The 144,179-nt window shown below is 41.7% G+C and overlaps 2 protein-coding genes across 3 annotated transcripts; one reads left to right on the top strand and one right to left on the bottom strand.

Moving 5' to 3' along the window:
- Nucleotides 1-3,193: 3,193 nt before the first annotated feature.
- On the bottom strand, nucleotides 3,194-68,022 carry KLHDC10 (kelch domain containing 10). 2 transcript variants are annotated; one of them, XM_046020854.1, is made up of 10 exons: nucleotides 67,755-68,022; nucleotides 35,552-35,638; nucleotides 18,505-18,726; nucleotides 17,120-17,274; nucleotides 14,564-14,712; nucleotides 12,863-12,947; nucleotides 11,518-11,584; nucleotides 10,942-10,989; nucleotides 9,025-9,164; nucleotides 3,194-8,369 (listed from the first exon to the last, which is right to left on the bottom strand). In XM_046020854.1, exons 1-10 carry the CDS (start codon nucleotides 67,924-67,926, stop codon nucleotides 8,160-8,162), a joined length of 1,335 nt encoding a protein of 444 aa, XP_045876810.1. In that variant the 5' UTR covers nucleotides 67,927-68,022; the 3' UTR covers nucleotides 3,194-8,159. The 2 variants fall into 2 exon arrangements, with proteins under 2 accessions (XP_045876810.1, XP_045876811.1); XM_046020855.1 differs by lacking the exon at nucleotides 35,552-35,638.
- A 20,080-nt stretch (nucleotides 68,023-88,102) lies between these two features.
- Nucleotides 88,103-105,769, top strand: ZC3HC1 (zinc finger C3HC-type containing 1). The gene is made up of 10 exons (XM_046021548.1): nucleotides 88,103-88,257; nucleotides 90,280-90,391; nucleotides 93,573-93,723; nucleotides 94,243-94,326; nucleotides 99,328-99,455; nucleotides 100,668-100,822; nucleotides 101,725-101,968; nucleotides 102,316-102,528; nucleotides 102,955-103,161; nucleotides 105,332-105,769. The coding sequence occupies exons 1-10, from the start codon at nucleotides 88,112-88,114 to the stop codon at nucleotides 105,398-105,400; spliced, it is 1,509 nt and encodes a 502-aa protein (XP_045877504.1). The 5' UTR covers nucleotides 88,103-88,111; the 3' UTR covers nucleotides 105,401-105,769.
- Nucleotides 105,770-144,179: the final 38,410 nt, after the last annotated feature.

Here is a 144,179-nt window from a genome sequence, read left to right on the forward strand (position 1 = left end):
GTGGAGCCCGCGGGGAGCCCGACGCTGGGCTCTGAGTTTGGGGGTGGGGGGAGCAGGGCGCCCCGCAGGTGCAGGCCGCTCTGAGCGACCTCCAAGTTGCCGTTCTTAGGGATCCCATGGTTGTGGGCGGGAGGTCAGCCTCCTTTCCAGGGAGTCGGCCGTGCAGAGGGAGTTAGGAGCAGGTGCCAGCGCTGACCGGTGATGGGATCCTGGCTGTCCCAGGGCACACTCTGCCTTGTCCTCCAGCGTGAGGCTCAGGGAGGAGCCAAGACCCCGGAGGTCTGCACGTATTCCTGTGCGGTCGCCAGAGCACGGAAGTTTGCTCATGTCCGGTGGGGGAGATGTCGCCGACATCGTTGGCGGTCACAGGGAGGGCCACCTCAGCCACAACAGCCGGAATTAACTGACCAGTCTGTCCTCTCTGAGACGACACAGACAGAACCTTAGCTGCTTTTCCTTCCTTTCGCAGCTGCCACTTGCACTAGGGCTGCACTGCTCGCGGCTTATGGTGGGCTCCGAAATAGTAAGTGGCCAGAGCTCCCACCTGTCCCTGTCCTCCTGTCCTCCATAGCCCAGGTTACTGCCCTGCCTGCATGCCCCGTGCTGCCTTCCTTCCTACCAGAGCTGCCCAGGCCGTCCTGGAGGCTGGCTGCTGGGCAGGAGCTCGGACACGCTCAGATACTTGAGAATCAGAAAAGCATCTCACTGCTCCACTGGAGACTTTGGGGCCAGACCCTGAGGCCTGTGCAGGATGGGCAGATTTGCCGGCTCTGCTCTGTGTACTGCTCAGAAGCCCTCCATCTCCTCTCACCTCACTGTGGAATCCAGGAAAGAAAAAGCCTCCAAAGTAATGTTCTTGCTTGACTCTATGAATGGACAGCATGGTGAGGAAGGGACTTTGGGCAACAGAATAAAACCACGTCTAAACCTTGAGAGATTGGTGTTTTGTTTTTAAATTCTCTCCCTCCCCTGCCTTTTTTCCTCCTACTAGCTCCCAAGATTGGCTTTTAAGTCAAAGATTTCCAAATACTAGTCAAGCTATGACTTAATCAATAAAGAACTTAAAAACACTAATACTCCTGAGGCACCTGGGTGGCTCAGTCCATTAAGCGCCTGACTTGATTGGCTCAGGTCATGATCTCAGGGTCATGAGATCAAGACCCATGGAGCCTGCTTGAGATTCTCTCTCCCCCTTTGCCCGCCTCCCCCTCGCGTACAGCTGCACTTGCTCTCTTTAAAAAAAAAAAAAAAAAAAAAAAATACTAATACTCCAGCCCTGCCTTTTGCATTACCCAGTTTTTGCAGCCTGATTTGGTCAGAAGGGACCCAGAATCACAGTATCCTGAAGAAGGCCTCAATCCAAAGAGCTGTGAAGGGTTGGGCTTTATAAAGGAGAAAAAAGGGAAAAAATGAACAAAAAAGCATGAACATACTTAAAAAATCCAGCAGTCCCTGCTTTGGCCCATCACACCTCCTAGGCCATCTTGCTCCTGTTAGCTCTGTGGGCTGTTTTTTTGTTTTGTTTTTGATGCCTTCCTTTATGCCTCTAATTAATATGCTTTTCCGGTTATTGCTTTATTTGAGACATTCTATGTATTACGTTCTTGCTACGGAAGATGAGGATTTAGCTCACATCACCACCCAACCTCCCGCCTCATCCTCTTAGTTTCTTTACTGGTTAACTTTGTAACTTTGAGTAAATACTTCATCTTCATTTCTTATGACAGCAGCTAGAGAGCAGTAGCAGTAAATACCCAATCGTGCTTCCTACGTGCCAGGCATCCTTCAAAGCACTTCACGTGTGAGTTAAGCCACACAATCACACTGACTGAGCCCAGAGCTAAGCTTCGGTCCCCCAACTCTCCAGATCACCTCCTTCTAGAGCTGTGCTGCGGTAGCCACTAGCCATGTGTGACTGTTAACGTTTAAGTAAGTTAAAATTAAATAGAATTAGAAATTTAGTTCTTCACATGAACCACATGGAAACTGGATGGTTTTATTAATGTTCTCTCCCCTCAAGCAATTACAGCAGAAGATTAACCGTAAGAGAACTGTTCAGTTACAATGGCTTAGTGACAGCATTTGGACAAACTCGAATTTTATCCATGGAACTGGAAGAAGAAAACCCCCCAAACCAACTAAGCCACTGAAACCTCATCCCACCCAACCCAAGCTGGGGCTTCACTAAGAACCGAATCAGATACAAACAAGAGTTCATTTCAAAGCTCTGGCTGGTCGGAAGTCGAAAAGGCATAGGGTCCATTTCTTATTCCTAGTAGGTTTCAGGGGAGTAGGCCTCAGAAGAGGTAGAAGAAAGCAAGCAAAGGAAACAAGACTGCTCTGCCTACTAAGTATATTAACTGTACCTTATACATTAAGGGGTAGAAACTTCATGTTTTCCTCTCGCTGGCTTATATTGTAATAGCTAAGATTATTAGTCCCCAGAGGGTATATTTAATCCAATGGTTTGTCGACGGAAACCCTGAAAGCTAAGAGGCGTGTGTGCAGTTCTGGATGGGAGACCTTCCAAGTGACTAGACTTGGAGTGTCCGCACCGATGCCAGACTTCAGAGCTCGCAGAAAAGCACTGCTGGGAGAGGGATCCTAGTAGACGGTGATGCGACACAAAGCAGAGGTTTTGGAAGCATTTGGAAGCATTTGGAAGACCAAGGCCAGAACTGGGAACTGTGGTTTCATCCCTAAGGGACCCCTGCGAAGGGCTCAGCTCCTCCTGGGTCTCTTCCCTTGAATCGTAAACAGTTGTGACTCCATATGTAAAGATTCATATTTTCCCTTTGAATTTCCTTATAGCTCCTCCAGCTCTTCAGAAATGTCTTGACGCATCCACACAAACTCGGCTAGTGGTAGTTCGGGGAGTACGCAGGGTGGGACAGGGAAAGGAAAAGGGAGCGTGACCTGCCCCCATAGTCACTCACTCTTCTGCTGATGTCCTGAGGGGAACAGCGTTCTGTTGAGGGGGCGGCTGTGTGTCCACGAGTTCCAGACAGTGAGCAGAGGGAAGGAGCCACAGCAGGCAGCGGTGGAAGGCAGATGACTCACAGGTATTACAAAGAAAAGTGGGCCCTGCTGGGTCAGGAAAGGAGCGGCGGAGGTGGGTGGACCGAGGCTCCCGTCCCAGCGGTGAGCTCACATACACGCAAATGACCGTCAATCAAGGCAGCCTTGCGCCAAATCGATTTGGATAAGATTTATTGATCAGATTGTTTTTAGAAAACCAACAGCAAAACACTGACAAGGTACATAAATACAGATTGGACATTTTAGGGTAAATTCACTATTTTTCCTACTTGCCTGTAGGAAACCAGGTAAGGTGGAGAAGCTGTCCTGATCATATGGCATGCACACCAGACTGCAAAAGGACTTCCACACTATTGAACAGGACTGTGGCAAATAGCTTGAAAAGTAAGGCAAGCATCGTGTGTGGCCTAAGCGCACCCTGTACGGAGAGCCAAGCCCAGGCCTGCCCTCAGAGACTGCGTGACAGGTTTCCCTTTCTTGCCTAGGTTCTTCCAGTCAAATCCTCATCAGCAGGTGCCTTTATAGGGAGATGCCTGGCGCTGTCCCTGCTCAGACTCTGTGTACAATGAAGTGGCTCTGGAGAAAGTCAGTGTGTTTCTGATGCCTCCTTTGTATTCTAAATGTGCAACTAGTAAAACAGCAATTACTACACCTTGGTGAACCTGCCTCTGACTCACCCTGTACACTGACTGAGCAGGGCCTTTAAAAAACTTCTAGCAAGTGAAAAAAAAAAAAAAAAAGATAAAATCATGAAAATTAGACTAAAAAGATGGTACCACTTTTGAAGCACACCTCAGAACTTCTTTTTGTAACCCCAGGTAAGAGAAGAGGTCGCTTTCTGGCAAATCCAGTGACCTCGGAAGGGAAACGCCGTCGCCGGCATGATCTGCACAACACACACCGAGTACGGAGCCCTGCCGAGCCCGCCTCAGGCGCTGCCAACACTCCGGGGGCCCCGAGGAATCTGGGGAACCAAAGCATTTGAAGCTAACAGAGACCAATCTGGGGAGCTCATGATCACGGGACCATAAACCCTCATCCGTCCTGGAGCTCAATGCCAGAACAATGAAGAGAAGGAAAATGGCTTTTTGTGTTACATCAGAGTGCTGGCAGCTAGACAAATGAGTAATGGTGCCACTTTCTAAACATCTGTGAGACCACATAAAAACAAACCGCTTTTACAGAATGAAGACCAACATAGACTTCCAGGATAATTCAACCTTTCCTACATGCCAAGCTATATGGCTGGAAAGGGTATTTCCAAAGGGAAAATAAGGCTCCTGCAGGAACAGAGGAAATGCAAGTATCTGTCAAGAGCCAAAGAAATGTGTTCAAATGATGGGATTTCCTCTGCTTCACACACAGTAGCTGTTTCTTCCCACAGGCGCTGAGAGCTCTTTGGTGGTTAGAGGGTAGACAGCCTAGAACTCAGGGCAGGAACACTACGCCAAAGCAGAGGAGTGAGGAGTTAACATCCCAACTCAGGATTACCACCCATGGGTCCTAATTTCAGCGTTCAACAGCTGTCATCAAATTGACAATGACGGCTAATAGGGCTGCTTATATGCTTGCTGGTTTCTAGCCCTCCGTGATTCTTCTTTTTCATTTCTAACTACTTATTAGCCCCACTCCACTAAAAAGGAGGTGCTTGTGGGAAAGGGCTAGGGAGGAAGAATATAAATGAATCAATTGTTTGATAGAAAAGTTGAAACACTGATTAATTATGAATTTCAATTATCTGTGCTTTACCCTAGCTACCCTGGGTAACCAAAGGTCACTGTTAATAAACCTTTTGCTTAGAAAAGTTAATGTTTATTATTATACGTTTAAATCTAGCTATGTAATGGAAATGAATAATTTAGAGCAAATTTTTACACCAAGTCACTAGGGCCCTGAAAAAAAAATTCTGCCAGTGGAAAGGATTTCAGTTTGGCCCCTGAAGAACAGTTAAAATTTCCATCTACTCTATATTGGTTTATAGATTTTCCAGAATGTGGAAAATATTTTATTAAATGAAGAAAGCATCATTGTCTTCATTTAATAACGTATTATGTTCACAGATAAATTAGTATATACATGGGAAAACTGATAGTATTAAATATTAGGCTTTAATTCTCCATTTAGGAAATTCCTTACAGGTAGACTTCCCTTTTTGTGGGCAAAGAAATGTAGGAAGATACGCACACATGAGATAGTACAAAGATGACTGGGGAAAAGTCTCAACTCTAACAAGCCCAAGGAATAAAAAGTCTTTAAGAGCTGGAGTAAGAAAACACAGACTTGAAGATCCAGACTGACCAAGAGTTGGTTTATGCTAGCTGATCACATCTCACATTCTTGAGATAAGTTGACTCTAAAGCAATGAGCTGGCTTCCCCAAGGCAGATTAAAAAAAAAAAAAAGTAGTCTACCTGCTTTATAGTTACACCCTATATATAATCTGTATATATTCATATGTGTTTCTATATATTGCACTTCAATTTACAGGACTGCAGTAAGATGGCAGGGAGTGCCTCAAAGAGGCAGAGAAGCAGCAGGCATAAACCTTCCTAAACCAAGTAACAGTGTCAGGAATTCAGGGCGCTGGTTACAGGTATACTAAAGGGCTGGGGACCCCCTATATAAAATTCTAGTCATGTACATTTAAGTCATCATACACACAGTCTCATTTGGCATCCAGAACATGTGCATATGTGTGGTTCTATAGCACTCTGAGCTGGTCACACCACATCCTTTTCACTAGTATTATATTAAAAGAAGACACTTAGACCAAGGATATGTACTTTTATAAAAACATCACATACAAGGTCTTGGATGTCAGGCCTCCAAAAGTCTACCTCAAAGAAGACTGCCCTCAGAAGGCTTAAATCCTTTTTTGCTAGCAAGTGTGGATTGAACTAGACTCTCTTTCTAGCTCTCCAGTGTAGCAAAGCTAGAGATCTGCTTATTTCCCAAGGAGCATGGGAAGATAAGAACAGAGGCTGAGCATTCAGGCTTTGGTCCCTATATAAATCCATGACAAAAATCCTTTTACCACCCTAGATAGCACTTATTGAACTGGATATAGTCCACCAAATAGCCAGAGACCAGGCTGGAGTCATGCAGCAAAGCCTTGTCTTGAACTCATGGCGCTGCTCAAACTGACTTGCTCTGGAGAGAGCTCCTCACTGGAGTAGGCTACGCAGTGGGTGGTAAGAGACTAAATGTCAAACAGACTTGGTCATGGCAAGATGGGGGGGACCTCTAGAGGAGTTGCTCCTTCTCCTCCTCTGGCCCTTACCCCTCAATACCCCCAAAAGGACCCAAACTCACAGGGGAGTGGTATGCTAAGACCTTGCAGACTATGGGCACCATGAACTCAACCCAGCATGGGTGGGATGTTCTAATAAGGCATGGAAGTTAAAAGTCCAAGTCTAGAGACCACAGTTTTCTCTTCCCCGGAACTCAACAATGGATGGTAACTTTAGCCACAACTCAAAAGTGATTTTAAATCCACACATGAGCTAAAGAGATCCCTTCTGGGATGAAGGAGAAAAGAAGAGTAACTTTGAAAGCTAAGTGGAAAAGAGGCACTTAAAGGAAAAAATATGTCCCAAGTCTCCCATCTGAGTCTCCTGTTGTGAGGTGACCAATGGGATGATCAGCGCTGTGCCTTCTCGTACGCCTGCAGCACCTGGCGAACACCTGAGGACTTCCAAATGCTCACATCTCGGTGACTTGCTCAACTATCTAGCAGCCTGATGGCAAAGAAGTGAAAATTTAGGTCACTCCTTTCTTAGAGTTAAAATACAAAACAAAACAAAACAAAAACTCAGAACTAAAACTTCACACCAAAAAACTAATGATCCTCAGTTTCATTCCTTCCTCATGCTAGTTTTTAAAATGATACTTAGTTCATCGGGAAGGATGACTTGTGGCTTCCCCCACCCCACCAAGACCTTTTATCCAATAACTAGACAATTACTCACAGCACCATGCACATTAAAAGCAGACAAAAAAGGGAGACAATAAACTAAGGGAAAAATCAAGGACCAGTTGGCTTTCCAGAGATAAAACCTGTTGCCTGAGAAAATGGCAGGTGTGTGGCCCAGTGTCAGAAAAGAAACAGCTGTGAAAAGGAAGTGGCCAATATGACCGTTGGGCCTCACAGTCTGCCGCCGAGGCCCTCCCTGCCCTGCTCTTCTCTGGCCTCCTACAAGCTTCTTTATGTCCCAGGGCATTTATGCCACACATTTAGGGTCTACAAGTCCCCCTATGAAGAAGTCAAAGAGATACTTGAAACCAGGAAAAAGCACAGGAGAATTTTGAAACTGCCCAGAATGAAGAACTTTGACCACCATAAATTCCTTGATTTGAAACGTTCTTGGTGCCATAATTTCTAAGAGCCACAATAAACCACACAACTACAACACACACGTAAGCCTTGTGACGAGCCAAATCTAACCATTGCTGGCACCGTAAGGATGAGAAAAGAAATCACTAATCAAGAGTTGCTGAGCTGCTTGACTTTCCTCCAAAGTCAAAGGATGGGTTTGGGTATCTATGCAGCAAGACGTCAACCAGTGCTGCCATCAGACCCAGCTACTCAATTAGCAGCATCTTGGAAAACAGTAAGTTAAACATCTAGGTTTGCATATAACCCGCACGATTCTCAAGGTTAACCTTCCTGTTCTATCCTGAACTTCTCATTGTTGTGGCTAGACTTAAATATTTAAAAATTTTATTTATTTATTTTTTTGTCAATGATGCTGCTTTAATTTGTAGAGCATTGGCTAACATGGTCATAGTTTCAGAGTTCCTTTAAAAAATTATCCTATCTTGATTCACAACATTATTAAGGTACCTTCAGACTTTCCCTCAACTCCATCAAGGAAGAGGGAGTATGTGAGTATGTGTGCGTGTGTGTTGGGGCAGGAGGGGGAGAAGCAAAGAAAGAAGCACAAGGGAAAGTGAGATTTCCATAAACTTAAAACCGATTTACAGAAAGGCATCTGATGTATTTTCTGAATAAGGCCTTGATCAGGGTAACCAATCCTCTTTGTAGCACATTCTACACTGCCCATAAATAAAGGAGTCTCTTTAAATTAACATTTCCAGTATCAATGAACAGTCCAGAAATCCTCATTTCAAGCGCTCGATGAGTCCCTGTGTGAGTCCAAGGTGCAGAAGCTGTGTTCGGGAGAGGTTTGCTAGGTTAGGGAAGGCCGCGAGCAGCTTCTCCCATGCCAGTTCCAGCAGGCTAGGTACCACCAGCCAGATCTTAAACAATGACCCAGTCCGTTTGTTTTCATGGATGTTCACCACTCCTCCGTGAATGTACATGCAACCAGCCTGTGAACAAATGGCAGTCAAAAGAGGATAAATTCAAATGGGAAAGAAACAGATACTGAGGCTGAAGAGTCAGCAAAAAATTGCCCATTAGGCCAAAGTGAGATGAGGTGAAGCAAAAAAGAATTTCTCACCGATCCCAACACAGAGATCAAGAAGGGTTTAAATAATGAATGAGTTACTAGGAGAAAACTGTAGCTTTTTTCTTTTTCTTTCCTTTTTTCTTTTCTTTTCTTTTTTTTTTTTTTAACTTCAGCAGACATTAAACTAACATTATATGAAGTATTCTCAGTGCCAAATACTGGGAATACAAAGATGAAAATAAAGGCCCTTGCCTTCGTGAAACTAGTGGGATCTTTAACAGGCTTCGTGGGGATAGAGCTATTCTGCCCTCCCAGAAGACAGCTTTTCTGTCCCTGCCAGGGCCTGAATGCCACACGCAGCCATCCTTTCACATTTCTGCTGCTTTTAAACTGTGTATATGGTTTCTCTCCCCTTTTCTCAGAAGGAGAGTTAGCTTTGTCCTGAAGAAAGTTGTAGAAACCCATTCTTAACTCAAGATTGTTAACTGCAGAATCTTTTTCTCTTGCTAACTTTGCTGAAAAGATTTCCTTATCACCTGCAACTATGTAAGGAAGGTAAGAAAACAAAAACTTACCGGTGTAACAGCTGCACAGTGAAAATAAACTGGCTCGGGCATGGTAGCCGGGAGCTTCACCCACTGAAAAGTCTGCAGGTTCAACTTCCAGATATCTCCCAGGATCACTTCTCCGTTATAGCCCCCACAAATAAACACATCTATCAAGAAAAGAGAGACCCCGGCTCACACAAAAGAAAAGAGACATGGTAACACCATGTTTCGTAGTAGATCACCCAGCGAGCTGACAGGGGACCAGTTCTGTGCATCTCCTCCAGCAGATGACTGTGGCTGGGTGGTCCTCTCCAGCTGCTGTCTTGTCCTTCAGTAAAGTATGGACACTGTGCTAGGATCTTTGCTAGGACTAGGGATGCAAGTCTCTAAGCAGGCTTCATGTCTGGGTCCTCAAATCCAAATACCTATAGGTGCCAGGCACAGGAAGTGAATGCACAAGAAGGTCCAGGGAAAGCAAGCCAACAGGAGTGCACACACTCTAAAGGGGGAGATGGTGATGCAGCGCCAGCTGACTGATACCATGTGGAACTTAAGGCCCACAACTGCCAGATCTTCTGATTTTTCCACAGAAGCTGGAAATCTGGATTTTTTTTTTTCCTAAGGGAAACATTTTGATTTTTAAGTGTTATCCGCTAATCCAAAAAAATTTAAGACACATACGAGCCAGACAAAACATAACTGCAGGCCACCAGTTTGCAAATTCTTCTTTCAAATAATGTTCTAGAAAGGATGGATATTTGTCTGCGCATAAAGACAAACGTCCTCTATGCAGACATTTAACCTGAGGAGAAACATTCACTGCAACGTTCAGTTCGGGGGCATAAAAGTGGTTCTTCCAAGCTTTCTTCAGCCAAAGGAGGACAGTATGAATCCCCATTTGATCTACACAGTTCTTTCTTTCAACCTTCCCAAAAATCAAAGGTTTTTCATCATTGTTGTTGCTTTGTTTTTGTAAAGTTAGATAGTTATAACTGGTCAGCTTGTAACAGTCAAATGAAATGCCCCAAACTAAGACTGAATTCCACTGGTACAGTATCCAGCTTCAATGGATGAAATGAGGAGATGTCTTCATTCAGGTCTAGATCAAGCTCAAGCCAATACTTAATTAAACTATAAAACACACTGGAAACTTTTTTGGCTAAGATTCAAGAAAAGTTCAGCGCCAAGGCAATACTTTGAGAGGCAAAGCTGAACAACGCCGCGATCTACACATCTTATCCCGAAGCAGAAGCATCATAAAAAGCAGCTCTGTACTGGAGACGGCAACATAATCCTAGTTAAATCCCAACTAAACTGCTGAAAGGATATGGGCTCTCAAACTCACTTATACACACCTTCCCCCCAGGAAAAATGGAAGGGGGTGTACCAAACTATAAAATAAGCTGTAAATTAGAAGACAGGAGGGTTGTCCAAAGAGGAGTCATTTATCACACTCGGACGAGGTAGGCACAGCTCCTTTGGGAAGCCAGACAAAGCCTCTGTTGTAATACAGCCAAAGAATGAGCTAAGAGTCCTATTTGGCATCAGACAGAGCACAGAATAAACTTTATGAAATACCACTCTGAAGGAGTTACTGTAATTTTAATACTATGTCCACCAAGGTATCAATTATATGTCAAGATTATCAGTATTACCCACCATAACCACAGACAGCTTTGGGGTGGGGTGCTGAAAGGTCAGCCCGTATAAGAAAAGTTTATTTATTGCCAGTCTTTGAGTTCTCTGGTAACTGAGGGAACCCAGACACCCCACTCATGTACCTGATGAAAACTGCTAAAAGAAGCATAACTTTGTGGATTTCCCTTAAGTTTAAACTGTAAGAAATAGACTCTTCTCAAAATTATGCCCTTTATATACACATAAAGACATTCTCAGCACATACAATTATAAAAATGGAACTAGAATGTTCTTTAGAAACCTTACCATTTTTTATTTGAACACAACTGTGACATCTTCGGGCTGCAGGAAAACCTACCAAACACATAATAAACACAGAAATTCCATCATTCACAGAAAAATTAAGACTAATGCTGATGTGCTATGGTGAAAGACACACTAGGAATAACTCTTAAACACTTAAAACAATCCCATTTTTGCATTAAGCAAACACTGACTAGTCCTTCCAATCCTTCCTTATTTCACACTAAAATAAAGCCATCCAAGTCTCACTGTAACCATACAACATTCAGGTGCCAGGGGAGCAAATCGGGATGGTAGGGGAAGGAGTTAATGGTTTTTCCAAGTCCTTTTACCCACAAAAAGATGAGTGGATCTTGATTCAAGTGTCTGCTTCCTAACCCACCCACATTTCCCTGATTCCACAGAATGCAATAATCCCCATTAAAATTCTCTGCACAATTACAGAGGAAGAATAATAACTGGACCAGCGTAACATATTTTACTTGTCATGTAACTCAATAAGAGTACTTTCCCCCTTCAAAACAAGTAAAAATGAAAATATATTTACTAAAGATAAGTGGATCAATATTTTCAATTTACCTATTTTTTCATGGGGTTTTGTGGCAATTTCCTCCCATGCGTTTGTTTCAAGGTTGTATGCATGGATCTTGGGGAGAAAAAAAAAAAGAAAGAAGAATCACACATGTAATTTTAGCTAGCCTGAAAACTGGATTTTTTTTTTTAATATTTTATTTATTTGACAGAGAGAAATCACAACTAGGCAGAGAGGCAGGCAGAGAGAGAGGAGGAAGCAGGCTCCCCGCGGAGCAGAGAGCCCGATGTGGGGCTCGATCTCAGGACACCAGGACCATGACCCGAGCCGAAGGCAGAGGCTTTAACCCACTGAGCCACCCAGGCGCCCCGAAAACTGGATTTTTTAATAACAGCCTATACAAACACGTATTCTTAGTTGGAAAGTCTTCATTTCTTCTGACTTTCTCCAATCTTCCCTAATACTAAAGAAGGCAAAACATTAAATGATACAGTGAAAGTTAAACAGATACAGGATTCCAATTTTTTTTTAATCACAGAAAAAAGAACAGTTGGAATTCTGCAACTGTCACATTTTTTACAACGAACATTTATCATTTTTATACCAGAAAGAAAGTAAGTGTTGATAAGAAAATAGGAGAATGCAGTTTTGACAAAACTTGAAAAAGACCGATAAAGTGCCAAAACAGCCCAGGGGCTCTGTAGCCTAATCTAGATTTCTCCTGGGAGATGTTGATTTAGCAACACCACAGGAGTGGAGGAATAAAAACCCATCAGAGCGCAGTTGCCTACAGATGCATAGTCTTAGACCTGCAAAGTTCTTTCTAGATACACAGCACTGACGATGACAGAGCTGTGACATCCTGAGCGTCATGGTTCTAGTTCTCATTAGTTTCTCCATACGAGCTACTATCTCTTCCTTTTAGTCACTTCCCCCAACCAGCTTCTGCCGGGGATAATTCTCATGTATTTTCAGAGTGTGATCGATACAATGGTCAACTAGAAAGCGTATCAGGGACAGAGTATGGCCATATGTTATAAAGAGCATGTAATATAAAACGGGTGTTAAGGGGCGCCTGGGTGGCTCAGTGGGTTAAGCCTCTGCCTTCGGCTCAGGTCGTGATCTCAGGGTCCTGGGATCGAGTGCCGCATTGGGCTCTCTGCTTGGTAGGGAGCCTGCTTCCTCCTCTCTCTGCCTACCTCTCTGCCTACTTGTGATCTCTCTTTGTCAAATAAATAAATAAAATCTTAAAACAAACAAACAAACAAACAAACAGGTGTTAAGAAACTGTTCCAAAATTCAAGTATCTATAGTCCCAGAATTATCTTACTTAGTATGAAACATGCCTCTCTCTGTCCTTTTCTCTCTCATTATTATTATTTTTAAATATACCTTGTTTAAGGAATAAGCTGTCCAGGAAGTACCACCTCCCAAGATGTAAATCCTCTGCCCATCATGTGCAATTTCATGTCTGTATCTGAAAACATACATAAAATCTGTTTATAATGAAGTGAAAAATGATCTACCTAAGATTTTGCCATAAGGCTTCTGTTGGATAATTATTCATAGTAATAAATTGTTAGAAATAATCTAAGTGTTTAACAATAGTGAATTGGTTAAATGAATTACAGAATAGACATAAAGTGGATTAGCGTGCAACCAGTAAGAATGTAGACAGAGAGGACAGTTAACATTCAAGAACTCTTTCCATGTCATTAACTGGGGAAAAAAAAAAGTTATGTAAGAGCAGATAGGCTCTAATCCCATGAAAAATTTATACATACACAAATATGCACAGAAAATGACTACAGAGATAGATCCAAAATGTTAACCCTGGCTATCTCTAGATTTACATTTTATTTTTTCATTTTCTTCATTTTACTTATTTGTATTTTCCATATTTTCTAAAATCTTTTTGTGATAACTTTGTATAAGGGGGGGAAATTATTACAGAGTTCTTAAAAACTGATCTGTCTACATTTCATTAGAAACCCCACAGTATGGACTTTCAAATTAAGATGCTTATTTAATAGATACAAAGATATCAGGAAAATTCTGCCACATAGAACTGTGATTATGATGTGAAACACCTACCAGGACTTTTATCCAAGCAGTCTAGCTAGAAGCTGAAACAATTTATAATATGTCCATAAAATGATTCAAGAAGGCAACCATGTGAAAATGCTTTGAAAACTTAATCTATTTCCTCCTTTCCCTGAAGGCCCTGGTGCTGATAAAATAAATTACATCAAAATTATTCCAGCAGCAGCCCACCCCCCTGAGTCCTCACATGGTAGCTCTGCAAACATCAGCCCACTGCCATACTACAACAAAGATAAAGCCTTCCTTAGACCCTCTAGGCCATTTTGTTTAAAGGAAATGAAGAGATAACTGGATTCATCTAAACAAAGTGAATAAAAAAGTATTTACTGTCTTTGCTTTTAAACTGGAGAGGAAAAAAGTATTTCACAGAGTTTAATTCTAAGAGGCAAGTCCTAGCAGGAAAGAAAAGTGAAAGGCCTAGGACTGCTCCCAGAAAGTGGCTAGGAGCACCCTGTGATGTCTGCAAGCTTAACAGGGCACTTGAAATGAATGTCCTCCCTTCCTCTCATCCACCCATCCAACCACCACACCCCCTTCCCACCCTCCCCCCATCAATATTCACTGAGTACCACTATGGGAATTGAGTGTCACAGGCTCTCTGGGTATACAGCTGCGAGCAAATGAGCCAAAGAATCCCAATACGCAAGTTAAGAAGGCAAATCAAAAAGTAACTAGAAAGTGATTGTTTTGTCTGTAATATGGTATTTAATTACATTTGCTACCACTGGTTTCTTCTTCAAAGTGTTACTATCTTCCTAATGCAGGAAAAAAAGAGATATAAAAGGAAATACTATGAGAAAAAAATCTATGGTTAAGGGGGAAATATCATTCCTTAACCAGACGACCTTTCTTTAATACTGAACTGGGACCTACCAGCCAGTTGGCTATTTTAACCAGGCTGTAAGAGTCTTCGTCAAACCGTACTAGCAGTATTCAGAAAAAAGTCAAACTTAGCAAGAAAGAACAAATATGCTCGATCCTAGAACCTACCTCTCTTCTGGCAGATCACAGGACAGGTTGTTTGGTTTCAGTTGTGTCCACTCTCTTGTATTGAGATCTAGTTTGTGCAGATCTGTGCTGTAAATGTAGCCAGTTGTCCCTCCAAAAACATAGAGGGAGCCATTGATGATCGCCATGGCCTGGAGGGCAAGGAAAGGTGAATACCATTGATTCATTAATGCCTGATTAAAGAATACAAACGTATTCAATACCACAAAATGAGACTTCATGAAACTCTCTTCTACTTTTTAACGTTCCAAAATAGCAGGCCTTTAAAAGAGTATAGATTTGGGGAGAACCGAGGTCGCTCAGTAAGTTGAGCATCTGACTCTTGACTTAGGCTTAGGTCATGTCATGGTCCTAGGATCAAGCTCCATGTCATTGCGCTCCTTGCTCAGTGGGGAGTCTGCTTGTCCTTCTCCCTCTGCTCCTCCCCCAACTCGGGCTCTTTCCCTCTCTCACTCAAATAAATGAATAAAAAATAAAAAAATTTTTATTTGACAAAGAGAGACACAGTGAGAGAGGGAACACAAGCAGGGGGAGTGGGAGAGGGAGAAACAGGCTTCCTGCCAAGCAGGGAGCCCAATGTGGAGGCTTGATCCCAGGACCCTGGGATCATGCCCTGAGTGAAGGCAGACACTTAACAAATGAGCCACCCAGATGCCCCTAAAAAATAAAATCTTTTAAAAATATACCTAAAAGTAAACAAACAAATAAAAGATTAAAGATTTTTAGAGAACCCAGGGATCATTTTTAGAAGGGTAAAGCTTTGGGGTGCCTGGGTGGTGCAGTTGGTTAAGTGTCCTGCTCTTGGTTTTGGCTGAGGTCATGATCTCAGGGTTGTTAGATCAAGCCCTGCATCGGGCTGCTCAGCATGGAGTCTGCTTATGACTCTCTCTCCCCCTTCCTCTGCCCCTTCCCGACCACATGCACTCTCTATCTAATACATAAATCTTTAAAAAGAAAGAAAAGTTAAGAAAGAAAGGTAAATCTTTGCTCAACTACAAAGCAGTTCTACCTAGATAGGCAAGAGGACTGGATATCGTTTAGGGGTCCTGGCCAACCAAAAAATGTATACAGCATGGTCATGAACATTTCCACGCAAAGCTGCTTCTCTTTCTAAGCAGTGTTAAGAAAGACGCTCTCAGGAAGAAGCAGCAGATATGAAAATAAGGCACCAGAACCCCTTAAGTAAAATGTCTAAAGTTGGTAGTCCTAAAAATGTCACATTTTCCACCAGACTCCCGTCAGCATAAATTCTGCTTTTGTTATGGTCATTTCTCAGAGTTTTAATGCCTCCTCCAGTGGAATAGAGTTATCCAGTATGTACCTCTGCACATAGCTCAGGAGGTATTTATTATTAGCACTAACATTGGCCAGTTGAAAAAGAAGCTAAAGATGCTTTTAAGTTTAGCCCATTACTCTCCAAGGGTCGCTGATGTTGGAGGGTTGCTCCCTATCTTTTTGGATAGAACTTTTCAGACCTAAGGTTTGAAGCACTGGAATCTAACTAGAAACTAATGTCCACATAACCCGTGTTTTACTCAGATTGGCCTGTATTAAGTCCCTTCCAAGTGCAGATATTATCTACTCTACTACTTAGGTCTGAAAGTTCTCCAAAGAATCATACCATTTTAGAGATGACAGCACCTTGACCATATGTAGAGCCCGAACTCATTGGGGGTGGGAGTGGAGGCAGGGTGCGTCCTGATATTTAAAATACTTCTGTAGAGGGGCGCCCCGGTGGCTCAGTCAGTTAAGTGGCTGCTTTTGGATCAGGTCATGATCCCAGGGTCCTGGGATCGAATCCCGAATTGGGCTCCCTGCTCAGCAGGGAGTCTGCTTCTCTCTCTGCCCTGTCCCTGCTCATGCTTTCTGTCTCTCCCTCTCAAATAAATAAATAAAATCTTTTAAGAAAAATACTTCTGTATAGATCTAGGTCATGATCCCAAATTGAATTAGAAATAAAGAGTGAGGAAAAAAAGGAAAGAAGGTAAACCAGATTTGCAAATTATGACTTCACATCAGAACTGAAAAATCAGGGGGCGCCTGGGTGGCTCAGTCAGTTGAGCGCCTGATTCTTGGTTTCAACTCAGGCCATGATCTCAGGGTCTTGAGATCAAGTCCTGTGTGGTGCTGCATTCAGTGGGGAATCTGCTGGAAGATTCTCTCTCTCCCTCTGCCCTCCCCCCACTCATGTGTGTGCTCTCTCTCTTTCAAATAAATAAATTAAGGAAAACAGAAACAGAAACAAAAACCCTAGGGACCTGGGTGGCTCAGCCAGTCCTGGGATCCTGGGATCAAGCCCCTTGCTGGGGAGACTGCTTCTCCCTCTGCCTCTTCCCCTCCCCACAGACTCAGGCTCTCTCTCATCTCTCAAATAAATAAATAAAATCTTCTTGAAAAAATGAACTGAAAAATCAAATATTAAACAGTGAATTCATTCTCTGTTTAAAAAAAAATGTGGTAACAAATATTCTGACATTGTCCCTAGAACTAGAAAGATCTGCACTAATACATCCACCGTGATTGGCCACAGATTGGTACCTGTCCATATATACGGCTGGGTTTCTTCCCCCGACAGCTGAGTAAAGCCCATCTCTTATACTTCACATTACACACATGGACGTCATTGCCGTTGCTCTCACCGAACGGGATGCCTGTACCTCCAAACACCAGCAGGTTGTTTCCATGCAGCACAACTGGGGAAGGAGACGCACATGTCCATTATGCACTGGCTGCCTGCGGTATGTTCCCACGTAGACCCAGAATAACTGAGAGACTAAAAAAATGTCTGCTTTAATGCTCTCTCAGAAGGTAACTCAAACCACTGACATCTATCTACTATAAAGTTCTGCAGGAAAAGGCTTACTTCAAACTGCACGGACTAAACCATAAGGACAGCTCGTTGTTAGGTACGTGACACGTATTCAGTACGTGTTTGTGGAGTTCCTGAAATACCGTGTCTAACACTACTAAAGGACATGAACTATGGCACACCACTGTCACTGAAGACAGTTCAAGTACGCAGCAAAGCAGAGGAAATGAAGTATCATCTTTGCCTCAGCAAAGACCCAGCAGGACTCTGGATGAAGGGATAAAAGGATCATCCTGGTTCTGCCAGGGGAACGAATGATCTCTACATTTTAAATTATGCTTCTGTCACCTTAATCCTTCACCAGATAAAAAGAAACACCAATATCCTGCTGGTAACTTTGGTGTTCTCTGTATTTCTTCTGTTCCTGCCACCACATGCACACACGTACGCACACACACACACATGCACACACATGCTTTCTTTCTCTCTCTAACGACAAGTACTCCCCAAATCATGCTACTATTTTACCTCAATGGCATTTTAAGAAATCAATTGTTCAGCTGATACAGTTTGAGAGCCAGCATGGCTCTGGAGCCGCAAGAGCCAGGTTTCAATTCTTGTATGAGCTCAGTAAAGTCCCTTAAGGCCTCTCTAACATCCTGTTTTCCATTTGTACAACGGCAATCATTCTAGTAAGTGCATCACAGAGATGCTGTGAGGTAAACGGATACTACGTGTGACGTACTTTGCTCAGAAGCTACTATCGTTATTATAAACCCCCTCTGTTGATCCTCTACTACATTTTACTTAGCCTCTATCTGCTACTTTCTATTGGACCCTCTGAAATATTACTAATCCCATTTTACAAGTAAGGATTTGAACCCAAGAATCATCAAGCAAGAAAACGGTATACAGCTGGATGCAAACTCAGGACTAGCCTCCCAAGTGATTTTGAATCACCATGCTGCATTATTACCACAGTAGCAAGTCTATCCCTTAACGGGGTTTAATCATACGGCAGTATTATTACAAATTATTAACAAGAACCATGTGACACTGACCTGTCCTCACAGACATTTCATAAAGTCAAAAGTTCAGAACTGCGTGCACTCACGTGACATAGACGCCAATTCCCGGGGCATGTAGCCATCTGTGCCCATCTGGTGCCATACTCCTGTAGCAAAATGATACCTCCAAAGCTCCCTGAAGAGAGGATAGTCTTCATTATCTGGCCCTCCAGATTCATCATAATCTGGGTTATAACCTCCAAACACATAGAGGTTGGTATTATCTGCCACACAACGATGTCCACTTCGTGCTGGTGGAGGTCTGTGGCCTAGGAGAGAAGAAGACGGTTTTCCACAGATGGCCAAGCAGATTAAAAGCACAAACAAATTTGGTCACAATCATTTTAGCTTTAAAAGGGAATCAGGGAAAATTTATAACATTGATTTACTTTTTATTTGCTTAGGTTATTTTTTACATTCACACACAACTACTTAAGTTTTTAAGGAGCTAGTCTCCATTTCTATTTCATACGACTAACTTTCAGATTTTGGTAACTGTGAAAAGTTTTTTTTCCAAGGGAGGTAAAATAGCATTATAAACTCAAAAAAATGGCTGACAACTTGAAATTTTCAAGAAGGAGGAGGGGTTTAATAAGCAAAATGCTAACAGGACAAATTTTCTTATTTCCTTAGAGGAGAACAAAAACACAGGCCAACTAAATTAAACTGAAAATATTAGAGAACTACATAAATATAATCACAAATGTGAATGAGTCATGTGTAAATAAAAATACACACACATAAAACCTATGATTTGTCCACACTAATAATTATACACTTAAAAAGAAAACTGGCTTTCAAAGAGTTATAGAAAGATTTAGAATTAAATACCACTCCAGACAGTATGGCAGTTAACAAAAAATATCCTTATAGTTATCTCAAAAAGCATCTTTCATCCTACTGAGAGCTTTACTCAGAAAAGCTATTTCTACAGTTTATATTTGAAAGCTATCTGAAGTCTAAATTGCAGCAACTAGTTCACTAAAAACTACTTCAAGATTAAAAAACCCTAAATTTTTAGATTATTTCTATTATCCTTACAATTTTTTATACCAGTCTACACAAACCCTTACATAGCTACAGAACCCAAAATGCTTAAATCCATACTGGATGGATTAAGAAGCCACAATTGTTGTCTGTCACCCTAAAGACTTACCTACTTTCCTATACTAGGAATAGATACTAGTATAATGTTAATTAATATTTAGAATGATCCTGGACACCTAACAAACATGTTGTATTAAAAACAAAACACTTATTACCAACCTAACATAGGCCTTATGTATTTTGTTAATCAAAATCTCACTTCCTAGAGTATAACTTCAAATAAGAACAGAAAAGAAGTTGCACCTATCTAGAGAAACTAAAAAACAAATAAACCACAAATCAATCACTGAATCCCTCAACTCTGACCTATCAGTCCTGTCTGAGAATCTTTGATGACTCCTTCCTGTTCTGTCAAGTACAGTTTTCCACCCACAATTTAGAGCCTTTCACAACATAACTTTGGCCTGATGGCTCACACTTCTGCCTAAGTTTGTCTCTCTGCTTATAAAGCCAAGTCCTTCCCTTAGCCCTTGGCCTGGTCTCCTACCCTTCAATGCCTACTTGTGGAAATGCCTCCAAATCCAGCCCTTACAGCTTTGTCATCAGTTAAACCCTAGAGCCCTTAAAGTTCAATACCCTGCGATTCAAATAATAGGATATACACACACAGCAAGATTATTATACCGTATCTATGTAAATACATGAATATGATATTAGGCAAACTATAATCAGTTAGAAAAATTACTCATAAGCTGTGATTTACCTCAACCGAAGAATTAAATTTCTCTTTCTAGGAATCCTGAAACACAGAAAGTGTGGTGTGGAAGAAAAAGCAAAAGCTCCTACAAATATCTAGATTTGAATCCAGGTTTCTAACTGCTACCTTGAGCAAGTCACAGACCCTCACTGTATCTCAGCTTCCTCGTCTGTATAAGGGGATATTATGCTTGTACCTCACAGATTTTTCACACTTCTATTAAAATGCTTATTAGTTTATATATTAATCTTTCCAAGTGTGTGAACTATTTGAAGAAAGAGGAATGTTCTTGTATTCATCTTTCTAGTACCAAGCCCAAGGCACACAAAAAACACTAAACAAAAATTTACAAATTTTTCTCTAATCATTTTGTTAACATTTGTTTTTCTTCTCCAAGTAGGTTAGAAGCTCCTCAAAGGCAAAGATCATGTATAACAATCGTCCTGTATTACCCATAACACCTGAAACCAGTGGAGCGATATAAAAGACACTAGGAGACAGGGCACCTGGGTGGCTCAGTTGGTTAAGCAACTGCCTTTGGTTCAGGTCATGATCCCGGAGTCCCAGGATCAAGTCCCGCATCAGGATCCCAGCTCCAAGGGGAGTCTGCTTCTCCATCTGATCTTCTCCCCTCTCATGTTCTTTCTCACTCCATCTCTCAAATAAAAATAAATAAAATCTTAAAAAAAGAAAAAAGATACTAGGAGTTTCATGATTCTAGTTTCGGGTTAAAGCAAACAGTGACAGGGATGATCAAAGTAGTGTACAGCTCCCAATAGACTTTGATATCATTATACTTCAGAGATACACAATTTCAGGGGCAGGGGTTGGATTATGCAATGGTCTTCTCAAAACAGAAATGCTTCTAAAAATTAGTGAAACAAATTTAAAAACAAAACAAAACAGAGTTGTTGTGGTCAACAGATGGGAACTTTGAGAATCTTTATAATGTCATTTGCTTTACTCCCTGAAGTCAACAGATACTTTTCTAAAACTGCTTTTGGACAAATATTTGAAAAGACATACACTATATTCTAGGATTTTCTCTCTATAATTTCCCACTATGAGTTACTTGACAACTATTTTTGTGACAAATGTAACTCAAATGGATTAAAGGTTGAGGAGTTAGTGAAAAGACGGTTTCATATTTATTCACTCATTCATTCATTCATTAAGCCAAAAATATCACTGGATACTTGCTATGTACCAGGTACTGCCTAAGGTGCTAGGGATACAGTGATAGGACCACTACCATTTCTGTATTTCTGTCCTCTAGAGATTAAAGTCTAGTCCTGCACTTTGAATGCGGTAGCCACTAACCATGTATTAATGCTGAGCACTTGAAATGAGGATGGTCCAGAATGAGATACGATTTCAATGTAAAATACCCACTGGATTTCAAAGACTTAGTATCCAAAAATGAATGTAGAATTACTAATTTTTGTATTGAATGCATGTTGAAATGTATTTTTGATGTCCTGAGTTAAATAGAAGTATTAAAATTAATGCCACCTTTTACTTTTTTAATGTGACTACTGGAAATTTTTCAATTTGTGGCTCACGTAACATTTCTATTGAACAGGGCTGGTCTGATTCAATTGCTGGCTTTTGTGATTCCATTATCTATGCAAATTAAACTGCTGGGTAAAGAGAATCTGATCAATGTTTGATAAATATTAAACATGCTGTCAAGAAGTCTGAGGGCTGGGAGTAAAGAGGTAACTCTTCTTTCTCTTCAGTCGGTAACTAGAGATTTCTTTGTACATATTTATAGCCCAAGAGTGACTAACATATCAGAAAGTCAAATTTTACTTTGAATAAATCATGGGAATTTGTCAGGGCTAATGCCATGGAGACTAAGCACTTATTTTCATCGTGTAGGATATAGCACAGGTTCATCAGCCTTGACCAAAATAAAATTGGGTTTTAGATTGTTAAATAGTTCTCTGAATCCTCCCCAAACTCTCCATGTGCAAATCCCACTTTCCTAAAAATGACTTGCTACTAATAAAATTACCCTTTGAATTAGGTTACCTAATTCAGAAACTTCCACTAGAAAATGTAAAAAAACTCAAGCGTAAAAAAGTCAAAAATTAAAACTGAACTAGTATACAGAGGTGATTCCCAATATCCACAAGGCAACATCCAGCTAAGGGAGTGTGTATGATGTCTGAACCATCTCTTCCATGGGCTCACACTTGCTCTTTAACTCAGGGCAGAAGCAAGAGCTCGTGGTAACCAGGGAAATGGGCTTTAGTTTCTACTCCAGCCCAAAGGAAGAGAGAAGCTAGCTGCCCAACATTAAGGTGACAGATGATTAGCCGGATTAGTCAATGTTTTCACCATTACAATATTTTAACAAAGCTTCCTTTACATATGTTCACATGCAAATTCTGAGTCCTTCTGCGTCAAAGGAATATATGCTTTAAAATGTTACAGATGCAATGTGATAGAGCCATATTGCTCTCCAAAGAGACTGGAACAATTATACTCCCAACAATGATTTCTGGAAGTGCTTATTTCTTCACACTCTCTTTAACCTTTTTCCTGTGTGCCCATTGGAAGGGTACAAATTTCCCTGGTATTTCAGGTACTTCCCTGATTTTTTACTAGTGCACATGTTAACCAGCCCATTTATATTTCTTCTGTGGGGAGCTGCCTGATCATACCCCTTGCCGACTTTTCTATCTACCTAGTTGTTATCTTACAGATTTGTAGAAATTATTTATTTATAATATTTCTTTCATCCAACCTGCTACTTGTCTTAATTTTATCTTTTAATGTATGGAAGTTTTTGTGTTACTGAATCTCTCAATCTTTTAATAAAGATTCCTTTGCAAAAAAAAAAAAAAAGGTGCTTTATATCTCATTTATCTCTAAATCATAAAATTATAAAAATATTTTCATTTAGTTCTAGTAATTTTACAGGGTTTTTTTTAAATACTCAGAAATTGAATACATTATTTTTGTGTAATATATGAGGTAGGGCTCTAATTTTCCTCCCAAAATGGATAGGCTTTTGCCATCAAACCACTTCTGGAAAGCCATCTCAATAAAGTTGAAATGCCAACTTTATCACACACTAAATTGACATGTTCTAGAGTAGAATTAGGAAAATCCCAATATCCAGTTCTAATCACAAACTTGGACACAAAATCTATTACTCTTTAAGAATGCACACAACTGGGGCACCTGGGTGGCACAGTTGGTTAAGCATCCAACCCTTGATTTTGGCTCAGGTCCTGATCTTAGGGTTGTGAGATTGAGCCCCATGACTGGCTCCACGCTTAGCACAGAATCTGCTTGGGAATCTCCCTCTCTCCTTCTCTCTAAAATAAATAAATAAATCTTAAAAAAAAAAAAAAAAAAAAGAGTGCACACAATCAATATAAAGCAAAATCACAGAATCTTAAATGCAAAAGCTTGCAAGTAAAATAGCATATAACATTTATTGCTTAGTAAATCTATTACTTACAAGATGTAGCCACCTCTAAATGTTATATTAATTTGTGGGGAGGCCATTAAAAAAAATAAAAACCTTTACTGCTGAAAGTATTAGCTAGTTATAAATATCAAATAGCCTAAAGGATAGATTCAGTTTCATTTAACTGGTCACTTTTTCCCAAATATAAAGCTTTCCATTACCTCTACCAGAGAAGACAGGTCTTCTATTTTACATATGGAAAACTGGACAGGGAAGCCAAGGAGGACTGAGCCAGCTGGCTCCCGCCCCTGACAGCAAGCAGACCTTTTTACTACTCCCAGAGTCCAAGCTGTTCAGGCAAAAGCAATCTATTCATACCAGCAAGCATTATTACATAGTTATATATGCATTTCCTACCAGAGGAACTCCATACCCTGTATGAGATGCATATGTAAAGATCTGGCTTCTCAGGGCAGATAATCTTAGTGTCGAAGATAGCGGCAATAAAATAAATCTGCTTTGACAGACTCTGGTGTTATGATGAGTTCATTTCAAGTACTGAGCACAGCATACTTGAGCTAGTTGTGTTACACTGTACCTAGTTATATATCATCATTGGCTTCTGGGCTCTATTCAGTTCCACCAACTCTGCTATTTACCAACTCCTATACCATTATCACACTGTTTTAATTATGATAGCTTTGAAGTATCTTCTCAATATCCAGTAGAACAAATTCCCCTTTCTGTTACTTTTTCAAAGAATTTCTGGGCTGTTTTTCTCCACCTACGCTTGCAATCAATTTTGGAGTCAGTTTGTTAAAAACAAAACAAAACAAAACCCACAAATGTAAGAAGTCCCTTGAGGGATGCCGGGGTGGCTCAGTTTGTTAAGTGTCTGTCTTCGGCTCAGGTCATGATCCCAGGATCCTGGGATGGAGTCCCACATGGGGCTCCCTGCTCAGCAGGGAGTCTGCTTCTCCCTCTGCCTGCCACTCCCCCTGCTTGTGCTCGCTTGCTCACTTGCTCTCTCTCTCTCTGATAAATAAATACATGAAATCTTTAAAAAAAAAAAAAAAGTCCCTTGATATAATCATCTTATCCAGGTGATCAAAATTAACATCATCATAATGGGAAAAATCAACACCATCTGCAAGGGACATGAACACAATATTACTTCAGGGTGGGGACTATGGGGTGGCTCAGTCAGCTAAGCATCCAACTCTTTGATTTTTGGCTCAGGTCATGATCTCAGGGTTGTGAGATCAAGCCCTGGATGGGGATCCACGCTGCCCGTGGAGCCTGGTTAAGATTCCTGCTCTCCTCCTTCTGCCCCTCCTTGCTTGCTCTTTCTCTAAAACAACAACAACAACAACAACAACAAAAACGACTTCAGCATTCCTACCAAAAATGCATAAGCTGAATGTAATCATGAAAAAACATGAGACAAACACAAACTGATATGCCACAATATAACGTTGTTGAAAAATATCAATGTTTTCAACGTTGTTGAAAAATATCAATGTCAAAGCTAAAAAGATATATGAAAACTGAATGCAACACATGATTTGGCATTTTCTTTTACTACAAAGGACATCATTGGAATAATTGGCAAAATCTAAAGGTAAGGTCTGTAAATCAGATACTAGTGTTAATTTTATCCATTCCTTACAGTGTTAATAGTGGTAATTTCCTATTTTAGATACTTGTTCTGCAGTCAAAGAGAATATTTGTTTTCCAGGGACACTAAAGTATTTAGGGATAACAGGGCATCATGTCTATGCTTACCTCAAACGGTTCAAACAAAAACAACAGACATGTGTATACATATACATATGTCATATATGCATAGAAAGAGGGGGTGAAAGGGGAGAGGAGAGGAGAGGGAAGAGAAGAGAGGGACCAGGATCAAGCAAATGTGATCAAATGTTAACATTTGGAGAATCTGGGCAAAGGGTATAGAATTTTTTACCATTCTTGTTGCTTCTCTGTTGAGTCTGAAATTATGTCATGAAGGAACATAGTCTCTAGCCATTTATCCTCATCTTTTTTGATAACCATCATATAGATTCATTGTTTTCTTGTTTTTTATTTCTAAGTACTTCATAATTTTCCACACAATGGTGAATGGGTATCTCTTTTGTTCTATTTTTTAATTGGTTGTTGTTAACATACACAGAAGTAATTTATCTTTGCAAGTTCAAATTTTATCCTGTCAACTGCCTGAATTCTGGTATTAGTTATCACTAATTATCTCAAATTTTACAGTGGACAATCATGTACTTGTTATTAATGACAACTTTCAGCTCTTTATTTCCAATACATGTACTTTTATGTTTTTCCTTGTCTTCTATGGTATTAGTTGAAACCTCTAGAACAAGGTTGAAGAGTAGAGATGATAGTGGGCATTTTGTCTTTCTTTTTTTTTTTTTTAAGATTTTATTTATTTATTTGACAGACAGAGATCAGAAGTAGGCAGAGAGGCAGGCAGAGAGGGGGAGGGGGGGAAGCAGGCTCCCTGCTAAGCTGAGCGCCTGATGTGGGGCTCAATCCCAGGACCCTGAGATCATGACCTAAGCTGAAGGCAGAGGCTTTAACCCACTGAGCCATTCAGGCAGTGGGCATTTTGTCTTATTTTCTTTTTAAATTGGTAATGTTTCACCATAATGTATAATATTTGCAATTCGTTTCTTATACATAGCCTATACAATAAAATAAATTTTTCTCTATTCATGGCTGCCTGCCAATTTTTTCCTTACCAGAAATGGGTATGGTTTTTCAAAAATTAAATTTTTACTGAAATGGAAAATACAGAAAACTGCATATAAGAGTATAGTTTGGTGTATTTTAACAAAATGAACACACTGAGAATCAAATTTTATTAAACTTTTTTGATATCAAGAAAATCTTACTGGTTTTCTACTTTTCTGATTTTGCTGAAATAATTAAGCTTTATTTTTCTTTCCTTTTCTCCTAGGAAGATCTATATCCCATTACCTCTAATATTTTTTTAAAACCAATAAACTTGTGGCACCTGGGTGGCTCAGTCAGTTAAACAACCGACTCTTCATTTCGGCTCAGGTTATGATCTCAGGGCCCTGGGATCAAGCCTTGGCTTCCCAGCTCCTCACTTAGCAGGGAGTCCACCTGAGGATTCTCTCTCTCCCTCTGCTCCTCTGCCACTCGCAACCACACGTGACTTCCCTCTCTTTCTCTTTTTAATAAATCTTTTTAAAAACCATAAACTTTTGTTTTCCTAACAATATTAAGAATAAACCACATATAGGCGCAACTGGATGGGTCAGTCGGTTAAGCCACTGACTTGTGATTTCTGCTCAGGTCATGATCTCACGGTGTTGAAATCAATCCCCTCATGGGGCTCCTGGGGCTCCATGCTGGGCTGTGGAGCCTGCTTAAGATTCTCTTGCTCCCCCTACCCCTCTCCACCTTCCTCCCAGGCTCCAGAGCTCACATTCTCTCTCTCTCAAAAAATAAACAAATGAACAAGTCAACCAACAAACCAACTACATACAGAAAGACAGGGGCGCCTGGGTGGCTCAGTGGTTTAAGCCGCTGCCTTCGGCTCAGGTCATGATCTCAGGGTCCTGGGATCGAGTCCCGCATCGGGCTCTCTGCTCGGCAGGGAGCCTGCTTCCCTCTCACTCTCTCTGCCTGCCTCTCTGCCTGCTTGTATCTCTCTCTGTCAAATAAATAAATAAAATCTTAAAAAAAAAACAACAAAAAACAAGTTACATACAGAAAGACACTTGGCTATTAACAGTGATTACTTCTGGAGATGGGAATAACGTGAAGAGTAAAGATGTGAAGGAGGACCTTTGCTTTTCTAATTTAACATTGTTGTAAAATATAACACATGTACAGGAACACATACAACTATAAATGTATAGCTGAACAAATTACAAAAAAGGCAATCATCACTCAGGTCAAAACCCTGAATACTGCCGGCACCCAGATGCCCCCTTACCTACTCCTTTTGGCCACAACTCCCTGCAACCCACCTCCTTCACTTCTAGAGGAAGAACACATTCCCTATTTTTATGGCAATCATAAAACTTGCTTTCTTTTAATAGCTTTATCATACCTAAGTTTGCGTCCCTAAACAGTATTGTTTATTTTGGCCTAGTTTTGAAGTGTATTTTAGTAGAATAATATAGTATATATTCTTTCTGGGCTCCTTCATTCATAATTATGTTTGTGAGATTCATTCATGTTGTTGGGAGTGAAGTGGTCTGTTCATTTCCATCGCCAAATAGTATTTCTTTGTATGACTATATACCATGATTTATCCATTCTACATTGCATGAATAGACATTTGGGCTGTTTCAAAATAGTGATTCTTAATGCTGCTATAAATATTTTTGTACATGTTTTCAGGTGCACAGGGACCCACATTTGTTAGCTATAAAAGCCAGATAGGAATAAAATCTTAAAAAAATAAAAGGGAAGCCTGGGTGGCTCAGTTGGTTGAGCAGCTGCCTTTGGCTCGGGTCATAATCCTGGTGTCCTGGGATCGAGTCCCACATCGGGCTCCTTGCCCAGCGGGGAAGCCTGCTTCTCCCTCTGCCTCTGCCTGCGACTCTGTCTGCCTGTGCTCGCTCGCTCACTCTCCCTTTCTCTCAGACAAATAAATAAATAAAATCTTTAAAAAAAAATAAATAAAATCCAGATAGGTAATTTGTGAGTCACAATATATGGAAATCTTAACCTTTGCTAGGAAAGTTCAAACTGTTTACAAAATACTTATTATTGGTATTGTCAGTCTTTTTAATTAAGCAATTCCTATCTGTTTGTATACCTATTTCATTGTGGTTTTAATAGGCATTTGTCTCATTACTAATGAGACTGGGCACCTTTTCCTGTTTACTGGTCAACTAGATTTTTTTCTTTTGAGAAATATCTGCTCAAGCCTTTAATACATTCTTCTACTGAGATGTCTTTTTCTTACTAATCTGTTCAAATTTGTTATATACAGATAAGGACATCCATTTTTCACTTTATGTATTTCCATATTATTTGAATTTAAATAAGCCCGTATTATACCTGTAAATTCTAAAACAAAAAATAAGATGATCTTAAGCAGTTTTACTTTCTCCCTACTCCCAATTTGTTTAAATCATCTGAAATGCTGTACAATGTTACTTATATCTATATATACACACATATAAATACACACACATATGTATTTATATTATTCTTTATTTTTAGTTACAGAATGTTATATATATAAAATATACATACATTTATTTCTGTATTTTTATAAATCTTTTCTTAACAATTAAACTTGGGCTTCCCAGTCCCTCTATCTCGATACAACTCTTAAAGTTTTACTGTTTGTTTGTTTTTTTTTAAGATTTTATTTATTTATTTGACAGAGAGAGATCACAAGGAGGCAGAGAGAGTGGCAGGGAAGCAGGCTCCCTGCCGAGCAGAGAGCCGGATGCAGGACTCGATCCCAGGACCCTGAGATCATGACCTGAGCTGAAGGCAGCAGCTTAAACCACTGAGCCACCCAGGCGCTCCAAGTTTTACTGGTTTCTTTCCACACTGTAGCTTCCTATATCCCAATCTTCCTCTTTCTTGGATTTGTTTTCATTTTACTGGGAGTATCTCTTCAAAGTAATTTTCTCAAAAAGGATATGTGTTGTAAACTTTCAGAGTTCTCATTTATTTTTACCCCTACTTAAACACTAGTGAGGGTGGGTACAGAGTTCTGCTCAAAATAATTTTCTCTCAGGGGGCGCCTGGGTGGCTCAGTTGTTAAGCGTCTGCCTTCGGCTCAAGTCACAATCCTGGGGTCCTGGGATTGAGCCCTGCATCGGGCTCCCTGCTTGGAGGGAAGCCTGATTCTCCCTTTCCCAGTCCCCCTGCTTGTGTTCCCTCTCTTGCTGTGTCTCTCTCTGTCAACTAAAAAAATAAAATCTTTAAAAAATAATAATTTTCTCTCAGAACACTGAAGGTACTTATCTTCTAGCAAATCGTGTTGCAGGTGAGAAATCCAACACCAGTCTGATTTTTAGTCTTGGTCTAAGACTAAGAAAATGTAAACAACTTTCTGTCCCTGGAATCATAAGGAGTTCATCAACGTATAGATAGATGCTTTTGTTTTTTTGTTCTTCCTGCCTGTTCCTTGATGGGCCCTTTATTCTTGAAAAGTTAGTCTTTCTTCAGTATAGGGAAATATTCTGTGTTTCCTTATTTTCTCCCTTCCACTATCTGATCTTTCCTTCTGTAATTCCATGATATGGATAGTGGAACACTTATATTTATCCTCAAAGTATGAATTTCTCTCATGTATTTTCTCTTTTGGTCTTCTTGCTTTATGGTCTCTATATTGCCTCTTTATTTTCCTTAGAATTGGTCTTAAGCTAGTCTTTTTTTTTTTTAAGATTTATTTATTTATTTATTTGACAGACAGAGATCTCAAGTAGGCAGAGAGGCAGGCAGAGAGAGAGGAGGAGGCAGGCTCCCTGCTGAGCAGAGAGCCCGACGCGGGGCTCCATCCCAGGACCCTGGGATCATGACCTGAGCCGAAGGCAGAGGCTTTAACCCACTGAACCACCCAGGCGCCCCTTAAGCTTGTCTTTTAATACTCAAACTGCATTTTTATGTCAGCAATCAAGACTTCAACACAGAAATAATTCTTTTTTTTTTTTTAAGATTTTATTTATTTATTTGACAGAGAGGTCACAAGCAGGCAGAGAGGCAGGCAGAGAGAGAAGGGGAAGCAGGCTCCCTGCTGAGCAGAGAGCCAAATGCGGGGCTCAATCCCAGAACCCTGAGATCATCACCTGAGCCGAAGGCAGAGGCTTAACCCACTGAGTCACCCAGGTGCCCCCAGAAATAATTCTTTAATCATTCACTTTTCTCCACGGCTGTTGTTTTTTTATTTATGGATCCAATTCACTCTTGATTCTGAGGAAATCTCCTATGATCAGATCTTTTTTTTTTTTTTTTTTTTTGATCAGATCTTCTTAAAGTTCCATGCTTCCTCCTGTTCTGTTTCCCCCACGGTCAGGTATTTCATTTGTTCATCTTAGTCATCCCTTTTTCAAATCTAATCTCCCTCAGATGTCTGATGGGCCTTGATAACCTATTTATATTAATAAATGAAGGACTACATTGGTTGGTAGTTGTGAGAGACAAGGATTTCCTCAACAGTTGTAGTACTTTGTCTCCAAACCTCCCAATGGGAGGTCCCTCTCCTGGTGGGTCTCTGCAGGTAGGTGGTAGACTGACAGACAGGTTGCCCTTTAGAAGGAGAGAAAAGTGAGTAGCTTTGCCTTGGTATTGCCTGAATGAAAAGGCTGTGTTTTGATGTTATGGTCCTTTAATGTACATCACACCTTGATGGAGCTCCCTTTCTTTTCCTGTCCCTGTTCCAGCTCCCTCATCCAAAGTTCTGCTTTGTGCCCCCACTCTCTCTCCAATTCCAGTCCATGTGAACACAGCCTGCTCAACCTTCCCCAGAGCAAATCCCCTAACTCTGCCTGAGCAGCCGTCCTCATAGTTTTATCCTAGGAACTAATGCTCTTGCCAAAGCTCTTTATGTGAAGAGAGAGATGTAAGGGAAATAACTGTTTTGGAGGAAGACCCTTCATTATTTGCCTTGATGTTCCACTTTTCCTACACCTGCTCCCTGTTCCCATACTTGCTGACAATGGGCCTGGAGTTTCAGGAAAGAGGCCCTACTAAGAATTCTCTGACTTGCAGCATGCAGCAGGAACACCTAATTTGGGTTCCATTTCGTTCTGTTCTGGTTTCTCAGTCAATATAATTCCAACTGCTTTCTATGGCCCTGAAATTCCTTAGACTTTCTGGCATTATAAAATAATAATGGAAGTAGCTAAGATTAATTCAACGTTGGCTAAATGTAAAAACTCAAAGTGCTTTGCACATATCTCTCTTGATCTCACAGTAACCCTAGGAGGCAGGTACTACCATCATCATCCTTATTTAACAGATGAGGAAATTGAAGACCAAAAAAAAAGAAAAAAAAAAAAAAAGAGTAAGGAACTTGCCCAAAGTCACACAGTTGGTAAATGGTAGAGCCTGGATTCAGACATAGATAATCTGGCTTCAAAGCTTTCCTTTTCTACAATTATGATTTGTTATTTTTCTTATGTCTACTTTGTCTTTTGCAATGATATTAAGAAGCATGGAAACATAAATGGGTACATTTAGGCCCATCATTTTGTAATGGAAATGCATTGTTTTTATTATACCAGTATTGTTTCACACCACACTTTTAATTGCTTTATGAGAAATGAGAAATAGCTTTAAGAGAAAATGCAGAATCTAGTGAAGGAATCCAGTGACAGAAAATGAGCCCTTTGAAACTATTTAAATCAGAATCAACAGAGGTAATGTACTGGATTCCCAAAATGAGAGTCTTAAAAGTGGCAATTTCAAAAGCATAGATTCTTTTTAATCTAAGAAAACAATACACACCAGCATTTTTGTGTTCTCAACAACACATTAGCTTACTGTCACATCACCAGAGAGAAGTTGAGAACATATGAAAATTTTAGTCCCATCCTATTCCCTGACAGTGGCCTTTTAAATAATTGAGTTGGGGGATGCCTGGGTGGCTCAGTAGGTTAGGCAACTGCCTTCAGCTCAGGTCATGATCCTGGAGTCCCAGGATCGAGTCCCACATCAGGCTTCCCTGCTCAGGGAGTCTGCTTCTCACTCTGACCTCTCCCTTCTCATGTGCTCTCTCTCTCCCAACCTCTCTATCTCAAATAAATAAATAAATCTTTTAAAAAAAAAAAATAATTCAGTTAGACTGAAATAGACATGATATACCTACCACAGGTACTGTGCTACAGACTGGAGATAAAGAAATGAAAGGCACTGTCCCACTATCCCTGCCCTTACAGAGCTTACAGTCTAACGGCAGGCATGGATAAGGAAACCAACAACTATAATTCAGTGTGATAAGTGCTATGATACAGGCAGGTACACCAAGGGTGGTATCTGAACAGAGACAGGCCATCCAAGGAGATTTCCCTGGAAAGAACTCTTACACTGAGGCTTCAAGGATACATTATTATTGGTTTGAGGAGATTGTAAACTGAATGTATCATGTTTTCTCTCAAATCTGCCCCACTATCTACCTATATAACACATTTAAAGAGCACAACAGTCCACACAGAACACTGCTCCTCTTCAATATTAGCCAAATCAATCAAGTCTCATCAAATTCTTCTCTCTTCTATTTAAAATCAATTCCCTACCCTCTGCCTTCGCTGAAGCCTCTATCACTGCTCACCTTGATAACTAAAATAACCTCATAGCTGGTCTTTCAGATAAATCTCTTCACTGGTTAAAAAAACAAAATGATTCTGGAAACTCCCCTTGGGTGGTACCCCCACTTGATCTGGGCCTTCTCCAGTTTCTTCTTGATCTGGGCTTTCTCCAGCTTCTTCTCTCCATACTCTTTCCCACTATGCTGAACTCCCTACAGTTCTCTGAGAGTCTGTGCTCCATTTTGCCTAACTGCCTTTACTTAAGCTGTGTGGTCCCCATGACTGAGATGTTCTAACCCTCCCTTGCTCATTAACACCTACTCAGCCTTTAAGTACATCTCCTCTGAAGTCATCCTGCTGGCCACTCCTCTCCTTGCTCCCCACAAGTTGAGTCAGGTACCTCTTTTGTGTAATCCCATACCATACTACCTCATCAGGACACTTATCACAAAGAATTACACTCAAATTATTTTCTGTAATTGCTCCTTTACCTGATTCTCTATTATCTAGATATTGAGCTAGTACACTGCCTGTTGCACAGGAAGCAATCAAGAAATACTAAAAGAATGAAAGAATGAACGAACGAACGAAGAGAATTAAGTCTGTGAAAGCTGATGAGAGAACCAAAGGAGATAATGGAGAGAAGGACAGAACGTTGGAGTAATACCCACCTCTAGTGGGTAGGAAGTAAGAAGCTAGTGAGGGAAACAGAATGAACAATCAAAGAGAAGAAGAAAACATCTAGGATTGTACAGTAAAGTAACCCAAAAGAAGAAGGAAATTTAAGAGGTGCAGGTGGTCAACAGCATCAAACACTACAAACAGGTCAAAGAAGGCGAGAACTAAGACAAGACCACTGACTTAGAGGCAGTCACTGGTGACTGATGATGGTGATGCTGGGTTTACCCCCGCCTCCCTCAGCACTGGCAGAGACATCCTCCTCAGCCATTGTTGGAGGCAAGTTAGGGCTTACAAAATAATCAAAGGTGTGCAACTTACCTGTGCTAATCTCTTTTTTCCATTATTAAAAAATTGAAAAACAGAATATTCAAAAGAAAATAAAATCTCACATCCAGATAATGATGCTTCTTCACTGCTTTCTTTGTTTTTTACATTTATAGTTGTACAAAATTGGTACTATATTAAATTCTACATCCTAATTAAACAATTTCTTAATTGTACTTAAATTTAGTCAGCCTGAGTTAGCTTTCTCATTGTAAAACAATAAATTAGCATTCTAGTTCATAAATGGAAAAAAAGTGTTATAGAATTTGATGTGCCTGCTTGGCCATGTATGCACAATGGTTCATGGCACAAAATACTAAAATTATATCTTCTTAATTTGTATCAATAAAATTGTTATTTATTCTAAAAGAGAGCACACCACCCTAAGTATCTTATCCTGACCCATTTAGTCTAGATTTTATTCTTTCCATGCTGTGGAACATGGTGCTAGAAATAGATTAGGTACTAGAACATCTCTAGCAGCTGAAGATTTTTTAAATAATCTTCAGTTAAAATTAGACATAGTGGCTTATAATTTAATGAAGTCTAAAGCACATTAAGCATACTTGTCTGACAATTTGTTATATCTAGAAAAAATAGTGTGAACCAGTTTTCAACCCTCTTTTCAGATTTTTTTTTTCCAGTGTACAGTATGTTTTGGTGGAAAAAATAAGAAATAGAAGGAATGGAACATTTCTAAAAGTAAGAATTACTAGGTCAAAGGATGTCACCATTTTTAGGTGTTTTTTTTTTACATTACATTGCCAAATTGAATCCAGATAGGCTGTGTTAAATGCTCACTTCCCTTAGCATATGAGCTTCATGTCCCCATACCCTTGCCAACACTGGGTATTCTTATTTTTAGTCTTTAGCAACCTCATAGGTGAAAATGATATCTTATTATTTTAAGTATCATGTTTATATAATAGTAAAACTAAATATTTGCTCATAATTATTGACCTTTCCTTTTTATGAATTGATTATTCATGTCATTTTTACCTATTTTTCTAGTGGGCATTTGCTTTTTAAACTATCGATTTATAAGAGCTCTTTGTATATTCATGATAGTAACCATTTGTTAAAAATAGTACCCTCTTTATCTTGTTATTTATTTATTTATTTAAGTTTATTGAATACACTGCAAGGGAATGGTGGGCAGGACAGCAAAGGAGAGACTACCATTATTTATAGTTTTTGACAGAAGAGGTTTTAAATTTTATAAAATCAAACAAATTAATTTTTATTTCTTCCTTAGAATATTTAGAAAATTCTTTCCCACACCCATATTTTACAGAATATTCACTCAAAGTTCTTTCTCATATGGTTACAGTAGAATAATACTGATGTCAGTTAGATGATTTATTTCCACCATCTATAATCTAATACACATTGACTCTAACTCCCTAAAACTTGTAATTACAATTCCAACAGTGGTCAACATGAAACACAAGTTTAAAATTAAGTTCTAGACTTTTCTTACTCCAATTTTAGCTGTTTAGACAATTTTTTAAAACCGGATATTTGAGTTTAGAAAATTCAAAGCTCCCTTTACCCCATCCACACGAAGCAGAGATCTCTTGCTAGTTATCACCCACCTCTCAAAAACCTGTTAGGGATCCTTATGATGGGACAGGACTGAATGAAGCGCCTCCTAACTGGGTCCCATCGTATTTTCTTCTTACCTGTCACCACAATTATCAGCAATCAGTCAGACACATACAACACATGGCAAATAATACATAGTTACTGCAGTTATAAAGACAGAAAAACAGGAAACAAAACAATACTTGAATACAGAAAGAAGTGATGTAAAGTAGCATTTAACCCTGTTTTGGAAGTCAAAACAAAATTAAATTAATATATAAGCAGTGATGAAGGTATTCAACTCATCCCCAAAGAATACGAACAACATGTACACCATTTTTCAGAATTCTGGTTCAACAGTACATGCATTCAATAATCACCAATGCCATCTTGTGGCAAAAATTCACCAGGAGCTTTACAAACAGATTAGAAATTATGACATTTTAAAAAATCAGTGAATGTCAAAAAAGCAGCTCTGGCTAAAATTAATTTGGCATAATGTAGGCTTCTGTTTTCTTCCAGGTTTGGTGTTCTTTTACCAGTTAAATGGTTAAGAGGATAAAGCAATGGGCACCATTCTCTGCATATGAAATAAGCTGATTAAAATGTTATGGTGACAACCAAATAACGCAAACATTTAATATCTTGGCACTTCCACTGGGGGAGAGAAAAAAGGAAATTCATCTGCCTTCCCAGGAAGCAAATCAGCTCCATATTAATCCCAATTAAAATCTGCTTTCTTATAATATAGTAGAAAAATACAAAGCATTATTGAACTGGTAAATGGGATAATTTTGTCTCTTCCCGAAGTTTGATAGCTCCCAAAGATAGTGTTAACTGGCAATACAATTAATGTATGTATAGAGTTTAAAGTTTACAAAGAGCTTCCACCCATATTACCTCATTTGATCCTCACAACATTCCTGTATGGATTCCACAGTCATTTCATTAAGCATCTGCTATGCCTTGAACCCTAGCCTAGGCCTTAGGGTAGTGCAGAAGGAGATGACTCCTACCCTCAACAGCTCTTGGTCTTGTGAGGAAGGCAGATGTCTAAACAAATAATTATATTACAGTGAAGTAACTGCCGTAACAGTAGCCATAAAAACACTTTGAGGAAGATACTATCATCTTCATTTTACAAGTCAGGAAGCCAAAGGAAAATTAAGTGACTTAATGCCTGACCCAGCATCCAAGCTCAGCCTGCCTGACTTTAAAACCAGCCTTCTATTGACTTTAAAAACAAAAACCAGCCTTTTATCCACTATACTATACCACACTTACCCTGTCTCAAATTCCTTAGAAAGTGTACAGTTTTTGGGTTTGGAAGCTGAAAATACATTTAGATGTTTATCAGCAAGGTCTGGTTTACTGTGGTACTTGTACATAGAGACACACAAACTGTGTGTAATGAAATGGCATTACTGGTGCATATGTACTTATTATTGTGGAGAAGACAGACTCCTTGGCAAGCGAAAGAAGTATTCATTTTTGAAAAAGGGTTATCTTTTAATCGTCCAAGTCTTTTAAATCAGCAACGCCCAAATGTTGGTCTACAGACCACTGCTAGGCTAAGATAAAGACTGACCAGCCCAAAACAAAATGAGAAAAAAGTGGACAAGGCAGTGTTTTGTTTTGTTTTTTTAAAGGTAAAATGTTCCATTTAAAGGCCTGTCCTTTTTTTCAGGGATTGGGAATTTTGTGTTATTAAATATGCTTTATTTTATGAAATGAAGGTGATAGGAAATGCATAGTTGGTTTTGGTTTTATCATTCTTTCTTGGAAAAATAGAAAATTTACAAGCCTATTATAGTCCCAAAATACACATATTTTTTAAATTACAAGTTAATGACATCCAAAAGTCTGAAGAACCACAGCTTTAAATCAACACAATTTTTGTTGAATAACTCCTAAGTCCAACATGGTAAACCATACTGTCAAAGGATACATAAAATTTATGAAAAACTTCCCCTGACCTCAAGAAGCTTATATTCGAATTAGGGAGACAAGACAGACACATAAAACAGTTAGATAGCAATACAAGACAGAATATAACAAGTGATTAGCTTAAAATTTGACATTTTTATGTATCAAAAGTGTTAAAATGTACATACCCTTTGACCCAGCTATTCCACTTCTAGGAATTTATTCCTAAAGAAACAATCACAGATGCATGGAAAGATGTATGGACAAAGATACTCACTATGATATTATTTATAATGGTAAAAAATTAGAAACACTTTCAATGTCCAACGATAGGGAGATGGCTAAGTAAGTATGCTAAATAAACATACTTAAATATGTTTAAATTCCACACGCTAAGAAGTATATACAAGAATATTTATTAACGTGAGAAAACATTCACAATATATTGCAAACAAAGAATGCAAATACAAAATAGTACCAAAGTATGATACCATATTAGTAAAGAAAAAAGTGCTTGTATAGATTCATGAAAAATACAGGAAGCATATACATAAAATTTTAATTGTGGTTATCTTTGGGTGATTATGAGTGAGTTTTGGATTTTTCTCCTTAATGCAGGTCTTTATTTTCCAAGCTTTCCCATTGAGTAGGCATTACTTTTGGACTGGAAGAAAAATAATATCGTATTACTTTTTTTTTAACTGTGTTAAAAAAAATACTGTAAAGAAACATACCAAAGTGTTAACAGGGGTTATGATTAGGGTTGAGGATTATTGCCTCTTTTATAGTATCCAAAAATTCCATGATTTATTACATAATGGAAAAAGATATAGAAATTTAGAATAGCTCTAAGGGAATAATATTGAAAATTACTGAACCAAAGTTACAATAAAAAAATCTTGTTGATGTTTTCTCAGAGCTCCGTCAAACATCTTTGGCCTGTTTCTCTCTCGGCCACCAACATACATCTGTCACAGGCACAAGCTAATATTGACTCTACAGAGGTTAGGCACTGGCTTCAGAACCCACGTTTTCTTCCTTTACCCGAAGATCAGAAACAGAGAAACCAATAACAGAGCAACTATATGCCTTTCTAATTTCATATAGGTACATTCCTGGTCTGAAGTTTTGTTCAATAAAGCATTGATTTGGGCACCGGGTGGCTCAGTGGGTTAAGCCGCTGCCTTTGGCTCAGGTCATGATCTCGGGGTCCTGGGATCGAGTCCCGCATTGGGCTCTCTGCTCAGCAGCGAGCCTGCTTCCCTCTCTCTCTCTCTGCCTGCCTCTCTGTCTACTTGTGATCTCTCTCTGTCAAATAAATAAATAAAAGCTTTAAAAAAGAAATAAAAAATAAAGCATTGATTTTTATATATTCAAACTGTCAATCTTCATTTGTGATTGATTCTACTCTTCAAAACAAAAAGCATAATTTCTTCAATATTTATTTTTTGCTAATGTTTATAATTTTTTTAAAGAAATCTCTGCCTGACATGGAGCTCGAACTCAGGACCCGGAGATCAGGAGTCACATGCTCTACCAACTGAGACAGCCAGGCACCCCTATTTTTTTTTGTTAACTTTTAATTTTTTTCCTTTCTATTAAATTTACTTTATAAATATGACATAGGCATTAACAGAAATAAAGGGGTAGGCTGAGCACACTCCCCTTTCTCCAAAGCCCAGCAAATAACACAGAAGCTATTTTTAAAAAAAAAAAATCCATAATCAAAAGAAGAAATGTTTTTTGTGGACTAACACTATGAGGAATCACTGAAATACAAAAACATGGTCCTATACACCTAGAGTAGAGAGCGACTGCAAGTGGTTGGAGCAGCCCCACAGTAAAATAAGCCCAGAGGTAGAAAACAGCAGGAAGAACTGAAACAACTTACAGAATTTACAGGTTGGGGGGGGGTAGCACAGAAGTTACAAAGCAGATCAGCCTCTCCCCCATTTACCTCTTTGGGATAAGCACTGTAGAATAGAGAGAGGTATTCCCAGATGTGAATAGTGGCATCAAATAAGACTGGTGTCACTCCCCAGGTAGGAACAAGGAGTACACACTGGATCAGAGAGATCAGACAAAACCCTGGATGGATACTAACTTCCAGGTAGAAAAGGAGACACTACTACAAAGAAGACTGGCAATGGTACACTCCATCCCATTCCATCCCAACCCACTATCAATGGAGACCTGCCGCAGTAATAGATGTAACATTTACTGGAAGGCTAACAAGGACTCTCAAACAAAGATAAATGAGTATAAAACCAATATTCCAACATGACAAGGAGACATGAATGTGACAAACAGAAGAACTCACACCCAAAGAGAGTTGACAGGTTAAATAGGGTAAGACCTTAGATCAAGTACAATTAATATCCTCAGAGATATGCAAGATAATAATATATTTATTTTAAAAAGAAATCAATTGGAGCCCTCAGAAATTAATTTTTGATCATTTAACTAAAACACCTAAGAACTGAAAGATATAGTTAATGAACAAATTAAATTTGTACAATGAAAGATGGAGCCACTAAATTCACAACAGAGTACAGAAGGAAAAAGTAGAAAGTATTTCACAAAGTTAAGATATAAAAGATTTAAGCAATTTCAACCAAAATTCCAATTGCCTTTTTTCCAGAAATGGACAAGCTAATCATAAACTTCATATGGTAATTCAAGGAACCCAGAAAACCAAAGCAATTTGAAAAAGAACTAAATTGGAAGACTCATACTTTCTGACTTCAAAACTTACTACAAAGATACAGTATTCAAACCAGTTTAGTGGCATAAAGATGGACATATAGATCAATGGAATAGAATTTTTTTTTTAAGATTTTATTTATTTATTTGACAGAGAGAGACACAGAGAGAGAGGGAACACAAGCAGGGGGAGTGGGAGAGGGAGGAGCAAGCTTCCCGCTGCACAGGGAGTCCAACATGGGGCTCGATCCCAGGACCCTGGGATCATAACCTGAGCTGAAGGCAGACGCTTAACAACTGAGCCACCCAGGCGCCCCAATGGAATAGAATTTTTGACAAAGGTGATAAGACTACTCAAGGGGAAGAACAGCTGAAGGAAGATATAATACTTATCTTACACAAATGCTTTCAGAGAATAGAGAAACTCAGGTGTGAGACTAATAGAACCTTGATATCCAAATCTGATGAAGACATTAAAAATAACTACAGGTCAATATCCCTTATAAATGAGCACAAAAATTCGAAACAAAATGTTATCAAATAAAAAGGATAATACATCATGATCAAGTGAAATTTATTCCAAGAATATAAGACCAATTTAACATTAAAAAGTCAGTATAATTCACCACACTAACAGAATAAGGAGAAAAACCACATGATCATATCGATGTAGAAAAAGCATTTGATAAAATTCAACATCCAGCAAACTGGAAAAAAAGAAACTTATGCTCACACAAAAACCTGTACACAAATGTTCGTAGTAGTTTCATCAAGAATAACCAACATCTGGAAACAACCTTTCAATGAATGAGTGGTGGAACTGTGGTATATGCATACCATGGCATAATGCTCAGTATTAATGAGCTACTGATCTGTGTAACAACTTGGATGGCTCCCAAGGGAATTGTGGTGAATGAAAAAAGTCAATGACAAAAGGTTACATATTGTAGGATTCCATTTACATTACATTCTTGAAGTGACAAAATTTAGAGATGGAAAACAGATTAGTGGTTGCCAGGGGTTTACCAGGGGAAGTAGCTGTGGCTATAAAAGGATGATTCAAGGGATCATTGCAACAGATCTGTTCTATATCTTGACTAGGTGGTCACACAAACCTACACACATGATAAAATTGCCTAGAACTCAATACAAACATACATACCAATAAATGCATGTAAAACTAATGAAATCAAAGTAAGGTCAGTGGGTGGTATCAATGTTAACTTTCTGGTTGTGTTATATATGATAGGAACAAGATGTTATCATTTGGGGAAACTAGATCAAGGGTAAATGGAGCATTCTATATTATTTCTTATAACTACGTGTAAGTCTACAATATCTCAAAGTAAAAAACATAAAAAATTTAAAATATGAAAAAAACTGTTGATATGAGACAGACTACATTCAAAATGATATGTCTGAAACAATTACAAATATTCTACAAACAGAACAATTCAACATGACCTAAAAATTCTGATTTAGATGACTATGCCACACGATATGGTCCTAATGCTCTATACAATTCAGTGTCATTTCATAAGAGAAGCAAATTAATAATGTATTCAGAATCACAGTTATGTAGATTACTTACTTCATAAGAGCTTCAGGCCAAGTAACTAAGTGGGGCTAAAATCCAGCCTCCATTCTACTCTCCAATGCACCCAAAGGACTATGTTTACCCAAAAGAGGCATTTTTACTTATTTATTTATTTTTAAGATTTTTTTTTTTTAAATTTGTAAGTAATCTCTACACCCAATGTGACGCTCGAACTCACTAACCCAAGATCAAGAGTCACATGCTGCACTGACTAAACCAGCCAGGCATGCCTAGAAGAGGCATTTTTAAATAATTTGCACAATGGCACACTTCGGGCTAGCAGCGACCTACCCGTTAAATAAATCACTTTCTTTTGCACTTCAGGAAAATTACTGAGAATCTATTCCTAGCACTTTAAGTTTTTGCCTTTCAAAGCAAGAAGATCTGAAACCATATCTTAGTTCTGTTGTTTTGGTGGAATATATAGAGTTCTTTAGGAGGTTTTGGTTCTGTCTCAAATCCTTTTTGAAACAAAGTGGTATATAAGCCAATACAAACCAAAATATAAATTAGAGTGCTATTTTACTGTGTTATGGCTTAATTAGGTAATCATAGCATTTTACACATATATACGTATATATACATATATATGTGTGTGGTATAAAAACAACTGCATTCCCTTAATAATAATACTACTCCAAGAACTCATTTAATCCTTACCATAACTCAGAGATAGATAATATTATGACTCCCAATTTATAGATGAGGAAACCAAGAAATGGAGAGATGAAGTAATTTTCCCAAGGTCACTTAGCTAAGCAAATGAAAAATCTGGGATGCAAACCCATACAGTTTAGATCCAAATCACTCTTTAAATTTTTTTTAAGGATTTTATTTATTTATTTGAGAGAGAGAGAGTGCGCGCGCATGAGACAGGAGAAGGAGAAGCAGACTCCCCACAGAACTAGGAGCCTGATGCAGGACTCGATCCCAAGTCTCCGGGATCATGACCTGAGCCAAAGGCAGTCGCTTAACCAACTGAGCCATCCAGCAGGTGCCCTCTTTAAATATTTTTTTACATTTTATTTATTTAAGTAATCTCTACACCCAATGTGGGGCCCGATCTCATAACCCTGAGATCAAGCGTCATATGGCTTCCAACTGAGCCAGCCAGGTGCCCCAAGATCAAAATCATTCTTAACCACTCTATATTAATGCCCTTAGTCATAATTCAATTCAGCACCTGAGAAATGTGTCTAATAAAGGCACTTGATAAATACTTGTTGAATGAATGAATGAACATTAAGGCAACGATTCTCAACTAAAAGTACATTCTCCCAACCTTCCAAAGAATTTGCTCTCCTTTCCCAAGACTTTGGTATTCTCTCCCATTATCCCATCATATTGCCCCCTTATTAAAAACCACAGTAAATATAAAAAAACCACAGTAAATCACCTTAATGAATGAAATAACTAGTATTTCCCAGCCCTTAGGTTTTTAGGAGTCAAACAGTTATGTATGAAACTGTATGAAACATGTAGTCTGATTCTTTTAAGGGCATGAGCAGCTATTGACTACTTACTGGCTTACACAAGAATGTATCTTTACAGAGTTACAATATATTGTTTTCACGATTTATTTATTTGAGAAGGAGAGAGAGCAAGCACGGGAGGGACAGAGGGAGAGAGAGAATCTCAAGCAGACTCCCCACTAGCACAGAGCTGATGTGGGGCTCACTCCCAGGACCCTGAGATCCAGACCTGAGCTAAAACCAAGAGTTGGACCCTTAACAGACTGTGCCACGCAGGCACCAAGGGGAGTTGCAATATTGAGGCAAAGGCAGCTATATGTTCCCCCAGGTATCAGATATGTTATATTGCCTGTCTTTAAACCATTTAATTATTTATCTATTTATTCAAAGCATTCTTTTTTCCTCAGATTTTTTGAGTTTTATTTATTTAATCTCTACACCCAATGCAGGGCTTGAACTCGACCTCAAGATCAAGAGTCATACATTCCACCAACTAAGCCAGCCTGGAGCCCCTTTTTATTTAAAACATTCTGTTTTCATATATATCTCTATTTATATATAAGTCAACACTAAGAGAGGAATAAATGGTTAAGTGAATGAAAATCCTGGTTCTTGGGGCGCTTGGGTGGCTCAGTGGGTTAAAGTCTCTGCTTTTGGCTCAGGTCAAGATCCCAGGGCCCTGGTATTGAGCCCCGAATCGGGCTCTCTGCTCAGCAGGGAGCCTGCTTCCCTATCTTTCTCTCTCTCTGCCTGCCTCTCTGCCTACTTGTGATCTCTGTCAAATAAACAAATAAAATCTTAAAAGAAAAAAAAAGAAAATCCTGGTTCTTGCCATCTCTGTTGCTCATCATTTCTGTTGTTTATTAAAATATGTTCATTTTTCTCCTGCTGCACCTTCATTGTTCTGTTTTCTTTCACAGTAGTCTCTTGTCTCTTCTGACTTTACTCCTCTGACATTTATAGCAAAATGTGTGCCTATCATAGACTTCTATAAAAGTGAACTAATCACAGCACATTGAGAGACATCTTCAAATCTTAAGAGGCTCTTTGTCATTTGGTTTATGTTATTAGTTATTCAACTAAACAAAAGCCTTGTTGATTGAGGAGTTTGGTCTTTGGGGAAGGGGGGTAGGCACAGGAGGAATTGTACTAGGCTCAAAGTGTTCCAAAATCTAGATGAGATATTGAAACCAGGGTTCATAAATGACTGAATGCTAAGCCATAGTGTCCTTCCTTAGGATTCATAAAAACCAAACAGGCTAAAAATTTTACAGATTAAAAGTTAATAAAAAAGAATAATTCATAAACTTTGTTAGATTAAAATATTAAATATAACAAAAAAAAAATCTTGGGAACACTTCTGATTTAAAACAGCACCACCACATTCTTACTGTTAATGAATGCTGCCAAGACTTTGAAATACTTTTTTTTTAAAGATTTTACTTATTTATTTGATAGAGAGAGACACATTGAGAGAGGGAACACAAGCAGGGGGAGTGGGAGAGGGAGAAGCAGGCTTCCCACCGAGCAAGGAGCCTGACACGGGGCTCGCTGTCAGGACCCTACAATCATGACCCAAGCTGAAGGCAGATGCCCAATGACTGAGCCACCCAGGCGCCCCTGAAATACATTTTTAAATAAAAACTTCACCCTTTTCGATCAGCTTAATCTTTTGATAGAAGAAGTAACTACTGTATGTATATTAGATGGTCTCTAAAGCTCTAAAAATTCTACAATTCTCAATGGAATCAGAAATGCTCCAAGAATCTCAGAAAGTACCTAGAGCAATAGTTCTTGAGGTGCTGGACTTGCTGGCTCACTACAAACTTATTACAAACAATAAAAATAAAAACAAAACCAAAAAGCAGATTACCGGGTCCATCAGGTAGGTCTGGCATATTAATTTTGGTGGGGAATCAGGTACTATTGAGACTAATAAAAATTATTGGCTCTCTTCCCCAAAAATGCACATATATACTCACAATTTTACATCAGATACAACTCCGTGAAGACCAACCACAGACTCCAGGATAAACTGTAAACCCCAGGTTAAAAAGTAAAAAAAAATTCAGCCCCAGAATGTTATAAATGTTTTTTCTAAAGGGTCAAATGGAAGAAGAAATAGATTTACTCTATACTCCAGAAGAACACAACTGGAGAAAGTCATAGAACTTGCAGCTGAATTAAAAGCAAGTCTTTGTTTTTTTTTTTTTTTTTTTTTTTTTTTTAAAGATTTTATTTATTTATTTGACAGAGAGAGAGATCACAAGTAGGCAGAGAGGCAGGCAGAGAGAGAGGAGGAAGCAGGCTCCCTGCGGAGCAGAGAGCCCAAAAGCAAGTCTTTGTAATAATTAGAGTCAACAAATAATTTGACAGCTTTCTCCACAACACAATGGGCAGCCTATTAATCTAAGAGGTCAAAATAAGTAGACCTCTTTAAAATAGAGATTTAGGGGCACCTGGCTGATTCAGTTCCTAGAACATGCAACTCTCGGTCTTGGGTTGTGAGTTTAAGTTCCATGTTGTACGCAGAGTTTGCTTTTTTAAAAACCCAATACAGTAAAATAGAGATTTTTTAAAAAGCTTAGAGCTATTGTGGGAAGGATTCCCACATTGGATAGAAGACAGGGTAAAATAATTTCTAAGGTCTTTTTCAGTGTTAACATTTTATGGTTCTAAAAAGTTCTAGAAAAGGGGAAAAAGGAAAAAAATTAAAAATTAATTTTAAAACTTTTTTTTACTGCTTAAAAGGTGTTTTCTGTGTTTAAGATTTTAAAAATAAATAAATAAATAAAAAACAAAACACTGCCTGCATTTGACTCTATCTGTGTCAATGTGCCTGTCTTGAAATGAAAGCCATAGCCAGAAGGCCTTTTCTTCTTAATTTACTATCACTTTTTTTTTAATCCCCAACAAAATTTTGTTTAAAAAAACAATGAGCTGGGGCACCTCGGTGGCTTAGTTGTTAAGCATTTACCTTTGGCTCAGGTCATGATCCCAGGGACCTGGGATTGAGTCCCACATCAGGATCCCTGCCCAGCGGGAAGCCTGCTTCTCCCTCTCCCACTCCCCGTGCTTGTATTCCCTCTCTCACTGTGTCTCTCTCTGTGAAATAAAATCTTTAAAAAATATATATGAATAAATAAATAAATAATTTTTTAAAAAAGATTTTATTTATTATTTGACAGACAGATCACAAGTAGGCAGAGAAGCAGGCAGGAAGAGAGGAGGAAGCAGGCTCCCCGCTGAGCAGAGAGCCCCATGCGGGACTCAATCCCAGGACCCTGGGATCATGACCTGAGCCGAAGGCAGAGGCTTTAACCCACTGAGCCACCCAGGCGCCCCAATAAATAATTTTTTTTTTAATTTTAATGAGCTGAAATCTATTATTAAACTGTATGTCAGAGCACCTGGGTGGCTCAGTTGTTAAAGTGGCTGTCTTCAGCTCAGGTCATGATCCCAGGGTCCTGGGATCGAGCCCTGCATCAGGCTCTCTGCTCTGCAGGAAGACTGCTTCTCCCTCTCCCACTCCCCCTGCTTGTGTTCCCTTCCTTGCTGTGTCTCTGTCAAATAAATAAATAAACATCTTTTTTTTAAAAATTGAACTGTATGTCAACTAACTAGAATGTAAATTAAATAATTAATTAAAAAATAAAAATAATGAGTATGACATACATCCTACAACCCTAGAAAATAATCAGTTTCTTTATGTATAGTAATAACCCACTTAGGAGTCAGAGTATATGACTTGGTCTTTTCCTGTTTCTGGATTTCCTGCACTCTAATGAGTACTCAGTACCCAGAGAATGATCTCTCTTCCCAAAAATTATCCTTGAGAGAGAACAAGAAAGACTATGCATTGGGTGAGTGTAGATATAAGAGACTAAATATGAAAAATAGATTTGTTTTTAATCAACACACTGTGACAATTATGAACTAAAATTTTGCAACCTACCTCCTTTAAGGACCAGCAAAGATAGGTAGCTCTTTAGAAACACTGAATCCTCCCTATTTCTGCAAGTGAAACTGAGGAACCAAGCAGACAGAAATTTTCAAATTCTGTAGTTAAATGAGTCTATCCAGAAATGTAATTTATTACTTTGCTAGTGACTCTGTTCCCTGATTAAAATTAGAAAAGTAATCAATTTTGAAGTGAAGACACAACTGCTCTTTATGAACTCACTTTCCCTTCTCTTGGGTTACCATTTTCTATTGGCAAATGCAGTGTGTTCAAAAAAAAATACCCAGACTTGACCAAAGACAGTAAAAGCTGTGTTGAACCAAATCTGGCAAAAAGCAAAAAAATATTCACCAAATAACAAAATCTTAATGTCTTCTATCTAATTTAAAACTGTTTAGGGGTGCCTGGGAGGCTCAGTCAGCTGAGTGTTCTACCCTTGATTTGGGCTCCATTCATGACCTCAGGGTTCTGACATCAAGCCCCATGTTGGGCTCCATGCTAAGAGTAGAGCCCGCTTTGGATTCTCCCTTTCCTGACCCCTCTCCCCCTCCCTGCTCGCACACACTCGCTCGCACTCTCTCTCTCTCTCAAATAAATAAATACATATTTTTTAAACCTGTTAAGAGTTTAGGGCACCTGGGTGGCTCAGTTTGTTAAGGAACTGCCTTCAGCTCAGCTCATGATCCCAGAATCCTGAGATGGAATCCCACATCAGGCTCTCATCTCCATGGGGAGTCTGCTTCTCCCTTTGACCTCCCCTCTCAGGCTCTCTCACTCTTTCTCTCTCTCTCTAGAGTCAATAAAAAAAAAAATCTTAAAAAAAAAAAGCCTGTTAAAAGTTTAACATTTAAAATCAAGCTATTTTGGGACGCCTGGAAGGCTCAGTTGTTAAGCATCTGCCTTTGGATCAGGTCATGAACCCAGGGTCCTGGGATGGAGCCCCGTCCCACTCCCCCTGCTTGTGTTCTCTCTCTCACTGTGTCTCTGTCAAATAAAAAAATAAAATCTCTTAAAAAAATAAAAATATAAATAAATAAATAAATAAAATAAAGGTATTTTGAAATACTGGTAACAATCCTATTATGTAAGAAGCAGAGAGCCAATAAGAAAAACTTCAGTGCAAAAGTAAAAAATATAGATATGAATACTGCCAAAGTAGACATTACTGCCAGTAAGATACCTGCCTGAAACATTATATTAAAAAATAACAACTATTCTAAAAAACAAAATAAAATGTTATTTTTTACTCAGAAATAAAAATTTCAAGATACCATTTTTTTAAAAAAAGATACCAGTTCACAAGAACATTCGTATTGTAGCATTTTTTCCATAAATGCACACTGAAGTTTCATACTTAAAATTGAGTATAAAAATTTTTGATGTAGCTTTAAAAAGTTATTTTTCTTCCTAAATGGTTTTCTCAATGTTTAGTTTTGTATATGCATGCGTATTTAAAGCTCAATATGTTACCTCTTTCTAAAGTATCCAGTTTGGAATGCACATTAGAAATTCCATATTCCTGGGGCACCTTGTGGCTTAGTCAGTTATGTGGTTGACTCTTGGCTTGGGCTCAGGTCATGATTTCAGTGGGGAGTCTGTTTGAGATTCTCCTTCTCCCTCTGCCTCTCCCCCTGCTCTCTCTCTCTTGAAAATAAATAAATCTTTTTTAAAAATTCCATATTCTTGCATGAGGTTTATGTGTTTGTATGTGTTTTAAGGGATTGGTCTTATGTGACATCAAGATGTTGGCATTTTTTGATCAATTACACATCTGATTCAAATTAACTACACTGACAGTTTGTTGATGAAGCTATATGGCAGGACCTACTGTGGGTAAAAAGGCAAATAAGAATAAGCTCCAAGTTCCAAACAACTCCAAAGACTATTTGTCTCATTTTTTGCTAGTCATCATACTTCTAATTTCCCTATCTAGCAGACAACTCAGTGCTTAGATAAAGCTTGGATAAATCTTAAATAAAGCTTGGAGTAAATTCACCTCTACAGTGTAGTGAATATGAAAAGAAGGAGCATGAGATCAGGTTGAATTCTTTTTTTTTTTTAAGATTATTTATTTATTTATTTGACAGCGATTACAAGTGGGCAGAGAGGCAGGCAGAGAGAGAGAGGACAGAAAGTAGCTTCCTGCTGAGCAGAGAGCCCGATGTGGGGCTCGATCCCAGGACCCTGGGATCATGACCTGAGCTGAAGGCAGAGGCTTTAACCCACTGAGCCACCCAGGCGCCCGATCAGGTTGAATTCTAATGCAGCAGGAAGCCACTGAAAGATTCTGATCTGGGAAGCACATCCTAAATAACCAGTTGTGCCTGAGGAAGCTTAACTTATTTCAGTATATAGGTTAGAATAGGAGAAGACGACGAGAAATGACAAAACCAGTATTAGCATAGTCCAGTTCAAGGCAATAAAGGCCTGAATTACATTAGTAACACATAGAACTGGGGAGGACAGGCAGCAGAGAACACACTATGGGGTTATGAGCATGGACCTGGCTCTGTCCCTTGCTAGCTAATGGCCTTAGCTTCCTTCTCTGTGAAAAGAGAATAACAACAGTACTTACTCCTTACTGGGTTATGTTTATAAAAGTTCCTAGCTAATAATATTATTATGGGGATAAAACATAAAGACCCACAGACAAGCTGGATGGGAAAGTTGAGTAAAGTAAAGGAATAAACAGAAGTATGGGTTTTTAGTTTTGTAACTTGAAGAAAACTTTAAAAACAGACATTACATGGGAAGGCTGTCAATATTTATCACTAGGCACTGCAGCAGTGTTTTCATATGTTGAAGACCAGGAACAATGTAAATATCTATTTCATGGACGGTAAATTATTGTGCATCCATATAACACAATACTTTCAGCCATGAAGAAGAATCAGATCAATCTAAATATGGTAATACAGAACTATCCCCAAAATATATTTTTAGTTAAAAAAAAAAAAAAGGACAGGTGCAGAAAGAATACTTTATGTTGTACTCTAATTACTTAAAGATAACATATATCCATATGCATATATATGCAAACTCTATTTCTGGAAAGATACACACTAGAAACACCAACAGATGATACCTCTGGGGAGAGTCTAGAGAACTAGGGATCTAGGGCAGAAGGGAGATTTTGTCCCTTTGTATACTACTTGATTTTACCATATTTATGTAGTATTATTTAGCTTAAAAATTCATGGAAAAAATATGAGGGGATAGGGTGGGATGAGTTCAATAACAGGATGAGTTAAATAACAATTTACATATTTAGCCGAGCATAACTTTTATGTGTTCTATAAGCTTGCCTAGTATAAACAACTAGTAACAGTCTAATGATCTAAGGGTTCAAAACCACTAAAGACTTCTTTCAAAAAGGCCTTAAAAATAGTTCAGGGAGGGGGCACCTGGGTGGCTCAGTGGGTTAAGCTGCTGCCTTCGGCTCAGGTCATGGTCTCAGGGTCCTGGGATCGAGCCCCGCATCCGGCTCTCTGCTCCGCAGGGAGCCTGCTTCCCCCTCTCTCTCTGCCTGCTGCTCTGTCTACTTATGATCTCTCTCTCTCTCTCTCTCTGTGTCAAATAAATAAAATATTTTTAAAAAATAGTTCAGGGAGAAAAAAAAATGAAGCGAACCTTAAAAAGTATAGAGGCTATTAAAAATTAGGCTGCATTTCAAAATTCTAAATTTATATGTCAATTTGTGATATGAAACCTAGTACTTTTCCCCACATTATAAATAGTTAATAGGTCCCTAGACCACCCCACAAAAGCCTACTATACCAACAATGATAACTACAGTACTAATAGTTTTACACAGCCAACAGTTTTAGAGCCTTGGACAAGGTGACCTCTCCCTCCTTCTTGACATACTCTCTTCTCCTGGCTTCTGTGAAATCAAGAAGCCCTGGTTTTCCTCTTATTTTACTGACCTTCTTTGCCTGTTTCTCCTTTCCTTCTCACCTTCAAGTTAGAGTCTTTTGCCCTTATTTCTCCTTAATCCTCCTTGGTGGTTTCATCCAGTCCAGAGGCTTTTAAATATCATCTGTATGCTAATAATTCCAAAATTTATATTTTGAACCTCTACCTCTCCCTTGAGTTTGATTTATATATGAAGATTGCCTACCCTGTATCCTCCACTTGGAGGTCAAATAGGCATCATGCTTAACATAGTCAAAACAGAATCCCCACAATCCTGCTCCGTCCAGTATGCTCCATCTCATTTAATGACACCATCATCCACCTAGTTGCTCAAGACAAAAATGTGTGAGTCATCTTGATTCCTCTCTCTCCTTCATAACTCACTGGAAACCCTATTAATGCTACTTTGAAAATACATCACATATTCAATCAATTCTCACCACCTATACCACTGTACCCTAGTCCAAGCTGCCATCATCCTTTGAGGAGACTACTTCAAGTCTTCTAAACAGCTTTTATGCTTCACTTTTTACCAATTCCCATACTCCATTCTCCATCCAGCAGCTACAGAGAGCTTTTAAAAATGTAAATCACTGGGGCACCTGGGTGGCTCAGTTGGTTTAGCATCCCACTCTTGATTTCAGCTCAGGTCATGATCTCAGGGTCATGAGATGAGCCCCATGTTGGCCTCCACACTCAATGGAAAGTCTGCTAGAGATTCTTTCCTTCTGCCCCTCCCCCCAACTTGTGCACATGCACTTGCTCTCTCTCAAATAAATAAATCTTTTTTAAAAAAAGTAAATTACTCGGGCGCTTGGGTGGCTCAGTGGGTTAAGCCTCTGCCTTCGGCTCAGGTCATGATCTCAGGGTCCTGGGATCGAGCCCCACGTCAGGCTCTCTGCTGGGTGGGGAGCCTGCTTTCCCCTCTCTCTGCCTGCCTCTGCCTACTTGTGATTTCTCTGTCAAATAAACAAAATCTTAAAAAAAAAAAAAAAGAAAGTAAATCACTGACTTATTTTGCTTAGCCTAATACTCTCCAGCTCCATCCATGTTGTTGCAAATGTCAAGATTTCATGCCTCTTTCATGGCTGAGTAACATTCCAGTGTGTGTGTGCATATGTGCGTGTGCGCGCGCACGCACACACACACACACACACACACACATTCTTTATCCATTCCTCAGTTGATGGATAGGGAGCTGTTAATTCAGTCAGAGAAAGACAAATACCATATACTTTCACTCGTATGTGGAATTTTTTTTTAATTTTATTTATTTATTTGACAGACAGAGATCACAAGTAGGCAGAGGCAGGCAGAGAGAGAGGAGGGGAAGCACGCTCCCTGCCGAGCAGAGAGCCCAATGTGGGGCTCAATTCCAGGACCCCAGGATCATGACCTGAGCTTTAACCTACTGAGCCACCCAGATGCCCCTCATATGTAGAATTTAAGAAACAAAACAAATGAGCTAAGGGAAAAAAAGGAAAGAGAAAGGCAAACCAAGAACAGACTCTTAACCATAGAGAACAAACTGCTGGTTACCAGAGGGAAGTGGGTGGGAGGATGGGTGAAACAGGAGTTGGGGATTAAGGAAGGCACTTATTAGGAGGACTGGCTAATGTATGGAAGTGCTGAATCACCTGAAACTAATACTATACTGTCTGTTGACTAACTGGAATTTAAATAAAAACATCTTAAAGATGTATGTTAATCATATCACTCCCCTGCTTAAAACTGTCCAATAGCTCCCCTTCACCTTCAAAATAAAGAAAGGTCACAAATTCAATTTTAGATATGCTGAACTTGAGGGGTATAAGGCAGGTAAGTGGAGGCATGAAGAAAGCAAGTACATGTCCCTCAAGAAAGATTTGAGCAGAAGTTACAAAGTGGCCCAACTTACTAGCATATGGATAGAAACTGAAAACCAAGGATTTGGAAGAGAATACTTGAAATTTAAGTGGAAATAAAGAAGGTGGAGGTATAGGATCAAGACGTGAGAACTCACATTAAGGCCTGGTAGATAAAGAAGAGTTGACAAAGAAGACTAAGTATGAGAGGCCAGAGTCATAAAAAGAAAATCAGACCTAATACCTGAGAACCTGAGGGAAAAGCATGTTTTAAAATGAAGAGGGGGGGGGGTGCCTGAGTGGCTCAGTGGGTTAAAGCCTCTGCCTTCAGCTCTGGTCATGATCCCAGGGTCCTAGGATCAAGCCCCACATCGGGCTCTATGCTCAGCAGGGAGCCTGCTTCCTCCTCTCTCTCTGCCTGTCTCTCTGCCTGCTTGTGATCTCTGTCTGTCAAATAAATAAATAAAATCTTTTTAAAATAAATAAATAAATAAAATGAAGAGAGGGGTACCTGGGTGGCTCAACCAGTTAAGAGGCCAACTCTTGGTTTTGGCTCAGGTTATGATCTCAGGGTCATAGGCTCAAGCCCCATGTAGGGCTCCCTGCTCAGCGGAGAGTCTGCTCTCACTCTCTCGCTCCCTCTCCCTTTGCCCCTCCCCCTGGCTCACATGCTTGCTCTAAAATAAATGGATAAATCTTAAAAAAAAAAAAAAGAATAAAGTGAAGAGAGAGTAAGATGGAGGCGAAAAGCATCCATTTGATTTGACAACACATATGTCGTTTGTGACATTAACAAAACCAACTTCAAAGATGTGATGGGGAGGTATGGTGATGAAGTCAGCAACTCTAGTCGATGCCTTCACAAACTTGGCTATGAAGAGAAAAGGAGAAATTAGAAGAGACGAAACTGAAAGCTCAAATGCTAGAGGAATGATTTGATGGAGAGAAAAAGGTTGAAGACAGAGGACAGAGAAGTGATAATGTAAATTTTCTGAATAAGCAGGAGGGGACAGAATAAAGGCACAGATGGAAAAAGAATGCTACAACTATTTCTGATAATATTCAACATAAAAGTGTACTTGGAAAAAGAGAATATTTAGAAAAGCCATACAAAAATTGTATGTGCTAGGGGTGCCTAGGTGGCTTAGTCAGTTAAGCATCTGTCTTCAGCTCAGGTCATGATCCCAGGGTTCTGGGATGAAGCCCAGCATTGTGCTCCCTGCTCACCGGGGAATCTGCTTCTCACTCTCCTTCTGGCCCTCCCCCCAACTTGTGCGCATGCACACAATCTCTCTAATAAATAAATTAAATCTTTTAAAAAAATTGTATGTGCTAAATTCCTTAGTAAAAAAAAAAAGTATTTTAGACTACGTAATGTAAAACAACTCTTTTGCATGAATAACCACAGATGTTGATAATTATTCATTCAATAAATTTTTTTTACTAAAAGCTGGACAGTGTTCTAAGTTTCTGTAGAATATGATAAGGAATAAGGCATTATTTTTTTTTAAAGATTTTATTTATTTATTTGACAGACAGAGATCACAAGTAGCAGAGAGGCAGGCAGAGAGAGAGAGAGGGAAGCAGGCTCCCTGCCGAGCAGAGAGCCCGATGCGGGACTCGATCCCAGGACCCTGAGATCATGACCTGAGCCGAAGGCAGCGGCTTAACCCACTGAGCCACCCAGGCGCCCAAGACATTATTTTTGTCTTTAAGGAACCCACACTTAGTAAGCAGGTAAGTTGAGAAACAATCGCAATTCCGCATACTTAAGCACCGTGATCCTTTGTACACACATACAAAGGAAGGTGGCGGCACACAGAAGAGGCACAAGAGCATAGGCTTTGAAGTCCAACAGACTGGCCTGAATCTGAACTCTGACATTTATTAGCTATATAACTTTACACAAGTTATGTAGTTTCTCACTAAGCCTCAGTTCCCCGTCAGAAAAGAGGATGCAAAAGTTACTTACCTCACAAGGTTATGAGGAGAAATAAGTTGATGACTGTAAAACACCTTGAACATGTGTTTTACCGATACACTGTGACTACTCTGTACAAGTAACCTATTTGCACTAAAAAAGAGAATTTTAAGAAGCTGTATAAAGTATACTTGAGTGGGTCTTAGAAGACAAATAGGAGAACGGAACTCTGGGAAGAAGAAATGGTGTGCACGGAATAATGACAGTGCGGGACTGCTGTAAGCTACAAGTCTTTTCTTTTTACTCTCTCTCTCTCCACCCTATTCTGAGAATTTAAGTTACTAACTACAAGTACTTCTATATAGCCGAAATATAAAATGAAAGACATCGATGGTGAAGTTGGAGAGGTTTAAAAGGGACAAACAGAAGAAGTAGGGTAAAGAGGAGTGATTTGTGACCAACTGGATAAGGAATAAGGAAAAGGGAGGAGTCTGCTGTGATTCTCAGGTTTCTAGCTTGAATCACTAAATTGTTGAGTTAGCCATGAAACAAATAAGGAACAAACAGATAAGGAACAAAAAGGAAGAAAAGGTTTGGCAGGAAAGGTGATGACATTATTTTTGGACATGATGAATTTAAGACACTCTTCAGTAACTTGGGTGGTAACGTCTAGTAGCCACTGCCAAACAGACCAGGAAAATAGGTTTGGGCTGGAGACAGATTTAGGCATTGTTGGGAGATTAGTATATCACCCAGGGAAAATCTAAGAGTAGGAAGGGAAAATAAATAAACAAGCATATATTCTCAGATACTAATATTAAGGGGCAGATAAAGGAAAACTAATGAGAAGTTCAAGAGCTAAAAGGATAACTAAGAGCTCTTCAGGAATAGAGACTTTGTCTAATTTTACGTATTCTTAGGCTCTATACCTAGTATTATACTTAGTACAGGAGGTAGTCAAAACAAGGATCTAGAAAAGTTGGGCAGGATGAAGACTACAAGAAATCTAGTGGATTTGGCAATTAGGAAGTTATTACCTTAACAGGAGCACCTGAGTGGAACAATGGAGGCAGAAGTGAGACTGCAATAGATTGAAGAGAAAAAAAATTTAAAAGAGTCTATTATTTCTGAAAGCTTGGCTGTAAAGGAGAGAAACAAAACAGGACACATCAGTTAGAAGAAAATCTAAAAGGTTATTCATATAATAAATTGAGGAGGAATAGATTCTTCCTGATAAAATAAGGGAAAATATAAATGAGTGTTTATTATTAAAACATTTTAAAATACAACAGTTTTGAACAGAATCCCTAGTTGTTGCTAGTCATACATAATTACTTATATAGTACTAAATAAAACATAATTCACTGATAAAGAACTAAAAGGAAAGCAAGATATCAAAATGTTGATCTCTTGGTCTTTAAGTGGAATTAGTATGGATGATTTTCAAATTTTCACTCAATATTTTCCAAATTTTAATAATGAGCTTGTATTCCTTGTATAGTGGTCATGGTAGGAAGTGGAAGATAGTAAACTGTACTATCTTAAATTAATGGTATTTCAAAGGCAGAACAGATTTAAGAGATTCTAACTCAAAGAAGATAGACCATAGAAGAGATGAAATATAAGCAGGCTGGAAGCAGGAAAGAAATGGGAGGAAAAAATAAAGCCAACACAGAAATGAAATCTTCATTGCACATAGCATAAAGGAGTACAAACACTGCTGAAAACATAGTAATGGACATGGACAACAGGACTGAGAAAAGCAAGCAAGATATAAATGAACTCTAAAAACCATAAAACAGGGGCGCCTAGGTGGCTCAGTGGATTAAGCCGCTGTCTTCGGCTCAGGTCATGATCTCAGGGTCCTGGGATCGAGTCCCGCATCGGGCTCTCTGCTCGGCGGCGAGCCTGCTTCCCTCTCTCTCTCTCTGCCTGCCTCTCTGTCTACTTGTGATCTCTCTCTGTCAAATAAATAAATAAAATCTTTAAAAAAATAAATAAATAAATAAAAACCATAAAACATTGTTGAAAGAATTAAAGAAGATCATCTCCAAAGGCAAGGGAAGCAGGCAAAAATGAACTATTGGGATTTCATCAAGATAAAAAGCTTTTACACAGCAAAAGAAACAGTCAACAAAACCGACAGAATGGGAGAAGGTATCTGCAAATGACATATCAGATAAAGGGCCAGTATCCAAAATCTATAAAGAACTTACCAAACTCAATATCCAAAGAACAAATAATCCAATCAAGAAATGCACAAGACACGAAGACATTTTTGCAAAGAACACATCCAAATGGCCAAACGACACATGAAAAAGAGCTCAACATCACTTGGCATCAGAGAAATACAAATCAAAACTACAATGAGATAGGGGCGCCTGGGTGGCTCAGTGGGTTAAAGCCTCTGCCTTCGGCTCAGGTCATGGTCCCGGGGTCCTGGGATCGAGCCCCTCATCGGGCTCTCTGCTTGGCGGGGAACCTGCTTCCTCCTCTCTCTCTATGCCTGCCTCTCTCCCTACTTGTGATCTATCTGTCAAATAAATAAATAAAATCTTTTAAAAAAAAAAACTACAATGAGATACTACCTCACACCAGTCAGAATGGCTAATTTTTTTTTTTAATTTTTATTTATTTTTTTATTTGACACAGAGAGAGAGAGCTCACAAGTAGTCAGACAGGCAGGCAGAGAGAGAGAGAGAGGTGGGGGGAAGCAGGCTCCCTGCTGAGCAGAGAGCCCGATGCAGGGCTCCATCCCAGAATCCTAAGCTCATGACCTGAGCTAAAGGCAGAGGCTTAACCCACTGAGCCACCCAGGTGCCCGTGAATGGCTAAAATTTAACAAGTCAGGAAATGACAGATGTTGGTGGCAAGGATGCAGAGAAAGGAGAAACCTCTTACACTGTTGGTGGGATGCAAGCTGGTGCAGCCACTCCGTCAAACAGTAAGGAGGTTCCTCAGATAGTTGAAAATAGAGCTACCCCACAACCCAACAGTTGCACTACTGGGTATTTACCCCAAAGATATAAATGTAGTGATCCAAAGGGGCACCTGCAATCCAGTGTTTATAGCAGCAATGTCCACAATAGCCAAACTATGGAAAGAGAGCAGAGGTCCGTCAAAAGATGAATGGATAAAGAAGATGTGGTGAATATATAATAGAACATTACACAGCCATCAAAAAATAAAATCTTGCCATTTGTAATGATGTGGATGGAACTAAAGGGTATTATGCTAAGTGAAATAAGTCAATCAGAGGAAGAGAATTATCATATGATCTCACTAATATGTGGAATTTAAGAAAGAAGGCAGAGGCTCATAGGGGAAGAAAGGAAAAAAAAGGAAACAAGATGAAACCAGAGAGGGAAACAAACCATAAGAGACTCTTGGGTGAGGGGTTGGGATAACTGGATGATGGACATGGTGGGGGTATGTGTTGTGATGAGCACTGGGTGTTATATAAGACTGATGAATCACAGACCTATAACCCTAAAGCAAATACTGTATTATATGTTAATTAATTGGATTTAAATTACAAAACTTAAAAAAATTTATATGAAGAATTAAAGAAGATCTAAATAAATGAAAAATATCCCATATTCAGGGATTGGAAGACTTAACATTATTATTAACATTATTCTATGTTAATTCTATAATTAATTCTATATAATGTTATATATTCTATATAATGTTAATTATAAAGGAGTACAAACACTGCTGAAAACATAATAATTTTTTAGTAGTTATAATGTTATAATATTAGTTATAATGTTAATTCTATAATTCTATATTAACATTTTTCTATGTTCACATAGAAACCTTTATTCAATTTATAGCAGCATTATTCTTAATAGCCAAACTGATGTACAGATTCAACGCAAATCCTTATGAGAATCTCTGAGTTCATACAAATTGACAGGCTGGTTCTCAAATTTATATGGAATTGCAAGGGACCTAGAATAGCCAAAACAATCTTGGAAAAGAATAAAGTAGGAGGACTCACACTTTCTGATTTCAAAACTTGCTGCAAAGTAACAGTATGAGAGGCAGTGTGGTACTGGCACATGAACAGACACACAGATGAACAGAACAGAATCGAGAGTCCAGAAGTAAACCTGAATATTTATGGTCAACTGGTTTTTGGCAAGAATGCCAAGACTATTCCATGGAGAAAGAATGGTCTTTCCAACAAATGGAGTTGGAAAAAAAGGACAGTCAGTTGAGATAACCCTTACCTCACACCAAACATTAAAACTTACTCAAAAAGAATCAAAGCATAAATATAAAAAACACAGGGATAAGCTTTTATGACCTTGGATTTGGAAAGGCTTTTAGATATGATAAACTGGACTTCACCAAAATTTAAAACTTTTGTGCTTCAAACAACACAATTAAGAAAGTAAAAGACAGAACATGAAAAATACTTACAAATCATGTATCTTGCAAGGAACTTGTAACTAGGATACGTAAAGAGCTCTTAAATTCAATAGTAAAAGTCAACTCAATTAAAAATGGGGCGGGGGGGCACGTGGGTGGCTCAGTGGGTTAGGCTTCTGCCTTCAGCTCAGGTCATGATCTCAGGGATCAAGCCCCGCATCGGGCCTCTCTGCTTGGCGGGGAACCTGCTTCTCTCTCTCTCTGCCCACCTCTCTGCCTACTTGTGATCTCTCTCTCTCTGTGTCAAATAAATAAATAAAGTCTTAAAAAAAAAAAAAATGGGGCAGGGGGCCCTGGCTAGCTCAATCAGCAGAGCATGCAATTTTTGGTCTTGGCGTCATCAGTTTGAGTCCCACATTGGGTGGAGAGTTTACTTTTAAAGATTTTATTTATTTATTTGACAGACAGAGATCACAAGTAGACAGAGAGGCAGGCGGGGGGGGGGGGGGGGGCGGGAAGCAGGCTCCCTGCCAAGCAGAGAGCCCGACTTGGGGCTCAATCCCAGGACCCTGGGATCACGACCTGAGCAGAAGGGAGAGGCTTTAACCCACTGAGAGTTTACTTTTCAAAATATTAATTAATCAACTAGTTGATTAATTAAATGGGGCAAAGTAGCTAAAAGACATTTCTCCAAAGAAGACATACAATTAGTCAAGAAGCACATGAAAAGAAGCTCAATGTCAATTACCTCAAAAAAGTTGGAAGAGCAACAAAGAAAGCAAGAAAGAAATAAAGAAAAAATGCTTGACATCTTAAGTCATCAGGGAAATGCAAATCAAGAACCACAATGAGATGCCACTTCAAACACACTAGGATGGTTAGCATTAAAAAGTCAGATTGATAATAACAAGTGTTGGAGAGAGCATGATGAAATTGGAACCCTTAAACACTTATGGTAGGAATGTAAAATTCCAGCCAATTTAGAAAAATTTGACAGTTCCTAAAATGAATATACATAGAGCACAGAGTTACCATATAACCTAACAATTTCACTCCTAGGTATATACCCCAAAGAAATGAAAACCTATGTTCACATAGAAACCTTTATTCAATTTATAGCAGCATTATTCTTAATAGCCAAAAAGTAGCAATAGTCTAAATGATCAATGGATAAATGGATAAACAAAATGTTGTTTATCCGTACCACCAGAATATTATTTAGCCATAAAAAGGAATGAAGTATTGATATCTGCCACTTTAACATGCATAAACTTTGAAAACATTATGCAAAGTAAAAAAAAGCAGTCACAAAAGACCATATACCACACAATCCCATTCATATAAGAAAGTCCATAATAGGGAAATCTACAGAGACAAAAGGTAAATTAGTAGTTACTTAGAGGTGAAATGGGGCTGGGATGGGGAACCGAAATGGAGGATAAGGGAATAGTAGCTAAAAGATATGGGGTTTCTTCCTGAGGTAACGAAAATGTTCTAAAATTGACTGTGGTAATAACTGCACATATCTGATTATACTAAAAACCACTGGTTGTTAAATGGTGAATTTAAATGGTGAACTTCATGGCATTTGAATTATATCTCAAGCTATTCAAAACATAAATGGAAATGTTAAGAAAAAGTTTAAAAGATTAACTACTCTTGTACTAAAGAAAATAAATTAAAAATGGAATTGCAAGATATTAAGGGAAAAAAATGCAACTGGAAGTCTATAACCTACAGAACACAACTAAAGCAGTATTTAGAAGAAATCTTTTTTTTTTATATTCTTTTTAAAGATTTTTATTCATTTTAGAGAGAATGAGAGAGTGAGAGAGCATGAGCAGGGGACTCTGGGATCACGACCCGAGCAGAAGGCAGATGCTTAACTAACTGAGCCACCCAAATGCCCCTAGAAGAAATCTTATAGTTTAAACAATTAGAATGAATAACAAGAACATTAAGCATCCGACATGAGAAGATAGAAAAACAATCACAAAATAAATCTAAGAAAAGCTAAACAAATCATTAAAACAATGAAAGAAAAAGTAATAAATAAGAAAGCAGAGAAAACAGTAAAACTAATTTAAAAAAAAAATCCAAAGACTAAGGAAAAAAAACCCAGGAAATTTTTGTTTTGTTTTTAAGATTTTACTTATTTATTTAACAGAGAGAGATACAGCAAAAGAAGGAACACAAGCAGGGGGATTGGGAGAGGGAGAGGGAGAAGCAGGCTTCCTGCCAAGCAGGGATTCTGATGCAGGGCTCCATCCAAGGACCCTGGGATCATGACCTGAATCAAAGGCAGACATTTAATGACTGAGCCACCCAGATCCCCCCAGGGAATGTTTTTATTTTTATTTTTATTTTTTTGGAATGTTTTTAATCATTAAAGAATATCTTGCTCAACTGTACACAAAATAATTTTGAAAACTTGGATGAAACAGATTATTTTCTAATATGATGTAAGTTATCAAAGCTTCCCCCCAAAATATACATTGTAAGCAAATTATCATAAAAGTAGACATAATGGTCAAAGAGATCGTCTTCCCCCAAACACTCAAGGTCTAAAGATTTCACAGGTAATTTAATCAAATCTTCAACTTCAATGCCATTTAGCCAGAGAGAGAAAGAAAACAAACAAAAACAGAGAATTTTGAAATAATTTTTATGAAAGTGGCATAACCAAAGATAAAACACAAAAAATTACAAAATAATTTAGCTTATGAGGAACGATACAAAATTTCTAAATAAAGTTAGCAAATAAAACCCAGCAGCACATTTTAAATAATAATACATGGTGACCAAGAGAGCTGATTCAGGAGTGCAAGGATGGTGTGGTAAATCTATTGTACAATTCATCACAATAGTAGATGAAAATTACATAATTTCCAAAGAAGCTGAAACAGCTTTTGACAAAATTTACTTCCATATTTTTTTTAAGATTTCTTTATTTCAAAGAGGGTATAAGCAGGACGGGGAAAGGGAGAGAATCTTAGGCAGACTCCCCGCTAAGAGTGGAGCGGTATACAAGGCTCAATCTCATGACCCTGAGATTAGGACCTCAGGTGAAATCAAGAGTCGGACGCTCAACTGACTGTGCCACTCAGGCATCCAAAAATTTATTTCCATATTAAGAAATCTTAATAAAATGGCAATAGTGGAATAACATTAACATGATAAAATAGGTACACTTCAAGCTAAAGTCAGATCTAACCTTAACAGGAAAGCACAAAAAAAAAAAAAATCCAACTGAAGTCAGGAATAAGAGAAAGATCCACTACTGTCTTACTGTTTAATGAAAGTATTAGCCAAATTAATTTGACAAAAGAAAGAAGTAAGTATAAAAATTGGAAAGGAGTAGATAAAATTATCTTTATTTGGTAATAATGTGATCATTTAACTGCAAAGCCCTAGAAAAACAACTGGAAAACTATTACAGATAGTATTAGAATTCTAAAGATGGCTAGGGGGGGCACCTGGGTGGCTCAGTGGGTTAAAAGCGGCTAGGTACAACAAGATAAAAGAGATAATAAAAGTAGAAACTCCATTTACAATAGCAACAAAAAAGATAAAATGCCAAGGGCTAAACATAACAAGAAATGTGGAGGGTCTTTATGAAAAAAACTTTAAGATGTTATTGAGAGATGCAAAAGAAGACGTAAACAACAAGAAATGAATATATCCCCTGTTCTTGAACAGAAGTTTGAACCTCGAAAACACATCAAATATCTCTAAATCAATCTGTAAATATAACATTCTACCAATAAGAGCAACAGAATGGGGGAGAGGAGCTAAACAAGCAAAAATATCCAGGAAAACTCTGGAACTAGAGTAGAGAAGGCTATACTCAAAGAATGAGGTCATTAAGGTACAAACAGATGAACTAATCAATGGAACAGAATAAAAGTGCCAGTAAGAACCCCAAATCATATGAAGGAACTAAGTGTATCTACAGATAATATTTCAATACTGTGATAAACCCATAGCCACTTGGAAAAATATAAGATTCTTATCTTAATACTTTACATAATTTATATTTTGTATAGATAAGTGCATTTAACTTAAAATCATAAAAGTACCAAGAAAAAAAATAAGAATTTTCATTTTAGTCAGAAATAATAGTTAAAATAGGGGAGGCCTTTCTTATGATGCAAAAAGCTAAAATCCAATGAAGGATTGATAATTATAACTACAAAAAATTTTTAAATTTCTGCTGAAAAAATATACCAGAAACAAAGTAAAAGCTAAATGACAAACTGTGAAAAATATCTGCAACACATATCAAAGACAACAATTTCCTTAAAATACAGAGTTTCTATAAAAAATATTCAATATCCCAACAGAAAAATGAACAAAAAAAATATAACCAGGTGAATAAAAAATATAAGCAAATGTTATTAATAAAGTTCACAAATACAGTTCTTATATCTATTGAAAAGATGAAGAAAAATACACCTACTAGTTGGCAATTTTTAAAAAGTTTGATAACCCACTCTATTACCAAGGGTGTGGGGGGGTCAGCACCCAACACCAACAGTGAAACATAAACTGCTACAACTTCTATGGAAGGCAATTTGACAATCTCTGTCAAAATTTCAATAGTACATAGCCTTTGACCCAGTAATTGCACTTCTAGGAATTTATTCTAGACAGACTTATTCATGTGTAAAAACGTGTAGAGGGATATTCATTGTATCATCATTTACATTAGCAAGACTGCAACCATTTTAAATGCCCCTCCAAACAAAGAAATGCTACTGTTTCTAGACACACACACACACACACACACACACACACACACACACGAAATTTCTCATCGGTTGCTTCTAGGGAAAGAAGCCAGTTATCTGGGGTCAAAGGTAGAAGGAAAACTTGCCTTGTATCATACGCTCTTTAGCACCATTTGGATTTCATGTCATGAACATATATCACATTTCACATTTTTAAATTAGGATTTCAATGCTATTTTTGCCCAGCTTTACCAGTTGTTACATTTTTCCTTTGTCAGTTTTTCAGTTTTCATTAGCAGCAATGTTAAGTGTTATCCCAAGTAAAACATTGTATTTAACCAAATTCACACAGGGAAATTACAATAGTAACTTTTGTTCTATTATCCCCAGGATCTTCTTGCCCCTGAGCTCTACCTCTGCATACTTCCTGTATAAAAATGTTCCCTGTTCTATACTGAGCATATACAGATTATGAGTTAGAAATCCAGGACCAACAAGCTATGAATTTCTTGGTCTAGGGGGCAAACACATAACCACTACTACATTTTAGGAGACAGCAAGAAAGATAAGAAGCAAGGTTTCACAAGGTTTCACAAAATATCATTTGTGTTCTCACAATGAATGCAGAGTCTAATCTATTTTTATGTGTAAGAATTTGATTTTATCCATTTGTCCAGAGTCAATGGGTCTGTAGAGGATTGAACCCACTAATCAATCAAATTCACAAGAAACTAATTGCTTACATATAATGCCAATGCACTCATTTAGAATTTGAGAATATATATGTGTGTGTATGTACATATGTACATATATGTACATATACACACATAATTAGTGTGTGTATCAAGAGTATCAAATCCTGCACATCAAGGAATCATGCATAAATGGTAAGTATCCCCAAGGAAAACCACATGGCACTATGAGTGTGTATAGGGAGAAGAGAATAAATCAGGGAAGGTCCAAGAAGGCTTTCCTGAAAACACAGTGTGACTGAGCTAAGTTCCAATGGAAGAGAAGCTTAAAAAAAAAAAAAAAAAAACCAGAATGAGGAGTAAGAGAGTTCTTATACGATGGGATAGCATGTGAAATGGCCCTGTGGCAGAAGGGAGCATGATATGTCTAATGAAACAGAAAACGATCGAAGAGCAAACCATGTGATGTAGAATTAATTCGAGAATTAGACAGACAATGCGGTACCTTTTAGGTGGTGTTTAAGATTTCTGCCTTACCCTAAAAGCAATGAAGAGCTAGTAAAGGGTTGTAAGCAGAGTTCAGAACAGATCTGTGCTTGCAAAAGATGAATGGGCTGTATGCACTGGAGGGCAAGAGTAGAAGCAGGAAGACTGCTTAGAAAGCTACTGCAGGGGAAAAATAAAGGAAAAAAAGAAAGCTACTGTAGGAGACCTAAGTGAGGGATAATGGCAGACTGGACTGGAGTTATAGTAGAACTCAACTAAACAGAACTGGGTGATTAATCACACCTGAAATGCAAGGGAAAAGAAAATTTAAGGAAGAGGCCCAAGGTTGCCTGACTGCATGGATAAAGATGCTATCACTGAAAGAGAGACAACACTCCAGGAAGATCAGATTATTTTGTTTTGTTTTACCGGGAACTGGATAGTGGGTGTGCAAAAAGTAAGAAGGCGTTCTGGACACTTAGTATCTGGAAGTCTTGGTAGAGAAGGATGAAAAAAGGAAAACGGGATTAGAGTTCAATGGAGAGAGAAAGTTAGCTACAAAACCTTAAAAAAGAAAAAAAAAAATTTAACCTCAGGGTCAGCCATAAAATGGGGCTAGATATTTCTAACCCTCGCCACCACCTAAAATCTTTTAAACACCTCAATATACAACCTTTCATTCCAGGGGAGCAGGAGTGGGGAGAGACTTAAAATGTCATGCAAGGGAAAATAATGAATTGGTGTAAAAGAATTCCCAATATATTGAGATATCTGATGTTCCTGATTCTGAAAGTGAATAAATGGCAGAGGCCGCCTATTTGAGAAGGAAGACTGAAGCGCCAATCAAGGGGAAAAGAAAGGAAAAAGAAAAGGCTGATCACCCCATCACATGATTTTCACACCTTAAACACGTTTATCTTTACCTCTGGACAAATGGCTGTTCCTTGGCCTTGTGTGCTAAGGAAATGCAGAAATAGCTCCACACCTAAGCCCCATTATCAGAAATCATGGCTTCCACTGCCATCAGGTGGTGGCAGTGAGGAAGTGCACCAACCAGGTTCTTGGGAGCCTGGGAATGCCTATACCCAGCCCATGGTATAATCAATCTGAGATCAAAGACCTAAATATAAGTAGTAGTAGAGGGCAAACTGGTAACAGTCTTTGGCAAGAGATTTATCTTCAAATCTTCCAATACAAAAATATAGTTTTTTACTATTCATTTGGGTAAGAAAAAGGATTTCTCTTTTTTTCCCTCTTTTTAAAGATCACATATTTAGCAATTCCAGAATACCCAGTTTGATACTATCACCCAGTCCCAAACCCAACTCCTAGTATATTATATATTCGACTATTTAAAACTGCTTCATTGTTAATTTTAATGGCACACAGAAATGGTTAATGTGCATTTCTAACACACATCAATAACTTCATCACAAACAAGCGACTGTCTCATTCAATGTGCAAAATTCTTTGTTATCTTAAAATTAATCAAATAATTGTTGACTACTTGGAAGTACAGTCATGGTAGTAAAAGGAAATCAAAAACCATCATGTTCTCAAAACTCATTGGTTAAACAAATACATCCCTGATAAAATCAACTTCAACATTATTCACAAACAATATGGTGAATGATTAACACATAATTCCTGATAGTTCTCTTCAAGGTAGAAATAAGCTTGCCCAACATAATATTTGATATTCTGAACAATATTTACTTCCCTATCTCCCCCCTACTATACTTAACTTACAAATATTATCTTTTTAAAATTGTCTGCACACACACACACACATCGATTTGATTTGTCTTTGTTTTTTAAGGCATCTGAACTCAAGGATAGGAAACTGTAGGCCAAAACGTAAAATAATCACATTGGGCGCATTTTTCCAATTCTCAATCAGCTGTTTTTATACAGTAAAGGCAGCATAATTTTGTCACTAAGTATATTCTTGATCTTCATTTTCTCCCCCCTTAAAATCCAGACTCTGCTCTGGATATTCCAAAATATTAATAATTTAACTAGTTTTTCCTAATTCTCCTGGCTCTGTTTCCCAGCCACATCCCAACACCCCCTCCCGTCCCCCCTACCCCACCCCGCGCCTTTCCTCCTCCTCCTTTCTTGTCTCAGAATGCCTAACTCTTACACACTCCAAGTGGTTTTTACAAAAGCACCCTTTGGAATGCTCTTCCCTCTTCTCTCCTCAATCTAGCACCCTTTTAAAAATAATTTCTCACAGCTAGGCGCCAATGTCTTTCTTTTACAAGATCAAACTGCGGAAGAGGACGAGCCTGGGAACAGAATAGGCGAAACATTTGGGAATGTCAATGAAACAGCGGCCTCTCCTTTGAAAAGAAAACACAACTCTCAGCACAGAGCTTTCAACAGAGCAAAAATACTTCTTTTCGCTGTGTTCCTGCTCCCTCCCTGACCTCAAAGATACCCTTCCTTTTTCTCTATGCCCCAATCCCTCTGCTATGCGTGGGCCTGCCTTTCCTCCTCCCAAGGAAAAGAAAGCCAGGGAGAAAAGAAAAGGTAGCAGTCGCCTTCCCACCGCGCCCGCAACCTATCAGGACCCTGTCCCACGACTCACCTGGAAGGTGCGGCCGCCCGGAGAGTTGCACGAAGCGGTTGAGCTGGCCAGTCCCCCGACCCCCACTGCCCCCACTGCCCCCGCCGGCCCCGCTACCTCCGCCGCCGCCGCCACTGCCAGCGGCACCTCCTCCCCGCCGGCGGTTCCTGTCCCAGCCCTGGGCGGCCGACATGACCCGCTAACGATTGCCGCAGCAGGGTCCCAGCAGCCCCTGGCCCGGCGACACTAGCCGAGCCTCCTTCCAGGGCTCCTCGAGAGACCCGGGAGACAGGGGAAGGGGGAGCGCCCTGTTCACACCAGTGACCAATGACTGGCTTACTTGGTGACAGGCAGCCAATGGGCAGTCGTCTTCTTGGTAGGTGGAGGGAGGCGGGGAGAGACGTGGTAACCATAGCTATGGCTAAAAAAAAAAAAAAAAGTGAGGGGTGAGAGAAAGGCAGAAGCAGCCACTCAACACACGTATCAACCGCGAGGAGCAGGCCCGCGTCGCGGCGACTCCTGCGGGATCAGGAGGGCCAATCGAAGGCCGAGTGAGAGAGGCCACTCCTGCAGAAAGAGTCCCCGCGACGGCCGGTCTTCCAGGCACGGTTAGGGTTCAGGAACTCTTTCCATAAACACCGAAATCAGAAATAGGATATGCACATAATACACATATTTGGGGGCAATACAGTGTTTCGCCGGCTTTGCAGACTGAGATCCCTTTCCCTGACCGTTGACATACACAAAGGGCTCTGTTGGTGGAGGAAAAAAAACAGAGGCGGAGTCGAAGCTTAAATATAAGAGTGAGGTATTCCTGGGTTTATCTTGTCTTTGAGTTGACTGGCCGAGCTCCTGCCTAATGAAATACAAGCCACCTCCGAAGCAAACAATTTTAAACCTGGTTAATAAACATGAAAAATGTTCAGGCTCACCAGGAGTCGGAGAAATACAAATGAAGACCCCAATGAGAAACCATTTCTGGCTTATTACGTTAGTAAAGATTTTCAAAATAACACCTAGCAGTGAGAAGACTGACAAGAGAAAGGTACTTTCAAAAATGACTGATGGCTATATGAAAATGTTTTGTTCAAATACTTTTTTGCTCGTAGAAAATTTGAATCACCTTTAACACAGAAACAGGTACGAAAGATCAAGGGGAAATGCAGATATACAGATATACTATTCCAAAATTAAACAGAAAACTTGGCTTTGAAATTATTGGGAGCAGTGCTAAGCAGGAAAATACAGATAGTTTACAGATGTTTGTCATTGATAAGGGAAAAGCGGTTGTATTCTTCAAGGAAACCAAAACTTCTCAAGGTTCTTAGATATGGTGGCTTTTCTTTTCTTTTAATGTAAACCTTTATATAGGAGAACCTTAAATGATGCAAGGAAAAAAAAGAGAGAAAATCTGCCGTAGCTGAGGATGCATGTGCTTTTGGTCAAATTTCATGTCACCACTAGCCCCGCCTCCTTATTTTCCTACTTGCAGTCCCTCCCGGCAGGTGTTTTACCCGGTAACCACTATCACACACTGCTTATGAAAATGTTTGAGACCTGGGGGGGATAAAAAGTTGATGGCTTTAAAATATGAAAGTCAAAAATCAATAAGTGCTAATCTTTCTAAAGAAACTGTACCACTGAGTAAACCAAATAGTAGGTGAAGGAAATTTTATTTTTACAGGAGTATTCCAAGTAATAAAGAATGATACAATATCATCGTTTTGCAACCCCTAATAAATGCATCAACCCATTGAACATCCACTGTTAGCATTACAAAATGCAAGATGACAAATATGTGACTCTAGAACATAACTATGAAGTAGTCTTGTCAAAAAAAAATTGAACCTGAATCTCATCAGATATCTATATCTAACTACCAATTTATAGGAAATACAGAGGACAGAGGAATATTTTTAAAAAAATACTGCAGTGATGCAAACAGCAAAATCCAGACTATGGAATTTCTACAGGATAAACAAATTTCTTCAACAAATAATTACAAAGGAAAAAGTGATATTTGGAAGGAAAAATCTGTAGGATAAAAAGAGACTTGTGGGGGCACCTGGGTGGCTCAGTGGGTTAAGTTTCTGCCTTTGGCTCAGGTTGTGATCCCAGGGTCCTGCTCAGCAGGGAGCCTACTCCCCCCCACCCCACCTCTCTGCCTACTTGTGATTTCTGTCTGCCAAATAAATAAATAAATAATCTTTAAAAAAAAGAGACTCGTGATGGTAGTATAACTCCATGAATATACTAACAATCATTGAACAGTAATGGTTGCACAATTTCGTTATTAAAAACCACTGCATTGTACACTCGAAAAGGGTGAATTTTATGGTGGATTTTATGTGGATTATATCTCAATTAAAATTTTAAAATAAGGGGCGCCTGGGTGGCTCAGTGGGTTAAGCTTCTGCCTTCCGCTCAGGTCAAGATCTCAGGGTCCTGGGATGGAGCCCTGAATTGGGCTCTCCGCTCGGCCAGGATCCTGCCTCCCCCTCTCTCTCTGCCTGCCTCTCTGCCTACTTGTGATCTCTCTATCAAATAAATAAATTCTTTAAAAAATTTTTAAAATAATATGGGAAAGGAGAAATGAATGGGGAGCTAGATGAAACACATTTAACCATAAGCTGAAGCTGGGCGACAAAGACATAAGAATGGTTCATTACACTGTTTTGTCTACCTTTGTATATTTTAAAAATTCTTCATAATAAAAAGGAAAAGGGGCACCTGGATGATGTAGTTGGTTGAGCGTCGGACTCTTGATTTGGGTTCAGGTCATGATCTCAGGGTCAAGCCCCGATTCAGGCCCTGTGCTCAGCATGGAGTGTGCTTCTCCCTCTCCCTCTGCTCCTCTCCCTGCTCATTCTCTCTCTCTCTGTGTCTCTCAAATAAATAAGCAAATAAAATCTTTTTTTAAAAAGTCTACAAAATAAGATTAAATTAACCAATCAGCTGAAAACCATCTCATGGAGTTATATAGAATCTATAATACACATATGATATATATGTAAAAAATCACTTTTAATTCTAGAAGAAAAATGAAACTTGTTCCTAACTAAATTTGAAATTATTAAATTATTTTAGAAACCTTCTAAACAGGTTACCACCAAAACTTTTTAATGTGGAATATAAGTACACTTTGATGGGTATTGACATTTGCTAAGGGGTCTTCATAATAAATGGGTGCAGGGGCACCTAGGTGACTCTGTCAGCTGAGCCTCTGGTTCTTGATTTCAGCTCAGGATCATGAGATCCAGCCCCACATTGGGCTCCATACTCAGTGGGGAGTCTGCTCGAGATTCTATCTCTCCAGGTCTCCCTGCCCCTCCTGCCCCCCCCACCCCACTCTCTCTTTCTCTCAAATAAACAAATAAATCTTTATTTTTTAAAAAGATTTTTACTTATTTATTTGACAGAAAGAGCATGCACACAAGCAGGTGGAGCTGTAGGCAGAGGGAGAGGAAGAAGCAGGCTCCTGCTGAGCAGGGAGCCCAAATGAGGGGTTTGATCCCAAGACCCCAGGATCCCAAGACCCTTGGTGACACTTAACTGACTGAACCACCCGGATGCCCCTAAATAAATCTTTAACAATAAGTAAATAATTAAGTGTGTGCAGGCACACCTGGCTGGCTCAGTCATAGAGCATGTGACTCTTGGTCTTGGAGGTGTAAGTTGGAGCCTCACACTGGATGTAGTGATTACTTTTTAAAAAAACTAACAAGTAAGTATGCACAGACAATATGTACATGCTAACGTAACATAAAATGAAGTACCTGATACCACCTATCAAGTCATCATACCAAAAACATCCACTGGAATCTAATCAAGATTTAAGCTCCAACGTCCAATTTACAGGAACTTTCAGGGCACAAAGGAACAGTCACATGACATGTAAAAAAATCAAACAAATCCAGGGAGACAAACTTTGCCACTCCTAGCCTGATTTCATCAATAAGTCAATGTCATGAAAAACAAAATGGAATAACACAAAAACACAATGGGCAGGTGGTGACCCCTAGCAAAATAATAGAGGTAGGCAGTGATAAAAAGGGACAAGCAGGCAGTATGTATGTGCTGACAAGTATAATCATCAGTGAAGTATTCTTGCCAAAAGAATGAATCCAAATAAAGTCAAACCTGTAGCTCTATCAGTTTACAGGAAATACGAGAGACAGAGAATATGTTAAATAATATCTTGGAGGGGCGCCTGCGTGGCTCAGTAGGTTAAATCCTCTGCCTTTGGCTCAGGTCATGATCTCAGGGTCCTGGGATCGAGCCCTGCATCGGGCTCTCTGCTCGGCAGGGAGCCTGCTTCCCCCTCTCTGCCTGCCTCTCTGCCTGCTGGTGACCTCTGTCTGTCAAATAAATAAATAAAATCTTTAAAATAATAATAATAATAATAATAATATATTGGGGATGTAATCTGCAAACTATAGAATGTGGATAACTCTATAGAACAAATAGTCTATTTTCTTCAACTTGATCTTTCAAGAAGAGGGAAAAGGAACCCACAGATTAACAGAGTTTTAAGAAATATATCAACGAAAAGCAGGGTATGGGCCTTGTTTGCATTTTGGTTAGAATAAGCCAACAATTTTTTAATGGGAAAATTTGATTGGATGTTGGATTATATTTGGGAATCATTATTAAATTTTTAAGGTATTATGGATGTATGTATGTATTTTTTTAAATACATAGTTAAAATATGGTTTTTAAAAGCCATCTTTTAGAGAAAAGATACTGAAATATTTATAGGTAAAAGACTATGCTGTCTAAGCTTTGCTTCAAAATCATCCAGGCAGAGAGGCATGGGAGACACAATGAGAGTGTGGATGGAGGAAGATATGGAGGGGCACCTGGGTGGCCTGGAGTTCATGCTTCATGTAGATGCGTGATGGGAACTGGAGTTCATGGCACTATTCTCTCTTTTGCGAATATTTTAATTTTTCCTTCATAACAGCGTTTTTTAAAATGTTCTCAAAAGAACAGCGCTAAATTAAAGGGGACTTATAGCAAAATGTATGGGATCCTTCTGAACAAATCAACCTTAAAAGAAACTTGGGGACAACTGGAAAAATTTTGAAATTTGAAACGGTTACTAGAGGATATTGAGGAAATAACATTATATTTGTTAGGTATGATAATGATATCAAGATTTTTAAAAATCTCTTGATCTTTTAAATTATGCCTAATTAAATATTTAAGGACTGACTATCTTAACACCTCCAGATGGCAAGACCATCTCTACCCTCCTTGAGGCTTACCCATGAAAATAGCCTCATAAGCAGTTAGAGCTTGCAGTTCACCCTAACTTGGAAAACAGGTCAGTTGGAATTAGCAAGAAGTCTGCATTGACAATATTTTCCAGGAAACTGTTTTATAAATGGTGAACACAAACAATGATTCAAACAAATTTCCAGGATTGTTTTCCAGCAGAACTTCTATAATTACAACACTGGATGCAGTTAGAGAGCAGAGGATTGGGGAGGGGTAAGAAGTACATACTATGTTAGGAAATCTAGGAGTATTTATCATACTGACATCTTAAACTCAGCACTGTGTAACCCGGTGCCTCTGAACCCTGACTGCACACTGGACTCGCCTGAGGCTGTTACGGAAAACCCTGATGACCAGTTTCCACACAGGCCATTTGGATCAGAATCCCTGGAGCACAGGCACTTGGCCATATTTTTAACATTCCCTGAGTTATTCTAATTTACAGCCAGGGTGGAGAACACAAGTGTAGTCCTCTGTTCCCCACCCAATTTTATCAGATGCAAAATGGCAGTAGTATCTTCCTTTTTAACAGCGTGTGAGTTATTGTAGGAGACCAATAAAATAGTATATGTGAAAGTTCATGGAAGGGTGCCTGGCTGGCTCAGTCAGTGGAGCGTGTGACTCCTGATCTCACAGTCCTGAGTTCGAGCCCCATGTATGGTGTGGAGCCTACCTAAAAAAAATAAATAAAGTACATGGAAAAATATAATGTTTTATGTAAATGTAATATCATATTCTCACATTAGCAATCAGTGTATAATAATCCTTTAAAAAGCTTTACTTCTTGGACTGTTCATTAGTTTGTTGCAGTTTAAATATGACCCAGAATCGTATAAATCATATAAATCATATAAATTCTTTGGTGAATAGTCAAAGGTGACTAACTGCTTGTTGTTAGCCCAGATCAAATCAGCATTGATATTCAGAAGCCCAAACTAATTAGTCCTTAGTTTACTTAATTACAAAAATTACAAGCATCTCTACATATAAGCATTACACACGTAAGCATTACACATACAGCTGTCATAGAAACACAATAAATAAAATAGAGCTAAGGTTAGGTTTGGCTGCCCAAGGAAAAGAAGGAAGAAGGCTCACATTTACTGATCACACTTTGTGAACTAGGCACATTTATGTATATCATCTTTATTAATAGGAAGATTAACCTACCATAGTATTTTTATTTTTTTTAAAGATTTTATTTATTTATTTGACAGAGAGAGAGAGATCACAAGTAGGTGGAGAGGCAGACAGAGAGAGAGGAGGAAGCAGGCTTCCTGCTGAGCAGAGAGCCCTATATGGGCTCCATCCCAAACGGGCTCGATCCCAGGACCCTGGGATCATGACCTGAGCTGAAGGCAGAAGCTTTAACCACTGAGCCACCCAGGCGCCCCTACCATAGTATTTTTAAAACATTAACTCATGAAATCAGTTCAATGGGACATGACCAGTACTTCCTGGAAGAAGAATGAAAGTATAAGAGTGCAAGAGAAAAGGGGGTGAGGGGACGAAGGGATCTAGGAAGGTCTTGAAACACCTTGTCTCTAGGTATTCAAGTTGGAAAGGGCCTGCTCTGAAGCATTATGCAACCGTTAAGCTCCCCTCGCACAATGTTTAGGCAGGCATTTGATCAATATTAAGGGTAGGTGACCAAAGTGTTTACCAAAGTTTTAGTTTCTCAGAAGCCGTAACTCCAGCCCTAAGAAACTGATATGGAGGGCACCTGGGTGGCTCAGTCATTGGGCACCTGCCTTCCACTCAGATCACGATCCCAGGGTCCTGGGATCCAGCCCTGCATGGGGCTCCCTGCTCGGCGGGGAGCCTGCTTCTCCCTCTCCCACTCCTCCTGCTTGTGTTCCCTCTCTCAGCGTCTCTCTGTCAAATAAATAAATAAATCTTAAAAAAAAAAAAAAGAAATTGGTAAAACGAAGATTTCATTCTGGAATAGGGAAGGAGTTAATTCTGCTTGAGAGGACACTGGAAAGGCAAACTTTGTTAAGGAGCTTAAACTGAATCCTAATGGAGGGAGGAATCCTTGAAGTCTTTCAGAAAAGAGGCGACATGATCAGATTAATCTTTTCAAAGATCATTCCAGTGAACTGGGTTGAGGATTTCTTTTTTTTAAGATTTTATTTATTTATTTGAGAGAAAGAAAGAGAGCAGGCATGCACGTGCACACACTCACACACACACATAAGCAGTAGGGAGAAGCAGAGGGAAAAGAAAACTAAAGCCCAATCCCAGGACCCTGGGATCATGACCTGAGCCAAAGGCAGACGTTTAACTGACCAAGACCAACCAAGCCACCCAGGTGCCCAGGGTTGAGGATTTCTATGGGAGGCTATCATGGCCATCGGTGAACCTGCCTACAGGCAGCAGCCTCAGGAAAAAGACCTCTGCTCCCAGGTATCCTCTACCTGCCACACTAAAGATCTATCATGTCACATTATGCATATTTGAGAGGAATATCACAAAAGATTGGAATTCTTGTTTAGGCTATGATTTAAATATAATATTGTTCTGGCAGTAAACCATGTAGTCTTAGAATCATCAATTATAAAGACAATGCTCTTGGGACACCTGGCTAGCTCAGTCAACTCTTGATTTGGGCTCGTGAGTTCAAGCCCCACATTGGATGCAACACGTAGGTTAAAAAGTACAAATAGGGGTGCCTGGGTGGCTCAGTCAGTTAAGTGTCTGCCTTTGGTTCAGGTCATGCTCCCAGGGTCCTGGGATCGAGCCCCATATTAGACTCCCTGCTCAGCAAGGAGTCTGCCTCCACCATTTGCAAACCATACAGTTATGGTCTCAATACAAATATGAGATATTGTTTACACAGAATAGGTGCTTAAGAAGTGTTTCTACTTAGGTGGGAGATGGTGAAATAAGATAATACATAATGTTGTAACAGTCCCCAGCTCATGCTTTCTCTCTCTCTCTCAAATAAAGAAATAAAATCTTCAAAAAATAAAAGTACAAATAAATAAATAAACCTTTTTTAAAAAGCCCTTTGTAACTGAAAGACTGAAACAGAATTAAAATTTATTGTTATTTAATAAGTTTATTTTACACTTGACATCAGGAAAATATTATGAGATGCAGTGATATATTACGTTAGTTCTTTTTTTTTAATTTATTTTTTTTATTTTCAGTGTAACAGTATTCATTGTTTTTGCACCACACCCAGTGCTCCATTATTACGTTAGTTCTTGCAAGCTAATGAGAAGAGGACAAGGGCTGCCATGACAGGTGAATATGCATTTGTGGCAAATGAAGGCTACGTGACATCACGGCAAGCAATGCAAAAGCCAGTTTCACAGTGGTTTTCATGTTCCAAATCCAATAAAAAATTGAAGTTTCTAAAGAAAACTGAATAATGGCCAATCATTTTTATTTTTATTTATTTTGGCAGGAGTAGGGGCAAAGGGAGAGGGAGAGAGAATCTTCGGCAGGCTCCATGGAGGCTCGATCTCAGGATACTGAGATCATGGCCTGAACTGAAATCAAGAGTTGTATACGTAACTGACTGAGCCACCCAGGCGTTGCCCCCCCACCTTTTTTATGGTCATTCATTTTTAAAGTTATATTATTGAGTCATTTGAACACTTACTTATTCCTTTAATAATCTAATACAAAGTTCTGGGCTAAAACAAGACATTTTTTTCTAACATCTGCGATATTGAACTTGAAGTTCAGATATGATTTCCTGTTACCAAATTCTAGCAATAATTGTTATATATACATTTGATTCAGATTAAAGTGACACTGAGTTAATCATAAGGGAACAAATATGAAAATATTTGTTATGAAATATTATGAAATTATGAAAATATTAAGAGATATCTCATTAAATTGACTTTAGGAGCACACTCTCCGGCAAAGATTTGTAAAGTATTAAGTCTGATTATCCCAAACAAGTAAGCAAACCTTGAAACTATTAATATCATTTTGCATTTTTGGTGTGGTAAGCTTATATGTACAGGCTCGTTCTGTATGTGTTAATACTACTGAAAATAAATTACACTAGGAGATTAATTAAAGAAACTAAACTGGGCCATATTTTTTCTACTTTTCTCCAACATTGGTGTTATAGTTTAGCAAACATCATTCATCGATGTGAACTGTTTTGAGTTTATGGTTCTTTAATTTATAAGTTTATTCTGATTTTATCTTGTAAGCACTAGGAGCAAAAGAAGGTTATAAATAATTTATGCATTGGAGTAACTTTTGATAAAAATAACATCATCATTGAGGAGGAGGTTTTATCTGTGTAAAACAGGATGAACAAAATCAAAAGGTGGAACGAACATTAATCATTTTAAGAAATAGTGTTCTACCAAATGCTAAGTCTTGCTTAAAATAGATTAAATTGGGTTTGTCACCCAAAGCCAGTAAAAATCCTAATCAATATACTATCTCTAGGGGCACCTGGGTGGCTCAGTGGGTTAAAGCCTCTGCCTTCAGCTCAGGTCATGATCCCAGGGTCCTGGGATCGAGCCCCGCATCAGGCTCTCTGCTCGACAGGGAGCCTGCTTCCCTTCCTCTCTCTCTCTCTCTGCCTGCCTCTCTGCCTACTTGTGATCTCTGTCTGTCAGATAAAGAAATAAAATCTTAAATATATATATATATATATATATATATATATATATATATATATATATATATTATCCGAGTTGTAAGAAACAGATGCAAACCATACAGTTATGGTCTCAATACAAATATCAGATATTGTTTACACAGAATAGGTGCTTAAGAAGTGTTTCTACTTAGGTGGGAGATGGTGAAATAAGATAATACATAATGTTGTAACAGTCCCAAGATTGGCGCAATAGCCATGAGTAATGATTTTGAGTCTTTAAATCAAATTCTAGGGGCGCCTGAGTGGCTCAATGGGTTAAACCTCTGCCTTCTGCTCAGGTCATGATCTCAGGGTCCTGGAATCGAGTCCTGCATCAAGCTCTCTGCTCAGCAGGGAGCCTGCTTCCTCCTCTCTCTCTCTCTCCCTGCCTCTTGGCCTACTTGTGATCTCTCTGTCAAATAAATAAATAAAAATCTTTAAATCAAATTCTAATTTCTAAAATGATGAGTACATCCTTACTGTATAATCTTCTGTACATAGAAGAACATATAGAAAAAGTGAAACTCTCCCATTTGCTCGCCTCCCAATCCTACTCCCCAGCCCCAAAGACTGTTAATGGTTTGATGTCTGTTCATCCAGACCTTTTTCTATGTATTTACAGATGCATGCAGGTATTCCATTTTAGCTTGTTAAATAGATGGGATTATACAGAGTGTATGCTACAGGTAGCTTTTGTTCTTCTTTACAATATATCTGGACACATTATTTTTTAAATTTTATTTACTTATTTGAGAGTAAGTGTGTGTGTACAAGCAGTGGGGAGGGACAGAGGCAGAGGGAGAAGCAGACTCCCTGCTGAGCAGGGAGCCCGACTATGACACAGGGCTTCCTCCCAGGACCCTGGGATCATGACCTGAGCTGAAGGCAGATGCATACAACTGAGCCACCCAGGTGCCCCATTGCTACCCAGACGCCCCATTGTTACTATTTTTTAATAAGACTTTGTTTTTCTCTCTCTTTTTTTTAACCTACTGCCATTCTTCTGTCCTTTGGTGGGCAACAGTAAGAATGAGGATCTCTTAGTCCCAAAGCAGTACATTATCTTTCAGGATATAAGTTTACAAACACAGCAACCAAACAAACAAAAATATTGATGGAAATGCTAAATTTCACTTAGGGATTGTGAAAATAATGGTACTTTTTTCCCCTATCTCTATTCGTTTCCTTGCTGTATTCGCTTGCTAGGATTGCCAAAATACCACATCCCGGGTAGCTTAAACAATAGAAACTTATTTTCTTACAGTTCTGGAGGCTAGAAGTCTGAGATTAAGATGTCGTCAGGACTGGTTCATTCTGCAAGTTCTGGGTGAGAATCTGTTCCAGGTCCCTTTCCTAGTTTTGGAGGGTGGCTCCCAATCCTCGACTTCCAGCTACATCACTCCAATCTTATCACATGATGCTTTCCCTGTGCATTTCTGTAACCAAATTTCCCTCTATCTATAAGAACATCAGTCATAATGGATTTAGGGCCCACTCAAATCCAGTATGACCTCATCTTAATTATATCTGCAAAGACCTCATTTCCAAATTCATAGGTTCTAGGTAGACATAATGAGGGGGAACACTATTCAATCCAGTATACTATCTAAACTCACAGACTCCCTGGTTTAAGTCGAATCTGTACTAAGTCTGAAAAAGAGAAATGAAAAAAAAAAATAAATAAATAAATAAAATGAGAGAGATGATGAAAACTGCTAATGGTTTTTGTGTGAAATTATGGATTTTTTCTTCTTATCTCTATTGTCAGAATGTTCTAGAACATGATTTTATTACTTTTAGAATAAAAAATAAAGAAATAATAATATATTATTGACTTTAAGCATTGGCAACTTTTTAGATAATAAAATTGCCTTTGAACTTGGCCTTGGATAATTTTATTGGCGTAAAGGCAAAGGGACCCAGGGAGGTAAAAGGGGTCAGGATCCTGGTTTATATACCTGTGAAGTTACAGATTAACCTGAAAAGTCTCTCTCAAGGAAAAACATATAGTCATGTTTAATTCTTTTAGTGTAAAAAGAAAATGTACAAAGTCTCATAGACTTAAGGGATCCTTGGATAAATACAAACTCCAAATGCCATATAACAATGAAATTTAAAAACATCTGTAAAAATACCTCATTAAAAAGAAGTAGGGACCCCTTTATTTGTGTTCACTGAATTTTTTACAAGGATGTCAAGTACATTCAATGCAGAAATAGTCTTAACAAATGGTGCTTGGAAAACCGGATTTCCACAAGTTGGACTTCAACCTCAGACCTATATATAAAAATAAACCCCAAATGGATCAATGACCTATAAGTTCAAAATATAATATAAGTTCAAAAACCATAAAACTATTACAAGAAACACAGATGAGTCTTCATGATCTTGGCTTTGGCAAAAGATTCTTAGATATGACACCAAAAACATAAGTAACAAAAGATAAAACAGATAAATTGGATCTCATTAAAATTTAAAACGTGTGCATCCAGGAATGTCATCAAGAAAGTAAAAAGAAGGGGCGCCTGGGTGGCTCAGTCATTAAGTGTCTGACTTCAGCTCAGGTCATGATCCCAGAGTCCTGGGATTAAGCCCCATGTTAGGCTGCCTGCTCAATGGGGAGTCCGCTTCACCCTCTCCCTCGGCTCCTCCCCTGACTTGTGCTCTTTCTCTCTCTCTCTGACTCTCTCTCTCAAATAAACAAAGTTTTTTAAAAAAGAAAGTAAAAAGACAACATATAGAATTGGAGAAAATATTTGCAAAGCATGTATCTGAGGATATTATAAATATATATTAATATATCATATAATAATATAATATATATTAATATATCATATAATATAAATAATATATAAAGAACTCCTAAACTCAACCAAAAAAACAACCCAATTGAAAAATGGGCAAAGGATCTCAACAGAAACTTCTCCAAAGAATGGTCGATAAACACATGAAAAGATGCTTGACAACACTATGATTAGGGAAATGCAAATAAAAAAACACATAAGATGCCACTTCACATTCCTTAGGACAGCTAAAATAAAAAAGATGGACAATAGGGGCACCTGGGTGGCTCAGTCAGTTAAGCTCTGACTCTTGATTTCAGCTCAGATCATGACCTTAGGATCGTGAGATCCAGCCCCACATTGAGCCCCATATCAGCTCCATGCTCAGTGGAAAGCCTGCTTGAGATTCTCTCTCTCTTTCCCTCTGCCCCTCCAACCTCCACTGAGCAGTCTCCTTCTCCTGCTCTCAAATAAATAAATAAATAAATAACCCTTTAAAAAAGAGGGGGAGGTAGACAGAGGAGCCTGCGTGGCTTAGTTGATTAACCAACACCTTCAGCTCAGATCATGATCTCAGGGTCCTGGGATCAAGCTCCGAGTCGGGCTCCCCACTCAGCATGGAGTCTGCTTCTCCCTCTCCCTCTGCCCTTCCCCCCCCCCCGGCTCGTGATCTCACTCTCAAATAAATAAAATCTTTTTTTTAAAGGTAGACAATAATCAGTGTTGACATAGATCAATGGAACAGAATAGAGAGCCCAGAAATAGACCCTCAACTCTATGATCAACTAATCTTTGACAAAGCAGGAAAGAATGTCCAATGGAAAAAAGACAGTCTCTTCAACAAAGGGTGTTGGGAAAATTGGACAGCCACATGCAGAAAAATGAAACTGACCATTTCCTTACACCACACACAAAAATAGACTCAAAATGGACAAAAGACCTCAATGTGAGACAGGAATCCATCAAAATCCTTGAGGACAACACAGGCAGCAACCTCTTCGACCTCAGCCACAGCAACTTCTTCCTAGAAACATTCCCAAAGGCAAGGGAAGCAAGGGCAAAAATGAACTATCGGGACTTCATCAAGATCAAAAAGCTTTTGCACAGCAAAGGAAACAGTTAACAAAACCAAAAGAAAACTGAAAGAATGGGAGAAGATATTTGCAAACGACATATCAGATAAAGGGCTAGTATCCAAAATCTATAAAGAACTTATCAAACTCAATACCCAAAGAAAAAATAATCCAACCAAGAAATGGGCAGAGGACATGAACAGACATTTCTGCAAAGAAGACATCCAGATGGCCAACAGACACATGAAAAAGTGCTCCACATCATTCCGCAAAAGGGAAATACAAATCAAAACCACAATGAGATACCACCCCACACCTGTCAGAGCAGCTAAAATTAACAAATCAGGCAACAGCAGATGCTGGTGAGGATGCAGAGAAAGGGGAACCCTCCTACACTGTTGGTGGGAATGCAAGCTGGTGCAATCACTCTGGAAAACAGTATGGAGGTTCCTCAGAAAGTTGAAAGTAGAGCTACCCTACGACCCAACAATCACACTACTGGGTATTTACCCTAAAGATACAAATGTAGTGATCCGAAGGGGCACATGCACCCAAATGTTTATAGCAGCAATGTCCACAATAGCCAAGCTATGGAAAGAACTTGGATGTCCATCAACAGATGAATGGATAAAGAAGATATGATATATATTTAGAGGAATACTGTGCAGCCATCAAAAGAAATGAAATCTTGCCATTTGCAATGATGTGTATGGAACTAGAGGGTATTATGGTGAGCAAAATAAGTCAATCAGAGAAAGACAATTATCATAGGATCTCCCTGATATGAGGAATTTGAGAGGCAACGTGGGGGTTTGGGGGGTAGGGAAGGAAAAAATGAAACAAGATAGGATCAGGAGGGAGACAAACCATAAGAGACTCTTAATCTCACAAAACAAACTGAGGGTTGCTGGGGGGAGGGGCGTAGAGAGAGGTTGGTGGGGTTATAGACATTGGGGAGGGTATGTGCTATTGTGAGTGCTGTGAAGTGTACAAGCCTGACGATTCGCAGACCTGTACCCCTGGGGCAAATAATACATATATGTTAATAAAAAAGTAAAAATTTTTAAAAAGAGGTATAGTTTTAAAGAAATTTTAAAAAAATCAGTGTTGACAAGAACATAGAGAGATTAGAATCCTTACACTGCCAGTAGGATTATAAAATGGTACAGCCACATTGGAAAAGTTTGAGTTTCTCAAAGTGTTAAACGTAGAGTTACCAGATGACTCAAATTTTACTCCTTGATATATACCTAAGAGACCTGAAAACATATGTCCACAAAAAAAATTGGTACATAAATATCCATGACAGCATTATTCATAATAGCCAAAAAATGTAAATGCAAATGTCCATCAATGGATGGATGGAAAACCAGAATAAGGTATACGCATCGGTACAATGGGATATTATTCAGCCATAAATAACAATGAAGTACTAATACATGCTACATCATGAATGAACATTGAAAGCATTATGGGAGGTGAAAGAAGCCAAGCACAAAAAGCCACATATTAGAGGCACATGGCAGGCTCAGTCAGTGGAGCATGTGACTCTTGATCTCACTGTTGTAGGTTCAAGCCCCATGTTGGGTGTAGAGATTGCTTAAAAATAATTTTTTTTAAAAAAGCCATGTACTGTATGACTCTGTTTATATGAAATGTCCAGAATAGACAAATCCATAGTACCAAAATAGATTAATGGTTACCAGGGACTGAGGGAAGGAAGGATCAGGGAATCACTGCTAATAAATATGGGTTTCTTTATGGAGTGATGAAATGCTCTGGATAGTGATGATGGCTGCATAACCCCATGAGTATACTAAAAATCACCCTATTAAAGGGTGATTTTTATGTTGCGTAAGTTACACATCAATAAAAAGCCCATAAGAAATCAAAATGTTTGATAAACGTGTACCCACTTAAAAACCTATTGTCAGGGGCGCCTGGGTGGCTCAGTGGTTTAAGCCTCTGCCTTCGGCTCAGGTCATGATCTCAGGGTCCTGGGATCAAGCCCCGCATCGGGCTCTCTGCTCAGTGGGGAGCCTGTTTCTCCCTCTCTCTCTGCCTGCCTCTCTGCCTACTTGTGGCCTCTCTGCCTACTTGTGACCTCTCTCTCTGTCAAATAAAATAAATAAAATATAAAAACAAAAACCTATTGTCATGTTTTACAGAAACTAAATTTCCACTAGAAATGTAAATTTAGCTGCTTGACACATTTTTGTACTTCATGAAATAATATACTAGCAAACATAGTATGTTTCACTCATTCCTAAGAGGTCCTACATAGCGTAAAAAACTTGCCACCAGAAATTTTTGTATATTCTCACATTGAATAAACCACACACACAGGGGCACCTGGCTGGGTCAGTTGGAAGAGCATGGAACTCTCGATCTCAGGGGTCCTGAGTTGGAGCCCTACACTGGGTATAGAGATTATAGAGAAAGTGAATTTTAAAAAAACCCACAGGCGCCTGGGTGGCTCAGTTGGTTGAGCGACTGCCTTTGGCTCAGGTCATGATCCCAGAGTCCTGGGATCGAGTACCACACTGGGCTCCCTGCTCAGTGAGGAGTCTGCTTCTCCCTCTGATACTACCCCCTCTTGTGTTCTCTCTCTCTCACACTTTCTCTCTCTCAAATAAATAAATAAAATTAAAAAAAAAAAAACCCACACAGACAATAAAGATAGTCTGGTAGCTGGAGCTATCAGCATAGCTCTCAGCTTCCCTGGGATAAACAAAATGAATAAACTGACCCTGGAGTGAGATTAGCATGCCAGAGGGTCTGAGAAAGGGCACTTGGGATCAACACCATGGAAAGGAGGGGAAGGAAGCATGATAGGGCAGGGGGAGAAGGTGAACTGTGATGAACTCTCGAGGTTGGCCCCAGGGAACCCCAAAGGAAACTTTAAAGCTGGATGGCCCTTTAGCATTGTTCTAAATTGAGGCAAAGAGGCTGGGCCTTTTATATTATCACTTTTTTTTAAGATTTTATTTATTTATTTGACACAGAGAGAGATCACAAGTAGGCAGAGAGGCAGGCGGGGGTGGGGGCGGAAGCAGGTTCCCCACCAAGCAGAGAGCCCGATGTGGGGCATGATCCCAGGACCGTGGGATCATGACCCGAGCTGAAGTGCCTTGGGGAAGTAGAAAGAATATAATAGCTCCTCTCATTCAAGGAACCCCTAAAGGAACTGACAGCTGAGGGCTTCTGGCTGGTGGTATTCCCAATGACTGTAGGATTTATTCAGTTCATTCCTAAAGGTGGCCCTGGATGGTGCATCACTGCCTCCACAACCTATGCGAGAATGCTTGGGAAGAAAACTAGCACTTACCAAGAACTACGTACCAATCACTTTCATAGACATTATCCCATTTAATCTCATAACCAGAGGTTACTCAATCTCAAGGTCACATACCTAAAGCTGTTAGTGGGTGGAGAAGCCATATCTGACTCCAAAGCTCTTTCCTCCATATCACATTTGCCAAGGGACTCTGGAAATTGGATGTTTCAGAAATATTTATTGATCCATGTCTTAAAATTGACATCTTTGGAGTGCCTAGGTAGCTCAGTTAGTTAAGCCTCTGCCTCCGGCTCAGGTCATGATTCCAGGGTCCTGGGATGGAGCCCCACATTGGGCTCCCTGCTCCCCGGGGAGCCTGCTTCTCCCTTTCTCTCTGCCTGCCACTCCCCTTTCTTGTGCTCTCTGTCCAATATATAAAATCTTTTTTTTTTTAAGATTTTATTTATTTATTTGACAGATCACAAGTAGGCAGAGAGGCAGGCTGAGCAGAGAGCCCGATGCCGGACTCAATCCCAGGACCCTGAGATCATGACCTGAGCCGAAGGCAGCGGCTTAACCCACTGAGCCACCCAGGCACCCCTCAAATATATAAAATCTTTAAAAAAAAATTTGACATCTTCCTGGGGTACCTGGCTGGCTCAGTGGGTGGAGTGGGCAACTATTTATTTATTTATTTGTTTGTTTGTCAGAAAGAGAGAAAGCGAGCGCACAAGCAGGCAGAGTGGCAGGCAGAGGCAGAGAGAGAAGCAGGCTCCCTTGAGCAAGGAGCCCAATGCAGTACTTAATCCCAGGTTCCTGGGATCATGACCTGAGCTGAAGGCAGAGGCTTAACCAACTGAGCCACCCAGGCGTCCCTGAGTGGGCAACTCTTGATCTCAGGGTTGAGATCTCAGGTTGAGCCCCATGCTGGGTGTAGAAATTACTTAAAAATAGAATCTTAGGGATGCCTGGGTGGCTCAGTTGGTTAAGCGGCTGTCTTCGGCTCAGGTCATGATCCCAGTGTCCTGGGATTGAGTCCCACATGGGGCTCCTTGCGCAGCAGGGAGCCTGCTTCTCCCTCTGCCTCTGCCTGCCACTCTGTCTGCCTGTGCTCACTCTCTCTGACAAATAATAAATAAAATCTGAAAAAAAAAAAATAGAATCTTAAAAAAAAAAAACAACTGACATGTTCTTAACATCTATTATGTATCAGGCACTGGGAAATTATAGAAAAAATGTCTATATTATAGAAAAAAATGTCCATAATGTATATATATAGACAAAATGTCTGCCATAGAATTAACAGCCCACATGAGGTCAAGAATATAGAGACAAGTCAGCATGCCCCAAATTTCTCTTTAGCCATATTCAGCTGACTGGTACAGGAGCAGAGTTGTGAAGAGTTGAACTCAACTGGGATTGAAGTTCCACCAAATGAGTACTATAAGGCAAGAGAGGTTAAAGGAAATTTTGAGAGGATATTCATGAAAATGTATCATTTTTTGCTTATTTATTTTGTCTTTTATTATGACATTGTCAACTATACTCAGTAGTAGAAAGAATATAATGAACTCCCATGAGTCCATCACCCAAATCCAACAATTAAAAACATTTGCAACCTTCTTTCATCTATTCCCCCACACACGTTCCCTTCAAGAACTATTTTTAAAGGGGCACCTCGGTGGCTCAGAGGGTTAAGCCTCTGCCTTTGGCTCAGGTCAGGACCTCAGGATCCTGGGATTGAGCCCTGCATCCGGCTCCCTGCAGGGAGCCTACTCTCCCCCCGCCTGCCTCTCTGCCTACTAGTGATCTCTGTCAAATAAATAAATAATTTAAACCAAAAAAAAAAAGAACTTTTTAAAAAGATTTTATTTTCTGTATGAGGCTCAAACTCACAACCTTGAGATCCAGAGTCATATGTTCCATCGGCTGAGCCAGCCAGGCACCCTTCACTTTAAGAATTTGAAAGCAAATCCCAGACATCCTACAGTTCACCCATAAATACTTTGAGATATATCTCTCATAAGTCATTTTTTTAAGGACTTTTTTTTTAAGATTTTATTTATTTCTTTGTTAGAGAGAGAGAGAGAGCACAGACAGGCAGAGTGGCAGGCAGAGGCAGAGGGAGAAGCAAGCTCCCCATGGAGCAAGAAGCCCAATGCAGGACTCGATTCCACAACACTGGGATGGCGACCTGAACCGAAGGCAGCGGCTTAACCGACTGAGCCACCCAGGCGTCCCTGAAGTGAGGACTTTTAAAAACCATAATCAAAATGCCTTTATCACCTATGACAAACTAACAATAATACTTCAATCTTGACTAATTCTCAGTCCATGTTCAAATTTTGCAAAGAAATGATGACTGGCAATGAACTTAAGCTGGCTAGGGAAAGAAGGGATAAGGGAGGCTCTGGAGTTAGGGATCCTGGAAAGGTGGCTGGATCAGTAGACTGAAGGTCCTAGGGGTGGGCACATCATTGCAGTTAGAAGCCCTCAGGGAGTGAGCTGGAGGGGTTGGGGGTGGTCCCACTTTCATCTGGGTCTGTGGTTCAGTCACAACAGTCTTCTTTTCCAGTTGATCAGATGAGGCCAACTCCTTCCAATCTAATCTCTTTCCCACAACCTCATCCATGTTAACGCCACCGCCTGACAGTCCCGGGAGAATCTGCAGACGAAATGAGGGCCTCCTTGTATACACTTGGCACTCCTTGGAGCACTTCCAATCATAATCTCAAAACTACAGGAACACGTGTTTGAGATCTCACTCCGTTCAGACCTGTCTCCTTTGTTCACTGCTGTCACTGCCAACGCTTAGGACAGCGTCAGTAGGGCACACTCCATAAATACTTGTTGGACAAAGGAGGGAGGGTGTTCAATAACGGCAAATGCCACAGACTTCTAAACCCACCTGTAACACGATTTCTAAGAAAACTTCTAAATTATTTACTCTCAAGTGACGGTGGCCATTTCTTCACTTGTAAAAGGATATAAGGTAGGAGGGCCCTGTTAGTTAATTACTTTAAGACTAAATTTGGCCCCTCCTCCCTGCCGTATTTGGAGAAACAACGCTCTAAAAACCCCTTATCAGCCCCAAATACGCTCGTGCACAAAGAAAACAGTTAATCTGGGTTTAAACACCAGAGCCTCCCGTGGTGGTTTACCTCATTCTAAAATGAGGGTTTACCTAGTTCTAAGATGGCCACGAAGGAGTAGGCCCCGCGGTCAGATTCTCCGAGTCGCGTGGGCAAACGCGCGAGACCGCGCCTCGGGAGGAGGATCTTAACCGCGCAGAACGGAAGTTCCTGAGCCTTCAAACCCGCGGGGAAGCAAGTCGGCAACGGACCAAGATGGCGGCGCCCACTGAGGGGCAAGCTTTTGCCTCGGGGGTTGAAAAGAATTGGGGTGCAGTTGTTCGCTCCCCAGAAGGAACACCCCAAAAAGTCCGGCAGCTGATAGATGAGGGGATTGCCCCGGAAGAGGGAGGCGCGGAAGCGTGAGTTCGCGAGTCCATCGTGGCTCCGGCGCCGGCGGATTGGACAGGGTTTGGCGAACGCAGGCCTGGGGGGATCCCCTGGGTGCTATTCGGTTGGCGGGGTTGGCTACGTCCGGGACTGTGAAAGAGAATGGGTTTCCTACATTTACTCGGCTTTAATCTTCTCGGGACGTACTGCCTTCCGCACCACGCGCAGAATTTTGCTTCCAGACAGGTTTTGGAGGGGAGGAAATAAAAAAGAGGACCGCTAACTGAATATGCACCTGACATCTCAGTTGGGTTTCTTCAGCTTTTCTTGAGCCTTAGACACCTTTGGCAGCCTGATAAAGCTTATGAACCCCTTCTCAGAATATTTTTAAGTGTATGAAGTAAATTACATGGGATTATTTAAAAAAACAGTTATGTTGTAATGCAGTTATCAAGATAGTAGAATTTTAAAAGTGATGCAGTGGGGTGCCTGGGTGGCTCAGTCTGTTAAACGCCTGCCTTCTCCTGGGGTGGTGGTCCCAGGGTCCTGGGATCAAGACCCGCTTAGGGCTCCTTGCTGGGAGGGGAGCCTGCTTCTCTTTCTCCCTCTGCCCCTCCCCCAGCTTGTGCGTGCTCTCTCTCAAATAAATAAAATCTTTTTAAAAAATAAAATAATAAAAAGTGATGCAGTAACATGGTTCGTTATTAAAGAGTTAATTAACATCTAGGAATGTCTGCCATCTACCATAATTTTGAAGTAATCATAAGCATAAATGACATTTCAAACATGCAACCTTAATGTGACAAAACATCTGATTTCCATTGGTTACATGCTCACAGGTACTGCTGATGCTACTATACTTTGTTGGGTTTTTCTTACTACTTTCATTCATAATTGAAGGAAATGCTAAATTTCAGTTAGAGGTTAGTAGCATAAATGTCACTTTTTTCTCATCCAAGTTTATGGATCCTCTCAATTTCTTTAAAGAACCACACCTCCCTGAGACTCTCTGACTTTCCGTGAAAGTCTTGGAGTTTATTTCTTTTGAGTTATAATAGTTGGTGTCACCCTTTTTTTTTTTTTTTAAAGATTTATTTATTTAACAGGCAGAGATCACAAGCAGGCAGAGAGAGAGGAGGAAGCAGGCTCCCTGCGGAGCAGAGAGCCCGATGCGGGGCTCATCCCAGGACCCTGAGACCATGACCTGAGCGGAAGGCAGCGGCTTAATCCACTGAGCCACCCAGGTGCCCCGGTGTCACCCTTTTTTTATTAAAATGACTTTTGTCCTCAGTAGGTCCTTCCTCTGCCTCTCCCACACGCTATTGAAATGCCTTTCGCTGAAAATAAGATAATTGTTTTGTTGGGGTTTTTCTCCCTGAATATTTTTCATGAAATTGCCTGAAGATCTTTACTTTTTTTTTTTTTTAAAGATTTTATTTAGTTATATGACAGAGAGAGCACAAGTGGGGGGCATGGCAGGGAGAGGGAAAAGCAGGTTGCCCTCAGAGCAGAGAGCCCGATCCAGGGCTGGATCCCATGACATTTAACCAACAGCCACCCAGGCACTGCTAAACATCTTTACTTTGATTTGAATTTTCAGATTAGTTCTTTTTTGGGAGCGTGGGTACCAAGAGTCGACCCAGGTAGAAATATCAAAATTATTCTCCCTGTGTTAAAAGAGTTAAATTTCTAAGGTGGTTCAAATTGTATAATGCACAGAAGCCTTGAGTCTAATTTTGTGCACTGAAATTGTGTGAAATACTATTGGAGACCAGTGAGTGAGCTAGAACAGTTTGCTGGTATAGATTAGAGGTATGGCCAAACTATAAAGAGATTTGAATGCCAGACTGAACAATGTGGATTCTATTTAGTAAGTATTGTGAAACCATTGATAATTTTAAGCAGAGGAATGACATAACTGAAATGATTTTTAGAAAGATTAAAATCTAGTGTGGCGTGATTGATGCTATGATGTGCCATAAAGTGAGGTGCAAAATGTTTGGGCAAAGTGATGCTCTGGAAGGATTACCAAGAGTTCTGCCACTTTATTTTAGGAAGGACACGTCTGCCACATTCCAGTCAGTTAATGGATCGCCCCAAGCAGAACAGCCTCCATTGGAATCTACAAGCAAAGAAGCCTTCTTTAGCAGAGTGGAAACGTTTTCTATATCCTTTTTTCTTGGGTCATGTGAGCTGCACTTTCTCCCTGCTCCTGGAACTGTTACTTCTCCCCTTACTCTGATGTTTTAAATTCAAGAATTAAACTTGGTAAGGGGCGACTGGCTGGCCCAGTTGGTAGAGCATACAATTCTTAATGTCAGGGTTGTGAGGTCAAGTCCCATTTTGGGCATGGAGCCTAGTTAAAATTTAAAAAAAAGATAATTTGGTAGGAAATTTTATAGGAAAATTAGCATCATAAAATGTTATTCTTCAAAGGAATATTTGAGATGACCTGACATCGCTTCTTGGCCTTTTGACTATGATCAAGTGTTGAGATGACCTGACCCTTTCACAGAAGAAAACACTAAGAGCTTGAGAGCAGAAGAAATATTAACACTTTAATTAACACTTTAATGTAACATGTTTTCACATATATTATCACATTTGATCATCCCCTTAAGCCTGTGAAAAGAGGTATTATTATTATTATATACTCATTTACAGAAGAGGAAACAGTTTCGGGTAGCTTATGTGACTTGGCTCTGGTCAAGCTGCTGGCGAATGGCAGAGTCAGGGTTATAGCGTAAGGCTATTGGTACCTAAACCTAATTTTTTTTTTTTTTAAGATTTTATTTATTTATTTACAGACAGAGATCACAAGTAGGCAGAGAGGCAGGCAGAGAGAGGGGCGGGAAAGCAGGCTCCCCGCCGAGCAGAGAGCCTGATATGGGGCTCAATCCCAGGACTGTGAGATCATGATCCAAGCCGAAGGCAGAGGCTTTAACCCATTGAGCCACCCAGGTGCCCCAAAACCTAATGTTTTTTGAGACTGCCTACTACACTTCCTGTCTCTTTCTGAATTTTCCTCTGTATATTATCTATTATTACATAACGAAATTACACTACAACTTAGTGGTTTAAAACAACCAACTACTTATGTCATAATTTCTGTGGGTCAGGAATGTGGGCACAGCTTGGTTGGATCCTCTAGTTTAGGGTCTCTCACAGGCTACAGTCGAGATGACAGTTGACCTGTAGTCATCTTCAGGCTCCACTAGGAAAAGAGGCACTTCCAGGCTCACTCACGTGGCTGTTGGACTGAGGGCTTCAGGTCTGGAGTGGCTGTTGGCTAGAGACCTCCCTACATTCCTTGCAACATGGGCCTCTCCACACAGACATTTCACAACATGGCAGCTGCCTTCCATCAGAGCGAGCAAGTGAGAGGATGAAAGAAGCTAGACTCTTTGTGACCTGATCTCAGAGGTGACATCCCATCACTTTTGCCCTTTATTCACTAGAGTGATTTTTTCAAAAATATGAAACAATTACCAACTTGCAGACTTTGTTGCACGGGTTACAGAAAACTTCCTTTCTGAGCTACTTGTAAGCTGCCAGAGTGATCCCTCACTACCCCCAAATGTTTCCTACAAACAAGGACTTTTTCCTACATAACTGCAACACAGCCATCAAAATCAGGAAGTTTCATTTAATAAATTACTACCATCTAACCCTTAGCCTCTAGTCATTTCAACAGTTGTCCTAGTAATATTCTTTATAACAAAAGGAACCAGTTGAGATTCCTGTTTTTCCTTGAGTTTCATGACTGTGATGCTTTTGAAGATGACAGGCCCGTTGTTTTGTTGAGTGTCACTCTCATCCGTCTGCTCTTTCCTTCCAGTTAGATTCAGGTAGTGTAGGAGCCTCCCAGAATGGCTCTGTGTCCTCATTGCATCTCATCACGAGGCACAGCTTATCCCTTTCCTGGCAGTGATTCCTTCAGTCACTTGATTCAGGGACTGTCTGTCCATCTTTTCCACCGTAAAGTAACTCTCTTCTTTGTAATTAAAAAAAAAAAGTGTTTTGGGCAGAGGTGCTTTGAAACTATGCAAATATCCCATTCCTCATCAAACTTTATTAAGTAGTAATTTATTCATAGCAGCCTGGGCTGCTTTTTTTATTTAGTGGGTTATAATCCATTACTCTCATGATATATTTTGATACTCCAGTGATCCCTGATTTGGTAAGTGGGGACCCCATGGGGATGTTCTTTCCACCCTACTTGGCTTCCACCCCTCAAGGTGAGCAGCCCCTTTTACCCACCTTGGGTACTGACACCTGGCACTGAGCTGCCTCCCCTCACCCTCCTGGCTGTCCTCCTTGCTCACCGCTTGATGGCTTTATGAATAAATTGCTCAGGAAGAGGAAGGTATTTTAAACATCCTTCTACTGCTGCTCCTTGGAATAATTCCTGATTTTTTAATAATTATTTTTTTTTTAAGATTTTATTTATTTATTTGACACAGAGAGAAAGCAAGCACAAGCAGGGGTAGGGGCAGAGGGAGAGGGAGAAGCAGGCTCCAGGGGGCCTGACATGGGGCTCGATCCCAGGACCCTGGGGTCATTACCTGAGCAAAAGGCAGACACTTAACTGACTGAGCCACCCAGGCACCCATAATTCCTGATTTTTGCTTGGTACTTAGAACCATTTTCTTTGGGTCTTTTTCGTTTTCAGCGGATATGAATTGATCACCACTTTAAATGTGACAATCATTTATGTAACACAGCTGGTTAAGTAATTCTGTTACGTTCATTTTAATTTTATTTATTTATTTACTTATTGTTTTTTAAAGTAGACTCCCAGCTTAGAGCCCTTTAATGTTCATATCTAAATTCTGTTTTCTAGCCTTCCAGCCCTCTTTTGCTGAAATTGAAATATTTTCAAATTCCTACATTTTGAACATACAAAATACACAGGGCTTTGTAGAGGAAAAATTCATAATTGTTCCCCTCTGGTCATTTTTCAAACAACTTTCATTATTCTGTGAAGTATGTGTGCTTTAAAAATAGTTTTTTCACACTTAGTGCTTTTCCTCTTAATCTGTTTATCCCTGTTTATACAAAAGAATGAGTTAAAGTTTTAATTTCTGACTTACTCATTTTAATATACCTGCAGCGTTGTTTTTCTTTCTTTTTTTTTTTTTAATATTTTATTTATTTGACAGAGAGAGGTCACAAGTAGGCAGAGAGGCAGGCAGAGAGAGAGGGAGAAACAGGCTCCCCACTGAGCAGAGAGCCCGACGGGGGGCTCGATCCCAGGACCCTGAGATCATGACCCGAGCCGAAGGCAGAGGCTTAAACCACTGAGCCACCCAGGCGCCCCCAGCATTGTTTTTCTTAACGTGAATACTCTCTGAAATGGGCAGGTAAGCCCTCCGAGCTGTCTCCACTCGTCTGTGCAAAATACGGCTGGGTCACAGTGGAGTGCGACATGCTGAAGTGCTCCAGCTGCCAGGCTTTTCTCTGTGCCAGTTTACAACCAGCTTTTGATTTTGACCGATGTAAGTACAAAGCACTAGTTACATTTTCCTCCATGTTCACAGATACTTGAGTTTTTCCAAAAAGACCAGTCACCTGTGTTGGATCGAAGAATGTGTAGTGTCACATAGATCAAGGTGAATCTGTGATTGTCTTCATCTTAGTTATTCGCTTCAGTTACTACTTTTTTTTAAAAACGAAGCTACTTTAGCATGAACCTGACTTTATGCATTCTGAGAAGCTAACAGCAGGGTATGTTTACTTTATGGTTCCAAAATGTATACTCAGACAAAAAGACAAGGCACTTTGATGAAAGCCTGGAGCTTGGAAATACCTCCTTTGTTCTTGATCTTAGGATCTTGATTTAGAACTTGTTTTGTGAAAAACACTAAGATTACATAGTTGCTAGTATTTTCATATCTTTTAACATTATCTTAGTCATTTTTGGTTTTAGTTCTGTCTATATTCTTAAAAGTTCTTGGCCATTCGATTTTGAATCTATATAATGTTTTCTAAGGCAGTATTCCCTTTGTGGGTTTCAGATAAGGACCGATGTGCTGAGCTGAAGAAAGCCTTGTGCACCGCCCATGAGAAGTTCTGTTTCTGGCCAGACAGCCCCTCCCCAGGTACTCATTTCCAGGATCTCCCATTTACTGTGTCTTCTTGGTTATTGCATTTCTAGTATTGCCTATATCTTTGTGAAAATCTAGTCTTTGAGGTTTCTTTTCTTCCTTTCTATTTGTGCTTTTCAAGAACTTACATTCATCCACTTGTTATTACTAAGCTTTATTATAGGCATTCAGCATGCCAACAGCTCAGCTGTGTAGACATTATCCCACATAATTCTCACAGGGACCCTGGGAGCTAGATTCTCAACCCAGTTTTGGGGATGAGGAAACAGAATCAGAGATCTTAAAACCAACTGGTGAGGAGGCGAAACTGTGGTTTTATCTGATTTCAAACTGTCTGCTTTTCCCACCATAGCAAGCGTCCCATGTTCTCCCCAGGCTTCCTTTGGTGCACTAATGGTGGCGGTTAAAGGGGGTTCCATTGCGAAAGCAGACTCACAGGAAGCCAGATGAGAGTGATTACAAACATAGTTTATCACAGTGAAATGACACAATGTGACAACAGCGTTGAGGCCAAAGACTGCCTGTAGAAGGGCCTTGGAAGGTATCTGGTGACTTTGTGATTGTCTTCACTCTATTAACTTCAGTCGTTATTATTATTATTTTTTTTTTTTTAGAACTAAGCTACTTTAGAGTGAACCTGACTATGTATTCTAGGAAACTAACATCAGGGTATGTTTTCTTTATGATTCCAAAATTTATACTTAGGCTAAGAGACACAGCAGTTTTATGAAGCCTCACACTCTAGAATGCCCTGCCTTATAAGATACATGATAGCTCCTTTGTGACTGATCTTCAGATCTTGATTTAGAACTTGTTCTGTGAAAAATAGTAAGGTGATGCAGTTGCTAATATTTTTATATATTTTGGAGTTATTTTAGTTATTTTTAATCGTGTCTGTATCCTTAAAAGCTCTTGGCCTTTAAGTGTTTGTATGCACAAAAAGCCCAAAATGTAGTAACAAGTGGGATTTTATACAAAAGATTTATTTACCCATTTTAGAGGGAGAAAGAGCGAAAACGTATGCATGAGTGGGGAAGGGGGCAGAGGGAGAGAACCTTCTAGCAGACTCCCACTGAGTACGGAGCCTAATGCAGGGCTCGAGCCCATGAGCCTAAAATCATGACCTGAGCTGAAATTAAGAATCAGGCAAGTAATTGACTGAACCTCACGGACACCCCAGGAAGTGGGATTTTTAAATATTTCACTGGTTGGGGCACCTGAGTGGCACAGTTTGTTGGGCATCAGATTCTTGGTTTTGGGCTCAGGTTGTGATCTCAGGGTGGTGAGATCGAGCCCTGCATCAGGCTTAGCGCTCAGCACAGAGTCTGGTTGAGATTCTCTCTCCCTCTGTCCACCCCCACCCTGCTATCTCTCTCAATAAATCTTTTAAAAATAAATAAATATATATTTTACTGGTCACATAGGCTTATTCCTGCTGAGTAACCAGCCTCCACAGCAGAGCCCTCCAGAGGGCTCACCAAGACCAGGGGCAAAACTTCATGCCTGACCAGACATTAGTGCCAATAGGTCTACCTTTTATTTCAGTAGGACAGCTCAGGCCAATTCCAGGGTCACTGATGCCTGGGAATATTCCATGAATGACCACTAAGAGGAAGAAAGATTGAAAGTGGGGACGCCTGGGTGGCTCAGTCGGTTGGGTATCTGCCTTTGGCTCAGGTCATGATCTCAGGGTCCTGGGATCAAGCCCCACGTTGGGCTCTCTGCTTAGCAGAGAGTCCTCTTCTCCCTCTCCCTCTGCCCCTGTTCGTGCTTTCTCTGTTGCTCACTCTTTCTCAAATAAATAAAATCTTTAAAAAAGGGAGGGGGGGAGCCTGGGTGGCTCAGTTGTTAGGTGTCTGCCTTTGGCTTGAGTCATGATCCTGGGATCCCGGGATCAAGCCCCATGTGGGACTCCCTGCTCAGCGGGAAGCCTGCTTCTCCCTCCCCACTCCCTCTGCTTGTGTTCCCTCTCTTGCTGTCTCTCTCTCTGTCAAATAAATAAATTAACTCTTTTAAAAAAATAAAAAAGAGATTCAAAGTATCCATAGAGTGCCATTTACTGATAATGAAGGGACAATAGAAAGGGACTATTAAGGAATAACATTCTTAAAGTGAAGATGATGTGTAACAAGGAGATTCTGCTGTTGGCCTAGCTATTTCTTTTTTTTTTTTTTTTTTTAAGATTTTATGTATTTAATTGACAGAGAGAGATTACAAGTAGGCAAAGAGGCAGGCAGAGAGAGAGGGGTGGAAGCAGGCACCCTGCTGAGCAGAGAGCCGGATGAGGGGCTCGATCCCAGGACCCTGAGATCATGACCTGAGCCGAAGGCAGAGTCTTTAACCCTCTGAGGCACCAGGCACCCCAGCCTAGCTATTTCACTGTGTAGTAGGACTGACCTCAGTCCCATGAGGATGTGAATCCTCCCAGTGTACCCACTCCAGGTTTTTGGGATCTGACCAGGACCCTGTTGGTGGTTCCCAACTCTTATGACTATACACTCTGATTTCTTGGTCCACCTCCTTGCCAACCTCTAACTCCTATCCTGACTTTTCTTTTGAGCTTGACTCATTTTCAACTACCTTCTAAACATTTTCATGTAATGACTTGTTGTAGGCACCTGGAATTCAATATATGCAAAACTAAAGTCTTCATTTTAGATCTAAACCTTACTTCTCATATATTTTCTCCATCTTAAATGGCACTGACCCCACCCCCACCAAGTTATCCTAGCCAAAAACCTGGACATCGCCTTAGATGCTCTTCTCTGTCTATCATCACCACCCACTCCTGTCCATTCTACCTCCTAAATAGATTCAAATGTGACCTTTCAATTATACCACCCTTGGTTTGGTTCTTTCCAGAGACTTGAGTGTGAAGAGAGGAAGACCTACAACTATTTATACTTTAATGCTTACATTTATTAAGCATATCTAATAAATACAATTTTGAAGGTAGTTTTTTTCTAACATTTAACACCTAAATTAAATCCCTTTAAACATTTTAATTTATAATTACTCATTTACTGGACTGATTATTTTGAACACATCAAACACTGAAGTAGACAGAATACTCACGTATGTTAATTATAAAACATAAATTTTAACTTATGTTAAAACATTTTCATGGGGGGCGCCTGGGTGGCTCAGTGGATTAAGCCGCTGCCTTCGGCTCAGGTCATGATCTCAGGGTCCTGGGATCGAGCCCCGCATCGGGTTCTCTGCTCCGCAGCGAGCCTGCTTCCTCCTCTCTCTCTGCCTGCCTCTCTGCCTACCTCTCTGCCTACTTGTGATCTCTCTCTCTGTCAAATAAATAAATAAAATCTTTAAAAAAAAAAAAAAAATTTTCATGGTGGGTTTAAAATTTTACTGTCTCCATAGTTTTACTGTTTCCAGAATGTCGTATAGTTGGAATCCCACAGCATGCAGCTTTTCAGACTCACTTCTCTCTACATAGCACTATATATTTAAGATTCTTCAGTGTCTTCTAGAATTCACTTTTTTTCATTGCTGGATAATATTGCATTGTATGGAAGTGCCACAGTTTAATGTTATTGCATTCTGTTTTGTTAAAATAACTGGCTTAGAAATTAGGTAAATGATAAACTGATTTCAGAACCTAAGAAGGGGTCTTAGCTACAGTTTTAAAGCTATTGCCTAAAATACAATATTAGGTTTTTGCTGGACACAAGGGTCCAAACAGCTTGATCCCTGTTTTAGAGCTTAGATATTGCTGGGGAAAAAAGTCTATGTATTTGAGATATTTAGTAACAAAAGGGTAAGAACAAAACAAAGGGTAACAACAAAACAAAAGTAAAGGAGCTATAAGAAACTAGGAATTCGGGGCACCTGGGTGGCTCAGTGGGTTAAAGCTTCTCCCTTTAGCTCAGGTCATGATCCCAGGGTCCTGGGATCAAGCCCTGAGTCAGACTCTCTGCTCAGCAGGGAGCCTGCTTCCCTGCCTGCCTCTCTGCCTACTTGTGATCTCTCTGTCAAATAAATAAAAATAAAATCTTAAAAAAAAAATTAAAAGAAACTAGGAATTCCCTAGTACTGTTAAAGACTAGAAAGAACTGGCAAGTGCTGTAATAGAAACTCTGTAAAAGCAGGAGCTTTTGGTCTCTCACTGGTAATGAAACCTGGGTATGTTACTTTCATATTCCTTGGATTCCTCATCTGTAGAATTTGTATGATAATAATATCTATCGCACTGGGTACTTTTTTAAAATTTAAATTCAATTAATTAACATACAGCGAATCATTAGTTTCAGAGATAGAGGTCAGTGATTCATCAGTTGCATTTAACACCCAGTGCGCATTCCATCATGTGCCCCCCTTACTGCCCATCACCTAGGTATCCAGCTCCCACCCCCCACCTCCCCACCCCCGGTCATTAAGAGCTTTGTAACATTGACCCCTTACAATCTCTACTCTAAAGTAATGCATATTGTCTATAATATCACTCTTTCAGGGGTGATGATCCCAGTGACCTGGAATCAAGTCCCGCATCGGCCTTCTTGCTCAAGGGGGAGTCTGCTTCTCCCTCTACCTGCCGCTCCTCCTACTTATGCACGCTCATGCTCTTGCTGACAAATAAATAAAATATTAACTAAATAAATAAACAAATAGAATATTTTTTAAAATTATGTGAAATTTTAAAAAAACTTTCAGTAATTTCTCATCACATATGTTTGTAAAGTTGTGGTCCAGTTACTCTCTATACTTTAAGCCCATCTTCTCCTTTCCATACGTGTCCATAGGCACATTTTGTCCCATGAAGCTATGTAGAATTCCCTACCTGGCCCCTTCCTTTGAGCCTTAGCTTTTACACACTGTTGTTGGTCTTCAAATTCAGCTTAGCCTGACTGCTTCTGAGAAACCCTACTCACCTTCAAATATTTTATCAATGTTATCGCTACCTATCCCATATTGTTTTACATACGTCTTTTATTTTTTGTGATTTGTACCAAATGATCTTCCAGTGTACTTTGTCTACAGATCGATTTGGGATGTTGCCATTGGATGAGCCTGTGGTTCTTGTTAGTGAATTTCTAGATCGTTTTCAAAGCCTTTGTCACTTGGACCTCCAGCTTCCTTCCTTGAGGCCAGAGGACTTGAAATCTATGGTGAGTTTTTCTTGGCTAGCCTACAGTGGCCTTCAGTTGTCCCTGCCATTTGTACATGAAGGATTTCTTTACATGACAGAGGATTTAGATTGCTATGAAGAGAACTATTTGTTTGTCCCTCAACTGACCTTTTCCAATCTCCACCAGGAGGGCAACTGTGGAGAGATTAAGTAAATGCGATCCATTGAAACTTCTAGATAGGCTTCTTTAAATAGCATTACATTCAGTTTTATCCTGATTTGTTACTTAAACTATTTAATAGAATAAACTGAAATTTGACCTCGTATGGTTTATTGCATATCATTTCCCAAAGAAAATACTACAGGAGAAGTAACAAACTCCCTTCTCCCCTGTGAATAGAAATTAGAAATGCTCTGGCCCATGTGTACTTTGAAACTGAATATCTAGTGTCCTGTTCCCTCACCCTGTAGACACGCCAAAGACAAGCTTTACTATAGGAAATAGAAGCTATTATTTTGCTTCTTCAAGTCAAGAGGCTGTTTGGATTTTAACCAAAGTTTAACTTCTGTGTCTATATTATTTATTTGTTCATTTATTTAAGATTTATTTCTTTATTTTAGACAGAGAGCATGGGGGGAGGGGCAGAGGGAAGAGAGAGTCCCAAGCAGACTCCTTGCTGAGTATAGAGTCCAACACCAGGCTCGAACTCCAGACCCCAAGATCATGCCCCAAGCCAAAACCAAGAGTCGGGCACTCAACCAACTTAGCCACCCAGGTGCCCCAACTCTGTGCCTATTTTAAATGTCCCTTGTCCCTAGCCAAGGCAGCTTTTCTGTTCCCCTTGTCAGTTCTTTATTATTCTTAGAACAAAAATAAAGACCTTGGCAAGCTCTCTTGTTCTGTCAAGAAGTAAATCCAGTGTCAGGTTAAGATATAAATAGTAATCTGTAGAAGTTTACAGGTTTCAGAGAACATCTGTAATTGGTAAATTGAAAACAAATTAGAACTAAGAAAAGATTCGGTAGTTCTAGGACAACTGCTACCTTTCTCAGTCAGCAAATGCAGGGCAATTCAGAAAGCTTCTGTCTAAAACCTTATCCCTGTCCTAGAAGTGAGCCTTCCATAATGAAGAGAATTGTCTTCATGTCTGGGATTTCTTTCATGATTTTTGCCTTATACCCTCTAGATAACATCCTTATTTGTGATTTTTGTGGTTGAAAATTTCAGTTTGTTACCTTGGTTCCGTTGTAGTGCTTGACAGAAGACAAGATCAGTCTTCTCCTGCACCTGCTTGAAGATGAACTTGACCACCGAACTGACGAGAGAAAAACTGCAAGCAAATTAGGCTCAGACATCCAAGTCCACGTCACTGCCTGTGTCCTCTCTCTGTGCGGCTGGGCGTGTAGGTTAGTCAGTGACTCTGCAGGGCACATGAGTTCTGACAACATCATACGCTGGCATACATCAGTCACTAATAGTATTGGAGGTTCCCATGATGTTTCCTATCGGAAAAACAGACAAAACCTGAGCAAGTGGCGAGGGGACAGTAAGAATCACAAACAGAATTCGAACTCAGGAATTCTTGGTTAAACCTGAACTTTGGTTTGTTTTTTTTTTTTTTTTTTACTATCACTTCCCAGCTGAGAATCTGTGCTCTTGGAAATAGTGAAGCTCCTTTCTGTCTATAGAAAGGAAGAAAAATCAGTTGAATTCATAAAAACTTCCAAAGGAAATGCCAGCTGGAGTTCTCAGGCCCCCATGTTGGTTCCCATTCTAGTTGCCCAATTTGGCTTAGACTCTCTCTGATACAGAAAACTGTTGGAACCGGTGGGGGAGGTGCAGGGGGGACCTGGCTGGCTCAGGCAGTGGAGCACTGACTGACTTATCTCAGGGTCGTGAGTTTGAGCCCCAGGCTGGATGTAAAGATGACTTAAAAATAAAATATTTAACAACAAAAAAAGGAAAGAAAGAAAGGAACCAATCTAGATTTACTTTAAATATACTTTTTTTGATAGATTAAGGAGTATTTTTCATTTAAAAGGAAGAAGTTTCAAAAGGAAGAGGAGAAATTTATAAAACATAACCTTCAAGATAGTCTTGCCTTAGAGGTTACACCAAGACCCTTAGATCTTTCTCTAGGAACTTTGTGAGAGATGATGGAGTTGGGGGCCTGAGATGACATGATTCCCAGTCCACTGGGCTGTTCCAGAGATTTGTTTGGCAAGACAAAACGTTCTCACGAATGATTACACTTAGTCCCTTGGAAATGTTACCCTTTGAGAAAACTCTCTTTTCTGTTCCTGCCTAGTTCTTCTTTGGAACCCCTGCAGCTCTCCCTGATAAGCTGCTCACAGTGTATGAGGAAGGTGGGGCTCTGGGGCTTCCAGCAGATTGAGTCCTCCATGACGGACCTGGATGCGTCCTTGGGCCTGACCAGCTCTCCCCTCCCAGGCCCTGAGGGGAAGCCGGAGCGCTTCCCTCTTGTGCCCGAGTCTCCTCGGAGGATGATGACCCGGAGCCAGGATGCCACGTGTTCCCCTGGCTCAGAGCAGGTATGGACTTCACTGGCTTGCTCGGGTGGCCTTTGTAGAGGCAGCACTCTTGCCAGAAGTGTTGTAGCAGAGAAGTTGGCAATTACCTGAGGCGGGTGGGCTTCACTTCTGAACACATTGATCAGAATACCACGTGTTTTTCTGAGCCAGTTGCGGTGCAGAAGCTAAATTCATGATTTTGTATCAAAATCAATGATTTTTGGGGAGAGTTTAGTTCTGTTGACAGTTCAGAAGGTAAATTCTTAAGAGTGTAAACTGTAAAGCATTAGCTTTCACCTGCTTCTAGGAAAACTGACCCTTATCCTTTATGTCATCTGTGTACTACTGTTACCTCTTCTTTCCTTCAGGCTGAAAGGAGCCCCGGTCCCATCGTCTCCCGAACTCGGAGCTGGGACTCTTCCAGTCCCGTCGACCGTCCTGAGCCAGAGGCTGCCAGCCCCACCACGAGAAGCCGGCCGGTGACCCGCAGCATGGGAACGGGAGACAGCACCGGCCTGGAGGTGCCATCTAGCCCTCTCCGGAGAGCCAAGCGCGCTCGCCTCTGCTCTTCCAGCAGCTCGGTGGGTCCGCCTGTGTGTAGAAGTCCCTGCGCACAGGCAGCACGCCAGGCCCCCACCGTGTAGCACAGGGAAGCAGGCAAGAGCCCTTCCTGGGGCCTGTGACTCTAAGGGGATAATGTGAATTAAGTTTCAAGGTGGGACAGCTATGTTGGGTGCCACATCTTTGCGGTGGATTCCGGAGAGGTAGTAAATATTTCAGACCCATGGGGATGGCAGTGAGATTAGGGGGACAGACCTGACCACGTACTCTTGGTTTGGGAATGAAAGTATTTATAAAGAGAGTGGGCCTGACATAGGCAGTGTTTAAAGGAGAACATCAAATTGGAAATGGGGGCACTTGTGAGATTCTTGGCTGGACGACTCCTGAATTGACATGGCTTCCGCCCTTCATCAGCGCTTTTCTCTTCCCTCTCTCATGTATCTCAGGATACATCATCCCGAAGCTTCTTTGACCCCGCCTCTCAGCACAGAGACTGGTGCCCTTGGGTGAATGTCACACTTGGCCAGGAAACCAGGGAGCATGGTGGAACAGAGGTAGACGCCAGTGCCGCCGCAGAGCCAGGCTGGAAGGCCGTGCTGAACATCCTCCTGGCCCACAAGCAGTCCAGCCAGCCGGCTGAAACAGACTCCACGGTGAGATAAGCCGCTGCCTGCGGGTGCACAGCCCTTGCTGTTTATGGGATGAGGAACAAGAGGCGGTCCTATAATTAGCACCCTGCCTGCCCTCAGCCTTCCGAAGTCAGGTTAGACTCAGGTTGGGTCCTAGAGACTCGGCATGGAACTGATTCAGTCTTCCTGATAACTAATGGTTAGCATTTGGCATTCCCTCAAATTCTGGTAAATTCTTTGTCTCGTCAACTAAAATGACACAAAGTAGAGAAGGAGTGTCAAAACAGAAACGGGTGGGCAGGCAGCTGCTCCGGCCTCATGTTGCAGACCAGCTGCTTTTTCTGCCAGTTGCTGTCACTTGTGTTTGGAGCCTGGCCAGACAGACCTTAGCTGTCTGGAGCTCTGTACTCCAACCCCCAGATTACAGTTTCGTTCCGCACAGAGGGCATGTTACTTTGCTCTGTTCCCCAGCCCTGGGCTCGTGCACCAAGCCTCAACTAGCCATTGGAGTCGTGATCGCTGCTGCTTAGGGAATGTGGGTAGATGTGAGTCCATCGTGACAGCTGAGAAAACAAGGGTTCGCTCTGTGTAGAGGATGCACTCTGTGATAGGAGGGTGGGCATTAAGGGATCATGGGAACCGGGTTCTCTTTCCTCTGCTGGCTCCTTCCCAAATTTGCCTTACAGCGCGGTATGAATAGAACAATTTCTGACCCCCGTCCCGTCCAAGGACAAAGTAAAATAATACTCGCCAGTAGATGTTTACAAGAAGCACTCCCAGGTTTGTGGGATTCTGCTGGAGAGAACTGTAGAATTGCTAAAAGCCCAAGAATGTACATTTGTACCCTTAGTAAGACAATGCAGATGAAGGCTTCCCACATTTTTCCACAGGAAAAAAAATCTTCATTTTTCCAACTTAAAAACTTTTGAAGACATATAAAGCTATCTGAGGGCAAATGTCTGCAATGTATATTCTGTCGCCAGATCTTCCTGAAATAGAGTCTTATTGACTGCCCTCTGTCACTGTTTTACGAACAGGCAATCCCACAGGATTTTTGTGGGGTTTTTTTGTTTAGGTGGTTTTTTCGTTTCATTTTGTTTTGTTTTTATAGAGGGAGAAGTTGGCCTCATAATTGGCCCTGGGTTCCAGGACTTTCGAGATCCTTTTTGGTGGTTTGTCTTTAACCTTCCCACAGCTGCTGTGACTGGAAAGTTGAGAGCTTAATGAGGCTGGTTAAAGGATCTTGATGTTAGAACAAAGTTTATGTTGTTTTTTTTCAACTAAAGTTTCTTTTAACTTTGTCCCTCTATTCACTGAATTCCCCTCCATCATTAGTAAGAGCTCAGATTCTCCCCAGCCCCTGCCCCGGGACTTTTCTTTTATTGAAACACTCATCCACAAAGAGGATAAGAAGACAGTGAAAATGTCTTCTGGTACTCAAAACTGGAGGTAACTTTATGGATTGTCTGGCTAGATGATCATTTACATTCTCACTGAGACCCTGTACTCTTCATCGTGACTCTCACAGGCGGAGGGAACCAACTGTTCTGATTCTCTGAGAACTTTTATCTTTTAGTGAATTGCTTTGTCTCCCTGTAACACCATTTCTCAGAATCTCAGATCACTTCATAGGCATGATCAAGTGGCCGTGAGAATCTTCCTATTATTCGCTCTGCCAGCTATAAATGGAGCTGAGAAGTCCAGGGTCATAGTTTAAACTTTGAAAGAGTCATTTAACTTTTTTTACCCCTTGGTCTTGGATTATACTGTTAACCCCAGCGAGGTATCATGTGAATGTGAATCCTTATTCACAAGAAATAAGGCCCTGGGGCCAGTTCAGCATCACGAATGGAAACCAGTGCGACACGTGTGCTGCACGAATGGTGGGTCCCACGTGTCCGCCTCACACACGCAGAGATTAGGACGGATGCAGACAGACAGAGGCGTGTTTGACAGGCTCAGAGTGTGTTAGCAGTAGTCTGCCTGTAGAATGCAGGCGTTTTGATGTTTAGTCTGGTTTTAGGTGTATATTAGGTATACAAAATAAAGTAATAATATAAAATTAACTTGTTTTTCTCAATCCTAGACCCCATCCCTGTAAGAGAAATTTACAAACCAAGCCTTAAAGCTGTTACCCCACCCTTCACCTCTGTAAAAGAATTTAATCTCTAATAATGAGCTTTTCTACCTGTAGAGTCTCTCGGAAAAATCAAGGAAGGTATTCCGAATATTCCGGCAGTGGGAATCGTTATGTTCATCCTGAAGCCATTCCAGCCCTTCCTGGAGAGAAACGGAATGAGTGACTTTGAGAAATAAAGTCTGAATTCCTTTTTGGCCAGCTGATGCTAAGTTTTTCTCTGTTCCGGCTTAATCATAAGGAGCCCCCGTCCTTGCAAAAGGCAGTGAGTGTCACTGTCTGCATCTGACTGGGGGGAGCCTGTCTCTATGCTGGGGTGGGGGCAGGTGGAGTTCAGCAAGCCCGCTTCTGTTAAAGGAGTGTGGGGTTATTCCACCAGACGGAAGACCAAGGACTTGAGCACTTGTACCCTCTTTCAGTACGCGGCAGTGTTTTGAGGACTCTTCTATCCCGAGAATATGACAGGATGTATTAATAAAACATTTGTTAAGATTCTTACTGCTGGAGAACTGCCTTCCTTCTTGCCGTCTGGGCTGATACAAACAAGGCAGACACTGATAAAATTCCAGGGGAGCACTAAGCAAAATCAAGGTTTCAGTTTGCAGATTGGCTGCAAAGCCGGAAATTTATTAATTTATTTGTGATTCTAATCAAAGAGGTATTTCTTTTTTTTTTTTTTCCGGAGGTGGGGGAGGAGTAGGGAGAGACTCTCAAGCAGATAGGACTCTGAGCACAGAGCCCTACACAGAGCTCGGTTTTGCAACCCTGAGATCGTGACCTGAGCCAAAATCAAGAGTCAGACACTGAACTGACTGAACCAGTCCTAATTTTTAAAAGGGCACATTGTGTTGCTATTGCTCCGAAGTCAACCCTCTATGAGGCCAGTAGAGCTGTTTCCAGGTTGTGTTTGTAGGGGTGGTCTTTTGCCTTTGGCCTGAGTGCTCGTGGTCACTCTCCATGGTCCCCTTAGCGGTTGACTGGTGGGCAGCTCTCTGACGTTCACAGAAATGAGACCTTGGGCCCCAGGTAGAAGCTTTTTGTTCACTGGTGACTAAGTGAGTTTGGAGTCTGCCTCTAGAAGCTCATATCCTCCAGATCACCACTTCGGGAATGGTATAGAATCATTAACACAAGGTGCTCAAAAAGACTACAACCCTAATTCCAGGTTATAATAAAGTGGGTAAATTTTTTAAATTCCACTGTAATTTTTTTTTTAATTTTAAAGATTTTATTTATTTATTTGACAGAGACAGTGAGAGAGAGAGAACACAAGCAAGGGGAGCTGCAGAGGGAGAGGGAAAAGCAGGCTCCCCACCAAGCAAGGAGCCTAATGTGGGGCTCCATCCCAGGATCCCAGGATCATGACCGAGCCAAAGGTGGACGCTTAACCAACTGTGCCACCCAGGGGCCCCCGCAAGTCCACTGCAATTTTTTTTTTAAGATTTTATTTATTTTTTGACAGAGAGAGATCACAAGTAGGCAGAGAGGCAGGCAGAGAAGAGGGGGAAGCAAGCTCCCTGCTGAGCAGAGAGTCCGATGCAGGACCTAATCCCAGGACCCTGAGATCACGACCTGAGCCGAAGGCAGCGGCTTAACCCACTGAGCCACCCAGGCGCCCCACTGCAATTTTTATTCTCTACCTGCCTCCAAGGAAAACATTCACATTTCTTTAAAATAGACAAAGCTCCACAAGCTTGTTTTGTGTGTGTGTTTCAAGTATAAATGGAAGCAGATTGGGATAGACTTGGTGTAATTCAGGAAACGGTCTCTTCCATGTGGGAGGCACCGTGCAAGCCCTCATGTAATGCACACATAATCACTACCCGTCTCGGTCCTCCAGAAGTCTGTCATCCAGACTGGAAGACACATCTGTACACAAATGTCGCACAAGAATGCTCAGTATTCTGGGAGAAGTATAAAAGAAGAATTGAGGGGCACCCAACAGGCTCAGTTGATAGTGTATGACTTTTTTTTTAAAGATTTGTTTATTTGAGAGAGCTAGCATGAGTGGGAGGGGCAGAGGGAAAGAGAAAGAATCTTAAGCACACTTCCTGCTGAGCAGGGAGCCAATGCCGGGCTGGACCGCACAGTCCTAAGATCATGACCTGACCAAAACACAGTCAGATGCTCAACCAACTGAGCCACCCAGATGCCCCAAGCATGCGACTCAATCTCAGGATTGTGAGTTCAAGTCCCATGTAGGGTGTAGAGCTTATTTAAAACAATGTTTCGGGGTGTGGGGGAGTAAATTCTCATGTATGGAATTGGAGAAAACTTCCAGGAAGGTATAGATTTGAGCTGGACTTGGAGATGAGTGGGAGATGTAGGCTCTGTGAGAACTGGGACCTTGTCCATCTTTTTTTTTTTTTTAAGTGAACTCTACCCCCAACATGGGGCTCTAACTCATGACCCCAAAATCAAGAATCACATGCTCTACCTACTGAGCCAGTCAGGTGCCATATTGTCTGTCTTGTTTAGACAGCACTTGAAACTGCCTGGCACACAGTAGACATTTAATGAAATAAGGACATTTGAGGCTGAAGGAATGTTGTGAGCAAATGAGCAGAATTTCTTATGTTCCTGAAAGAGCCAGCATTCAGCTGTGGCTAGGCTTGTACATGAGGAATAGAAGAGAACGGGTAAGAGAACAGAAGTCGGGCCAGACTGGAGTCTTGTGTGTTCTGCTAAGGAGTATGGTCTTGATTCTGTGGGAAAAGGGAAACTTTTTGAGCAGGGAAATGACATTTGTACTCAGGAAGATCATCATGGTGTGTGTGGATAGCACCTTAGGGGAGACAGAAAGGCTCTAAGGGAGTATGATGGCAGGGACAGTGGATGACTTGGCAGGAAGGTCAGTGACAACTTCAACATGAACAATCTGGGCGTGAGGAAGAGGGAAGAATCCAGGGCGACCTCAAGGTCTGCGGCCAGCCATTCCAGATCGAGAACCCAGGTGTGGAGGGAACACAATAGTTGTATTTTTAACATTTTGAGTTCAGCATCTGTCTACAAACGATGTTCTAGAGGTCAGGAGGGGAGGACCCTGTGTATTAAAGTCAAGGGTCATTTCAAATGCTCCAAATCTAGAGACCCTCATAGAAGTAAAGCCATCCACCTTATGGTCAGCCTGTGTAGCTAAATACCCAAGGCTCGAGGCTACCCACCTGAGTTTCTGTTGAATACGCTGCTAGGCTGGACTGAGTGTACTTTCAAGCAGTAGTGGTTGTTCTCAGATGGGGTGATGCTCAATTTCATGTGTCTGCTTCACTGGGCTGAGGGATACCCAGATAGCCGGTAAATTGTTATTTCTGGACATATCCATGAGGCTGTTTCAGGAAGAGATGAGCTTTCAAATCGGTGAAGAAGTAAAGTAGATCACCCTCACCAGTGTGAGTGGGGAGCATGCAATCCACGGAGGGCCTGAATAGAACAAAAAGCAGGGGAAGGGTGAATGTGTTCTTTGTTTGAGCTGCGACATCTGTCGTCTCCTATTCTTGGACCTCAGAGCTCCTGGTTCTCAGGCCTTCAGGCATGGGTTGGAACAGCACCACCGGCTTTCCGTGGCCTCTGGTTTGCATGAGACAGATGATGGGGTTCCTCGGCCTCTATGATTGTGTGGCTCAATCCCCATAGAGAAGCCCTTTGTATGTATCTATACATATCACACCAATTCTATTTCCCTGGAGAACTCTGACTGGTACAGATGGAATTGAGCTCATGAACTTCTTCCCAAAGCTGCTGTTCTGGTCCACACGCTAGGACATCACTCCAATCCCAGGCTACTCGCTCTTATGAGTTGTTCCCATCAAAGTTATTGGTGTGGCCTTTCTAGGAACCCACTTTTCCTGATTTGAGTCTTCATTTGAAAATACAATTTTTCTTCTTTTGGCAGATACTTCGAAGAGAGGTAATTGGGATTGCTCAATTGGTTAAGCGTCTGCCTTTGGCTCAGGTCACGATCTCGGGGTCTTGGGATCGAGCCCCGCATCAGGCTCTCTGCTCAGTGGGGAGCCTGCTACTCCTTCTCCCTCTGCCTGCTACTCCCCCTGCTTGTGCTCTCCCTCTCTCTCTCTCTGTCAAATAAATAAAATCTTGGAAAAAAAAGATAATTGCCTAAAATTTCATTTTTTGCTTACTTTACCATCCTCAGAGTTGGTGCTATAAATCATCACGGTAAGGAATTTACCTGCTTTCATGAGCCATAGTAGGTCGTTTACAAGGATGCTGTGTAATCTCTGTGCTAATAATCTGCTGACAAATAGAACTTCCGACGCCTTGCTCTCTACCTCACAGGTGAGAACCTTCCTTTGTAGTCTTGGTCCCAGCATCAGGGTGAACAGCAGTATCCTGGAGACTCCCTAGTTTGGCCAGTCCTCCCTGCCTTCAGACTCCCTTTTACTGTTCTTCTCCACCAAGGATCTCTAGGATCCTACGAATGTTTTTAACAAAGATTGCACTCCCTATCCAAGGAGACTTTGTTTTTACAGAGGCGAAAGACTGAAGTTCAATGCCCTTTAAAAACACAATCGCCGGGGTGCCTGGGTGGCTCAGTCGGTTGGGCGTCTGACTTCAACTCGGGTCATGATCCCAGAGTCCTGGGATCGGGTCCCGCATCAGGCTCCCTGTTCGGTGGGAAGCCTGCTTCTCCTTCTCCCACTCCCCCTGCTTGTGTTCCCTCTCTCGCTGTGTCTCTCTCTGTTGAATAAATAAAATCTTCAAAAAAAAAAAAAAAGACATACATACACAAGCGCAGTCATACAGCTAGAATGTGGCAGAGCTACCGCTAGACCCCTACTCCCCAGCCTGCTGATCTTTCCATTACAATACAGCCGGGAATACCTTTCAGCAATGGTGGTTCTGTGAGCTTCCTTTTCGGAGCACAAAGCTGAGATCTGCGTCTCACAACTGAACAGACTCTCTCACAACTGCTCATGGGATACTGGTATCCAGAAGTGAGTCTTTCACCTGGCTCTTTTTAAATTAGCCAACTTTCACAGACTTAACAGGTGCAGCATGCTCCTTGGGGACGCTCCTCTCTTACTCCCCAAACCCTCAGACCCATTGTGGCTGCGTCAGAGCCCACTTTTAAATCCGTTCCACCCTGTTCCGTCTTAGCAACAAAAACAGCTGCTTGTCCAGCTCGACCAACAGCAAAAGGACAAACACTTCCTCCTCAGTTTTCCTTGCTATTTATAGTTTGAGTCCTACTCTGGGTTTTCTTTGGCTTCCATGAAGCTGTCATCTGGGTCAGCTGACCCATGCCCTCTGCAGTGACTCCCGCAGCTGTAATTAGAGACTGCTCCTTCCATCTCTGTCCTATGCTCTCTTTTCTCTCATGGTTCCTTGGCCAAAGTGTTGCTGGAGGTTACTGGTTTTCTTTCTACAGTACCGCTCTATGCGAGTTGACGGTCCTATAGCAGAAGCCAGCCAGGAAGAGAGGGAAAGGGGGGAACCAAGTCTGTATGAAGGTCTTTGGGAAGGAGGTGTAGGCCATGGAGATGGTTTATCCAATGATTCAGGCCATTTTAATTTTTTTAAATATTTTATTTATTTATTTGACACAGAGAGAGAGAGATCACAAGTAGGCAGAGAGGCAGGCGGGCGGTGGGGGGAGGCGGGAAGCGGGCTCCCTGCTGAGCAGAGAGCCCCATGTGGGGCTCGATCCCAGGACCCTGAGACCATGACTGAGCAGAAAGCAGAGGCTTAACCCACTAGGCCACCCAGGCGCCCCTAGGCCATTTTAATAATATACTTTTCAGCTTACTGTCCTCACTTTCGTCAGCTCTTATACTATCACGTAGGTAGATATGGAAAAAAAAAAAAAAAAAAGGACCGTTCCCCACAGTAGGTCAGTAACAGCCCTCAAGAGAATGCAAGTAAGGAATAAAACGTCTGACCAGGAAGGAATTCCAGGTTCACCTCCAGGACGCTCACAGTTCTCATGAAATTTGAATTTACTACTGCTACAAATAGTTCTGGTTCCAAGTCAGCCCTGTGGGTCAGGACTATTCTAAACACTACATATTGTAACCTTGTAGCAAGTGAGGGAGACACAGTTACTATCTCCATGTTACAAATGAGGAAATTAAAGCATAAGGTAATTGCTCTCGTAACACTCTGCCTCCTAATCAAGAATACAGTTCAAAGGAGGAAAAGCGATCTACAGGAAGACATTCACGACTCGGTCGGTTACTTAGAAGAAGAAGAAGCAGGACACGACTTAAACATCTAACCGTTGAAGAGTGATTAGCTCCACAGAGTACAGATCAGTGGAATACGATTCAAACTATTCAAACGATTACGATAATAAACCTGTTGCGGTGTGGCAAGTCGTTCGTGACATCCATGGGGAACACAGCCATGCACCTCTCTCTGCTGTGATTTAGATAGCCATAACTGGAAGAGAACTTGCGAGAATGGAAAGTACGTATTCAAGGAATGGAAAATGTATTCAAGTGGTACACAGGATGTCCTTCAGATTTTTTAAAAAGATTTTATTTATTTATTTGACAGAGAGTAACACAGTGAGAGAGGGAACACAAGTAGGGGGAGTGGGAGAGGGAGATGCAGGCTCCCTGCTGAGCAGGGAGACTGATGTGGGGACTCATCCTACAACCTTGGGATCATGACCTGAGCTAAAGGCAGATGCTTAACCAACTAAGCCACCCAGGCATCCCTTTTTTCACAGTTTATAGACTGGACTGGACAGTCAACCTGTTCTAAATCTTAGGGAAGGATCTAGAGGCTCTCGGCCCTCCTTCCCTCCCTTTTTTCCATTCACCTTCAATCCACCTTCACTCCACTGTGAAATCTAGTTAATCTTTTTCTGAGCTGAGTCTCTTCCTACCTGTGAGAAAGGAATGGCTACCCGCCCATGTTCAAGATAGCGTTATTCAAGATAGCCAAGAAGTGAAAGCAAACTAAATGTTCATGGAGAGATGAATGAATAAAGAAAATGTGGTATCTGCATACAACGGAATAGTTTTCAGCCATTTAGAAAAAAAAAAGGGGGGAAATCCTGTTAGACACTAAAACATGCATAATCTTGAGGGCATTTTGCCGGGTGAAACAGGCCAGTCATAAAGACAAAAACTATACAATTCCGCTTCTCTCAAAAGGAGTCAGACTCATAGAAACAGAAAGTAGAACGTAGTTACCACGTGCTAGGAGAAGGGGGAAATGAGCTCAGTGGGTATAGACTTTCAGTTGTTCAAGACAGACCAGTTCAGTTGTGCAAGACAGAAAAGTTCTAGAGATCGATGCACAACAATATGCATGTAGTTAATGGTACTTACTGTACTCTCAAAAATGGTTAAGATGGTATGTTTTAGATGTGGTTTTACCGCATTAAGAAGAAAAGAAATGGCCACTTCTGCAGAACCAACAGCCACTTGAATTCTGTCATTTAAACTCTTCGCATCTAGGTGTGGGCAGCACCGTTCATCCTCCCGTTTTCCTTCCATTGACATGTCTGGGTACATCTTTACTCTGAGACTCTCCAGCTGTGCCATGGTCTTGGTCGTCAGTGAGGACTCCTTCTCTAACCGGGGAAGAAAACAGATGTGAAATTTTCTCCTATAGATATAAGGAAATTATCTGTCAAGTGAAAGTCGACTTATCAGATATTAGGTACCTGGAAAATTTCCCTTCCTTAACCATCATGCCACGTCTGCCAGAGCCCAAGACCCTGTAGCCTACTTAGAAGGTCAAGATCAGGTGCGTGGCTTTGGTGCTGAGCAGTAATGCAGCAGTACCTTTCAAAGCCACTAGATGGCCTCCCTGCTCCACACCTGCCTTCCTGGCAGGCTTTCTGAATTCTACAGGAATTGCAGAGACCAGACAAACCTACAAGCCTGGCCTCCAGTCTTTATATTCATCACTAACAGCCCCACCCGGGGAAGGCATGACAGCTCTTCCTTTCTCACTGTGGCTTATTCTCCTTTTCAGCGTCATTCTTACATCATCCTTACTTTGCAACCTGTCTTCTCTCTTAACCACACTGAGGTTCCTTGAAGGCTGAAGCTGCCTTGCTTCTTCCGCAGGCTTGTACAGAGAAGGGAAAAGAGATGGACAGCGAGCCCAAGACATCGGTAGGAAGAAGAGAGAAATGGAGAGAACGGATGTTTACGGAGGAGCCAGGGAAGGAGAAAACTTAAGGTAGGGTTAGGACCCTGTGTGCAAGAGCCACGGGGATGAGAAGCAGATTTGAGTGGGAATTCAGCCACAACAGGAAACCCAGGGGTCCAGAAGCCATCGGCAGGTATCATCCGCGTGCTAGTCTCAGCACCGGCACTTGGAGCTGGGTCACCTCGGGGTCAACGCACAGAGCCACTAATGAAGCTCTGAGGATGTGTTCTCAGGGGCATGGGCCAGCATGGTGTGTCATCATGGCCACAGTGCAGCCAGGACCCAGCAGATGACCATTTTCTTGTGAGGATTCCAAAGCCTATGACTAATACTAATTAACCCTGACTCATTGTGACACTGAGCACAAAGAGGTCATTGTCTCCTCCGAATCCAGTTGGGGAAACGGACGCGTGGAGTGGGGAAGCAGCTTTGCTCCCTTAGTCAGTGGCACCAGGCCACGAGTTTATCACATCCCTGCTCAAATGCCATTGAAGCTGCCCTTGATGATCAGGAGCAGACACTTCCCAATGGGCTGTCCCGACAAGGAGAGGGGGACCTTTCCTCAGTGCTGTTTTCATGTGGGTTAGAGCCACAGAACTAGAAACTCCTGGTTGAAGAGACTCATTGGCCCCACAGCTCTCCAACCCCCTCTGCTTCTGCAGGGAGGAATCTGAAGGCCAGAGTGACAGCCAAGATCACACGTGGGTGTTGTGACTGGGCCAGGCCTAGAATCCTAAGGTTCTGCATTTGGGGCTGCACAGGGCTCCTAAGCCCCCCTGTGCAGCCCCAAAGACAGCAGAAGAGAGGAGGGGTATGGGAATCACCAGTCGGAATCACCAGTCGGGCCGGATTCATGGGTTACCAGCTGTGTGGTTCTGAGCCAGCTAGTCCGTGCCCGGGTTCTTCCATCTATAAGATCAGACGAGCGCCAGTCGTAATGTCATGGGGTATTTTGAGAAGCCAAGTAGATACGTAAAGTGCTCAGTAAATCATAGGGATTTTTTTTTTTTCATATTTTATTTATTTGACAGGGAGAAATCACAACTAGGCAGAGAGGCAGGCAGAGAGAGAGGAGGAAGCAGGCTCCTCGCAGAGCAGAGAGCCCGACGCGGGGCTCGATCCCAGGACCCCGGGATCATGACCCGAGCCGAAGGCAGAGGCCTCAACCCACTGAGCCACCCAGGTGCCCCAATCATGGGGATTTTTTAAAAGTATTACTTAAATAAGACAGGTACCCCAGTCCTTAACTGCACCCAGCAACACTACTGGCTTCAACCTAGTCATCCCTCTGTCTGTTTCTCCGCTTTGCCTGGTCTTCTGGGTCCCCTGAGGGAAGGGAGCACTGAAAGGACAGGTGTTGGGCTCCAAAGAAAGAGACACACCAGAATTTCTTCCCATTACCCTTGCTCTGGGGAGGATCTTTTCACCCAGCAGCCTCCATGACATCACCCAACAATGCAGGTGCCGCTGGCTCAGCTCCAAGCCCAGCTCTAGAAGCATCAGGAAGAATCTTGGACAACAAGATACAGACCAAGATAACCACATTCCTGCCAATCTCCTCGGGCCCTGGCTGCCGGCCTGGCAAGCCCACCCTCAGAAGGTGGGGGGATAATGACGACAGGAGAGCTAATTACTGTCATCACCCTGCTGGGTTGAGAATACTGGCTTGTTTGTCCAGCACGGCTTACCTGAGTCATCCATCCTGTAGCCTGGAGCCCCCTGGGCCTGGACCTGGACCAGCAGGCTGCCCGGAGTCTAGAACGGGCCACCGAAGCTGGCGGGTGCCTGCACTTCCTCCTTGCTCTCCCCTCAGAGAGTAAGTCAAGGCAGTTGGACTCCGGAGACACAGCTCGAAACCGCGCGCCAGGAGCCTGGCCCCGGTCTCTTTCTGGGGTGAGCACAGGCAGATCGGAGGCCTCGCAGCCTTGGGAAAATCACCTCCACGCATCAGAGATGAAACCAGGAGTTAGAGAACTGCCCCGGCCGCAGCTTCGTCACCGCCTCACTGCTGAGGGGCTCCCTCTGCCCCACTCAGGGGGTCCCCCAGTACTCCCCAGGACAGCCTTGAGAGCCAGCAGCCATCGAGGCTCAACTGGGCTTTGTTCCAAAGCCAGATGAGGAAGCAGATAGGTGCTCTCTTTCACAAAAACATTTCAAAGGCAGAACTAGGAAATACTTTTTCAAAATATCAAAAAATGAGAACCCAAGTCCTCTCCTCCCTGTCTCATTCACAGGGTAAGAGAAACAAGAAGGATGGGACAGAGAAGACATGTGGGCCCCTTCCCTGGGACGGGAGGAAGAAGTTTACAGCCTTGAGGTGATTTCCACAGTAAGAACCATCTGTGGTGCAGCTGGTGAAGGGAACCCGAGAAGGCCAAATGGGGACACCTGTGGGTGGGACAGGAGACACAGGAAGCAGTGTTTGAAGGCAGCAATCCCAGAGGCCTTGGCATGTGGCTCTCTCCTTCCAGAAAAAGAGCAAAAGAACCCCATAAAACGAAGCACAGCCCAAGAGGCCAGCTTACCCTCCCGACTGCCCCCCCATACCCCCTGGTGGGGTTGCTTCAGGCCCCCCCTCCCCACAGCTGTGGCCACTGCCTGTCTCCCTCTCTCCCTGCAGCTCCCCAAGTAATTGGGGGCTTGGCAGGAGTATCTCCCACTGTGCAATCTGTTCCCCATTAAAGCCTCAGCGTTCCTGGTGCCACCCATCGCCCCTCATGCTTTCTAGTTTGGCAGGAAGGGCGTCTGATGACAGATTATCCCCGGAGGGAAGGGAGAGGCAAGGCAGGAGGGTGGAGAAAGACCTAGTTCTGGCCTTGCTCACTAGAACAGGACCTCAGTGTCGTCACCACGGGGCTTTCTGGTGAACCTGCCCACTGACTGTGACTCCCAGCCCTGACCTTTCCGACAGCCTCGTAAAGGATATCGTGGCTCCTGGTAGGCAGGCAGCCGTCCTGGGCCTCACCTCACGGAGCTCAGCCAGGCGCTCCTCCTCAGGACGGGGGCCTGGACCCTGTGACTCCAGAAGACTCTCCCTCATCACCACATATCCTGAGGGAAAATTTAGGACGTGTGATCCAACAAGGAGGACCAAGTTCACAAAAACCCGGCCGTTTAGAACAACCCACGAGACACACGGTCTGTGTGAGCCCAGTGCTCTGCAGGCAGGAAGTACTGTGGTTCAGGGGACAACGGGGCTCGAATGGGGAGCCTGGCCCTTCCAGGGCCCCAGCACTGCGTCACCCTGGAGACCTTGGGCAAGTCAGTCTCCATGTCATTCTGTCTCTTCAGATATTCAGTAATAAGTCTCTAATTTGTTCAGAACTTCCTGTTGATGCCAAGAAGCCTCTGGGAAAATTTGCAAGTGTCTGTCTGTCTGTCTCTGTTTCTCTCTCTCACTCCCCACCCCCAACATGAGCTGTGAGGAGTTACAGAAGGACTCGATTTGGGGATGAGAGGTGCTACCACAAGGGCAGGGGTGGGGTGCAGGGAGCAGCTGGTGTCTACGTCAAGAACAGGGGAAAAAGGGGCGCCTGGGTGGCTCAGTGGATTAAGCCGCTCGCTGCCTTGGGCTCAGGTCATGATCTCAGGGTCCTGGGATCGAGCCCCGCATCGGGCTCTCTGCTCCGCGGGGAGCCTGCTTCCTCCTCTCTCTCTGCCTGCTTGTGATTTCTCTCTGTCAAATAAATAAATAAAATCTTAAAAAAAAAAGGGGGGGTGGAAAGAGCAGAACTGAGAGATGACAGTGGAAAGTCAAGGACCAAGGAAAAAAACCCTGAGAAGTCAGGCCTAGAAGCTTTGGGCTGTGATTTGGAAGAAGGAGGGGGATCGGGTGGTGCCCTGGGCAGAGGGATGTTCCTTCCCTCAGCTGAGGTTTCCCCTTCCGAGATGCGTGCAGACCTGACGTCGGTGCCCAGCCTGCCCACTGAGGAACAGGATGTCTGGGAGCTGGGCTGTGCCCCATCTCTGAGCACTGCCTGCTCAGCCAGAAATAAACAGAAACCTCCTTAATGTTCCTGGTGGGAATGCTAGAGCCGGTGTTAGTTCTACAGGACAGGTAAGGAGGCGAGTAAGAGGATCCTGACAATTCTGATTTTTTTTTAGAAGATTTTATGTATTTTTATTTTTAAAGATTTTATTTTTTTGAGAGAGAGAGGCAAAGAGCACGAGTGGGGTAAAGGGGAGAGGGAGAAGCAGATTCACCGCTGAGCGGGGAGCCCGATGCAGGACTCGATCCTAAGACCCTGAGATCATGACCTGAGCCAAAGGCAGACACTGAACCAACTGAGCCACCCAAGGGCCCCGTAAGATTTTATTTTTAAGTAATCTCTACACCCAGTGTGGGGCCCGAACCCACAACCCTGAGGACAAGAGTCACAGGCTCTGCCGACTGAGCCAGCCAGGTGCCCTGAGAATTTGGGTTTTTGCCGCCTTGACTGCCCAAGTGGGAAATCAGTGCCACCCGTGGTCCCCGGATCTCTCAGGGAGTCCCAAGAGGGTGCTTTATGTGCGTTCTCAAGCCAGACCATCATGGTGTCATGGTGTCATCAGCTGACATCAGGCTCTGTGTCTCTGGCTTCCGCTCCCACCGGCTGACCACACATACCCCAAAGCTACTTGAGGAAGCGCAAACGGCCATGCTTCGGGCTGCCCCGAGAAGTCGGGCTCTCTGTGTGGGGATGATGCCCCTCAGCCCGATTCAGTGCCAAGCACTGTCAGTGCGCCCCAAAGCCGCAGGGTATGGTCCAAGTCTCCCAAAGCCATTTGTGAACAGTCTGGTGAAGCTTCCGGCCCCTGTCCTCAAACCGGGGGAGGAACCCAGACCAAGGATCCGCCAGCAGAGACACGACCTCTGACCTCTTCCTCTCCGCAGCCCTCTGCCCCTGTCCTTCAGCACGCTGAGGCCAACTTAGCTGCTGGGAGTCAGGACACAGCCAACATCCCCATTTCAGAAAAAAGCTCTTCCTTTCTATTTCCATATCTACAAGACCTAATTTTAGGGCTCTTTTTCCTGAAGCAAAGGAACTGGGTGCTCTCGAGCAGCTTTCCAGTGATTTTAATTGTTCCCAGGGCTTTGGGAATATTAGGCCCGAGTTTCAACAGCGCACACCACGTTACAGAAGGGGGGGGAGAAAGGAAGAAGAGGAAGCATCCAGCGGAGGCCTGAAAAATGTGAAATCACGTGTAAGCTGACTTTCAGCTGTTAGAACTTCTCAGCTACTTCGTCAGGTCCGAGTTCCTGTATTCCCAGTACGGGGCCCATGCCTGACCCAGAGAAAGTGCTCGGGGAAATACTTGCTGCCTAGGTGAGTGAACAGCATCACTGGTACAGGAGTTTGGAGGCAGAGCTCACTCTGTCTTGCGGAATGGACAGCGTGAGCTTGAAGGGTTTCATTCTGGTCCCTTGATGAACTTACGTTGATAGCGTTGACAGGGGTCTGGAAGACATGATTCCCCTCCCCCCATCCCACACCTTGATGAGAAGGGGGAAGAGCAGGTGGGAATTGGAGGGGGAAATTAGCCGAGGGCGGGGAAGGGGAAAAGTGGGGCTAGGTGTAGACTGAGAAGTGAAAGGGGACCGAGTGCCCCAACAGGTGTGTGGCCTGACTTCCAGAGCGTTAGGAAGCTTGTAACAGAAGATATCCCTCTGTAGCTCCTCTCCAGCTCGTGTGACGTTCTCAGCATGGGTGGGGGCATGAGAGAACTTCCGTGCAAGCTTTAGCTCTTGGTTTTTGTTTGTTTGTTTGTTTGTTTTGTTTTTTAAGATTTTTTTTTTTTAAAGATTTATTTATTTGACAGAGATCACAAGTAGGCAGAGAGGCAGGCAGAGAGACAGAGAGGAGGAAGCAGACTCCCCACTAAGCAGCTCAATGCGGGGCTCGATCCCAGGACCCTGGGATCATGAACCGAGCTGAAGGCAGAGGCTTTAACCTGCTGAGCCACCCAGGCACCCCTAAGATTTTTTTTTTTTTAAGTAATCACCACCCCCAACATGGGGCTTGAACTCACAGCCCGGAGACCAAGAGTCCCATGCTCCACCGCCTGAACCAGCCAGGTGCCCCATTTAGTTTTTATTAAAATAAGGGTAACTAGCTCGGCAAAGAGCTTTATCATTCACAAAACTCTCAGAAGTGCATGGTCTCACTGACCCTACAACAACTCCATAGAATTAGGTGAACAGACATTAGTCTCAACTTCCTTTTACAGGAGAAAAAAGTGGAAATGGCAGAGTCAGTATATGGAGTAAGGACCTGGGCGTATCCAACCCAGGACCCTGGACTCTTTCTACTATGGTATACTTTTTAATTATTGCATCACTACACTAAAACACTACAACAGGAAGTTAAGGAAAAAGGTAGTTTCAAAAGCACCTTATAAAACATGAAGCTTTACATATACATACAATATTTACATATACATGCATATACATACAATTGTTTTAATTGTGATACAGCCTACGGTCAGGGTTACTGTGGGCCCACCCTTATGAAGTCTTCCTAGCAGAGCATGGGCTGCTGGCATGGTGAACAACCTGCCCAACTGTACAGGGCTTATCTCTGAAGTATGGGGCAAGGTAATAATAGATTTGAGGTCACAAAACCTGGGATTTACTTCCTATTCTGCCCCTATTAGCTTTGTAGCATTAGGCACATCAGTTCGCCTTTCCTAACCTCGATTTCTGCATCTAGGAAACTTAAATATTAATTACAAAGGCAATTAATATTAATTGCCTTTATCACAGCATTATGAGGTTTAAGTGAAGTAAGATACTATATGTTATTTTACAGGTTAAGAAAGGCGTGTGTGTATATGTGTGTGTGTGCGATCTATAAACTATAACTGATTTTTGCCTTTTGTTATTTTCTTTTGGGTGTGGGGGGATGTTAGCAATGGGCACATTTCCTGTAGTTTTCTAGTATAGTGGACCAGTCATCACCTACCCACCACCGGTTTCCCTTTTTCCTTTTCCTTCCCAAACCAACCAGCTTTTCTTGGATCCAGGGGTAGGCTTATGCATCTACCTCCAGCATTGGAAAGTAAGGACGCTACAGCCTCTTATCTATTGAGAGTGTTTATTTATTTAACCTGCAGGCAAAGATGAATGCCCTTCCCAGTTTCCCGACTGTGATTTTGCAGGGTGGGTAACAGAGGATCTGCATAATCTGAGTCTTGCTTGCACTTCATTTAACAAAGAATGACAATCAGGGTTTGGGTGTGAGCTCATAGAAAGGAAAAGATCAAGAAAAGAGCTTATTTGAGGGGGTGTCAAGAGTTTTAATCCAGCGGTAGTTAACTTTGAGATACTCATTTGAAACCCATGGAAAGACATCTCCAAAGCAAGTTAAGACCATGGAGTTCATCGTTCTGTTCCCCTTTTTTCTATAGATTTGAATTTTTCCATAATCCAAAGAAAAAAGAAACAGAAAAAGAAAGAAGAGAAAAGAAAAAGAAAAAAGAAAAGAGAATTATGGTGTATGACCTGGGACCCCAGGAAGATGCTGGGTTAGAGGTCTAAGTACACTTGGTGTTAAAGTCATGGGCGTGGAGGAAGTCCCCTGGGAGAATCAAGGAACAGAGCTCTGGGAACCCTGATATTTAAAAGCCAAGAAGATAAGAGGTGGAGGGACACCGGACATGGAAGGACGTGTCCTGAAAGGTGATGAAGCAGTTTTCAGGAGGGGACGATCACGGGTGTCCTTTGACTAAGCTGAGGGCTGGGGATTGACTGTGACCTTGGTAAGCTGGAGGCTGTGGTTTCAGTGCAGCGGTGGGAGCAAGTTTGGATCAGGTGGAGAAAGAGACCGATAGGGAGTGTGTGTATGTGTGAACGATGACAGATACAGATAACACCACTGATGGACTTTTGCTTGGAAGAGAATGGGAGTGGCGGCTAGAAGAGCAGTTGGCTTGTTTGTGATGTAAGAGAAAAGCTATTACTGAGGGTCTTTATGCTGATGGGAATGGTCCAGTGGTGGGGGGGAGGGGAAAAAGAGTGAACAGTGCTGATAAGAGACAGAGGGTTAACTGCAGGAGCAACGTGTAGGAGTAAAAAGTAGGGAAGAGTATCCAAGCAGAAAAAAGCCAGAGAGGGAGACAGTCTCTCTGCATTGGCACAGCTCGTGTCTGTGTATGAACCTGGGACCAGCAGGGCCCTTTGCGGCCAGCCTGAACACGAAGTCCGTGCTAAACATGGTGGAATGGAGATGCAGAAAGAACCTAAATTCTCTGACATTGTGGGGTCGCTGGACCACTAACCTAATATAACACATCCCGCCCCTGAACTTGCCCTTTCAGGAGATAATAAATTACTTCACTGTGTAAGCCTGTTCGAGTCAGGTGGTGGTAGTTCTTGTACCTTTATTTTTTAAATAATTTTACTTTCAGAAAAGTTGCAAGAAGAGTCAAGAAAACACTCGTAAACTTTACCTAGAGTCCCCAACTTCTAACACTTTGCCATGTTTGTTTTCTTTTACTCTTTTGAAGACTTATTTATGTATTTGAGAGAGAGAGAGAAGAAGAGAGAACATGAGTGGCCAGGGGGCCACAGGGGGAGAGAGAGAGAGAGCAAATCTCAAACAGAGTCCCCACTGAGCAAGGAGCCCAACACTGGGCTCAATCTCATGACCCTGGGATCTCGACCTGAGCTGAAACCTAGAGTGGGACACATAACCGACTGAGCCACCCAGCGCGCCTACCGTGTTTGTTTCCTAATCCTCCCTTTATACACACAATCTCCCCCGCCCCATCTCTTGAGAGTGGACTATGTATCTCATGTCCCTTTACTACTATACTCCTTCTTCAATGTATTTCCTAAGAACCAGGATAGCCTCTTCCACAATCACAGTCCAGTTATCAAATCCAGGACAATATACTGATCCAATAATTTTATTTAACCCGCAGTCCATATTTGAATTTTGTCAACAGTCTCAATGTTGTCTTGTAAAGTATTTGTTTTTCCCAGCACAGGATCTAATTCAGGATGACATATTACATCACTGCCATCACTATTCAGTCTCCTTTAATCTGCAACCATTTCTCAACCTTTGGTGCTTTTTTGTTTTTTTGTTTCTAGTGTTTGAAGATCTCATGACCCTTTTTAACAGGCCACTTATTCGGTTATTTTACTTTATAAAATGTTCTTCTACTTGGTTTGCTTGACGTTTCCTCGTTATTAGTTTCAAGTTACACATTTTTTTTTCTCAAACTGGATTTTGTTTGTTTGTTTAGTTTTATTTATTTATTTTTAAGTAATCTCCACACCCAGCATGGGGCTCGAACTCACCACCTCGAGATCAAGAGTCAAGTCACATGCTCTTCTTTTTTTTTAAGATTTTACCTATTTATTTGACAGACAAAGATCACAAGTAGGCAGAGAAGCAGGCAGAGAGAGAGAAGAGGAAGCAGGCTCCCTGCTGAGCAGAGAGCCTGATGCGGGGCTCAATTCCAGGACCTTGGGATCATGACCTGAGTCGAAGGCAGAGATTTTAACCCACTGAGTCACCCACGCACCCTGTCACATGCTCTTCTGACTGAGCTAGCCAGGGGCCCAACAGAATATTACATAAGTGACTTGTTGTCTTTCTCAAAGTACCACAATGGGAGAGACAAGATATCTTTTCACCTCACAGCGAAATGTTAGTTTTGGTCGCTTGGTGAGGGTGTTGTCTTGTTTCTGTACTGTATGGTTACTATTGATCCTTTTGTAATTAATAAGTAATTTGTAGGGACATAGTTCGAGACTGCATGAATGTCCTGTTCCTCCTGAAGCCGCCCTCCCCTATTTAGCATCCACTGATCACTCTTGTCTGAGTCAATTTTATTGTGATGAGGGGTGTTTTGGTTTCTTGTGGCTCAAAACCTTTTAACCAACAGATCTTAGAAAATATTTGGTATGAAAAATGCAACTGTGTCCTTTTGAAGTGAAGAGAAAGGACATGTTTGCCTCCTAAGTTGGGCTGGGGGGCCAGCCCTCCACGTAGGTGGCCACAGGAGGGTGTCAGTTCCTCGGCAGGCCTGGGCCCTCTGGCGGATAAGGGCCAGAGAGCACCGGGGCTGCAAGAGGGGCTCTGGGGGTTGGGGGGCATCTCCCTTTGAGAAACACTTTGTTTTCTTTTTAAAGATTTTATTTATTTATTTGACAGAGAGAGAGAGAGCGATCACAAGTAGGCAGAAAGGCAGGCAGAGGGAGAGGTGAAAACAGGCTCCCTGCTGAGCAGACAGCCCAACATAGGCCTAGATCCCAGGACCCTAAGATCACGACCTGAGCCGAAGGCAGAGGCCCAACTTTTTGTTTTCTTTATAAGATTTCATGCAACTTTTCTTTCTCTAGCCCAGACTTTTTGCCCGGCTCTTTGTCTGCATTTCTTTTTTCTTTTCTTTTTTAAATTTATTTATTTGACAGAGAAAGAGAGATCACAAGTAAGCAGAGAGGCAGGGAGAGAGAGAGGGGGAAGCAGGCTCCCCACGGAGCAGAGAGCCTGACGTGGGGTTTGATCCCAGGATCCCAAGATCATGACCTGAGCCAAAGGCAGAGGCTTAACCCACTCAACCACCCAGGTGTCCCTCTTTGTCTATGTTTCTAACAACTTCCTGGATGCCCTGTTGTCATCTCAAATTCAGTGTGACCAAAAGTCACTTCTTGGCTTCCATCACGGTCATCACAATTATCCCAGTCGCCTGGGCTGGAGCCTCAGAGTTGTCTTTGGTATTTAATGTGTCCTCCTCCCTGGGCACTGTCTGTCCGTCTGTCTCTTCCCTGTTGCCTGGTCCCTTCCGCATCTCTTGCAGCCTCGTGCAACTCCTTCCCACCTGTCCTGCCCTCCTTTGGCCCAGACCTTCTTGGTACCCCATCTAAATTGTTGTCCAGATTGGTTCTGCCTGGAGACCTTGCCTGGTCTAACCACCCCCTGCACATGCTCTTGCCAGAGGAATTGCTCCAAAATACGTGTTCACCCAGCCCCCATCACTCTCAAAATCCTCCAACGATTCCCCATTACCTACGGAACTGGAGCTTTCCAAGTCTGATTTCAACAACCATTGCAAATTAATATTCCACAAGAAGAGTCTGCCTAGCCAGGCTAGTCTACATATAAACTTCCTGAACAAACCACATTCAGGCCACCTCCTTGTCCTTCCCCTCTCTCTACCTAGATTGTATCCACCCTTTAAGGTTCAGCTTTAATCCTTAGGGGTGCCTAGCTGGCTCAGTTGGTAGAGTATGCCACCCTCGATCGTGAGTTCAAGCCTCATGTTGAGTGTAGAGTATACTTAAAATTGAAAAAAAAAAAAAAGAGAGAGATGCAGCATTAATCCCAACTTCACATCAGCTCACATGATTCTTTGCTCTAAACTCCTGTAGTGTCTGTTGCTTGTAACACCCACCTTATTTCTTGATTACTTATTAACTTGCAATGTCTTTGCTCTACCATGGTGATTAAGAATGTGAGCTCTGGGGGCGCCTGGGTGGCTCAGTTAAGCATCTGCCTTCAGCTCGGGTAGTGATCTCAGAGTCCTGAGATTGAGCCCTGCATCAGGCTCCCTGCTCTGCGGGGAGTCTGCTTCTCCCTCTCCCTTTGCTGCTCCCTCTGCTTATACTCACTCTCTCTGTGTCAAATAAATAAAATCTTTTTTAAAAAAAGGGGGGGTTGATGTGATGATTAAATGACTTATTACACAAAAATACTTATAAACATAGAATTACCATGTGATCCAGCATTTCTACTGCTAAATATATATCCCAAAGAATTAAAAGCAGGGATTCAAACAGATACGGGCACACTGATGTCCATAGCAGCACTATCCACAATGACCAACAATTGGGAATAACCTAAAATGTCCATCAACAGATGAATGGATAAACCAACTGTGATATTATGTACAATGGAATACTACTCAGCCTTTAAAAGGCCTGGAATTCTGACACCTGCTATAACATGGATGAACCTTGAAAACATCACGCTCAATGAATGAAACCAGCCATAAAAGCACAAGTATTGTATGATTCCTCTTATGTGAGGTACCTAGAATGGGCCAGTTCATAGAGACAGAGAGTAGAACAGAGATTACAACGGGCTGTGGAAGGAGAAATGGGCAGTTACTGGGTAGGAGGTTCTGTTTGGGATGATTAAAAAAAAAACTTCAGAAAATGAATGGTGGTGATGATTGCACACTTAAAAATGGTGAAAATGGTACATTTTATGTTACGGACATTTTACCACAATTTAAACCCCCTTCTACCCAGAAAAGTGCTTAGAACAAAACCTGGTATACAGTACACACTCAGTAGTTGTTGCTATTATCATCTCTCAACTTACGGTCTTTGCTAAAGCTAACCGATGTTGAGGACGGAAGGGGGCAGTAATGTGAGAAACGACTGTGGCTCTGGGCCGGACCACACAGATCTGGAAGTCTGATTTGTCAGTGCATCTGGAGTTCACCAGGTTCAAGAGAATCCACTCATCTCGACTCGTAGGTTAAATTCCTTGGAATTTGAGGGAGGAGCACAATGGTGGAGGAGTAGGAGACTGAGATTTTCTCTGGTCCCAGGAATTCCGCCAGATAGTTGTCACATCATTCTGAACACCTACAAACTCAACAGGAGATCGAAGAAAATAGCAACAATTCTATGAACAGAAAAATGACTACTTTCTGGAAGGCAGACATGTGGAAAAGTGAATCTGAGGCAATATTTGGAAAGACAGACACAGGGGCTGGGAGCTTCCATCAGCCAGCTACCTACCGCCGTCAAGTGAGAGAGCAGCGGAGCACAAAATCAGAACTTCTAGAAGTCTGGTCCACTGAGGGATGTCGCTCCAATGACTGAGCAGGGGTGGGGGAATGGAGCCCTCATGGGAACAGTGTGGTCTCAGGACCCACGGGGTCACAGAAAGACCGGGGGTGCCTGAGTGTGGCAGAGCACAGGTATTGGAGGTATTGGAGGCTCTGCAAAGACGGAGCTGAGGAGTGAGCTCTCAGCTTGGGGTTACCTTAAACCATGATATGAGGTATACTCAGGCCACTGCTCTTCGAGCACAGACCCCACAAGCAGCAGATCCAGGGAGACCCCCCTCCTTCCTCCTGTGGGAGGAACGGTATGGGAGCACACAGCAGGAATCTGCTGGGTTTGGTGCCTCCAAACAGGGCCGAGCATCAGAGACAGAAATGCTCGATCACAGGCTGGATGAGCATGGAGCGGGCAGAAGACTAGGGAGAGAGGAGTGATTGACTGCTTTTCTCTGAGGGCACACTGAGGAGTGGGGCCCCGAGGTCTCAGCTCCTAAGGGGCTGGAGATTGGGAGGCTGCCCTTTTCATTACCATCCTCCAAAGCTGTAAGGAAAGTGTCCAGGGAACAAAAGCTTCCAAGAGCAAAACTGAGCAGATTACTTAGCCTGGCCCCTGGCAAGGGCAGTGCAATTCTGCCTCAGGCAAGACACTTGAGAACCAATGCAACAGACCCCTCCCCCAGAAGATCAGCAAGAACAACCAGCCAAGACCAAGTTCATCAATCCATGAGAACTGTGAATTCCAGAGGTAGGGAAATGCAACACAGAGAATTCATCACTTTTTTCCCCATGATTCTTTAGTCTTTCAAAGTTAATTTTTATTTTTATTTCATTTAAAGATTTTATTTATTTATTTGACAGAGATCATAAGTAGGTAGAAAGGCAGGGAAGCAGGCTCCCCGCTGAGAAGAGAGCCTGACGTGGGGCTCAATCCCAGGACCCTGGGATTATGACCTGAGCCAAAGGCAGAGGCTTTAACCCACTGAGCCACCCAGGCACCCTCAAAGTTAATTTTTAAATTTTTATTTGTTTTCTATTTTAAAAAAATTTTCTTCTTTCCTTTTTCAACCAACATCTTATCAATTCCTTTTAAAAATCCTTTTTAAACTTTCATTTTTACAGTGATATTCTATCCCTTCAGTGTATTTAACCTTATTTTTTCTATATATATGTTTTTCTTTCTTTAAAATTTGGAATACAGTTTCTTCTAACAGACCAAAATATACCTTAAATCTAGTGTAGGGTTGTCTTATAGTCTCTGACCTGATCACATTCTCTCCTTTTATTTATGTTTTTTAAATTTTTTCTTTCTTTTTTCAACCAACTTTTATCAATTCCTTTATTAAAATCTTTTTTTAGGGGTGCCTTGGTGGCTCAGTGGGTTAAAGCCTCTGCTTTCGGCTAAGGTCATGATCTCAGGGTCCTGGGATCAAGCCCCACGTCAGGCTCTCTGCTAGGCAGGGAGCATGCTTCCCCCCTCTGTGCCTGCCTCTCTGCCTACTTGTGATCTTTCTCTCTCTGTCAAGTAAATAAATTAAATATTTTTTTTAAAATATTTTATTTATTTATTTGAGAGAGAGCATGAGAGAAGAGAGGTCAGTGGGAGAAGCAGACTCCCCGCCAAGCAGGGAGCCCGATGCGGGATTTGATCCCGGGACTCCAGGATCATGACCTGAGCTGAAGGCAGTCACTTAATCAACTGAGCCACCCAGGCACCCCAAATAAATTAAATCTTAAAAAAATTTTTAAGGGGCGCCTGGGTGGCTCAGTGGGTTAAAGCCTCTGCCTTCGGCTCAGGTCATGATCCCAGGGTCATGGGATCAAGCCCCGCATCAGGCTCTCTGCTCAGTAGGGAGCCTGTTTCCCCCTCTCTCTCTGACTGCCTCTCTGCCTACTTGTGATCTCTCTGTCAATAAATAAATTTAAAAAAAAATTTTTTTTAAATCTTTTTAAAATTTTAATTTTTACAGTCATATTCCATTGCTTCATCATATATATAAAAGTTTTACTTTCTTTAAAATTTTGGGGGGCAGTTTCTCCTAACAGACCAAAATCTAGTGTATGGCTTGGTTTTATTCACCAGCCTGATCATATTCTTTTTTTCCTTTCTTTTCCCCTGGTTTTGTGTCTCTTCTGATCTGTTTGGTGTATATTTTTCTGGGGTCATTCTTACCCTTTTTTTTTTTTTTTTATTTGACAGAGAGAAATCACAACCAGGCAGAGAGGCAGGCAGAGAGAGAGGAGGAAGCAGGCTCCCTGTGGAGCAGAGAGCCCAATGCGGGGCTCGATCCCAGGACCCTGGGATCACGACCCGAGCCGAAGGCAGAGGCCTTAACCCACTGAGCCACCCAGGCGCCCCCATTCTTACCCTTTTAGCATTTCATTCTCTCATTCATCTATTCTTCTCTGAACAAAATGACAAAATGGAAAAACCCACCTCAAAAAAAAAAAAAAAAAAAAAAGAACAAGAGGCAGTACCAACTGCCAGAGACCTAATCAATACAGACATTAGTAGATGTCAGAACTAAAGTTCAGAATGACAATTGTAAAGATACTAGCTGGACTTGAAAAAAGCACAGAAGATACTAGAGAATCCCTTTAGGGAGAAATAAAAGAACTAAAATATAACCAAGTCAAAATCAAAAAGGCTATTAATGAGGTGCAATAAAAAATGGAGGCTCTAACTGCTGAGATTAATGAGGCCAAAGAGAGAATTAGTGATACAGAAGACCAAATGATCGAGAATAAAGAAGCTGAGAAAAAGAGAGATAAAAACAACTACTGGATCACGAGGGGAGAATTCAAGACAAGTGATACCATAAGGCGAAACAATATTAGGATAATTGGGATCCCAGAAGAAGGAAAAAGAGAAAGGGGGGCAGAAGGTATATTGGAGCAAATTATAGTGGAGAACTTCCTTAATTTGTGGAAGGAAACAGGAATCAAAATCCAGGAGGCCCAGAAAGTCCTCCTCAAAATCAATAAAAATAGGTCAATACCCTCATTATCTTATAGTAAAACTTACAAACCTCAGAGTCAAAGAGAAAATCCTGAAAGCAGCTCGGGGATAAGAGGTCTGTAATTTACAATGGTAGAAACATTAGACTGGCAACAAACCTATCCACAGAGAACTGGCAGGCCAGAAAGAACTGGCATGATATATTCAGAGCACTAAAGAAGAAAAATATGCAGCCAAGAGTACTATATCCAGCTAGGCTACAATTGAAAATAGAAGGAGAGATTAAAAAAAACTTCCAGGGGCGCCTGGGTGGCTCAGTGGGTTAAAGCCTCTGCCTTCAGCTCAGGTCATGATCCCAGGGTCCTGGGATCGAGCCCCACATCAGGCTCCCTACTCAGCAAGGAGCCTGTTTCCCCCCTCTCTATCTCCCTGCCTCTCTGCCTACTTGTGATCTCTGTCTGTCAAATAAATAAATAAAATCTTTAAAAAACAAACAAATAAAAACTTCCAAGGCAAACAAAAACTAAAAGAATTTGCAAACACCAAACCAGCCCTACAGGAAATATTGAAAGGGGTCCTCTAAGCAAAGACAGAGCCTAAAAGTAACATAGACCAGAGAGGAATGGAAACAATATACAGTAACAGTCACCTTACAGGCGATGCAATGGCACTAAATACTTATCTCTCAATAGCTACCCTGAATGTAAATGGGCTAAATGACCCAATCAAAAGACACAGGGTATCGACTGGATTAAAAAAAAAACAGACCCATTGATATGCTGTCTGCCAGAGATTCATTTTAGACCCAAAGACACTTGCAGATTTAAAGTGAGGGGGTGGGAAACCATTTACCTTACTAATGGACATTAAAGGAAAGTTGGGGTGGCAATTTTTATACCAGACAAATTAGATTTTAAATCAAAGACTATAATAAAAGATGAGGAAGGATACCATATAATACTTAAAAGGTCTATCAATAAGAAGATCTAACAATTGTAAATATCTATGCCCCTAACATGGGAGCAGCCAATTGTATAAACTAATTAATAACAAAATCAAAGAAACACATTGACAATAATACAATAACAGTACAGACTTTAACACCCTCCTCACTGAAATGGACAGATCATCTAAGCAAAAGATCAACAAGGAAATAAAGGCCTTAAATGATACACTGGACTAGATAGACATCACAGATATATTCAGGACATTCCATCCCAAAGCAACAGAATACACATTCTTCTCTAGTGCACATGGAACATTCTCCAGAATAGATCACTTCCTGGTCACAAATCAGGTCTTGACCAGTACCAAAGACTGGATCATTCCCTACATATTTTTAGACCACAATGCTTTGAAACTAGAACTCAACCACAAGAGGAAAGTTGGAAAGAACTCACATATATGGAGGCTAGAGAGCATCCTACATCCTAGAGAGCATTCATCCTAAAGAATGAATGAGTCAACCAGGAAAACAAAGAAGAATTAAAAATTCATGGGAATAAATGAAAATGAAAGCACAACTGTTTAAAATCTTTGGGATGCAGCAAAGGCGGTCCTAAGAGGAAAGTATATAGCAACACAAGCCTTTCTCAAGAAACAAGAAAGTTCTCAAATATTTAACCTAACCCTACACCTAAAGGAGCTGGAGAAAGAACAGCAAATAAAATCTAAACCCAGAAGGAGAAGAGAAACAATAAAGATCAAGCAGAAATCAATGAAACAGAAACCAAAACAACAGTAGAACAGATCAATGAAACTAGGAGCTCATTCTTTGAAAGAATTAATAAGGTTGATAAGCCCCTGGCCAGACTTATCAAAAAGAAAAGAAAAAGGACCCAAATTAATAAAATCATGAATGAAAGAGGAGAGATCGCAATCAACACCAAAGAAACAGAAACAATTATAAGAACATATTATAAGCAACTATATGCCAGCAAATTAGACAATCTGGAAGAAATGGGTGCTTTCCTAGAGATGTATAAACTACCAAAACTGAACCAGGAAGAAACAGAAAACCTGAACAGACCCCTAACCAGTAAGGAAATTGAGGCAGTAATCAAAAATCTCCCAAAAAACAAGAACCCAGGGCCAGATGGCCTCCCAGGAGAGTTCTACCAAACATTTAAAGAAGAAATAATACCTATTCTCCTGAAATTTTTCCAAAAAATAGAAATGGAAGGAAAACTTCCAAACCCCATTTTATGAGGCCAGCATTACCTTGATCCCAAAACCAGACAAAGACCCCATCAAAAAGGAGAATTACAGACCAACATCCCTGATGAATATGGATGCAAAGATTCTCACCAAAGTACTAGCCAATAGGATCCAATAGTACATTAAAAGGATTATTCACCATGACAAAGTGGGATTTCAAGGTTGGTTTAACATCCACAAATCGATCTATGTGATATGATACATTAATAAAAGAAAAAACAAGAATCATATGATACTCTCAATAGATGCAGAAAAAGCATTTGACGAAGTACAGCATCCATTCTTGATCGAAACTTTTCACAGTGTAGGGATAGAGGGTACATACCTCAATATCATAAAGCCATCTATGGAAAACCCACAGCAAATATCATTCTCAATGGGGGAAAAGCTGAGAGCTTTTCCCCTAAGGTCAGGAACACGGCAGAGCTGTCCACTATCACCACTGCTATTCAACATAGTACTAGAAGTCCTAGCCTCAGCAATCAAACAACAAAAAGAAATAAAAGTCATCTGAATCAGCAAAGAAGTCAAATTCTCACTCTTGCAGATGATATGATAGTTTATGTTGAAAACCCAAAAGATTTCACTCCAAAACTGCTAGAAGTCATACATGAATTCAGTAAAGTGTCAGGATATAAAATCAATGCACAGAAATCAGTTGCATTTAAAAAAAAAAAAAAAAGGAAGAAATCAGTTGCATTTCCATACACCAACAAGACAGAAAAAAGAAATGAAGGAGTCAATCCCATTTATAATTGCACCCCAAGCCATAAGATACCTAGGAATAAATTTAACCAAAGAGGCAAAGAATCTGTGCTCAGAAAACTATAGAATACTCATGAAAGAAATTGAAGAAGACACAAAGAAATGGAAAAATGTTCCATGCTCATGGATTGGAAGTACAAATATCATGAAAATGTCTATGCTACCTAGAGCAATCTACACATTTAATTCAACCCCTATCAAAATACCATCAACTTTTTCCAAGAAAGGATACAAATAACCCTAAAATTTGTATGGAACTAGGAAAGACCCAGAATAGATGACAGGAATGTTGAAAAAGAAAACCAGTTAGCAGTATCACAATTTCAGACTTCAAGCTCTATTACAAAGCTGTAGTCATCAATACAGTATGGTACTTGCACAAAAACAGTGCATGGATCAATTGATCCATGGATCAATGGAACAGAATAGAGAGCCCAGAAATGGACCCTCAACTCTCTATGGTCAACTAATCTTCGACAAAGCAGGAAAGAATGTCCAATGGAAAAAAGACAGTGTCTTCAAAAAATGGTGTTGGGAACACTGGACAGCCACATGCAGAAGAATGAAACTGGGCCATTTCCTTTTACCACACACAAAGACAGACTCAAAATGGATGAAAGATCTCAATGTGAGACAGGAATCCATCAAAATCCTTGAGGAGAACACAGGCAGCTACCTCTTCCACCTCAGCTGCAGCCACTGCTTCCTAGAAACATTGCCAAGGGAAGCAAGGGCGAAAATGAACTACTGGGACTTCATCAAGATCAAAAGTTTTGCACAGCAAAGAAAACAGTCAACAAAACCAAAAGATAACCAACAGAATGAAAGAAGATATTTGCAAAAGTCTTAACAGATAAAGGGTTAGTATCTATCTATAAAGTGCTTACCAACTCAACACCCAAGGAACAAATAATCCAATCAGGAAACGTGCAGAAGACAGGAACAGATATTTCTGCAAAGACATCCAAATGGCCAACAGACACATGAAAAAGTGCTCCACATCACTCTGCAACAGGGAAATACAAATCAAAACCTCAATGAGATACCACCTCACACCAGTCAGAATGGCTAAAATTAACAAGTCAGGAAACAACAGATGCTGGCGAGGATGCAGAGAAAGGGGAACCCTCCTACACTGTTGGTGGGGACAAGCTGGTGCAGCCACTCTGGAAAACGGCATGGCGGTTCCTCAGAAAGTTGAAAATAGAGCTACCCTACAACCCAGCAATTGCACTACTCGGTATTTACCCTAAAGACACAAATGTAGTGATCCAAAGGGGCATGGGCACCTGAACGTTTATAGCAGCAATGTCCACTGTAGCCAAACTATGGAAAGAACCTAGATGACCTAGATGTCCATCAACAGATGAAGGGATAAAGAATATATATGTGTGTGTATATATATATGATCTCATGATAGGAGGAATTTGAGAAACAAGACAGGATGGGGAAAATGAAACAAGACGAAACCAGAGAGGGAGATAAACCATAAGAGACACTTAATCTCAGGAAACAAACTGAGGGTTGCTGGAGGGGAGAGGGGTGGGAGGGATAGGGTGGCTGGGTGATGGACATGGGGGAGGGTATGTGCTATGGTGAGTGCTGTGAATTGTGTAAGACTGATGAATCACAGACCTGTACCCTGAAACAAATAATACATTATATGTTAATTTTTTAAAAAGGATGTGGGTGTATCTTTTTGATATGGCTGTATCTACTCCATTTGACAATTAAAAAAAGAAAATCGGCAATATTTTTAGAAAAAAATAAAAATAAAAAATGTACTTGAGGTTCAGTTCATGAAAGGGATGTAGAACATGGGCTCAGAACATCAATTACTTGTCTCGTTTTCTCCCCCATTTCTTTCTTTTTTTTTTTAAGATTTTATTTATTTATTTGACAGACAGAGATTACAAGTAGGCAGGGAGGCAAGCAGAGAGAGAAGAGGAAGCAGGCAGAGAGCCCAATGCGGGGCTTGATCCCAGGACCCTGGGATCATGACCTGTGCCAAGGCAGAGGCTTTATAATCCACTGAGCCACCCAGGCGCCCCCTCCCCCATTTCTTTGAGAAAATTTAGTGAGCTAACTCCTAGCATGCCAATATAATAAAGTACCCAACGTTTGGGTAAATTATAGATTAGCTGCATCAATTGTTCAGTTTCTACAAAAGAATTTTCCAAATAAAAAAAAGGTAAAAAAAAAAAATTCCCTGGAATTTGATCAACCAGTCTACAAACACCCATTCTCAAAAGCCTCCTGGAAAACAGACTGTTGTCAAAAGATTCCTCAGAGTGTGGAATCAGACGCCAGGGGCCAGGGGATTTCCACCACTGGTGGCACTGGGGACTGGCCACTCAGGTTTCCCTCGCCTCTGCGGGGATGGTTTTGCTTCCTGGCATACTGCTCAGGGCACCCTCTCCTTGGGATCTGTCACCAGAGGTCACCCCAATTAGTGTTTGCGCTTTAACTTGGTGGTTTCCAATATGCATGTGGATTCCTCCAGGCCTACACTTGAACAGGATGTTCTGTCCTGTTACGAAACCATTAATTCACTGATACGCCCGTTTAGTTCTAGATCTGACTGTACACCTTTGAATGGTCTTGAGGGTTTCCCCAGTCTCCAATGGCAGCATATCCACAAACCTACTTCAAGGGGGAATACTTTCACGTCTAGCTGAATGGGTTGGTTTTCATTTCCCTGGGAAGGTAACCTTCTCTAAGTTCCGAGGATAGACCACGGGCTGCCTAACATCTTCCTTTAGGACACAGCTCCCATTATTACTTGGTGTATCATTTCTTTTTTTTTTTTAAGATTTTATTTATTTATATTGACAGAGAGAGATCACAAGTAAACAGAGAGGCAGGTGAGAGAGAGGGGGAAGCAGGCTCCTGGCTGAGCAGAGAGCCCGCCTGATACGGGGCTCTATCTGGGATCGTGACCTGAGCTGAAGTCAGAGGCTTTAACCCACGGAACCACCCAGGCGCCCCTTGGTGTATCAGTTCATTCGTTTGTTCATTCAACAAGCTTTATTGAGCACCTACTATGGGTCAGGCATTGTACTAGGTGCTGGGGATATAAGAGTAGACAAAATGAACATCTGCTCTGCAGAGTATACAACCTAGTGGACAGAAAACGACCATAGGGCAGTGAGATTGGTTTTGTTCCTGTTTTGAGATAGGCATTTCTGATAAAAGGCAGAACTGAGATTTCTAAATGAGTCTTCTTTAAAAGTCACCACAGGAAGTGACACCCCCCTCCGCCCTTTTAACAAGAGGGCCACTGATCAGAAGGTTTTGTTAGGGGCGCCTGGGTGGCTCAGTCGGTTAAGCAACTGACTCTTGGTTTTGGCTCAGGTCATGATCTCAGGGTCCTGGGATCGAGCCCTGCATCGGGCTCTCTGCTCGGCGGGGAGCCCGCTTGAGATTCTCTCTCTTTTCCTCTGCCTCTACCCCTGCTCCAGCTCTCTCTCTCTCTCACTCACTCTCTCGAATAAATATAAATAAGTCTTTCTATTTTTGTTTAAGAGGTTTTGTTTGGTTCAGCTTGTTTTCAGCTTTTTGTAAGGAATAGCTTTTAGAGCCTTTGGAACATTCTTTGAATAGCCTCAGTGGTGGCCAAGCTGGGAGTGACATGCAGCAGATCTGACTTTCAGAAATAGGTAGGAGACACTCAGCGTGAAGTCTGGTAGGTAACTGGCGTGATAAAGCTAGGTAATAACATGCTGCGGGTAGAAAAATAAAAAAATAAATGTGACTCTCTGGAGACTGATTCTTGTCATGCTCAAAAACTGTGTCTGGAAGCAAGGCCGGAACTGGAAAGCCAAGAACGGTTGGAATCACAACAGCGTCACTGTGTGGCCTTCAAGAGTGAAAAGGGCAACACTCACCCGGGTGTGAGGTTGCAGAGAATGGCTAGGTTGTTAGACTCCACAATCTTTTTAGTCCTTGTGAACTGGAGAACCTCTGGTTTTATTTTTGTATAAAATGCAATCTTCTCACATCATAGTTGTGAACTCCCAAGAGGAGGAAGGGCCCTGAAGCACAATCCTCCCAACCCCCAGCCTGCAGGTCATGATCTTGGAGTTGGGAGATCCTGCTCTGTACTGGACTCTGAGCTCAGCACGGAGTCTGCTTGAGATTCTCTCTCTCCTTCTCCTCTGCCCCTCCCCCTGCTCTCTCTCTCTCTCTTCAACCCCCAGTCTGTGCCAACCACACTGAGGACAGTTTAGCATCAGGATGATGGTCCAGCCTTGGGTCACCGCGTCTGGATTCGAACCCCAGCTCAGTCCCTCGTTAGCTCTGACCTAGGTCTCTCTCTGCCTCAGTGTCTTCATCTTTAGAACAGGAATCATAATTGTGACTGTAACTGTTTTGTAACTGCTTCAAAGGACAGTTGTGAAAATCAAATGAGTTAGGGCACTGGAAGGCCTTGAGAACAGTACCCAGCACAAGGTCAAGCTCAGTGAGCGAGTAACTTTCCCATGACATTGTTAGTTCTTCGGGAGCAGGGACCAGAGCTGTTCTTTCATGCTTCATGGTTCCTTGCATGGATCTTTCGACATGGTCCATCCTCAATAAAACATTTTATTTTACGTTAAAAACGTGTTAAAAATTGTTTTTCATCTGTATCATTATATAGCTAAGATTTGATTGTGTGAAAAGATTTTATTGTAATAAAACTCTCTCTGGATTTAGAAACCTTTTTAAAATTCTAAGATAAAGCACACACATACACACATACACCTCTAAGAGCTCCGCGTCCCAACATAGGTGTGCCTCCCCAGACAGCAGCCTCTTGCCCACATCCTTCCTTCTGGGTACTTTCACTGTGCTGCTGTCCCCCCTTCCACCTTGGTTTCCCCTGGTATGAACAAAGGGAAGAATCAGAGGCTGTCCTCTGCTCTCTGAGCCAGGGCTGGGGTGGGAACAGAGGGTCCTCGATTTCAAGTACTTGCTTCAGCCTTTCCATGGGGACCATCTTGCCACAATTTAAAATAGAGCCCCTCCCTCAAGCACCTGGGTAGCCCAGTTGGTTAAGGGTCCGACTCTTGGGGCGCCAGGGTGGCTCAGTCATTAAGCATCGGCCTTCGGCTCAGGTCATGATCCCAGGGTCCTGGGTTCGAGCCCCGCATCATGCTCCCTGCTTGGCAGGAAGCCTGCTTCTCCTTCTTCCACTGCCCTTGCTTGTGTTCCCTCTCTTGCTGTTTCTCTCTCTCTCTCTCTGTCAAATAAATAAATAAAATCTTAAAAAAAAAAGGGTCCAACTCTTCAGCTCAGGTCTTGATCTCAGAGTCATGAGTTCAAACCCTGTGTTGGGCCCCAAGCGGAGTGTCAAGCCTACTTATAAATAAGCAAATAAATAAATATTAAACATTAAGTAAGATAAAATAGAGTCCTCCAGGCTCAGAAGGCCCACTGGGACCCCACTGACCCTACATGGCAGTGGCGCTGACCCTACAGCCTGCTCCAGAGAAGAGTGGCTGTTTCCGGGTCAAGGGGCAGCTACTTACACAGTGGGAGCAGCCAGAGGCCATGCTGAAAAGAACACTCTGGCTTCTAGAGGGCCGCAATGCCTCAGAGGCCTCTCCTCACCCAGGAAGGCCTCAGGATCCCTAACCAGCTGGCTTCTTGCTGGCTTGGCTCTACTTTTAGACACTTGCCGCCGGTTGCATTATCTCCAGTCCTCGAAAACTCCCAAGCTACCAGCAGCATTTTCAGCAACTCAGGCCGGCCCTTAGGACTGACCAGAAAGCAGAAAATGCGAAGGTCGGAGTAAAGGGTAGGAGGTCAAAGGTCCAACTGCCTGTTGGAGAAGCTAGGTCTGGGCCTGAGGTGATCCCTTCCTCTTCACGCTCCATGTGGCCCAAACACCCCCAGCCCCAACTGCACCTAAACAGAAAGGTGGCCACAGAATTAAGTCTCGAGGCCTTCTGCCCCTCACAGGCCTGACTCAAGCTTCCCTCACAGCCTGAGTCCTTCAAGCTACCCAATCCCCTCCCTTCCCAGACTCCTCCTTCCTGGTCTCTTCCTTCCAGGCAGGTCTCAAAAAATAGGTAGCTTGTTAAAAATCACCTGGAGGTCTTGTTAAAAATACAGATGCTTGGGCCCCACTTTAAACTCATTAAGTCAGAGTCCATGTGGCAGAGCCAGGCGTCTGAATGATTTAAACAAGTTTCCAGGTGATGCTGATTCACGCCAACCTCAGAGTCAATGCCCTTACCAGTCACGTTCTCTTTGAAGCTCACTTCCTTGTTGGATTGAAACTGGAAATCCCCAAAGCTCAGATTGGAGCCAGACATCGTTTGTAGCCTGCTAAAAAGTAAAGCTTCTGTTGAAATTATGCAGACACAAGATCTCCAAAATAAAGACTTTTCCTATTTGCCTAGGAAATTGTGACCCGAGCGGAAGTCAGGCACATAACCGACTGAGCTACACCGGCACCCCTGTAAGTCGTCGGCTCTTGAAGTTCCAGTCAACCCACTCAGGACAAAATTCTCTGGAAGGATAGAGGAACTGTTTCATGCCATGTTTCTCCTTTTCAGAAAATAAAAGAGGATTTCCCAGGAGCCCCCAGCCCCCGATAGGTTTCCCTCATATTTCATCGGTTAGGATGTCATCCCATACCCAATCCCAAATTGAGCACGGGCAAAGGGACTGGGAGCCTCATAATTGGCTTAGACTAATTATGGGTCATCCGGAGGTGAGTGGGGGTGGGAACAGTCACCTGAACAAAATCGGGGTTCTGTCAGCAAGGCAGAAGGGGACTGGCCTTTGGGGAGGCAGGCAACAGTGTCTGCAATGACGTGCTCTGTAGCTCTGTAGGAAATGAAAGCACGTGGTGAAGAGTGATGGGGGGGGGCGGTGTGTGTGAAGGCAACCATGTCAGACAAGGAGGCTGGGAAGGCCTCTCTGAGAAGGTGATATGTCAGCTGATCCCTGACTGACAGGAAGGAGACAGTGAGCAAAACCAGGCACAAAGCATTCCAGGCCGTGGTGCTTACCCCAAAGGCCCCAGAAGCCAGAACAAGTTGGCTGTAATTCAGCCTCGGGAAGCTCTAGAACCACGCCTCCCCTAGCAAAACCTACCCTGAGCTCCTCTCTTTTCTCCTCTCATCCTCTCCTCCCTCTCTGCCTCAGTCTACCTCCCCGGAAATAAGGCTTAATGACAGCTCAGTCACCCCTATGGGCCTGAGTCATCACCAGGGGTGGACACCAGTCTGGCTGGTCGTAAGAGCAGAAATCCCTGGAACAATCACACACCTGAGGCATATGCCTTCTTTGTAGCCTCCTCTTCCTCAGACTAAATCCTTCCCCAGTAGGAAAGTGCAAAGCTCCATGACACCCAGTACCTGCTCACCAGGACACGTGGAGTTTTCCCATCCTTCTGGATACTTTGGGAAATGTGTGCTGGTCCTCCAGGGAAGGTAAGTTTCACCTGCTGGCTGTCTACACCTCTCTCCATCTCATTCCCGTCATCTCTGCCTGGGCAGGGAACTGGGGAGAGTGTAGGGAGCAGACCCTGGTCTCTCACGAGAGCTCTGGGGTATGTGTCCGGAATCAAGGAAGAGGCATGGCCCCACTGAATGTCAGGCTCAAGGTCGTCTGTCCCCCCATTTCGTCTATCATTGTTCTTTTTTCACTTAGAAAATATTTCTTGATACTCTCAGTATTTTTTAAAAGATTTTATTTATTATTTGACAGAGAGAGACACAATGAGAGAGGGAGCATAAGCAGGGGGAGTGGAAGAGGGAGAAGCAGGCTTCCCGAGGAACAGGAAACCCGATGCAGGGCTTGATCCCAGGACCCGGGGATCATGATCTGAGCCGAAGGCCGATGCTTAACGACTGAGCCACCCAGGCACCCCGATACTCTCCTTATTAAAACGTGAGCAAATCGGTTAAGCATCTGCCTTCAGGTCAGATCATGATTTCAGGGTCCTGGGATCGAGCCCTATGTTGGGCTCTCCACTCAGCAAGGAGTCTGCCTCTCCTTCTCACTCTCCCTCTATGCTCACTCTCTCACTCACTTTCTCTCTCTCAAATAAATAAATAAAAATATTTAACAATAATAATAAAACATGAGCAGAAAACCATCATAAATAGAGCTGAAAAGGTGCAGCCCTTTTGGTCACATTAGTACAGCCACTCCAGAAGGTAACCTCACCTCATCAAGATGAACACGTCCATAGCCCACGGCCAGGCAACCCCACTCCGAGGTGTGTACCCAGAGAAAGTTGTACACACTTGCAGCAGAAGAGGCACGCAAGGGGCACCTGGGTGGCTCAGTCAGTGAAGTGTCTGCCTTCGGCTCAGGTCATGGTCCTGGGGTCCTGAGATCGAGCCCCACATTGGGTTCCCTGCTTGGCGGGAAGCCTGCTTCTCCCTCTCCCAATCTCCCCGCTTGTGTTCCCTCTCTCACTGTCTCTCTCTGTCAAATAAATTTTAAAAAATCTTAAGAAAAAATAATAGAATACTCATGGTGGCGTCGTTCCAGAAGCATAAAACTGGCGACCGTGCGCACACCATCAAAGAGAGAGTACCTGTGGGAACTGTCGTATATTCCTACACCAGATTCCTATAAGGCGATGAAGAAATGAGAGACAGCCGCACTCACCAGCACTGGTGAACCTCGCCACGCGCTACTGAGTGAGGAAGGCTGGCCGGATCCCAATGATATAAGGTTTAAAAAATAATCAACTATCAGTTTAGCATACATGCATGCGTGGGAAACTATAAAGAAAGTAGAGGAAACAGGTTTTCACGGGGACCCACCTGAGAAGGAGCAACCAGAGGCATGGAAGATGTGTCCTTTTCAGGCTAAGCGGAATGTAAATGGTCATTTTGCAAAGTTGTTCTTTGAAGGACTTCTGCTGCTCAGAAGTTGTAGTAGACAAACCTTTCCCTGTTCTTCCCACTGCTGTAACTGAGAGCCCCAGACATTAAACAGGAAGTAAATATCAAAAGACTTTGGAAGGTGGGCGGAAGTCAAGCCAGAAAGCGATTTCAGGTCCCAGAGAATGACACTCGAGTGAGTTCCCTGGATCTCCTTTTTCCTCATGTATCCCAGAGGCGGGGCTGAAAAAGCCAGAAACCAGACAGGCGAATGGGCACAGATGAAAAATAAAAGTCCCCCCAAACAGCTGCTCTCTCTGACCGCCTGGTGAGACAGAAAACTCTCAGACCATAAACACCAACTCCAGGGCAACGCTGCGGGAAAAGCTGAAGCTCTCACAGTCTGGGGAGAATGTTTCAGGCTCTTTTGGTTACAAGGGACAGAGATTCCTCTAAGAGAAAGGAAGGAGGAGTGTTGCGAGAAGAGAAACCTAGGAGAAGCCCAATAGAGGACACAAGAGAGCCAGAAACTGGGGAGCCTTGTTTCCCCTCCAGATCTCATGGCCTTTCTCCGCCAGACTTTTCCTTCATGCCTCACTCGCAGCCCTGTGCCCCGTACCTTGGCATGGTCCCATCTTGAACACGAGCCCCATGGCTCCCCGACTCTGTGGCTTCTCAGTCTTTCTTTCAGCTTCTGTCCCTGTTGCTAACTGGCTCAGTCTCTCAATTTTCTCATTGCAAATTCCCAGCAAAGGTATCTGATTGCCTGGGTTCATCTTTTTGAGGGGGCTGCAAGTCACAGATTCATGGGTAGCCTACAGATTGCCGGGCTGGGCTCGGGATCCAGCTCTGGCTCAATTAATTGCGGGCACGGGTGGAGAGTCTTGTCTGAAATATGGCTCCTTCCGTGCCTGCGAAAGCAGGCATTGTTCCAAAAGGGGACACAAAAGGGTGTATCCATAAAACATACCAACTTAAGAGGGAAACAAGCAAACACGTAAATTATGGTAGACATGGTTGGTGCCAAACAATGAGTCAAGGTTTAAGTGAGTCTAGCTCTGGGGGGGGGGGCTAGGGAACACTTCACAGAGGAAAAGGTCATTTGAAGGAGGAGCAGGCGTTTGTTTGCCCAGGAAATATGAAAGGAGGGCATTCCGGGGGGGAGGAATGTATGGGCAAATGGAAGTTGTCGTAGAAAGTCGTGGGCTATTCAGAGCACAGAGAGAAGTTCAGGGAGGTTGGAGTGAGACAGCTTGGGTGGCAGAGAGAGGAGGGAAGCAGGGAAGAGAAAGTGAGATCAGATTGCAAATGCCTTTGTATACTGAGCAAGAGGGTTGGAGTTTTATCCCATAGGCAGTAGGGGCCAGCCTACGTGTATGAAGCAAGGAGGTGACATAACTGTTTTCTAGAATCTTCCTCCACATCCCACATAGAATCATTACTTCCTGCCACGGCTGGGCTTTGCTACTATATCACAGCTACCACACTGGGCTTTTTGTCCTATCAGGGAGGTCTTTCTTTTGGGATGGGGAACTTCTATCCCCCTCCCCTCAAGCCCATCAGAAATCCCTATCCATGTATTCCACTGTGGATGAGGTTCTGGCAGATACCCAGAAGGAGAGTTTCACAGGACTTTAGATCCAGGGGCTAGGCATCCATCTTTAGGGAGCCAGTGAGCTTGGTAGCTGTGCAAAGGGTGAATCAGAAGGGAGTGTGGAAGGGGCGCCTGGGTGGCTCAGTGGGTTAAAGCCTCTGCCTTCGGCTCAGGTCATGATCCCAGGGTCCTGGGATCGAGCCCCGCATCGGGCTCTCTGCTTAGCGGGGAGCCTGCTTCCTCCTCTCTCTCTCTCTCTCTGCCTACTTGTGATCTCTATCTGTCAAATAAATAAATCTTTAAAAAAAAAAAAAAAAGAAGGGAGTGTGGAATCCACAGCGCTTGATTACAGATGGGGTGAGGGTGAGGCGGGGGGCAGAGGCATCTAAGCCGGGTATGTAGGAAGATAAGACTGCTCTGAATACACATTGGGGACACTAGGGGAGCAGGACTGAGACAAAGACAGTGGGTGAGGTTTGGAGCATGTTGTTTGGAGATTTCCAACAGGCAGTTGGAAATGTGCAGGGGGCTCGTCAGAGAAGCCTCCTCTTTCACCCCCACTTCAATCTACTCTGCATGGTCAGCAGAGATGTTCTCATTCATTTGCTCTCTGTGTGTACCCGCGGCTAGACCCCGCAATGCCTTCCAGGCTTTGGCATGGCTTCAGATCATGCACTCAAGTTGATGTCTGGTCCTGGAACTGTGGTCTCTGTCCAGGCTGGTGGTGCTTCTGTACTTTTATTTTTTAAGATTTTTAAATTTGGGGTGCCTAGGTAGCTCAGATGGTTAGGTGTCTGCGTTCGTTCAGGTCATGATCTCTGGGTCCTGGGATCCAGCCCTGCGTTGGACTCCCCGCTCAGTGGGGAGTCTGCTGCTCCCCCTCCTTCTGACCCTCCACTCAGTCATGCTCTCTCTCTAGAATGACTAAATAAAATCTTTAAAAAATATTTTTAACGTATTTATTTATTTGAGGGGGGTGGAGGAGCAGAGGGAGAGGAAAAGAATCCCAAGCAGGCTCCGCACCAGACACAGGGGCCAACATGGGGCTCAATCCCACTACCCTGAGATCACACTGAGCTGAAACCAAGAGCCAAACATTCAGCCAAATGAGCTGCCCAGGCATCCCTGTGGTTCTGAATCTTTTCTTTTCAAAATCTACCCCCAGTTTTGAGTCTTTTCGTGTTAAATCAACTCACAGCACTAGCACATAGGCTCCCACATTGCCTGAGTGACTGCCCTTTCTGTGCCCCTCTTCTTTGGTAATAGCCCTGTGAGGAGCTCTTCCTTTTGCCAAAAAGATGAGTCTTTCACAGCCTTGGGAAGAAAGGAGAGGAAGGAGCAGGTGTAGAGCGCAGGTGTGGGAGCAGCTGGGGCTCTTGCTTACTCTTCTAGCTGGTCTGGAAATCCGCTGGTGGATCCCTTCCCATTCCTTTTCTTTCTTTTTTAAGATTTTATTTATTTATTTGACAGACAGATCACAAGTAGGCAGAGAGACAGGCAGAGAGAGAGGGGGAGCAGGCTCCCTGCCAAGCAGAGAGCCCAACGTGGGGCTCGATCCCAGGACCCCGAGATCATGACCTGAGCGGAAGGCAGAGGCTTAACCCACTGAGCCACCCAGGTGCCCCTCCC

The sequence above is a fragment of the Meles meles genome, chromosome 10, assembly GCF_922984935.1.
Source record: "Meles meles chromosome 10, mMelMel3.1 paternal haplotype, whole genome shotgun sequence".
Lineage (NCBI taxonomy): Eukaryota > Metazoa > Chordata > Mammalia > Carnivora > Mustelidae > Meles > Meles meles.

What these genes read in the sequence shown, in the direction of transcription:
- KLHDC10 (XM_046020854.1), bottom strand. Translation starts at nt 67,926, where the DNA reads ATGTCGGCCGCCCAGGGCTGGGACAGGAACCGCCGGCGGGGAGGAGGT. An exon ending in GGAATTGGCGTCTATGTCAC is followed by an intron (nt 17,275 to 18,504) that starts GTGAGTGCACGC and finishes CTCCTTCCCCAG; the next exon opens with TTGTGCTGCATGGAAACAAC. An exon ending in TTGTGTTCAAATAAAAAATG is followed by an intron (nt 9,165 to 10,941) that starts GTAAGGTTTCTA and finishes TTTTCTTGATAG; the next exon opens with ATGTGTTTATTTGTGGGGGC.
- ZC3HC1 (XM_046021548.1), top strand. Translation starts at nt 88,112, where the DNA reads ATGGCGGCGCCCACTGAGGGGCAAGCTTTTGCCTCGGGGGTTGAAAAG. An exon ending in GCAGAGTGGAAACGTTTTCT is followed by an intron (nt 90,392 to 93,572) that starts ATATCCTTTTTT and finishes TAACGTGAATAC; the next exon opens with TCTCTGAAATGGGCAGGTAA. An exon ending in AGCTTTTGATTTTGACCGAT is followed by an intron (nt 93,724 to 94,242) that starts GTAAGTACAAAG and finishes TGTGGGTTTCAG; the next exon opens with ATAAGGACCGATGTGCTGAG.